Raw genomic sequence first — 121896 nt, 5'->3', positions numbered from 1 at the left:
CCACTGCTGCCGTGTAGTACAATAGAGATAATAGCACCAATAATAGCCATGAAAATAAATATATACCTTCCGTGCGGGCTTCGCCGCCGTAGTTGGGGATGTATGTATGCGGATCCTGCGTATCCTGCTGCAGTCCGCGAGGGCTCCTGCGCCGACCATATAGAATACCATTATATAATATATATATATATGTGTGTGTATGTATGTACACTATCGGCACAATTTATATTATTGGAGCAGTATGAGGATGAAAAAACGCCATTACTGTGATGACCCGAAGGCCGAAACGCACTTCGGATCGCGTACATCACGCACGCGGTGAGTTCCATCAATCGGTGGTCGCGCCTGTGACTCGCTCGCCCTTCTCGCGACCGCTCACCGCTCACCCGCCCACCTTGCCATTCCATAAAACGACCGGCGGCGTGCGAGTGCACCTAATGTATATTATAAGCTCTCACGTTTTACCGCGACCACGGTATAGTTGCACCGCCGCCACCGCCGACAGGTTCCTTAAGATTAATTGTTGTATTATGCAGTTCGGGTCTCGGTGTGATGTAAATCCTATTAGTTCGGCGCCGTTACGAAGGGCGCGTGCGGTCCGCGCGTACCTACCAATAACGCATATACATATACAGGGTGATTCATCGAGCAAGTTCGTACCCGTTTTTACTTTCATAATGAATCTATATGGAAATTCTGATTTTTAGAATTTGTAAATATGTGTACATAAAGACCATATTTACTTGAGATTTTTTGTACTACTTAATTATATAGTAGGTAGGCAAGTGTTCAAACCGCAATGTTAGGCACAATCTTCTGTTTTTCAAATGAGAACCCACACTTCCCCCCTCCTCCCTTTTTACTGTAAATTATTTTGTTGATGATTATTTTTAATAAAATTTGATAGTTTATTCTGAGTAACTAAAACGTGTTGTACTATAGGTAAGTATAATTGTCCTTAAAAATGGTTTTGCACAAATTCAAAATAGATGTCATATTGGATTTAGTATTTATATTCCTATCCTTGGACCATTTCTTACAAATTATAAATGTTGATAGATTGATATTAATTAATAAAATTGTCGAATTACCAAAGCCTTTATATCTTCCAAACTCGTTATCGTTGACTCACCTATAATAACTATTCTTAGACCTTAGTACATTGCAAGTTTATGTGACTCAAAAACTACAAGTTCGAATTTTGGTTTTGTTGTGTCAACATTATCACAGAAAAATGATTTGCCAATTGATTTACAGTAGGAAAAGATGGTGGACTCATTTGGTAAACAGAAGTTTGTAGTTCCATAGGGCACTCGTATAGGTACCTATACAAAAATCTCTAGGATCTGAAAATGTGGTCTTTAACAGAAGGTATGAAAATTCAAAAAGTCAGATTTTGATTTTTCTACATTATAGAATAGAAAAAGGAGGGCTTGTTGAATCACCCTGTATTAGCTATCCGTACTGCGATGATAATAATTATATGTACGTCGCTGTACACTTCGAGGTGGGATTTTATTTTATTTTTGTTTTGGCCGCGAGTTTTAATTAAAAGCAAAATCGCGTGAGGTGTACGCGACTGTGCAGTTATCGTGCGGGCGTGTGAAAAAGACAGATCGAACAATAGTAAATAATTATATGATAGAAACACTACAAAACCACGACTCTGCCGGACGAGCTTCGGCAATAATTGAAATGTCCTTTATAATATTATGCACCGCTGCAGCAGCTGGTATAATATATTAATATATGTGAATAATAATAATATTATATGTTTGAATGTTAATTGCCTCATTTTCCGCCAACGATTTATCGATGATAAATTACCGCTGTCCCAACATGTGTCGCACTATAAACGACTCTTACGTAGGTACCATATATAATAATGTCATAGCTATAAAATAATATATACAATATAAACATATTGCCCAGTAAAATCGTATGCTATGTAAGTGATAATTATGTCGTATCAGTCGGATACTGCGTCAGTTCCGAATAACCCGCAAGAATAACTGCAGTAGAGTATTAATATAATATTATATATACGGTAATACGGTATGTAGATATACCTAGGTATATACTAAATGTACTTGTAATTAAAACTGCGACTTTTATTCGCAACCCACTACACATTCCGAACACCGCACGACGACGACCAATCGCCATTTCTCTTTTTATTATACCTCGCCAGGATATCCTAATTATTCGATACTAAATAGGTTATTTGTCTTCTTTATTGAACACTGCGGACAATTGAATTGATTAGAATAAAATAAAAGTAGGTATTTTTTATTTATAAAAATCTTTTATTCACTATTAATCATTAATCAATACAAAATAAAACTGAGTTATTATCGACTCTTAAAAATGTTTGGTGAACTTTTCTTTTTTTAGACTCACATTCGCGAAGTGATAAATGTTTGATTTTATAATATAATGATATTTTTTTTTTTGTTTTTTTCTGTCTGTCAATCGTCATTATTTTCGGGCAGTAAAAATACTTTGACTTTCAACTTTGAAGATGATTTCTGGTAATAAATTGAATCTAGTTAGTTTTTTAGGGGAATAAAAAGTGAAAACACAGAAAATTTCAAAATAACATGAGAAGAAATAAAAAACTTTTTGCATTTAATAAATTTGGATGCAATAATCACAATAAACCTTAGTATTGACTATTAGTTGGTGGTTTCAACTTTCAACATTGATAATAATATTAACATCACATGGATGCTTTTTAATAGGTATACCCCGAAAATTGACCACGGCGACGGTTATGTACCTATATCACCTAACTATAACGCCGTGTGATAACCATTGCAGTTGTATTAAAATCCGTCAAGGTAAGCAGTATTAGATATAAATTATAATATTATAAACTATAATACGTATACCTATTGCCTATATAAACATATTATTTTTATTTATGATGTGAGCAAGTTAGGCGTGATTGATTATATCAGGCGTGGTATGAAATAAAAATATATATTCTGCAAATAACGTTTATATAACTTACATTGAATACGTTCAAATCTAATATCGAAATAGTAAATATAGATACTTATACTTGTATCATGTTATAATAACTATAAGTGTACGTTTGTCCTGTGATTAATTATTGGTAACGTGTTACTATGGAATACTGGCTTTCTTACTGATGGTTTTAGTTATTTTATTTACCAGTTAAAATACAATAATTATCCGTGTACTTAAAACCGGTTTAACGTCACCGTGTACGACTAGACGTAGTAATAAATGTCGACTAAAATATGTAGTAAAATAATTGTACGTTTTGTCGTGATAGATTTATTAAAAATATATATATTTATGTACTCCGTTAGGTTAGGTTAGGTTAGGTTAACCTAACCGTATTCAGCGCAATTCTTTTAACATTAAACACTGAACACTCATTTTTTAAAGAAGCCTATTCGATTTTTGTAGGTACAGCTGTAGGTATAAAATCTAGAGATTTTTAGAAAAGTATTGTGTTTATCAGGTTACGAAGTTAAAAAATACTTATATAATATAAGTCACAAATTAAAAATCAAAATATGATACACATTATGATGTAGGTAGACAGTGGTTTCAATGACAATCATATAAGGGGCGAAAACAAATACAATATATAAAGCATTATTATATAAAATTTAAAAATTGCATGTACCTATTTTACATTTTCCAAAAAGAAATACTTTACCTTAATCATCTTAAATACCTAACGAACGTTCGTAGGTAGACACGTGAAATTTGGCAAAAAGGTAGGTCTTTAGTGCAAGTAAAATGTAAAAATTTAAAAATTGCTAATTTCTTAAAATTAGTTGCACCTTAGAGTTTAGGGGTATGTATAGGGTCGTATTATTTCAAATTTTACAAAACCTGCAAATTGTAGAGGAATATTCATCAATCAGATGTTAACAAGAGTACTGAATTTAAATATTTTATCAGTTTTGATGGTAAGAGTAAAAAGCAGTTCTTAGTTAAAGATTTTAGAGGTTTCAAACTAGGCCAGTTTTAAAGAAAAATAACCTGTGGGTGATTGAAATCTAATTCAGTTGTTCGACAACGCCAAAGACATGAAAGAAACTGGCTAAGTGATAAGCAATACAATTAAAAGAGATTTGTATTTGAAAGAGTTTTTATGAATGCATTTGTTTTTATTTTTTATTAAGAGGACGCCTCACCCGCATATGTTATCTCCGTCTTACATAGTGCATAACATAGCAAATTGTACGCTCAGCAGAACACGTGTAGCTCCATTAGCTTAAAAATTTGGGTGAATTGAGGAAATCTCATGGGCTTTTTATTATATTTTAATTTTAAAGCGAGTTATGAGTATTTTAAGATGTACAAACATTTACAATTTTAAAATACTCATAACTCGCTTTAAAGTTAAAATATAATAAAAATCCTACGAGATTGTCTAGATAATAATCTTACTTTTAAATTTTATAAGAGGTCAATTCACTCTAATTTTTAAACTAACGGAGCTACACGTGTTCTGCTGAGCGTACAATTTGCTATGTTACGCACTTGTAAGACGGAGACAACATATTATGCGGGTGCCGTCCTCTTATTGAATAAAGAATAAGAGCATACTTGGCCGCAATGTAGATATCACTACTTTGATGGGCAGACTTTTTCGGAAGAAGTTTTTTGGGTCAGTGACTTGGCCTTTTTTTCACGGTTAAGTTTTTCAGTTTTTGTAGGATATAATATTCAAAAACAATAATATATGAATTAACGATATCATAATATTATGATCGACTGCGAATAGTATTATAAATCAAACTATAAAAATAGAATATTTTATGTTATGTGCGGTGTGTAAACGACGTTATGCTGGCTGACGAATTAATAACAATATTTAGAAACTCGTGACCTCATACGCATTACTATTATTATTATTATTATTACTACATCGCCTTGGCGCCATGACCATTGATTCGAGTGACTTCGCGTGCGGGACTATACAATATAATACTATGTGCATCTTATATAATATACACCCTTCACCCACCCTAGCCCAAGCGGTTCGGTTGCGTTGCCGGTGGCAACCGAGACTGCTTTCTTCGGTAGGTAACGTGCGACAGTGGAGGCGATTTCGAGTCTTCTGCCTTTGATTCCGGCAATTATTATTATTATTATTATTATTATTATTATTGTGTACCTACCCATCATATTGTTCCAAAGGGTTCCGTTCTGGATGATAATAGTATTAAACGCTGTGCGTGTCGCGACTCGAGGGTTTCCCGCAGGCAGGCATATAAGGCATACGGTGGCTCTCGGGGGTCGGGTGCGTGGTTTATAACAGACTGAGGGCTGAGGGCTGAGTACGTGATTGTGCGAATATTATATCATAATTCAAAATAAATAGCACGCACGTATTTGACATATTATATATTATATTACCGCATGATCTAGGGAGAGCAAGTGCGGAGGTTCCTAGCCACAGGCGCCGTTTACCGCAGAAGCGAAAGGCGTCCAGACGTTGATATAAAAAAAAGAAAGAAGCAAAGAATTTAATTTTAAAACTGAAAATTTCCCATTTACAAAAAAAAAGGGGAAGTACATAACCGCTCTTCTGTTATGTTATAGGAGTCAAGTGTACCTATCGTCATTGAGTAGGCACTGTAGGCTGTAGCTGATATGGATAAGTTAGGTTTGAATTGTGGTGACAAATCCTGTAGTATCAAGCCTGGGGGACACAGGGGACAAAGTCCTGGGGCCCATTGATTTTGGGGGTCCATTATCCCCAATATATATTTTTTTAATACGTTCAAAATATGTTTTCGAACTGCAGTTTTCAAAAAAACAAAATTATTTTAGTAGGTATTTATAGTACCTAAATAATTTATTTATAATTATTAAATAAAAATGTTCTTAATTTTATACCACGAAAAATTGCTAAACGATAAATGATAATACATTTTAAATTTTAATTCTAGTAATTTATAACAATATGATATATGACTTTATGAGTATGATACCTACCTACTATGATGAAGTCACAGATTTCTGTTTAGAAGTCTGTGGATAGTATGGATCATAGACATAATATATTTGATGTGGCACGGTGGTTGGCCGAAGTCACTAACGTGTTCTGAGGTGAAACATCGGCTGGCGTCGCTAGCTCCCGGATGGATTTTAGTGACGAATCCCCGCTCCATATACATTATACACGTGTTCCAAACTTACCATACCCACCAGCTAAAAATAAAAATAAAAAAATTAAGTTAAAATGTTAATTTGATTTGAAAATTGATTTAAATAATGATTATTTTTATTATTTACTTATACTATAGTTTAAATAATTAACTTTTTAATAAATTTCAAATGTAGATAATATATTATTAAATTTTAAAAATTTGTTTGTTCATTATACTTTATAACAATATATTCAAAAATAAATGAGATATAATATGACACTGAATGTTTTCAAGCACCGTTGTCCGTTACCCCAGCACTGCCAAGTTTGAAACTGAATATCAAAATTATCCAGTATTATGTACTTTATTTTGTACAATTTTGTACAACCAAAATAAAATTTTGTGCCCCTCCCCTAACACGAGAAAACGCGATTTTCCCATGTCCGTGCTGCGGTAACTTTACCCCAGTACTGCCCATGACCAATTATTATCAAATCAAAATTTAACCCGTACAGTATTATGTACTTTATTTTATACAATTTTGTACAAGCAAAATAAAGTTTTGTATACCTCCTCTAACACGAGAAAACAAAATTTTCCCCATGTCTGTGCTGTGGTAAAATATGTATTACTATAGGTACAACCGTACAAGTATTCGCTGGAATCATATTTATTTTTCAAAATGAGTACCTACAATGTTAATTAAACTATAAAATAAATATTAAAAAATTGGTTATCCTTAGTTTCTCAAATGGTTGCTATAAAAATCAATATTACTTTTATTACTTTAAAATTTTAATTTTCAGCATTAAATGTACCTAATTGTTTTACAATGCAATTAAAATTTGATTTTAATTGTATAACAATAGATTAAACAATTAATTGTGTTAGTCTTATAAGTGTACAAAAATAATTATACTATCATAATATTTTATTTTTGTACAGTATACACCAATACATATTATTACAATGAGTGTATCAAACATAACCTAACCTACCCATAATAATGTACCACAGTTAAGACTTAAGAGGCCTCGCGACTGTCGTCAATTTTAGCTCAAAAGACCTTATGTTTTAACAAAATTAAAGTTATTTTTCGTTGTCCGATTTTTATTCTGAAAAACCCGAACTCGCCAGAAAATTGTCTATAGATTGTACGGAACACTTAGTAAAAATTAAAACTTATAATATTATTGTAAACTGTAATTGATTAGAAATTGCCTAAATGTTACCCCTTGAATATTAGCCGTACGAGGTCCCTTAACGAAATGAATAATGATATCATTAGTAGGGTTCGGATTTAAAGGCAATAGGTATAATCAATAAAAAAGCATTTAAAGAAATTATTATGATTATAATTTATATTATTATAATCATCATTGTGAATGTAAATTTTGCTATGTTGCGCGTGGGTCGGAGGGAGAAAACAAACAGTGCGCTGACAATATCCTCTTAACGTTTATACAATTATACGTAAATAAGGAATACAATTATTTATTAATTACAATCAGCAAGATTTTCGTTTAAAAATACGAATGTTATTACCTACTTGTTGTTCCAAACAAATAAGAATGCCGATAGCTAGAATGCCTGATTACGTGCCATATACTACTATATTATTACAATTATTCGATAAAATTTTGATTTTGGTATTTTAGTTTAAAATAAATAAACAAATTAAATAGGTACCTATCTTGTTTTTATATTTTGTTTTTCGATAAATGTCAATAGCAATCAACAATTGTATTTACCAATTAAAATGTTTTCTATATCTAAATATAATTAAAAATATCAACAAACCACAATTTTTTCTAATTGTTTTAAGTTAAAATGTTGACAAAATTCAGCAAAATCACGAAAATTCGGAAATTATTTTGTAGTTAAACATTACGTGCAGGTACAATTTTAAATTTTATTAGCTAAAGCTTGGAAATATTTTAGTATTACAATGTCGTTGGTAATCGGTTCTTACAGATACATAACAATTTCAAAAAGACAGCTGATGTAAAACTTTATCTTATAGATATTTCAAGTTCAAATGTCAATGAAATTGGATAATTAAACAACAAAAAAATAAGGATTTTTTTATTGCAACTTAAAGCTTTTCATTGCCACATTTATTAATAATTATTTATACAATTGAATTTTCAAAATTCCTACTTAAGATTCATTTTAAGCTATTTAAAAACCAACATAGTCATACCGTTCTATTATGGTAGATACCTACTTTTGTATTGACATATATGTTACCTATATGTTAACAACAACTAGTAAATATTGTATGAAGTATTACAATAATTGTATTATAATGAATGCAACTTTTTGCTGTCAAAAATGAGTTTAATCTTGTGCTTATTGTAGAAAAAGAAATGACTAATAGCAATATAAATATATGGTAAAATATCCTTAAAAATATAGGCTGATACATTTTTTGAAAACTTTTGCAAAGTTAACTAGGTTTATAACACTGTTACCAATGTATTTGCAACCTACCATAACACTAAAAAAAAAACAATAAAATTATTTTATCCTCGCAGGATTAGGTATTATAAATATATATATTAAAAATATCCTTAGAAATAAAGTCACACTTTTTGCTTAGAATCACTTTATAATTGTATATTATACTCGTGTAATGATTTATCATTGAATTCAAATTTAACATTTCCAATATGGTATAACTATTTAAATTAAAGTAATTAGTGATAACTGATAAAAAAAATTTAAATATTAACAATTATAAATTGGGTGTTTTTCCCTCATTTCTTCCATATCATAGCTAATTAAAAAATTTAAAAATTTAAAAGGAGATGATCTCAAAAAGCCTCGAGGATAATTTACTAATGAAGGGCGGAAATTAAAAATACCTAATGGTTTAATTAATAGTAATTGTATAACAGATGCAAATTACCCTCGTGTCACTCCTTGTATACTAATTTGCATTTTATTTTCAAAGTATTTGAACATATAATACCAATTTAATACAATATCTATTTTACAATAAAATGTATATTGTACATACTATATTTCAAATAAATTGATCACATTTTTTCAATAATAATAATTATTAATTTATTTTCATAATTTTAAGTTTATAATAAAACTCCATTAAATTAAAATACTGAATGAGTTGCATAAAATAACTGATGAGTATATTACCTCTATTTAATATTATTTACGCATTTATTTTAGAAATTCAAATATAACTGTAGAATATTCAATGAATTATCTAAGACGTATTCTTTATTTAATTTATTCAAATATAACAATCATTATTTTGGTGATATTATGTCGTTCAACAATAGTCAAATTTGTTAATAGTTGACTTACTAATTTTAAAAAAAAAACCTAAACAATTATAAATTCAAAACTTTTAAAAATGATTGAATTAAATGAATTAATTAAGATAAAATAAATAGTATATACCTACTCTAAAAATAACATAAAGAAATACTTAACAAATAGGTACAATATACAATCGTTTTACATCTTGACTAATTATCTAGTTTTTTACACATAGAAAAGTATCGTCAAACTGCTTCAACTCTACTTTCAACAAATCTGCTTTGTTTCTTAAAATCTTTGCAATTTCAGTTGACTTAGTTAACATGTTCAGTTCTCGATCCAAATTTTTCATTTCATCATTTAGATTAGTAGCAGATTCGTCAACTAATTGGCATAATCGTGCAAAAGTAGTTGAAAGTTCCTGTTGTACTTGATGGCTACAATTTGCAGATGTTAAATCAACAATCAAACGAAGCTTGGCAGTAGCATGATCAACATATTGTCTTTTGAATTCTCGTTCTTTTGCTTTTGTTGTCCAAGACAAACGCTCATATAAATAAAGGACCCCATAAACAGCACCAGTAGCTACAATCAAACGCCATCCAACTGTTTTTAGCATCTAAAAAAGAGAGAATTCAAATTCTGTTCAATATCACAAATATATTAATACTTACAAATCCTGCTAAAACGAGTCCTCCCACGGTACCTTGAGTACCCACAGACGCAGCCACAACACGAGATATCATGGATAAATTTTGTTCCACAGCTAAACTATTATCAAAGCCACTAAATGAACCATCAACAGCACTGGTTGATGGATTGTGAGATGGGGACTAGAAATAATTATGTTACATTTACAATGACAATTAAATAATTCAAACAAAAAAAAATGTATTTACTATTAGAACCCTTGATTGATTACGTGACCAATTGGCTAATGATGATACACGGGTAATTAATTTGGATAAGCCCCAAGAGAATTTGAATTCAAGCTGTTCGTGGAAATCACCACATAGATTATCACAATGTAAACGATACAAAACTTCAAATGGTTCACGTTTGGGATTTGTTACATTGATGTTCCGTTTATCTTCTGGCAATAGCGTTGACATCTTATCAATCATTTCTCTTTGACTTTGATCTATATTCATAGCCAATGCAGTAGATAGTTTAGCTCGCAAATTGCTACCAAGCCCTGATTCTACATGGCTATGAAGTTCTTTTTTATAAACATTTAAAACTAATGTTTCTGGATGAAATGGTAAATTGAATTCGTCAACTAAAACCGATAATCTGCGAATTTCATCATTAAGGGCTTTAGACACCTAAAAACAAAACCAAAGAACAGATAGTTATTACTTATTATACACATATACACCGTATAAAGTAAATTCACTTTATCCTCCACATCATCAACCATCTGATGGATTTTCATTTTCATTTGATTTGTTATGCATATAAGTTGTTGTTCTGTAAAATTCAATTTTTCTTGAAATTCTTTTTTTTGACACATTTTTGAATGTGTTTGTTCTTGACTTCTATTGTAAATTGTTTCCATAATCTTATACATTTCTCTAAAAATAATACAAGAATAATTAGTTTTAGTTCAAATTATTCGAATAATTTTTTTAACGTTTATTCTCTATACTCCATTGACGTTTATAAGGACCCACAGCGGCCAACTTTTGTACAGGAGTGTGACTTTACACAGGCACTTAGCAAGCTTATAAATGGTTAACTCTGTAGGGGTGACAAACTAGTGTTGCCTGACCGCTTCTCGATTAAAATGGATTCACACCGAGGATCCTTTTTAACGCAAATGCAGAATGGAACAATGCAGAATTTATTAAATTAAAAATTATAATTACATTTGTATTATAGTGTTTTATAAGTTGTATAAATACTATGAATAAAATAAACATTAATAATTATTGATAAAAATCTCACTTGACTAAATGTTTTCCTTGCTGTGAATGATTTAAAAACTTAGTCTTGATTGCAGATTTTGAGATACACTCCTCAAATCTACGTTCAAATTCTTCAAACTCCATATATCTAGCACTAAAACCTTCAGCTAATGCTCCACTATTTAAAGCTTGGCCATTGCGTTCTTTTACACGAGCCTGTAACACTTCTTTAGCAGAAATAAAAAATATACGAGACACTGCCTCCTCTGGTGTGCAAACTTTCAACTCCTTTACCAAAAAATCTGTAGCTCGCTCCATGTGTTGTTTACGCACCTAATGAAAAAATGTATATGTTAATTTTTTAATTAATTATTTTTTAAATAAGCAAAATAAATAAATTATTATCAAGCTTCAAACATAAAACTATAATAATATGCATATATATATAATGAATACAACACACTTATTATTATTAATAAATTGTTCAGAAAATTTGACAGAAACAAGGCTTTTTCTTACCTGTTCTTGGCTATTAAACTGGATGGAAAGATAATAACATAAAAAAGGATAGGTATTTAATAATAATGTATACTTAAATATGATCATAAGATTTACCTGGTCTAAGAACTCTGGTTCATTAGCGGATGCATCCCAGCGGTTATTCAATATAAAAATATTTGGCTTAGATAATTTTGTCGATACTTTATGAAAAAAATTCTTCTCCTAAAAGTAGTATAATTTGTATTATAAGTACAGAATGGAAGTTAGTTATTATTGTTAAAACATTTAGTTTTCAGATTATAGTTTTACAAACTAAACCATAAACGTGGTAATAATTAAAGCAATTTACTGTATTATAGTTAATGCATACAGCATATTATTAGGAAATAATGATACTTTGGGATAAGTATATCTCAACATAGATAGTTGTGGATAATTATAATTAATATTATTTTAAACATTTTACTTGAAATTCAATAATATTAACAGTACTCATAAAATATACTGCAAATCTGATTTAATATAAATTGAAAATTATTTCATTGTTTCAAATTCACTAACAATTCACTACAGAACATTAAAAAAAATTAAAACAAATTTTGTTGGGTGTTTTTTTGATGTTTTTCAGCTTTACAGCTTTGTAGTGAATTAACAATTGGAGATTAAGTTCTGAAAATCTTCACTGCACTTCTCCTAGCCAATGTGAATTTAACAAGACCCCAAACAACATAATCCGTTCTCTTGTTTCGGAAATCTACCTCGCCAAATTAAAATCTAGCAAAAAATAACCCTTTTTTTTATCTGTGAAAAATTAAATAATTTTTTTTAAAATTTTAATTCCACATTTACTATCTACTTGATAATCCTTTTTTAATGAGTTATCAACCAACTTTCTAGCTATCACAGTTTAGGAGAAAAGTTAAAAAAATAGAAATGTTGGGACGTTATATGGATTCAAATGGTTATACCGGTTGGGCGTGTTATCAAATCTCTCTCATTAATATTTTATATTAAAGCTAGCTAAATTACCCACCTACTCATCATTACTGAGTTACATTTTTATTATTATCCTATTTAACACAAATTCTTGGAGTTTTCAAAATTCAGACTTTTTCATTTCAATTACCATACTTACTTGATTAAAAATCAAGAAAGTAAAATTAAAAAAATTAAAAAACTAAAAATTATAGACAGTTATTTTTTAAATATTTATTGATAAAATAAATAAAACCTTGACTGTCATAGGTATTAGTAACTAGTAAGGACCTTTTCGTGTTGACTAACAAAAAAATAACTGTATATAAGATATAAAAGTGTCTCAACAAAATAAGGATTAATTAGAATAATTAAGACAAAACTTTATTATAAGACTATATTAAAAAAAAAATGTTCAAAATATTAAAATAGTTGTGTTTAAAATTTAAATCATAAGCAACAAATAGAAAAAAGTTTAAAAATATATATATATGAAAATAAAATAAAAATGTAAATATTATATTTAACAGTTATATATTATACTACTTATTACTTAAAGTAAAATAATAATTTAAAACCATAATAATTCATAACTATAATTAATATTCTACTAAAAGTTTTAAACTAAGAAATAGTAAATCAAAAAAGAAAATGAAGACTCTATTTTTAAATAATATGAATTTTAAATATTACTTCTAAACTTACAAATTAATTGAAAAATTTTAATTGACCATTTAATATAAAAACAATAGAATAAACATGATATAAATCAAATCTTTGATTGCATATACTACATACATTATACTTGTATAATATTTCAAATTTTAAAGAAATTTCATTCAAATTATTGCACTTAAAAAATTAATCTCAGTCATAGATAATATAATATTATGGATAGCCCCCACCAGCTTTACCAAATGATAAGTTATGGGATAATATATTTTTTATACTAGGGTCGTCATTTTTTTTTCATTTTTTACTTATATATTATCTATGTTCTTAGCAAAAATATATATTTACTAAATTACTGTAATTGATTCAATTTTGATTATCAACAGTTGGATATTTTTTTATTGTCATGAAAGACTGGATGCAGTAAACAAACAGCAAGAAGAAAACAAGATAATGAAACAAAAAAACATTTTTAAAAATATTGTTTAATGTTATGAAAAAACAAACATAAGCACATTTTCATAGGTTCCTGGTACAATAGTGACGCAATCATCAAACTGCTACGACCACGGACATATTAATTAAATACTATTACAACATTTATTTGTGTCATCCACGACCATCAGGACCATTGAACGACGCCAAATACCAGGGTCCCAACAATGGTAAGAAAAAAAATGAATAAAAACCTATTTTTATTGTCTGATGATATAATAATAAAATGTGTTTAATTTAAATGATTTTTGTTAATATTTTAATTTTGTAACCCATATTTTATTAAACCATTTTAACATAAATATATTTTAGTTTACTTGATGTAGAATAATGATTGTGTTGATCTATTTTTACGATTACGTTGTACAATTGCCAATAGTGTGTATACAAATACAATACTGTGTGATTCTAATATGAAAAAACATTCATAATTTCAAAACTATCAATGTTTTTTAAAAAAATGTCATATCAATTCAAGTTTTAAAAATTAACAATTTGAAAAATATACATATTTCATTTGTATTGTTTTATAAGTTGTTTACTTTTTTGATTGACTACATTCATTTTTAATTTCTTATTTCAAAGCAGAATATTAGAATATTGTACAGAATACATCGATACCTGTGACAAAAACGACAAAGTAAAATAGCCTGAAAATGGAATGCAAGGGTCCTCATAAGTTGCTTAAATAACAGTTTAAAAATATTAAAGATACATAGACACAATTTTTTTTACATGCATTTAAAGTTCAAATATTGAAAAAATTTATCAAAATCTCGAAAATTTTAAAAGTTATTTTTCAGTTAAAAATTAATAACATTTTTTAATTTAATAGCTAACATTTAAATTTTAATAAAAGATTCACAGTAAGTTTTTTTTACATTTAGTTAAAAAAAATCACTAGAGAGTATCATTAATTTCTTATGAGCGTTTTAAATATTTTATGATATTTGATATTCAGAATTTTTTAGTTATTAAATTCGATTATTTATACATGTATGTTAGGATCACACACTGTTCCACTCATAATCATATATTGTATGCAACGATTAATCAGTGAATTCATATCTAACACATCCATTACAATGACATACTTGACTACTACTGTACAGCATAGAGGTAACAACTTGTCCACCTTTTTTCTCAAAAATATTTTTTTATTTCATATTAATTATGTACTAATTAATAAGATTTGTTACTTGTTTAATGTTTTTACAACTTCAAGTATTTAAAATACATAAAATGTATTTTTTTCAAGCTAAGGAATAAATGTAAGAGAATAATTTTAATTTGTGCATTACCTATTTAAAATATAATATATTTAATAATAATTATTAATTATATATAATTTAACTTTTTTTGTTTAAGTTTTGATCTACCTACTCTAAAATATTAATTTCATAATTTATATATTTAATTTTATTTATAATATACACAATTGACTTACAGTAACCATTAATGTGGATTCGGCATTAGCAACTAACACAAAAACATCAGCATCAATACAATGTGCATCAATCCAATCATCCAAATGTGGAGTAACATCCACTCCTGGAGAATCAACTAAAGCTACATCATCTCTTAGTAAGCTACATTTATCTTTTGGCCAATAAACATGTACCAATTCTTTTTCATTCAACTGTTTTTCATAATTCAATGCATGTGCTAAGTGAGTAACGGACTGAAAAATAAATTTCATAATTAAATTAAATTAAAACATTAATCATACAAATGTAAACATAGAATATAGTGGACATCTACTTACTTCTACATTCTGTTTTTCATTACTACCTTCAGTAACTAAATATGCATCACCAGTTTGAGACCCTTCAACTTGCAGAAAACAATTAGTTGTATGACCAATACCACTAGGAAGGACTTTTTCACCCAGCATCGCATTTACAACTGTACTCTTTCCATTGCTCGTTCTAAATATTGTATTAATGTTTCAAACATCTTATTAATAAAACAAATATTTAATATGATATACTACCATAAAAATTTTGTTCTCCAAATAAACACAATCAATGAAATTTATTTTGATTGTAAATAAAATTTTAAAAATATTTACAAGCTCTAATAATAAAAATGTTTAAATTTCAATTCATAATAAAAAATTAAGAATAATGCAAAAAAAAAAAATCTTTATAATTTATATCTTTTGCTCTACTGTTAATGTTAGTAGTAAATATAATACATATAATACAGTGAAATCTACCTAAACGAATACCTCTAAACAGTGGTAGTTTTTTTGAGAACAAACTATTAACCTCTTAAAAACCAAACCTTCTGAATAGCAGACAAAATTTTGGCAACCAAGAGTGTCTGGTATTTAGAAATTTCACTTTATTTGTAAGTTTTGAACTACATACAATCAAACAAAAAAAAACACAAACCTGCCAAAGAACGCAACTTTCATATGATCACGAGTCAATACTTCACAAATTCCTTTGACTTTAGATCTATAATCCAATATAGACTTTAATTCATTTCCAACAATCACATCAGGACATATCTTATTCACATCTAAAAAATATAATTATAGTATTAATAAATAATAAAATATAAAATTGTATGAACATTGAATACATCAATGATAAAAGTCTAACACTGTATACAAAATCTCAAACAGTATCCCTAATGTATTAATACTTTGATTATTTTTTTTTATAATATCTAAATAAGAATAATATGATCTAATATTATAATAGTATATGACTGAAAGAAGTAATAAACAAACAATTATTAAAATAAAATATAATTATTGTTTTAGCCAAATTCTTAAATTTATAATAATTAAATTATACATTTATATAGAAATAAATAAAATTGTTATTTTAAATAATTATTCTGTTTTAATTATTTGCGATTAACAAATATAGAATATTAATATACCTATTATTAATTGACCAATAAGTATGGTTTGTAGGAAATTTTTATGTACAATAAAAAAATAAAAAATTGTCTCTAACTTCAAACTCAAGTTGCCAATAACAAATTTCTCATTTTAAATAAACTATATTACTGTAATAATATAATATAACCAGACTTAATTTTAAAAAAATTTATAAGAATTTTAAACACATTTTATTTAATTATATTTAAATTTTAACATAAATATACAATTTCTTTGTAAATAATACTAGAGGATTGTTGGAGCTAGCGAGTACACTCAGGGCAGATCAAGGAATGAAAAAAGATGTGTGCTCGAAACTCAATGTACATAGTTCTGTATATAAGTCATATAAATAATAAATATTAAGTAAATACTTGTAGCTTTAGTAATAAATTATTAACAAATATGATAATAATTACCAATCATCCGTTCAGATGCATCAGCCACATAATCTTGAATATCAACAAATATGTTATTGATTTGTTTTTTGGCTTGGCCAAACACCTGTAAAGGTGAAAAATTTTGTGTATCTGTCACTACTACTGAATCGCCAAATCCAATTGTGCGATTAAAATAAGCTGCCATTTATGAAAAATATATGATTGACGGTGACAACATGCAAAGCTCAAATGCTACCTGCCAAAAAAAAAAAAAACAAAAACAAATTAGAAATAATAATTGGTAAAGTAGCTTAATAAACATCAAATAACATAATAGGTACGTTGTTACGGGAATATCCTAAAATACTTTTAACATCCTATAGGTACTTTTAATATCGTGCATGTTAAAATAACTTTGGAATCATACCTGTTTATTCCAAGACATTAATTTAAGTACACTAAACAAATAAAAAGTTCTTATTAATAAATAGAATCCATTCAACTTTGATCGGGTTAAACTTTGTATCAAATGTATTAAATAGTTTGTTTTTGTATAGATCAGGGAAGTTTTGACGATAAACCAACATTTATTAATGTTTAGATTATTGTGGTATACTTACGTTTATTCAATTCAAGAGAATATCAATTATCGACCAAAAAATCAATGCCTGCCTGTGGTCTATATTCAACTGAAATCATATTATACAAGACGCAAAAGAACAGTAATGGTATTTTCCACAGAGCAACAACAACAATTATATCTTTCGTTTTTTAATCTCTTTTCTACGAGATTCTCTTTGCAAGAGAAAAAATAATCATTTTAAAATTGTTAAATTATAATATTCCCGTGCGGCCGTGCCTTAAGATAGCGTAAAAATGATAATAAAAAATGGCATGGAGCAGTTGGGTCCCCCGAGATAACAGCTTATCATATCCAGATTAATATCATGGAATAAACGCTTAAATCGGGGGACCAAGAAAAATGCAGGTGCACCAACTTAGAAATATAAAATGTCCCATTACATTTCAATTTTCATTCCAAAATTACATTTAAAATTTAAATATTATTGTACAGTTATTGTACACACAATAATTATTGTAAAGTTCGAAAAATTAAAAATATCGCAGATTTGATGAGTTGTTTTCCGGAAAATCATGAAAGATAGGGCGAAAGGGTTTTCAAAACCTGAATATTTGAAATAACAAATTCTGCGAAAAATATTCGAGTTCAACCACCAGGTGACCGAGAAACTGAAAATTTCCAAATTTGGAAAATCTTGCTTACGAGTTACATATTTTTTACTAATTTAAAACGAGTTATTCAACACTAGATGATATTAATCATAATTATTAAAATTGTGTGATACTGCACTTCTGTACTTGGCTAATGTTGAATTTATACATTATACATTATATCAATATAAATATTTAATAAAAGCTAAGTAGGGTCACAAATAAAAAAACTAATACTGAAACTACCCACCTAAACTTACAAACTTTTACAACTTGAATGCTCGAAAATAGTTTGTTCGTGACATCACTGGTGAATCTTTATAACACTGAACTCATAATAAGTTTGATTATTCTTGATTAACTATTGATAAAATAATATTATGTGTCCATTTATATACCAATGACATTACAACGCTGTTATAGGAATACACGATTGAGTGATATACATTTCCAATAACAATATGATGCATCATATGTTGAATATGGTGTAATGCTATTAATTTTATGTTCAATAACAGTTATTTAAATGCAGTTTCAAAAACTTACATACATACATATATTATTAATATCAATTGTAAATTCATTAGAATATATAAGCAGTATAAAACTTAAAAACTGCATTTACTTGTCTAAATTCTATATATATTTTATGTATAAGGTACATAGTTACGTAAGATACAAACATAAGTAATGTACAAATTATAAAACTAAGATTTTATACGTATTAAAAAAAATTGTATAGCTAAAATTTAAAATATAAGATAAATAATATATATATATTTTGTCTAAGTTTATCAGTAAACGGAAGCAAAAAAAATACATTTACGTATACATTAAATAGACAAAATATAACTTGAAGTGAAGAATACATTATTGAATACAGTAGAGATAGGACAAGTTTACAATAATTAAATGATTCATTTTTTTTCAATTAAATAAACTGGTTCAGACTGTACAGAGAATCATTTGATCATAATAATCATAATTTATTTGTTCATGACCGCCACTGACAAGTTCATTCAATTGAATCATTAATCAATTCTAATGCGAGTTGTTTCTTATCATAATTATACAAAATTAAATTAAATGAAAATAAAAAGGTGGATGAGTGGATGTCGCTCTGCTGTACAGTAGGTTACAAGTGGGTCACTGTAATGGATGGGGTTAAATTTTAATTCAATGATATAATATCATTATATAAGAAAAACGATTCTGAGCGAAAACGGTCAGTCAGCCTATGATATTACCAAGTATATTTGATGATATTATTGTGAATAAAGTAATTTATATATAACCTATTTACGTGGAGCCTCGTTTTCAATTTTAAATCCTTAGCTATAAAAGACAAAATAACTACAAAATAATTATTAAATTATAAATTTGATAAATGTTGTCAAAATTTGAACTTTAAATGCTTATAAAAAAAAATTGTGCCTATGTAATTTTAATATTTTTCAACTGCTATTAGAACGATATATCAGGAGCCTTATATTAAATATTTTCACGCTTTTTTACCCAACAAATAAAAATTTATTGATATTTATAGAAAAAAAAAACTAAAAAAATTAAAAACTGACAATGTCCGTAAACAGCTCAAAAAGAGTCAAAATATTTTCAACATTTTATGGTGTATAGAAAATGCTAATATGAACATTCAGTGAAATTTTCAAGTATCTACAGTCATTCGTTTTTTAATTACAATAAAATAAGAAAATTGTTACATGAGAAATCGAGTAAATATCAAATGTTGTAAAAATATAAATTTCAGACGCTCATAAAAATTTAATTTAAGTTTCTTCTAGACATTTTTTTTTTGATAAAGGTAGACAAACTTATGAGTAATCTTATATTACATTTTCAAATCTTAGATTTAAAAAGAAAAATTTTTATGAATTCTCAACTCAAAATAATTTGCTAATTTTCGTGATTTTTCCGTATTTTGTCAAAATTTGAACTTTAAATGCTTATAAATAAAAACTGTGACTAAGGATTTTTAATTTTTTTCATCTGCCTTTGAAAAAATAACTTAGGAGTCTTCTATTAAATTTTCAAGCTTTTTTACTCAACAGATAAAATTTTATTGATATTTATATAAACAAACTAAAAAAAATGGAAATTGACAATGTCCGTAAACAGCTCAAAATATTTGGAAAATTTTATGGTGTATAGGAAACGCAAATATAAACATTCAGTCAAAATTTCATGTATCTACAATCATTTGTTTTAGAGTTGCACCAAAAACCAAAATCGATTTTCTCGAAAAAAAATTTTGCGTAAAAATTCCCGTTTTTCCTTAATTTTTCTTTTGTTTTTCACGTCGCGTTTGAAAACTACTGGGAAATTTTTACTTTTGACCCCCAAAGTACCAACTAGATTCACTTTCCTATCAGAAAAGTTACTATTGAAGAAAATCCAAGCACTTTTACTGTCCTAAAACGTGATGACAGACCCAAAAATAAAAAAAAAACACACATCATTGTAAAATCAATACATTCATCGCTTCGTTCAGAATCTAAAATTAGTTTGTTGACACATTAAAAAGACACTAAATAATAATAATCTACATCTTATATGGAGTTAAGTAAAAAGTAATTATAATTAATATTAGTCTCAACTATCTACTCACCAAGTATCTATTAAGTTTAATTTTTACCAACAAACCATGTTTCGTAATCAAATGCGAGATATTTATCAATAGAGTATTATGGACAACTGGCTGGACAGTGATGTGATATGATATTTAATCTTTTATTTGGGTAAATATTTAAACATAAATTCAATCAACCAACCAGGGAAATTTTATTTTAGCACATTGGAAATGTAAATTTGTTTCTTAAATTACATTTTAACCGTTTCTTATTTTATTTTATTGTATTTATTAATAAGAAAAATGTCAATCCCCTAAAGTAGAGTTCAATAAATTGTAGTAAAAATATGAACTTCAAAAAATACGAAATTGTTTTTTTCAATATTTTATTTATAATATCTATTTATTAGATTTTGTAATTTGTAATTTAGTTTTATAAAATAGTAAGTTTTTGTACATCAAGTGTCAGAAATAGCTGGAGTGGATTGTTGTGAACGAGACATCTCTAATATATATAATATATAATATTAGGGCCATGTCCTTGAGTATAGCTAGGTGCAATGTTTTAATGTTATTAATTATTATTAAAGTTCTAATACTAATAAGACAGAATTGAAATCCCTACTCATGGTACCCAATTTATTTAGTTGTGCCCCTAACCACAGTCACACAGTATGGCACTTGACACGGATTACAGAATAACACAATATTATTACAGATATCGGATTATTAATTGTTGGTTATTGTTGTAATATGTGATAGATACCAATAGGCTATATTCAGCATTTACAATAGTATATTATAATAGTATTGTTCATTTTATTAATATTTCAATCATCAAGATCAACAATCGTGCATTTGTGTAAAAATCAAGATGTTATGTTGCGGAGTATGTAATGGAGTTGTAAATACAGTTTCCGGATATATGCTGATAAATATATACACCGGCATTTATCCGGAAATGGTATTTACAACTCCATGTGGTATAACTTGATGAAATTTTTTCAAGGGTAAACCTAGAAGTTGAAGCTAGATGCCCATTTTGTTCATTACTCGTAAACTGCCATGTGGAACCTTTAGTGGAAACAGTTTTTTTGAAGAAGTTTTTCCAAACAGAATAATCTTTTAAATGGCTTGAGTACATGCATACACCAGGACCAGTTACTGTAACTTGCTAACTAAAATTGAAAAAAAAAACAACTATATTAATTAAATTATTTTGAAAATTGTAATAATTTAATAGCTCAATATCATATTAAAAACCAATGTAGTAAAATAATAACCAATCAACATTATTCATAGTCCTAACACATATAGTTTTTTCCATTATAATATAGCGAACATCCTTGTGTTATAGTTGTGAACATATAGCGTATACTTGTATTTATTATTATTTTCTATGACATGGAGAAAAATAACAATAAAAACTGTTTAATATTATGAATAGTTAGTAACTCTATCATAGCATTTACCATTACTATATAATCGATGCTTAAGAATAAGCTTTTAAGATAATTTTATTTTGATAATTTAACAAATAGCAATGCATAAAGTAGGTCTCAACCATCCTTAGTTTAAGTAATACTATTTCTTTTCTTAGGCCAAAGTCTAGTTTATGAATTGAATCTTATTTGAGTCATAAGTAGGTACAGCCTTAAGCAATTACAAAATCTCAAGTGTTAAATCCACATCTGACTGCAACTTTGTAACATAGTTTTAATGTAGCTGTTAAGTTGTTTCAGATATATCATCATAACCAATAAGTAATACATTATAGGAACTTTAAAACTATATACAGAACTTACATGAATTGAGTTATGAAGGTTTGAATGTGATTGTTGTAACTTGTAAATGGCATAATATTAAGTTTAACTTGGTTTTTGCAATGGTTTTAATTCTTTGTAGATACATTTTACCTAGAAATAATACAATGTTGTATAACATAAAATTTAAAGAATATGCAAGCAGATTAGTAGCCAAAATGTATGTACGACTTACGAAAATTTAAGGTGAACTGTTTAAATTTGTAATTTCTATACTGCACACGATAGTTAACAATGAACATATTGTACAAAACCTAATTAAAAAGTAAAACAATTAAATAATTAATAAATTAAATAAAAAATACCAAGATATTAACGAATAATTATTATTTAGTATTTATTTTTGAATTGAACATAACATCAATTATTGTTTGCTGTCATTTGAAGTGGTAACCATCTACAACCTGAACAATGGTTATACATGTTAATAATTCATTATCATAATTTAAAATCTATGATTATTTGATAAAGCAAATTTTGTACGGTTTTTTGGTTTTTCTATTGTTTTTCCAAGCTATCTATTTAACAGCTGAAAAATTCGTTACACCGACCATTTAAATGGAATCTCCATAAAATTTTCTATCGGCATAATTTTGATTTCACCATTTCTCGTTCTCCTATGTGGTATTAATCTCATCCACAAACAAACGACCACTATAGTTCTGAATAGAGTACATACCTAATATTATAATATACATCTGTCATTTACTAATTTACTATACGTTTATACCTCTTGTCCAGCGTTAGTAAATTTCAAGACATGTCATATTATAGTATTATAACAAAATACATTTAGTTATAATCATTTTCGAGACGTATAGGACATAGGTGCATCATAAACTTTGATGATTGAAACTTAAAGTTCATCAATTATATAAACAATTGTTCATGTTTAACACTCTTAAATAGATTTATTATCGATGTGATTATATGAATAGGTAACTACTTCTGGGAAAACTACTAACATAGAAAGTTGTATACTATGTTACTGGCGTAATTACCAAACGCGAACTAACTAACATATAAATATGTAATAGTTTTTAAAGTTCAATAAATCTATAAGTTGTAGATAACGTTCACATAAGATAATATTATACTTTTAAGTTCCCAAACGTTTCGTTTTAGGCCCTTCTAAAATGTACTCCCTGAATCAGGGGTCCTCGGACCCCCCCCCCCCCCACTGGGTGAATTTTGGAAAAGGTTTAGTTTTTGTACGACGTTTCTGAAACTCGAGATTTGTATAGTTTGGAGGTTGGTGATCAAATTCGACGTCATGTATCGATACCATAGAAGCCGTTTTTCTCCGTCTTTTGAGGCTTCGAAAATTTAAAACTTGCGTTTTTCGGGGTTTCCGGTACGGACACTTGGATTTTGGGCGTGGCGAGCCGTTTTTGTGGTCGGACGTTAAAGAAGACTTTGCGCCGTATCGATGGGTACCGAGATCGAGGTTATCCGACTTTTGGTTCGGGAGTTATGATTTTTCAAGTGTTTTTTGTTCTTAAAAAATTACGCAGTTACGTGTATTTTGGATTTTGAGTTTTCGTTTGATCAGTACGAAATTCGAGATTCTGGTCTTTTGGTGTACGAGGATTCATAAAGGCTCTATGGTTAAAGTACATACGACCATTATTTCGCCCGTAATCGGAGTAGCAAAAAGTTGAAAAACGCAATTTGTGATTATTCGTATAACCAGACGTCTCCTTATGGTATACGTCTGTATAACGTTTTAAGTAATAATTATTTTCAACTTTTTGTCCACACTTATTTTAGTAAGCGTGTAGCTCATTATTTATTAATGTAAATCGATAGGCATTTAAGAATAAAATATTAAAACCTATACAATAATAAGTCAATTAACTCTAATACATATATTTGAGCTAATAATACAAAATTTGATGTACATTTTGAAATACTAGCTCCTTCAATATGGGTTGTATCATCTTGAAATCTTTGAGGTTCAATGCAGTGACACCTCTAGATCAAATTTCTGTTCTCAAAAAAGCTACTTCTCGTATTGAAGTTTGAGAAATTGGCAAAACAAAATTTCCCGCTAATTTTTTTTTTTTAATTCAAATTTTCATCACGACATTTACCCCTTTAATAATTGAGTTAATAAACTTTTTAAAACTGGTAACTGGTCTAGGGACGTTTCTGCTTCGATCCTCGAAGGTTTCAATAAGATATTACTTTTTTTGAAGGATTTGTTTTTTTTCAAAATCGTAATATATCGAGAAAACCTAAAAACTACAATGTTGAGCGTATCGTCTTGAAATCTTCGAGGTTTAATGCAGTGACCCCTCTAGATTCAATTTCTGTTCTTGAAAAAGTCGTGTATCGACCTAAAGGTTGAAAAATTAACAAAAGAAAATTTCCCGCCAATTTCTTTTTTGAATTATTCAAAATTTTGTACACGTAATTTACCCCCTTTATATTTGAGTTAGAAAAACTTTTACCAGATAGCAAATGATCTACGCACGCTTCTGCTTCGATCCTCGAAGGTTTCATTAAGATAGGACTTTTATTGAAGGATTTAGGTTTTTCGATAGGTTAAATAAATAAACAACGAATTTAACGTTTAATAGGTTTTAATTAAAATTTTTTATTTTGTCGCAGCACGGCATTCGCACATTTTCGGCTTACTATATAGCATTGAATTTTAGTGTGTTTCAGCGAGCTAGGCGCTGAGGTATTTGTATTTGTCACATAGTATTATAAGTCCAAAAGGAGTAAAAATGGGTTAAAATATTGCGGGTGCCTATACGGGTTTCGTATTAGAAAAATGTTGTAGGTTTCGGATTTTATTTTAAAAACCGGGTAAAAAAATGTAGTGGGTTTCGGGTTTTGCGTTCAAAGCCAGATGCAATATTGTTGGCGGGTTTTGCGTCCGAAACCGGGTACAATTTTTGGGAGTTCGCCTTCGGGTATAAGGTAAAGGGTGAAATTCTACGCAAGTTATGGTTCTTGCGTTAAAAACTGGGTGAAATTGTTTGGGGGTTTCGCGTCCGAAACCGGGCAAAATGTTTTGCGGGATAGGTACCCGTTTTCCTTTCTTTTACTAGGGTGGCTGAGTTACACTTACTGCAGCGAGTTACACCCAAAAGGAGTTGAACAATTATATTTTTTTTAATAGTTGAAATTTTTTACGGGCAACGGAGTGCACGGGTTCAGCTACAAGAAAATCTGATAAGTAATTCCAGTGTTTAATCTGTATAGTTATAGTCTGTGTATTTATATAGTTAGATATATATGTATAAATTAATGTTTGTGAGTAGATTATTAGACCTCTGGGAAGAAAATAGGTTAATTTACAAAGGGTTAAATTTGTATTTTTTTTTATTCATCGGATTTTAGTACGGTTAGGTTAGGATAGGATAGAATTTTGTATAAATTGATTTTATTAATCTACCATAGGTGGAATTAAGTAAAATAGACAAACTTGGTATAGCTTTGATACTTTAGAGTTCAATCATACACTTACGTACAAACAGCACGGGGACCGCGATCTACCGCAGGTAGATTGCCTACCTGATAATGTACTGCTGTGAATCAGAATTTTTATTCCGGGCAACGGAAAAGTTAAGATAAATTTTGAACACCATACACCGAATATTAAATAACGAATTGAACAAAGTTTGAGTCATATAGAGTTGATACATTTAACGGGCAACGAAGTGCACAGGATCAGCTAGTTTGTTATAATATTAAATATGAATAACTTGTTAGTTGTTTGTGTACATATGTTTATATTGTGATTGTGGCCAACATGCGATACTGAAAATGAATACCAAGCAGGTATATCTTTCCACTAAGGCTGTCCTTGCCCTAGGGTAAATAAAAATTCACAGGGCCTACAATTTTAGATTAATTTAGTTTGGGCTCAGAGTGCCCGCTCTCCTATTTGCGTTCATAGTACATATTAAAATATTAAAAAAAACAAAACTACTTAACAAGAATTTAACAATCTAAGTCTTCCTGTTTAAAGCTAGGTATTCTACTTCTAGTTTAAATCAGCCACTAGCCAGAGTTAAAAAGTACCTACTCAACTGAATAAAAATAATTGTAAATTGTAATGGCATTCTTGATTTGGGTATAATTGAAATAGAAGAGGTGCACCACGTCGTTCTGAAATCTGAACTAGCAATAATTTAAATAAATACAATTTTCTATCAGAAAAATCATGTTAAAATAGTTGTGGCAATTCTGTTTTCTTAATAATAGGTATGTTACTGTTTCATTCATATTAAAATATAGTACATAAATATACGTACCTACCATTGTACCTCTTACAACTATATAAAAACCAATTATTCTTCAAGTCATGGGGGGGGGGGGGGGGCATTCGTCCCCACTGCCCTCACTCAAATACGCCACTGTGTTTACATATTCATGCCAACAAAATTTACGCCTTAGAGTACGTGCGTGATGGTTCGGCGAGGTCAAGCACTGGTCGGCGTCGCTATAGTTCCCGGATGGGTGACCTCCAGGTTTTTAGTGACAAATCCTCGCCCCACATACACGTGTTCCTCTACTAACCGCGACCCACCCTACAAAATACTAAAGATAAAAAAATAAATATATATATATCTTAATATAACGAATATTATATTTCGTATTTCACATTTTTTTTTTTCCAATTTAAATACAAACGTATCTAATATTCATATTATTCTAGTAATTTATTGAATATGCACTTGATGTACAAGAATAATACGTAAAAGAGTTGACAAATTACTAATTATTATTTATGTTTTTCAAATTAAATCTATAACTATAATATTTATGCCGAGTTACACAAAACATTTAATGAATCAATAGTGAGCTAATGGTCCTTTAAACAAAATTTAGTGGCCCACGATTGGTCTATTAAATTTTTAGTGAACCATTAAATTTAATAAATTGTATATGCAACCCAACAGTAGTAAACTAAAAAATCATGAAAAAATGCAGGTACTTTAGTATGAAATACTTTACTGTGGAGGTGTATCAGAAATACCTGACAAATGTAATAACTTTTGTTCTAATCAATATTTAAAACAGTTTGCTATATAAACGAGTATGATATAACAATTTTTATTTTTATTTTTTAATACTAAAAATAAAATAGATTTCATACATTTTTTTTGGAAATCTAATTTAAAAATAAATGCAATGCTTATTAGTTAAGTAGTTTATTTTTTAAATTTTTTTAAAATATCAATAATTTTTTTAGTAAATTCATTTAAATATTAATTACTGTTTTCAAAATATTATTTCTTGCTATTTTCTGGCATAAGTAAACCTTAAATCATGTATTATCCATATAACTTTCATAATTGTTTTCATAGCTTGTATTTACTTTTATTTTCTCAATTGTCAGGTCTTTCTGTTACATACTGTATACCCAATGTAAATTTTAAGTACTAATAATACATTTTTTCATGCATTTATAAGTTTGAGGAAAATATAAGATTGCATACCTATTACCTATACGTCATATAAAGTTAATTAAAATTTATTGTACTTGTTTCTTGCAATCCTGATGTGGGAAATTCGATTATTCATGGCAGCTAAAAAGAGTTTTTTTATTAATTTTAATTTTTATATATATTTGTTTCTTTTAATGAAAAAATAAAATATTTTTAAGAGCATAATATTTGAGGACTTTTGCATTTATTTTCAGCATATTATATGGTACATTTTTAGGATTTAAATGCGTGCATGCTTTTAACTTAAAAGTTTATATTTATTATATATTATTATGTGACATAATAAAGTATTCATTGTATTCACTACCTAGTAGTTAGTACCCATATTATACATGTTTAACTATTACTAAATAAAAGTAATGAAGTAAAGTTAATAAAGTAAATATTTGTAGGTATATAGTGATGTATATATGTGATTTAGAAATTAGGTAGTATACTATATGAAATTTAATGGTTATTATAATTTATAGAATGTAACAGGTTTGATTATGATTACATTATATTAATTAAGAAATGTTTTAAAAAAAGAACATTTTTGCATTTTAATAATAAACATATTATATATATATTTTGTAATTTGAAAATTATTTGTGCATCGGTAGTTATTTAATATAATAATGTTTAAAAAGATACATCAATAGATGATTTGATTTTGGTTATTGCCCTATTGGGCCTATCTCCGGGTCTGCCAACTTTCATATATATTATTATATAATATATACAATCAGTGGCGCCAAAATATATATTAACCTATGACAACTGTCATAGATGATTTTAGTAGACATTTTATGTTTCCCCTTTGTTATTCTATAGTTATTTTATGAAAATTTATAGTTATAAAATAGAAAACATAAAAACTATACTTGGTTTATGGTAAGGTAATTATCAGAAATAGGCAGGTGTCAGTATGTGGAGCCGTGGAGGTGTCTAATGTCATAGGTAAAATTTTGGACTTCGGCGCCACTGTATAATACAATATACATATAAAACTTAGACACCTAATTATTCAACACAACTATATCTAAACTGTACGTATATAGGTAGTACCTACCTATCTGATGATATCTGATAACTAAAGTATCAATAAATTACAGTAATGACTACGTAAGGTATATATAGTTTCCTCAACCGCATACCCTTGAATAGGTACTGAATAATTGACTACACTCATTGCAAAAATATTGACTAAACATCTGTTTAAAGTATTAAATGTAACAGATGACAGATTACACCATAGTAGGTATATTATACTATATTATATTATATTACACACGCATTTAAATATTATACCAAGGTAAGTAGGATTATTTATAGAAGAATTGTGGTGTAATCGCAATACATTTTAATGAGATATAATTTGAATTTAAATCAAGAACTGATATTATAAACGTATACACTATATACATCATACATGCATCATATATTGTATTTTATGACTATCCCTACTACAAATTATTGGTTTATTTTAAAATAAAATTAATTATAATTAAAAGTCTATATACTGATATAAGGAAGGTATGTCGTTGAATAAAACTATTAGTTGTTTTTGTTGAATTCAGTCAATGTCATACCTAGGTGTAGCAATGAAATTAACAGTATATAGAGAAAAACTAGTGAATCAAGTGTTTATAAACTTTATTGCGTATAACAAGTATACAAATATAATTTTATAATATTAATATTATAATCGTTGCATACCGATATTTTTCGTTTTTAATTCAGATTAAATGTTTGTAATAAATTAAGACTAGATAAATATATTATTGACGCAGATAGTGTATAATATTGTGTTATATGTTTTTATAATCGAATCACCGTTTATTACAGGTGGATTTAAATTTCAAATTGACAATGATTGAAATAATTGCTTACATAATTGGTATTGTTCTTGTGATGGTATGGTGTTACTTCAAATGGCAAAACAGGCGCTTTGAAAAATTGGCTGCTAAAATGCCGGGGCCTCAAGCGTACCCGATCATAGGAATAGGATATAAATTTATTGGCTCATCAGAACGTAATGAAAATAATAAATTCCTCAAAAAAAAATAATGTTCTACGTATGTATATTTTTTGATGTTCTTCAGAGGTCATGAGCAAAATAATTGATTTGGTGAAAGAATATAATCTATCGCCAATTAAATTATGGTTAGGACCATATTTTGCAGTTTCCATTTGTAAACCAGAAGACTTACAAGTAGTAACTTTTTAAAACAATAAATATTATAATATATTGGTCTAGTGTCATCTAAATTAAATAGTTAAGTTAGTTAAACCAATAACTGTCATAAAGTACAATTACAACTTTTTTACAATTATTTTTTTCACTGTCTTAGTAAAAAATTAATTTTAATTTTAAAAATATTTCTTTTTGGTATGACGATGGGCAAGAATCTAAAGAATATTAAAGTAGTTTATTTACTTTTTGATAGCATAATATACATTAATAAAAATGATCAACTTAAAAAAAATGGCTGTTTTTATTAATATAACATTATCATTTCACAGATTGTTTTAAATAATTCAAAGGCTCTACAGAAAGACCGAATGTACAATTTTTTCAAGAATGGTGTAGGTGAAGGTTTGTTTACTGCACCAGGTAAGTTGAATACAAAAGTTTTAATGATTTGCATTCGTACAAAATATAAATAAAATGCATTCTTAAGAGTAGTTTTAAGGAGATTTTTTGTAATTTAATTACAGTTAAATATAATTTAAAACAGTTGACAAATGGCGGAAACATCGTCGCATGATCACTCCCGCTTTTAATGCCAAGCTTTTCGAACAATTTTTCCCAGTGTTTAACGAAAAAAACAAAATTCTTATCAAGAACGTTACGAAAGAATTAAATAAAACACAAATGTTTGATCTCTGGCACTATATTGCACCAGCTGCTCTTGATACTATTTGTCGTAAGTATAATATCAGTCTTGTAAAGTATTTGAATAAAAGTATTCAAATAAATTTTAAGGAATAAAATACTTATTCTTTTTAGTTTATATATTTTCTATTTTAATCAGTTAAGCAAAATAATAATAATACAATTTGAAATGTATACCTAATAGGTAGGTATAAACTAACCTATTACCGATAATATCTTTTTTACTGTAAATTACACTCAACCGAAAATCATAGTTTTACTGAGTATTCAAATACGTATTTTAAATGGTTTTCAAAATAAGTATCAGCTTTATCTGTAATTGAATACTTTTAAAAAGTATCTTTTAGAATTCTATTATATAATACCTACTGTGATTTGTGATAGTTATCTATTATAGTTACTAAGGGGCATTTTATTTCTAGAAACCACTATGGGGTACAATCTAGACACTCAATCAAACAATAAAGAATGTGAATTCGGCGAAGCAATTGTAATGTAAGTAATACTTGAATTATACGCCATAATAATATAATATTGTGTTTACTATAGAACATGATAATTATTAAATACGATTTCTTATGCAATTCAAAGAGAAAATGAATTCATGCTGAAAATTTTCATCTTTCTGTTTATACCTCAAATGATTAATTGAAATGATTGACCACGTCAATTTGTTTCTACAGGGCATCGGAGGTAGTCACGATGCGAATTTACAAACCTTGGTTATATCCAGAAATCGTGTTTTCAATGTATTTAAAACTTACTGGACACCAAAAGATTTTCGAAACGGTGAAAAAATTTCCATTACAAGTATGTCTTTTAGATTTAAGGATTTCCATAAACACTCACAACCATTTTGGTCGTTCATTATTACGCATCGTTATACTTGTTGTGTACCGTACAATCTAATAACTATAGTGACGTAACTATATGAACTCTGGGCCCGTGTGCAATGATTATTATTTTGAGGCCCCAAATTAATGTTATTATTATTATCGACATATTTTTTAATATATAATAAATGAGTTACAGTTGGGTACTTTATTAGTTATTAGTTATTACTTTCCATCAACCATTCTTTGTTTAAATAACTTATTTTGTTCAAATTTGAACTTAGATGACTAAAATTTAAAAAAAAAAAAACTATGTTAATATTTTTTTTTCTGTTTTTGGGTTACAATATTATGAGAAACATTATTTTAAATTGAACCCTTAGCTATAATAATTTAAAATTTTATAAGTATTTAACAATAAAATAATTTGCAAATTTTCATTATTTTAATCAATTTTGTCAACATTTTAACTTTAAATATTAAATATTTAAAGTTAAAAAAAAAAACCATGCTTTTAGGCGGGATGCGGGCGGATGGTGCGGTGATTCGTAACATCCCATCAGTGATGCCATTCCTTGCGACAAAAACATTTGTTTTTAACACTTACCATATAATATTATACAACTTTAAAATTATACTATATTATACAACATGCACCGTCTGTGAGTATAAAGTTAGGTTATGGAAAACTCTGTATTCAAATACATAATTTACAGTATTTCGTTTGACAAAGTGAAACATTTTTATCGATATTTATAAAAAAAACGATTTCAAGTATATAAATATCTTTAACGAAATCATTCGAAATTATACGATACCCATCTATACTTTAAAACATATCTTATAACTATTAATGGACATTTAAAAATAATTGGTAGGTACTAACTACCTATTACTTATCCTCAACTTATATGCCTATAATATATTTCATTTAGAACTACTTAAATTCGAAAAATAATCATTACACGGGAGAGCAAAAAAAAATATTTTAAACAGACAATTTTTAATTTTAGCTTTTGGTATTGATAAGACATCCCTGGATGCACACTATGCACATCCAATATTGTTGCGGCACTGTTCAATAAATTGATTACGTTTGTTTTTGGTACTCTTACCTATAGAGATGTATTTTGATTTTGATGTATTTATTTTTGATAAACTGGAACTGCAGTTTAACAATTTTTTTGGTCAGTCACTTTTAATTTACACATGAGACATGAGACATATTAAAAAAAAAAATGAATATAATGCACAAAACCAAAGATGCACTAGCGGGTACTAAAATACATATAATGTAAATGGTTGTTTAATGTTTGATAGTAAATCATTGATTTATTGTTATATATTTAACTGATTGATAAACGCAATACAACTATAGTGAACAATTGATTTTACAATATTATATAAGACTAGGTCCTTGCATTGTTTAAGCAATAATTTATCAACTTTTTGTAGGTTATCTAACTGTAACAAATATATACACTGTTGTTACAAATACCAGGTAGTACATAACAATAATTATTGTACTTAACATTTTTAGGTAATCAAGGAAAAGAAAGAAGCATTTGACCAGAGGAAAAAAGCAATTAATGCGAAAGTAGACTTAACCAACAATACGGATGGTGAGTTAATAGGGACCGTGAATTTAATTAATCATTGCTTACAATATATTTTCTTGCCAAACAGTGCAATCCATAATACAAATGAAATAATTAAAATTAATCAGTTCTAAATAAAATGTATAATTGTTTAGAAAATCAATCAAAACTATTCTTGGACATATTGTTTGAACTGAACAACACTGGTGGAAACTTTTCAGATTCCGATATTAGAGATGAGGTTATAACGATGATGATTGGGGTAAATATTTGTTATATTTTATATCGAACAATATCTTATAATATATAAAATATAAATATGTAATTACAGGGTAGTGAAACCAGTGCTATCACAATCTGTTTTTGTCTTTTGATGTTAGCCATACATCAAGATATCCAAGTAAACAATAATTATATAATATACAATATACATAGCATATAACAAAAATACAAAATATTCTTGAAGTAGATTTGACACTTTTTAAACATTAAATGTTTACAGTATACAATATAATATTAAACACTCAAAAAATGTATTTAAAATACCAATTTTATTTATTTGCTTTTTATTTAAATCAGAATATTAATACAATGTAATATGTGCCTAACAGTGTTGTTAATCAATTTGGTTTATATTCTAGGATAAAGTATACAATGAAATTTATGATATTTTTGGTGGGAGTGAAGAAACAATAACAATTGAAGACACCACTAAACTGGTGTATTTAGAACAAGTGTTAAAAGAAACCCTTCGATTATACCCTGTAGGGCCAGTGCTACTTAGAGAACTTCAAGACGATCTTAAAATATGTGAGTGAATTCAAAAATTTACTACCAGCTAGTGTATTAATTGATATTAAATTAACTGTGTTTTAGTTACAAATGATTATGTACTGCCAAAAGGAACAACGTGTGTTATAAGCCCAATAACCACACATCATAGTCCTGTTTTATACCCAAATCCTTGGACTTTTAATCCTGAAAACTTCACCCCCGAAAATGTCGCAAAACGTCATAGATATAGCTTTATTCCTTTTAGTGGTGGTCCAAGGGGTTGCATAGGTAAAGCAATATTTTGTGAAAACATAATTATTTATAACTCCGGTTTTATATTCTAATACTATTGTAAATTAATTGAACGACAGGATCCAAATATGCGATGTTGTCGATGAAAGTAACTGTGTCAACATTTTTACGACATTTTAGCGTACATACAGACATAAAATTAACAGACATTAAGTTAAAAATAGATTTGTTGATGAGAAGTGTTCACGGTTATCCGGTTAAAATTCGACCACGAGTGAAAAGACCAATAAAATATGAGTGAAATTAGAATCCGCTAGGATAATGCTCAATTGATTAATATTATGATTAGTATATTTTGAATTTTTTTATGTTATGTATCAATCAGTAATTATAGAGTATCATGCTTCTTATTGAATACAACTATTGTCAGCTGGGTAATATGGAGAATACGCTGTTATGAAGGTAATGTTTATTTTTGTTAACTTAAATTATGAATTAAGCATTTACATTAACTTATCTGTATCGTTTATAACAAAAAAAGAACTGTTGAACATAATTAAAAACGATTTGAAAAAAAACTTAAATACATGAGTACCTAACTATAGGTATATTTTACTATAGTATATTTTTTTAACACGGGAAAGTTATATTTTTTCAGTTTCTGAAGACTATAATTTAGTGATCGAATATTGTGTTAAAGTTAAATTAAGTTAAACGTTTATTATATATTCTTTGTATTTTATTTGTTTATAGTACCTACTTTACTTTATTGTTATAAGTTAAAACTAGTATCTTACTGTTAGCCTGTTATACTTAACCAGCTGTTAAGTATAATAACAAAAGCGTGATTTGGAATTTTTTGTCGTGTTTTTTTTTTTAATTAATTATCATGGACATTCATTGCTATAAGGTCAATCATAGGTATCGTGAACCGCTTTGAATCACGGTTTATTTGTTATCGAGATAGCGCACCTATAAAATGTAATATATAATAATAATAATGTAATAATAATATAGTACGTATATACAGGCACCATTCAAGAATAACACGTTGAGTCCATCACTCGTAGCCCGTGCCACAGCCCGTCAACGTACTAGTTATGTTAGTATAGTTTAATTTTTATTCATATTACATAAAATAATTCCGCATTCTGTAATGTACACCGTACATATATTATATTGAGCGTACAGTGGAGTACGCGCACTTTCTAAACAGTAGTAGGAACTCGTGAATCTGATCTGAAACTAGTTCGTTTCAACTTCAACCTACTCTACATATTATAATTTTATTATTATATGTATTATCATAATAATATGTATCTGCGCGCGTAGATGTATAAATATCATATACAAAGTTAACAGATAATTACGTATTACCTGTAGTTTAAACATCGACAGTAAAATATGTATTTATATTTTTTTAAATTGTTCTTAATTAATATCGGCGACATTAATGGCCATTAGTTACAATTTTTACAATTGACATTTTTTTTTTAAATTTTATTGTACAGTTTAGTTTTGTTTAACAAATTTATGAATTTTTGTGATGGTGTATACTCTGGTCCGAGTTCTGTTAAGGTGTTGGGTATGTTGAAGTTTCCATGTTCATCTGCGGTATATTGGAGGCATTCGGTGATTAAGTGGTTTAATTAATTTATCAACTTGAAAAAGCAGTTATGAAACAAAAATAAATGTGATCAGTGCCTCTACGAAGTGAGTTTAGGTTTCTAAACATAAGTTTAGAACACATTATATCTCCATTTTATAGATAATTCATCAAGTTCGCATACTGGGCTTTCCTAACTTCTAAATATTAAAAATATTTGTGTTTTTATATTTTTGAGATTTTTTGGTAACAGAATAATCTACTTACTTGTTATGTAAGTTTTCAATCCTTAGCTATAAAAGTAGAACATTTTATACATTTTTAACTACAAATGTTATCAAAATTTGTACTTTAAATGCTTATAAAAAAAATTGTGCATATGTACTTTAATATTTTTCAACTGATATTTAAGCAATTTTTTCAGGAGCCTTGTATTCAAATTTGACGTTTTTTGGCCTAACAAATAAAATTTTATTGATATTTATAGAAATTAAACTAAAAAAATTGAAAATTGAAATTGTCCGTAAACAACTCAAAACGAGTCAAAATATTTTTAAAATTTTATCAAGTATAGGAATTGATAAAATAAACATATGATATAAATTTCAAGTGTCTACAGTTATTCATTTTTTAATTACAATAAAATAAGAAAATCGCTATATGAGAAATCGAGTGAATATCCAATGTTGTAAAAATATGAACTTTAAATGCTCATAAAAATTTAATTTGACTAACTTTTTTTTGATAAAAGGAAATAACCTTATAATGAATTTCGTATTACATTTTAAAATCTTAGATTTAAAAAGAAAAATTTTTAGGAATTTTTAACTCCAATAATTCACTTTTCCATCGAACAAGATACTGAAGTTGAAAATCCAATCATTATTTCGACTACTTATCGTGTACACAGACACACAAAAAAAAAAAACACACATCATTGTAAAATCAATACATTCATCGTTTCACTCGGAATCTAAAAGTGGAAACTGAAACTGTAAAATCAATTCATGTATGAATGCAACTGATATCAGGAAATGTTTTCTTTTAAATGTATACGCTATAGGTATAACTACATATTAATTTTTTATATTAATTTCAATAAAGATAAACGCACTAAATATTACCATATCTGACGGCGTGTCGTCGTTCCAACACTACCTATGATAAAATACGCGACTGATGCAGAAATCGGTTTGTCAACGTGTAATTGTGTAGGTGAGTAATAATATTATATTTGTATGGCCTCCCTATACACAGTGTAAATTTGCGGCTTTGCGGTTTGCCTAATCGTAAGTACCTACCTATTATATGTAAATAATAAATATAGGTACGTACCGCGCACAATCGTCTGTGTCAAAAGTTGCTGCTGTGTTTTTCAACAAATTTCCATGAAATTCTACATTTATACCAACTGATCGTATATGATATGCCTATATAGGCATGACAAAATAAATGTATTTTGTCATTATGCATAATATAGACATGCGCACGGAAGCATCGAATAGTACTTTAACTGCACTTGCAAACAATTTATTTTGGCTTTAGTGGGTTGGTGAATATTTGTTTAAAACATGTATGTATATTGTACAATTGTACATTGTACACATGAATAATATTAATAACATTGAATTTAAAATAAATAAAAATATAAATGCTCAATGTTGATGGTTAATCAAATGAAAAATTATAAAAAATATTAATCAATGCGCGGAGTCTAAGATAAGACGTCTGGGTTGGTTTTATGATAATTGGTAGAAATTCGGACGTATTCGACGTAGGTACACATAGCCACATAGGACAGACATAAGTACTTATAATAAATATATATTATATTATGTACATAACCATAGTACATTATACCGGCGTCCGGCATTACCCGTTATAGATGCCCATAACCCATTTGTATTATATGTTAATACTATTCGACATTTTACTCTATCATATAATTGAATGATATTGGCGATCAAAAGCTTATCAATTTACAGGCCAGCGGGGGGTGGTCTAAAACGGACCAGATGGAAAAATAACATATTAATGATACACAGCGTGCCCGTTTCAGCTTATCAATTTGATAAGCTTTTGATCGCCTATACGAATTACATGAGTTCATCATTTTTATCTTGCGCACTCGGGGTTTTGGCTGCCCCACCCTCATTCGCTTAAAACTAGATTAGATTCAGCATGGTGGTTTCCCCTCAAAATTGATAGGAAGTTCAAAATTGAGGATCATGGATTTAGAATATCTCTGTATAATATTTAAGACGTGTCCTAGAGATTGGAGGTTTTGGATACACTAAATAACCCATTTGGTTAAAGTGGGATTCAATTCAACCTATTGTTAATACATATTATATTTAGTTATTTATTAGTTTTCTAAGAACCTCACCCTACTCAATGATTGGTCCATAATATATATTATTTTAGTTTTGTATTTATATATTATATTGTTAAAATTTACCAGTGGTGGTTATCTGGGTTGGACTGTTGGATAACCCAGAGGGAGGGGGGGGGCTAAACCTTAGGACTTTTGTCACTTTAAAATGTACTTACTGGTTACAACTATTATAAAATTAGGTATATTATTATATGTATAATAATAGGATTATAAGTAGGTACATAAATTCCGTATGAATTTAATATTTAATATCTACCATATTTTACCATATTATATTATTTGATGATTACGTTTTCTTATACAAAATTGGTTTCATACTTTCATGTACCTTCTTTATGGCTTTATGTATACCTAATTGAGATAATGTGACATATTTGGATTTTAATATTTTCATATTTTGGACAACTAACTCAATTAGATAAAGAAAAGCCTTTTATCTTTGAGAAGGAGATGCTTAGGAAAATATACGGACCTATGAGAGACGAATCAACTGGGAATTACGAAAGGGGGAAAAATACAAACTTGGAATCTTTATACTTACACTAAACCAAATATTAAATGTTTTCTGAAAGCCGAACGTTTAGAATGGGTGGGTCATGGCATGCTGAGGGGAGCGTAATCCGAAAGGTAGGTGCTGATTAATAAACCTACTGGCAAGCGCCCCAAGGGAAGACCTTGGTAATGGTGGTACGATTATGCAGACCTAAGAACAGTAGATAGGAACAGTAAACCTTGAGACTGCAAATTACTATGATAAATGTAACAGCTTAAAAGAAGCTGAAAAAGACTTAAAGGCCAATAAAGCAAAAAAAAACCCAATATATATATATTATTAAACATGAAATACCTATGCATACATTGACGAAAAAGGAGAGAAATGATTACAGGAGCGTGTTCGAAAATTTTCAATGGGACAATTAAAAGACAATTTGTTAATTTGTTCAATTAAAATGTAAAACCACTAAAATGTGCACATTATCTGTCACGTGCAGATTAGAGTAATAAACTTTCCATCACTGAAAATTGGGATAACCCCCCCCCCCTTTCCCCTGGGATTAAACCTCCTGATCACCTCTTAGTCTGCTAGTAAGTTTTAAATTGACCCACTCCTCCTCAAATCTCAATAGATACTTGGATATAACCACCACTTAAATACTGAATACAATTTACACTTTATATATCAATATATTATTGATATACTATTATATTTAAAATGGACCCGGGACCACCTTGATTGTACCACTGTGTTTATGTGATCGATATAGTACAAACCACGCTATTACATGATGGCGTAGTGCAATACGTACTTGAGTGGACGTTGACGCGTGGATGATTAATGTTTTAAATGATATGGTGCAATATATATAATGTGAAGGTATGGCGTGAATACACATCATAATATACATATCGGAAGCTAAATTTCAACCCCAATTTGGCCCCGAACACATTCTCTAGGGCCGTGATATTTGATAAATCAAATCATACGCATACCTATTGGCGTCGGGCATATCTAAGTAGGTGTAACTGATTTCATTTTATTTATTGTAATATACCTACATATAAAAATTTTATATATTTAATATATAACTTATAAATACGAACAACTAGCAAGATATAGGTATAAATAAGTACTTGTGATTCGTTTTCCGCGGAAACATGAGGTAGAGAATGCAGTGGAAAAATGAATGTGTAGTTTAGGTATAGTTGACATTTTATAGACAAATATAATATAGTAATTAATACAAAATTAGTTAGCTCTTAAAATATTTTAAACTTTTATATTATATATATACAAATTTTACAATGCACGTCTGAATAATACAATAATAACTATAATAATAATTCAACAATATTATCATAATTTAACACTTTGAGATAACATGGTCAGATAGAAACATTAAATTTAGATAGGCACCTATTGAAATTTAATAATAATTGTTCACAAATATACAATAATAATATAAATATTATATCATTTATTGTAATACAAATAATTTTTTATGTACTTTAAAAAATATTATAAAAACATTAGAATTAAAATGTAACTAATTTTAAAATGTGATCTCTATAGTGTATAGGTACATTATGTAGTTTTTTAGTTTTTAGGGTTCTCACACTATAGGTTGAATCTCTTTTACATCTTTCTGCTCCTCATTATTCCATTTTTGTAATTTAGAACTTCCAAAAATTAAAAATGCAATTCCTGTTAATGAACAAAATGCCGCTGATACAATAAATACTTTTTTCCATTGTTCTATGGTTTGCTGAAAACAAAACAATTTAAACTAATAATGGTCAAATATTAATATAATTTATTTTATAATATACATTTTAATAAGTAAATTACAAAATACGACTTTATAAATAAATATTATAATCATTATAATTTATCGGTAAAAATATAACGAAATTGAAATAGTCTATATTTTGTACAGAAAACAGTTCAATCTTTTGTATATTATATTGATTATTAGAATATTAAATATTATGCACGATTAATACAATCATGCCAAGTTGTATACAAAATCGATTAATTTAAAATGGTTCACTAAATTTTGGGCCACTGAGTCATACTATAAAGGGACAATTAGCTAACTATTGATTCCTTAATCATTTAATCGTTATTGATTATGCAACCCACCACCCGGTCTCAATCTCTTTAATTTCTAAATTATACTTATTATTAAATCAATGCTAGTGTTTTAGCCTATGGACACATCACACGTATACCAAACAATAACAATTCGGGAATGAGGATAAATTCCTAGATTCCCATGCCCTTTAAGAAGTGTAGTTGAGAAGTTTAGAATGGAGTAGCAGTAAAAATCGAATAATAAATTTCTAAAAAAACGATCTGCTACGATCTCTTAAGCTACACGTTTAACGTTAATTCACCCATGTTTTTACTAATCCACCCAAATAATCTATATAATATAATGTGCAAAATGTATTCATTTTTCAAATAAATTACGAATAAGTGATAAAAAAAAAAAAATACCTGTTGATATGTGATCAATCCCACAATGTATGGTGAAATGCTAATGCAAAATATCACAATTGTTCCATTTATGCCTTGTAACACTCCCGCAAAATTTGGAGCTAGATCCACGATTCCTGGAAGTGCTCCCGAAGAAATTGCACCACTTACGACCACGGCACACACCAAATTAAATATGACAAAAGTCTCGTTACACCCAGAATATGCAAACGTCAATATAAAGAGGCCATGGACTAAGTTGCTAAAAACGCAAGCCAGTTTGCGTACGTTTGTTATGGACATTATTTTAGCTTGAATTAAATAATCACATAAACAACCAAAACTAAATGCAAATGGCCATAGGAATAAATGTGGCACACCAGACCAAATACCTGTCTATTAGTAAAAAAACTTATTATAAAACCTATATTATTTGTAATTTAAAATCACGAATAACAAACTTACCTGTTTTAAGTTGAAACCCAACACAAATTTGAAATACGTTGGTGCTTGGAGGGATATTGTGTACATTCCCCAGTTATAACCAATTTGTGATATGATGTTCACCATTAAAGGCAAAGACGTCAAAATTGATTTCCAGGGTGTTGAAGACTATAAAAGTATTTAAAATATGACGGAAACATAAATACTATACGGATATGAATAATTAAATATGTGATAATAATATTCTATACTTACAGATACATTTTTTACTATAGAGTTGCCTAGACTGTTTTCTATGTATTTTAGTTCTTTCTCAGTTATATTCGGATGTATTCTTGGTGAATCATATACAAGATAAGTCCAACATATATGCCATAGCAAACCAATTGATCCCGTAATATAAAACACACTCTCCCAACCTAGCCAATCCATTAAGTAACCACAAACTATGTAAGTCATAGCCGTTCCAACAGATGTACCTTCAAAACACACGCGATATAGGTAACTTTTAGACATTTGTTGATTAAACACATATATAATTTTACTATAACATATAATATTATTATATATTATAAATATATTAAAATGTTAAGTATGGATTATTTAGATTTTAGGTAAATAATATTACATATGTGTATAGTGATTAATAAAATAATATATTATAGTATAATATTATATGGTTCAATTGTGGCGTTTTGTTCTTGAGTTACACATTAACACACTATAGGTACGTAGATGCACAATTTTTAACTAAAGAAATAGCCAATAGGCACGTAAGTATATCACATAGATGCTGATAGACATATCTGATTTATCTGGTTATTTGTTGGTTATTCGATACTAAATCGAATAATGAGCCAATGGCCCATATGTCGAGGCTAATAAAAAAAATATATGAGATCCTGCTGGTCACTGGACTCCGGGGCTGCTGCCTGCTCGTTATATAATTTAAATAGTTAATTACAGTCTATTAACGACAACCCAACCGGCAACATATTTAAAAAAATAAATAATAATATTCCCACGACACATTGCAATAACTATAATATAGTAGTGACTAGTGAGTAGTCTTGTAAAGAATACTTTTTCTATACTCAAAATACATCTGTAATATATCTATACAAATTTTATTGATCAATCATATTATTATAAATATTAAAATATGGAAATGTCTATATTTCGTGTAATTATCACTCCTAATTACGATAATCAATCGACAAAAGTAGAAGGTAAGCACATAAATAGTATAGGCTTTTTAGGTAATATAGTACCTACAAGGTAAACAGTATTGGTATCTTAAAAATAATTTAATCAAGTACCTACTAATAGTTTTAAATTTTTTTTCTTGTAATTTTTTTCCAAATATTTACCATGGGTGTTATATCACTCAATATGTCACAACATTACAATAATTCTATATTATGCAATAATAAATAATATTTTCATTTTTAAATAGGGATATAGACATAATATAGTAATATAGCTAACAATAATCAATTAATATAATAATATTAGATAATGATAGTAAATGTGATTTGTACGAATAAAGTAATATTTAAATTTTCAGCATTATAGCCACACAAGTATCTATACCTAGCTAATGTTATTTTTAATCGGCTAATTGAAGACGGCAAGTCCAACATTTTACATTGTACAGCCTCGAGGCATAACGATTTACCCGTAACAATACTAACAAAACTTTCCGAATGATAGAAGATAGAACCTATGAAATGTGAATACAATTATTTTAGTATTAAACCTATATATAATATTTTAATATATTATTATTTTTGTATTATATATTCATACATATGCCTATAAAATATATTATTATTTATATCCTTGGTTCTATAATACTAGATTATCATAACAAAATTTCAAGTCAGCTGTTTTTGTTTCGTGGTGGTGACCATAGACAAAATATACCATTTCATACTTTCATTCAAATATAGACAATAGATGATAATGTATTATATATATTATGTTATATAAGTAGGGAAAAATAATAAAAACAAAAACGTACACCGTTTTTACTCTCTGGGTCTTTGCCAAATTGGAAAATTTCGTTATTTATTATTAAATAAATAACTATTTGCAGTTTACACAGATATTATTTTAATTTTAAAATACGTGAAATATGTACATCATATTATCATATATTTTATTGAATTATTAATTATGAAATGTGTAACCCCTCTATATTCATTGTCTATTAATCGATTGTTTCTCAAAGGTCAGACCCGAGTACCTACTAACGGCAGCAAGTTATCAAAACATAATTATGTTGTTTTAAATAATTAAAAATGTTATTCTAAAAAAACAATAAGTAAACTAAACTTAAAATATAAATACCTAAATATGCTGACACGAAACGGCTTCTTTCGTGAGGTGGTATCCATTTGCCCGTCATCGCCTGCATTGATGGCCACGCTAATCCAGCTATGAGACCTTGAAGAATCCGTATTAAAATCAAAGCATTGAAATTAAATTTTGCCGATACAGGTATCACACAAGTGAGTAGAGCAACTAAGCCGTTACTATAGCCAAATATGGATTTAGCTCCGAATTTCTGTGCTAATAAACCACCAGGAATTTGTAACACCATATGTAACCAAAAAAACGATCCTTTAGCTATATTCTGTTGGTGTTCATCCCATTCGAAGACATTGCCCTAAGAGTTAACATATAAAATATTTATTTTTTTATAAAATGGGATAACAAATTAATTTAAAAATCATGCAAAATACTTAGTGAATAATATAATATTATACATTAAATATTTTGGAATTTTTAAGATTTTCTGATCCTGATGTTTAATATTATAACTTATAAGTACAAAATAGTGAGCCGTATTATATACTGAAGTGTACAATATTGATATTGCACATATATGTTAGGTACCTATATCATTTATTGTTATTAGTTATTACTTATTACGTTGAAGTACCTACCCAAACAAGATTTTCACTCTCTGGCACGGCAGCATGGGCTATTTAACAATAGTTTTTACTACCTATTATTTATTATTATTTTTTGATAATACATTTTGTATTTACTATTTAGTATTTTGTCACCTGTACATAACTATTTTTATACCTACGTTAATTTATACGCATTTGCGTCCAAAAGTCGAAAGTGATATTAAAGATATCTCGAACTAAAAAAGTCCATGCCTTGATTGAAATTTCTAAAATATTTTATTCAAGAAAACTTTTTATTTAATATCGTATTGGTCGCGAAAAAACATAAGGTATCAACTATTGTTGCTGTTTAATCGAGTTATTCGTAGTAGGTATTACTATTTACTGTTGTAATTTTAAGGAAATCAACATTATTAAATTAGCTGTAAACGTGATGATCAATTTAAAAATTGTAAAATGTGCACAACATTTATTTGATACATGAGTTGTTGATATAAAATTGTTTGATTCTAGAAATTTATTTACAATGTGTAAGCAATCGTAAAATCGTAATATTGCGTGCTAGGAAATATTACTTTTGAAGTTTTAACTGAAGGTACAGTGATTTACAGTTTCACAGTGTAGGTACAATTTAACCTAACTCAATTCACACCAGTTAGGTATTCATACAATAATTATCAAATTGTAATCAATAACAAAACTAATAAATACCTAATTAACAATAATGGCATACATTAATAGATTAATAACTTACCATTAAAATTACATACGAAAATATTATTTTAATTGTTAATATCTCTTTGTATTTTTAATTTAAAATTCGAAATGTAACTTAAAAGCTGAATATCGTCACAACGACAACACATTTCATAAATCAAATTTTCCTACATTGTACTATACCTAATACATATTTGTGAAAATAATACTTACATTATCTATGTTAGAGTTAGTCAAATATGATGTATTCTGCAAAAGGGTATGATTTTCATAGTATTCGCTTTTTAATCCGTCTTTCACAGTTAATGGCCTAACCATAGACACAATTGCTATATTGAGATTCATTCGTAGCATGAAATTCATTCCAAAACCCCAAAAAGTCATGTACCATAATATTGTTCGTTCTGAAATCGTAATAAGTAGCAACACATTACATTTTTAATAAACAATCTTGCTCGACAATAAAGAATAAGTCGATTTGAAAACATAAACTAATAAATCGAAACAATTACAAGCTATTCACGATTAAATTCATAATTACGATTTTAATATTATTTAAAAGTTTAAATTGACTTAGACCTTATTTCGAAATGTAACCGAAAGTTATCTAAGATATTTTACCAACTCTGCATGTTTAAACTATTAAGTTGTGGCTTCTTCACAAATATTTGATCGCTAAATATGCGTGAATAAATCGCCACTATGCGATACTAAATTAAAGTGTTAATAGATGTATTGCAATTATGATTATAATATATGCAATCCTATTTTATTGCCGGATTACACGTGCAACTTGAAGAGCAAAACTGTGTTAAAACTACAACATATTATCTTTAATCTTAACCTTTGATTATGTAATCCTCGAAAATCCAACAGTTTCTTAATATTTTAACAACTGTATTTATTAAGTTATGCATTATAATGATTATAAATTTACGATACTAAATTGTTTAGTTTGTATCCAAATCCAAAGGAACAATCTATTATTCTTTAATGATAACAAGAACTATAATTATACGTATAATGTGCCTATGTGCCTATAATGAGATACCTACTATAATATTATTAAGTTGATTTATATCATTTTATAAATACTCTCACAGTTGAAAGATTTCAAACATGTTTTTATTTTATGCTCATTAAAGTAAAGTTTTCTATTTTGTATTAGCTATCCTGGTGATTCTCAACCGGTTGTACACGGCTTTGAGGAAAAAATATGAATTAATATGAATATTAAACATTATGTAATAAGACATTAAACATGAATACGAATAATCACAATATGTCAAGTTCCATAAATTATGACTAAGTTTTTCATGACTAAGTACCTCCACAGGGAAGTTTCTTCACTCCTTATATTATAATTTGGGCAAATAAATTCCTACACGAGACCTAACAAGTAAAAAAATTCATAATAATAATATGTAAATTCATACACGGTAAAAATATTACTTACTTAATACGCCAATTCCTACACTAATCGTTTATTTGTAGCTATTGGAATATGATAGTAGTATGGATTAGGTGTTTATTATTATTATTTTATAATAAATAATATATAGGCATTATTAAATTATTTAAATTATTATTTTTATATTATAATATTGTATATACAGAGTGCGGCAGTGGGTGATGACGAATTTTAATTTAAGTTTATTAGCCATTAGATACAAAGTAATGAAACAAATTATATCCTATATAATACAAAGATAATATTTAATTATTATTAACAAAATCTTAATTTATAAAAATGATATTACTTAAGTGGCCAACTTAATTTTGTGTACGGTAGGCTATCCGTTTAAGCAATACTATACTGACAATATACGCTGACATTGGAAAAACGCGTTGATTTACAGGCAACATTTGACGTGTCCTGCATGATTATTGATAATGTAAAACTATACATTGTGAACTTTAATCTAGCAACAACCTGGTTTATCTTATCTATTTTAGTGCATAAGCATAACCACAACACTCTTTAAATCGTCAGAACCCACTGCCTCCTATATTAAAATTATGTCAATCTGATAGGTACTCATGACTTTAAAAAAAAATTATTATAATTCATTTCACAAATAAATAATAATTGTAAGAAAAAATATATTATATTTTATATGTTAAATGTAGTCAAACGGATACTGTCTATAAACTAACATTTAAGAACTAACGTGAATATTTTTTTTTTTGCTGTGTAATAATACTTACATACCTATTCAATTTTTTCCACCATGTATTAACATCAGGTACGTATCTTCTTTACCATATAGGAACTTACACATATCATTTGTAGGAATTAATGTATTTAAGTTGCTACCTGCTACTCTCGTGTATTCTCACTATTCCCCTATAATTTGTTTCACATTATCCAAATCCAAGCCCGGATTAAGATAATTTTGGTCTCACTATAAATAATAATATATTCACTACCCATATTTTATATGAAACATGGTATCGCCGGGGGCCCACTATTGTCAAAGGAGCAACTACGGTATTATATTTTTTTTTAAGGAGGCTAATTATTTTTTGGAATCACCTTAGGTGAATAATATTAAGACTTGGGGGGGGGACTAAGCCCTCCAGTTTTATAATCATATTTTAGTTTAAAATCAGGGTTATCAGGGTTTGTGCTGATACAATTTTAGCCCCCACCCCCGAAAAATGTCCCTAGTTGCGCCCATGGGTATCACACCCTTATCTCACAGAGGCTCACCGCCGCATCCCTTAATTATAAATAATAACACATTGTATTATACCATACCATATTTTTAATTCAACAGTGTCAACTGATTGGCGACAACAAATAGAAACCAGGGTGACACGATGGCTAATATAATAGATGCATGTATATTTTTTGTTTGAAATGCGCTACATCGATAATAACTGAAACCATAGTTAAAGTTAATGATGCGGACAATTTTTCTTATCACCAAGTATCATAATTATTCATAACGAGTTGATTAAATAAATTTTAAAAAAAAACATTGATGAATTTGACGTTTTTTTAAAATTTGACGTTATTGGCCAACTTTTTGTGGAAACGATATTATTTAAAATTATCAATGCCAACAATTTTTTTTCTTTTGCTGGTATTAATTTTGAGTTTTAAATAGAAATTGATCAACGCGACAACGCACTATAAACATTAAAGTATCTTTAAAAAATGTATTAACGGATTAAACTCTGAAGTATATTGTGGCGATGCATTTAGAATGCTATGGTACCGCAGTTATCGTGATATTGCCAGTCATAAATTATCAAATTGTTATACGTGATCAATCGATAAGAATACGTAGAATATGAGATAACATTTTCGTAAACTTGTCAAGTAAAACCAATTCTTGTTTGAATAATAGATCTGCACACCATATGGGACGTATATATATGTACATTAGGTATATATTAGGCTGACTAATTTTCCAATCTATGGATGATCATATACGATACAATCCTAGAACCATTAATCGGAAAAATCTATTAAGATTTCTGAGGGGGCTAGCATTTTTACCATCAATGTGAGAGGGGGGCTTCGCTTTGATCCCACACAACTAAAAAACTGTATATTTTAGTGACCCCCCCCCCCCCCACACTTGATTTCCACCAATGCCTAGAACTACAAAATATATAAAAGTACGATAGATATTAGTAGGTATTGGCTACTAATATATTACTAAAGTCATACTAAAATTATATATTTTAACTCTTGCCTACTTTCAATGGGACACAATCGGAACATGAAAAGAAGGGAACATCGTTTGAAAAATCTGATTTCGAAAGATAACTCAAAAACTAGCACCATCAGCAATCATAATTTAAATTAAAAATGTTACTGTTATTATAACTTCAAATCCCTTAGTTTTTTTTTTTATTAGATAAAAATAGAGTATTTACAATCTGTAAAATGTATATACAATACAATAAGTAAATTTTATAGCTTATATAGTACAAAACGTGAAATGGCGTGAGGATCAGTGTGGACACCCTCTAACTTGGGGTAAATCCCTTAGTTAAAAATTATTATATGTATTGAATGAAAATAAGAATATTGTACTAGCTTTGCAAATCATATTTATTTTTAGTACCCTGAAGAGGTGTTCATTCATTTCTAGATTTATATTTCAAATTTTAGATACTGAGAGGAGCGATGAATGTATATTGATTTTATACAATGATGTGTATTTTTTTTCTGTCTCAGCAACATTTTGGGTAGTAAAAATGATCTGATTTTCGAGATCAGCATATTCTCTGATATAAAAGTGAATCTAGTTGGTACTTTTAGTAGATCAAAATTGAAAATTCCAAGTAATTTCATAAAGCGTCAAGAAAAACAACAAAAAATGTGAAAAAATAGTGGTATAATTTTTACGCAAAACTATTTTTCGGAAAAATGTATTTTATATTTTTGGCGTAACTCAAAAATAAATAACCTTTAAAATATTCATCAAAAATGTATATTACCATTTTCCATACATGGTAAAATTTTTGAAACAATTTTGACTCTTTATGAGCTACCTTGTGAACTGGGTATGTTTGTAATAGTTTATTGTGTGGCAAGGGCGGGTAGTGAGCTATTTCAGTCACATGCGATGGCCGCATTTCACCCGAGTCTGGAATTGCCTTGCCGCTCGAGCCACACACACACTATTTTTTGTCACGCCTCTGTAGTCATCGACCACGGCAAATGTAATGGAGGGATCTATGAAACAACTAGACTGTCCAGACTATTCTACGAAAACGATATGTCACGGACGAAACGATTTGGTCTTATTTATTTTAAGCGTCATGCGCGGAGGTTATAAAACGAATATAAGATGTAACCAAAAGTTTGGTTTGTTAGGACCGTGGTTATAGATTTCAGTGTAAATAATAATTATTACATTAAAATAAAAAAAATGTAATCGGCAAAAGTAATGCACCATGCAAGGATCCGTGCGACAATCAGATTATTCTACGAAACCAACTGCATGAAATAAAAATGTTTACGCGTCATGCAAAGAGGTTATAATACGAATATATTAATGTAACCAAAAGTTTATGTCTTGCAAGGACCGTGGTATAGTTTTCAGTGTCTGACTGTTCAGGAGATACGCGTAATATGCGCGCCCGGCACTTTTTCCATTTTATGTATTATTATATCATTGAATTCAAATTTAATACCATGCATTACAGTGACCCACTTGTACTACTGTACAGCAGAGCGTCGCCCACTTACCCGCTTTTTTTTTTGCCTACTTTAGAGTGGTTAATTTTTACTTTTTTCATTATAGTACGGCCAGCGACAAATGAGCCACGATTGTAGCGCCCCCGGCGGCGTCTTTTCGGTAGAGCTATAGTTTTTAGATAGCACTACTGAAAAAAAGCCACTCGAGGCGCTACAACCGCTGTTCATTTTTCGCTGGCCGTACTATGGTCGGTACAAAACTATGAATAAGTTTAGACATAAGTTTTGCAATACGCATTCGCTTTCAACAACATTAATGTAGGTTATTAATCCAAAATTATGAAAAAAATAACAATGGCCGAGTATGCGTAGGAAAATCCTTGCGACATTAATAATGTGATGATATCATGTTATTAAAACAATGGTAAATTAGCATAGGAACATGCCAAGTGCAATAGTAGATACCTATTAATTATTATAAGTAGGTACCTATAAAACAGTATACATTATATTATGTACTACAATATTATACACTTGAAAAATCGCATAAGCCCTTCAATAAACTAACAACGTAAAATATGTAATAATTACAGATAAGTATGCTACGTTATAATAGATATATTTTCAAGATTGAATGAAAAATATTTGATTTATTAAATAAAAAAATATTTTATTATAGTAAATTAATGGTAATTACGTAAATATCAACTAGATTAACTTATGTGACGTCATCCTCGATAGTGACACGCCATCTCTAGGTAGTCAAAAGTCAGAACACAAAGGTAGGTAACATAATACTATAATAAATAAAAAAAGATAAATCTTTGGTACAAAAGTTGTTAATCGATTAATAATTTCAGCAATCTTGTCCAAGTATTAAACAAAAATATGGCAATCTGCTGATTTAATAAATAAATATAGCTCATCTTTTTATCACGTTGCCAAATATACCTACTATAATAATATACATAAACTATATATATACCTAATTAACGTTTAAAAACACTACTAATTTCATTATTGGCGCAAATCCCCCTAATTTGGCAAAGTCCCCCCCCCCCCAAATTAGTACTTAGTACTAAGCATAAGTAATTTTTAGAAAATGTTATGGAGGGACTTAAAAAAAAAATTTGGGCCAATGAATTTTGTCAACATAAAACAAGTCGGCAAATGCCATACAAATTAAATTCAAATAAGATTTAATTTATTTATGTTTCAATTTTCAAGTTATTTACTCACAAACATATTTCATTTTCCATAGATATCATACAAATGGTGGAATTATAAATCACTTTGTCAGACCACTTATTGGTGATGATTCGGCCATAAAATTAGCATTATCATTTACAAGAATTTTAAATTTGTATAGAAACTAGGGAATGGATAAACAAACAATTTTTTTATTACTAACGAATTGATTAGATAAATTAATATTTTATGGTTGTGCAATAATTTATTCTTTATTTTGATTTGTCTCAAACACAACTATTTTATTAATTGCTAAACATATACTAAAAATGTGTTTATTAATTGTAGATAACTAGATAAGATACAGGTAACACTGGTAACAAGTACATTTACATTTAACAGTTATTATATTCATATAATTAATAATTAAGAACACAATACATCATACATACGAAATTAAATAATAATATATACTTTTATATTTAACGCCTATCTTCAAATAAAAATCTCATATAGATACAATTGTACATAGATTACTTAGAATAACGCTAATGTATAACAACTATGTAAAAATAAATCAACTAATTCCTTTCGACTATTACATAAACACAAAAACCTTAAGTGTCCATAGCGTAAGAACTATTAGGAGGTTTCTTAACAATTGATTTCAATTCTTTTTCATTTACAACTGGATCGTTGTATGTATTCCATTTTTGTATATCAGATGTTCCAAAAAATATGTAAATTAACCCAGAACATATGCATATTGCTCCAGATAAATGAAATACTTTACACCATTGACTCAATGTTTGCTGAAAAAAATCCATGGACCTACTATAGTATATTATTTAATATCCACACAATAATTCGCCAAGACTTAATGGTTTGGATTTCAGCATCCGGTGTATGTTGGTTTTTAGTTTAGTATAATCTGACTTTTCTTCCGTCGATATCGATGCGGTGTAATAAATATTATTAATTATTAAGCTAATAAATTATTTTCTAATTGTGATTAATATTGTGGTTGGAAATTTATAAATACGATGCAAATCTGGATGAATTTAATTATTTTAGTTGCATTTTTGCAAATAGAAGAACCAAGCCCCGAACCACGATGTAGGTGGTTAAAATGTTTTACTTCTCCTGGTAAAGCTTGCAGTAGAAGCATGTTTTTGGAAAAATGAATACATTTGGAAAAAACAGTTCATGTTTTATCAGTTATCAAAATATGTCTTATATTTTGATCAAAGTAAGCTAGTTGACTATGTTGGGACCTGGGGGTATAAGGTTTTACAGTGGTATTTTTCTATTTTGCAAATACTTTTAGGGTAAGTATAGGTAAAGTTAAGCATTTTATAAAGTTATTATTATTATTATTATTAAAGTAAGTGCATTAATTAATGCAACAGCACTAAAAAATATGTCGTAAACAATATTTGTTGCTTCTACGTAATTTGTGATTAAAACACCACTACACCAGTCATAATAGAACTCATTATATAATCACAAGTTATCTTATAATAGTTAAAGATAAAAACAAATTACCTGATTAAAGGTTAAATAGCCCACAATTATGGGTGATATAAATCCTGTGGACGTGGCAACAGTTCCAATAATTCCTTGAATCACTCCTATAAAGAAAATAATGTTTGGTATTACAATTACACATTAAAACTATAAAAGTATATTATAGGTATACTATACCTAATAGTTAATATTAATATAAAATTGATTAAAATAAAAATTTTATTAAAAAAAAATATATTAAGACATTTAATAACATTTTCCTTTTAAGTATTTTAATATAATACAAAAAAAAATATGTTCCCATTTTAAATTCTGAGGTTTTGAAGCAGAAAATATTCCATTCATAAACTTTGAAGGTTTCCAGTAGAAAATTAGATCTGGTTTGTACTTTTAAAAGTAAAACGAAGTAAATAACCTGTACCTACTTTTTAATAATTGGGAAACACTAACATAAAACTGAGGAAATCCGGAATATTTAAACGGTTTTTGATAAAATAATTGGTTTTTTTGTTGTAGTTCATAAAGAAATAACTGTACTAACTTTAAATTTTCCCCAAAAAATGTCTATACTAGCCTAAAATGTTACATGATTATAAAATGTACAAACAAATTTACTCTTTTTGAGCTAGATTATTAAACTTTATAAAATTTGAAACTGTTCACTTTTTAATTTTAATATTTTTATTTACGTTGATAAGAGGTCTATCTATTGTCTCTAGGTCAAAAAAATAAAAAATCAATTCAAAGTACCTACCTACCTCATAAGTTTTTCTTACAGTAGTTAAAAAATGTCAAAAGTTGTAAGAATTAAATTTTTCATATGCATTAAGTTCAAAATTATACCAAATTGGATAAATAAACGAAAACGAAACATTTTTTTTGAAATTCCAAAAATATTAATCTTAGAGACTTAACACTTTTCACCATTTTGTATGTTATAATTTTAAATATACAAATTAATTCTTTTAATATTTAGACTAATTTCAAGCTATTTATAGGTAAAACGATCCTGTTTCCATCGTTTTATATACTATTACAGTTCTACGGTACATCCGAATGGTATTGACTTACAAGATACAAGCTCATGACATCAATATAATATTTTATGATACCTATTATTATAATATAGTAGGATGTCTGACAAACATTATTTAAACCAACAGTTTTTTATTGACTATAGTATTTGATATTATTAATAGTAATATACATTTATTATAAGATATGCTTGGAACTCGGATCATATACAACCTATGGATGGAGCCATGTCCGATATTTGAAGCACATAATAGCGATGAGTCGCTGGTTGAGATGTGCTATTTGCGCATGCTTGTCGCATATTTATGCTAATAACTGTATTCTCCATAGACCTATAAACTAAAAGACAGCGCTTAGAGAGAGAGGTCAGTGGTACGATATAGAGTGAAAGAGAAAACAGAACGTGGGGGAAATACAGTATTAGTTTCATACTTCTATTACCCCCTTTATGTTCTTTCTCTCTTTTCTCTCTTCGTTCTTTCTTCTTTCTTTCTCTTATATGATTCCCGTGCATTGAGGGCAGGGCGGAGTGGAATGCGCTGTCCATTAGTTTATAGGTTTATGGTATTCTCTCTGGGAATTTATGAGTGATAACTTGTGAATTGTGATACAAGTGTAAAGAGTGATAAATATGTAACGAGTATTTGCGCATGATAACGCATCTCAACTAGCGATTCGTCGCTAATATGTGCTTCAAATTGCTTACATAGGCGATATAGGCTATGGCTCTATCCATTGTATATTATGATCTAAGGTTTAGAAATAGAGGCACTCAGATTAATGTTTGTTTATACAATGATTTATAATTGAATTCAAATTTAAATTTTAACACACCTATACTGCAATAATCTACATACTATATATAGATGACCTTCGTTTTGTATAGGTTCTAAAATAGGATAATTAAAGTAGCCAGTAAAATATCATTGCACCGTTTCCATATAGAAAATATTAGGTGCACGATTTAAATGAATTTTAAAAATTTACCTGCATAATTTGGAGCAATATCCACCACTGCAGCGAGTGCTCCAGAAGATATCGCGCCGTTTACAGCAGTTGCGCTGAAAAGCATGATTACTGCGACCACTGAATTACATCCAGAATAACAAAGACCCAAAATAAATAACCCTTGTAAAACATTACCTATACACAAAAAATAATATAAAACAATAAATTAGCTGTACACTTTAAATATTATAAAGCTAACAGTGTATAATATATTTCTTACAAAATAATGTGCCCATTTTGCGTACATTAGTCATAGACATTCTTTTAGATTTTACCAAACGATCGCATATCATACTAAATCCAAAAGAAAACGCCCATCGAACAAAATGAGGCATTCCAGACCATAAACCTGTCTGAGAAACGATTATTTTTACAGTTGTGATTGTTAGTTTTCATGTTATACCTGTTTTATATTTAAACCTAAGATAAAGTTAAAATATGACGGAGCTTGAGCTGCGAGTGTGAATAAACCCCAGAGACCTCCAGCTTGAGTCACTAAATTAATCATCACTGCTTTAGATAAAAGTAATGATTTCCAAGGTATCGGTAACTGCAACAGTATTGAAATAATAGTATACAATAACACAAAATAACAGAAATAACATTTTTTTTAATAAAATTATATTAATAAATTATTATACTATCTTATAGTATTTATAGGTATTGTAAATCATTTATAAAGACGTTTTATAAATATGTTAATATGTTTTGTGAAATTTATTCGGTTCAAAAAAAATGTGTATGTTCACCCATTTGTACCCTTTAGTTACCTATAGGGGTTGACAAAAATACAAAATAAGCTATAAACACCATCCAACTATTCATAGTCTCAAGGAATCTATAAATATATAACTTTTAGGAAAACATTCTAGTCATGAGTCTATTAACTTCGGATAGACCAACATCCATTTTTATGTAAGTATACATTTATTATCTGTAACCAATGCCCGAGAAAAAAAACAAATATAAAATACAGCGGTATATTATAATATGTATCTCGTATTAGTGTGCCTCAGTTCACGGGTAAATCAGCGTCGCACTATGTGAAATGATTTGACCTAGATGGTCAAAGAATTGGCCATGGTAAGTTAATTGTACTACTATAAATTAATTGGCGAACAAAAAATAAGACTATCTTTTGAAATAGAAATATACTATTAATAAATATTTGGCAATAATTATCTTACCTAGCTTTAAACAAACGCAAATACACAATATGATTGAAATTTATGAACGACACACAAAATTCAACTGAAAAAATGTGGACAAGTGGGTGTCACTCTGCTGTACAGTAGGTGGTTACAAGTGGGTCGCTGTAATGGATGGTGTTAAATTTTAATTCAATGATATAATATCATTGTATAAGAAAAACGATTCTGAGCGTAAACGGTCAGTCAGCCTATGATATATATACTAGGTATATTTGATGATATTATTGTGAATAAAATAATTTATATATAACCGATTAACATAATGGAACCTTGTTTTTAATTTTCAATTCTTAGCTATAAAAATTATAATTTTACATTTTATAAATTTTTAACTACAAAATAATTATTAAATTTTAAATTTGATAAATTTTGTCGAAATTCAAACTTTAAATGCTTAAAAAAAAAAAAATTTTGGCTATGTATTTTTAATATTTTTCAACTGCTATTGAAACAATATATCAGGAGCCTTGCATTAAACTTTCACCCTTTTTTACCCAAAAAATAAAATTTTATTAATATTTTAAGAAAAAAAACTGAAAAAATTGAAAACTGACCATGTCCGTAAACAAGCAGTAGGTATATAAAATGCTAATATGAACATTCAGTCAACATTTCATGTATTTACGGTCATTTGTTTTAGAGTTGCACCATAAATCAAAATCGATTTTCTCAAAAACAAATTTTGCGTAAAAATTACATAATTTACAAAATTAAGAATATTTTAAACATAATGGTCGATAATAATTAATTTACACCGAGAGAAGACAATTGTGTATGTCTTACCACGGAATAAAATTCCGTAACCAAATAATATAGTTATAGGAATTGATTAACATGGCAAATGGCAAGTTGCAACATCGCAAAACTTTTCATACTCAATCGAGAAGGTTTTGATTTGTATTTCTACATAATATATCCTTTGATACGCAGACAAATTTGTTCGTAAATTGGTATATGCTTAATCATGTAATAGCTATTTATATTACCTAATTTAGTTATCTCAAATGTTTTACCTACTTATATACCATGTAATATACAATTTTAATTTTAAGTCATAGTTATACATTTTTAAGTAGATAAAAGGTATATAAGGCCATAAGGGTGATAAATTGAGTTATAACTATAATTATAGTCTATAACTCTTTGACGGGTGATCGTCTATATTTTTTGCAAACTATTAAACAAAATAATATTATTATCACTATAATTTCAAAAATTTAAATAATTCTTTTTTAACATTTAACAAAAACAATGGAAAAATAAAGAAAAATAAATCAGGGAACATAAATATTACATACGCACTACAGTCTACATAATATACAACCCTAACCCTAACAATACAATTTTGAAATATAGAAAATAAGTATGGAATTTTTGTTTTTATGAAACAGTTTTTCAGAAAATTGATACTATATTTTGGTTTTCGTGAAATGATCTTTCAGAAAAATGAACATTCAGAAATAAGGAGATTCGATAAAATGTCAGGGTATACCTACCATAATATTATAAACTAAATACTAATAACATATTAACATACATTTTAAATAACTGCACCTATATTATATTACTGACTATTATTTTAACTATGATTTTTCTTACCGGTTTTGATCTAATTTGGATGGTTTTACCAATGCAATTTTCTATGTATGTTCTTTCTCTAATACTGATAGTAGGATGTTTGGCAGGGGTATCATAGACCAGTAAAATCCAAAAAATTGACCATAATAGACCAAGTCCTCCGCTAACATAAAATACACTCTCCCAACCAAATGTGGCGATGAGATATCCACACATGATATATGTTACTGCTGTACCGATCGAACTTCCTTTGCATATAACAAAAAGAAAAAATATTAACTCCAGAATACATATCTATATTTCGAGTTATTTTGATAAATACAAAACATTAAATTTGTAAAATTACACCAATTAGTTTAATCAAATCTTGATTTTAAACAATGCAACACTTGGTTTTTCTTAGATTTTCAATTTCAGCATGTTTTCTGATAGGAAAGCGAATTTAGGTGGTGTATTCAAGAGATCAAAATTGAAAAGTAGTTTTAAAAGCGTCGTGCAACACATACAAAGAAAATTCAGACAAATATAAATTTTTACGCAAAACCAATTTTTAACAAAATCGATTTTATTTTAGTGTAACTCAAAAACTAATGACCGTAGATATTTTAAATTTTCACAGGATGTTAATATGATAATATTTTTCATCGGTAAATGTTACAATTTTTGAAATATTTTGACTATTTTTGATTTATTAGAGGTCATGTTACATTTTTTATTTGGTATTTTTTTTTTATTATTGTCGATAAATATTATTTTGCTCCGACAAATAACTTGGAAATTTAATACAAAGTTCCACATGAATTGGTTATAACTATAATATAATAAGAAAAAAAGTTGAGCATAAATCCATAATAATTTTTAATAAGCGTTTAAATTTAAAATGTGTACGATATTAGAATATTGAATATTCCATCCACCTATTTAATTGTAATTTAAAAACGGATAATTGTAGACACATATAATTTTCACCAAATGTTTATACTAGCATTTTCTATACATAATAAAAATTTAAAAATTTAAATTCTCTTTGAGCTATTTATAGCCGTGAGAAGTTTTTGAATTTGGTAAATTACTGCCAATAAAAAAGTATGTATGCATATATTTGAGATTTGTGATATTTTTCAATAAAGATACTACTTATTATTCATGAATTATATTAAATACAAATTATCTTAACAAATATTTTAAGGTGTTCATATACTGGGTTTGACATTTTCAATAACTAGCATGCTGTGTAATCACTAGGATTTCACCTTTTTTTTTAAATTTACTAATGTGTTTAATAGTAATTTGGTTTTATATAGTTTTCTTAATGTTAGTTTAATAATAAACAGTTGTCCCAATCTTAAAATCTAAACTGTGTAATTATGATGCTGAAAACCAATTTATGAATATATTTTTATACCAAAAAAAATTCTTAACTGTTCAATCACTGGTCTGTTCATCCTACTATAGTAATAATATATTAAATTGTATTATTATTTAATGTAATTTACAACCAGACTCAAGGAGAAGAAGAATTATTAAAAATATTATATATTTTTTTGCAAAAATTAGTTCAACGGTATGTTTTCCTAATAGAAACATATTAATATAAATAAATTATAAAATATTTATAGACATATTATATAAGCTGACCCTCCGTGTCTGCTTAGAATCGTTTTTAATATGCAATCAAAAAGTATCTATCACAATCATTACAATGACAAGGTACGCTCGAAACCTAGGTATTATACAATATCAACATCAGTAGTTTCCCGGTTTCCTTTTATTTTTATACCATTGTGAAAAATAATATTATTATTAATTGTTTGATTTAGTTTTCGGTCATCATAATAAATACACCAAAGAACTTGTAAATAAATTTCTAAAATATTTTTTTTTTGAATTCATTTAAATATCTTTTTGTCTTCGGACATTAATATCATAATATTATTGTAAGTACCATAGGCTATAGCTTTGACGAAAGTATTGAATTACCTAAATACGCCGAAACAAATCGACTTCTCTCATGTGCCGGTATCCAATTAGCAGTCATTGTGTGCATTGAAGGCCATACACCACCCTAATTAAAATAATAAAAAAAAAATATGAAATGTCAGTTTAAAAAATAAAAAGTCTTACGGATATGAGTCCTTGAACAACTCTAACAACCACGAGTGCTTTATAGTTGAATTTTGCCGATGCAGGTACTGCAAATGACAATATCGCCGCCACACCGTTGCTGATACCAAACACGGTTTTCGTACCATATCGTTGTGCCAAGACTCCACCTGGTAACTGCATGATCCAGTTCATTATGAAAAATGCACCAAGTATTACATTTTGCTGATGTTCATTCCATTCGAATTTATTGTCCTTGATAATTTAAGCATATTAAAACAATATACGAAGTAGGTTGGTAATGTTAGGTTAGTAGTAGGTACTATAACGATTGATGACTAAAATAATGTCTTTACATATAAGCTTTATGTACGGCGATTCGTCGACATTTTAATCACGAAACGCTACAGATAGATCATGATAAAATTATTATTATTATTATTAAATTTACATTTAGGTCCACCGTAAATATATTTTGTGCTAAAGTATTGTTCGACGTCAACTGTTCAGTGTTCCTGGGACACTCATGTTGTATAATAGTTACATTGGTTTTCGATATTGAATGTTTGATCATTGACACGATTGCTATATTAATATTCATTCGAAACATGTAATTAATAGCAAACCCCCAGAAAGTCATGTACCACAAGACTGTCCGTTCTGCAATATAATTTTATATTAAGTATGTTTAGTTAATATATTTATATAATATGAAAAAGAAAATGTTACTTACTCTCCATAATTATTGTTTACGTCGAAGAAAAATCTCAATCGCATAGCTACCTTGTATTACAGTATTCTCTATAATGAACAAACATGATGATGATACAAACAGGCAAGTACTTAATCAGACATATCACATAATGCGTACCTACTTCATAATGATTTATAAAACATACTAAAATATCATTATCAACGACCTATTAGTGAAATGTTTACTTTGTAGGTACAATGTTTAAGAATAATTTCATAGCGTACCGTAATAATACTAATTATAAAAGATTAATTAACTTTTAAAAATTTCCACAATGCCATGGACATTATTTTGTTAAATAATAACGTTCAGTGTGTTTAAAAATATTATATGTTCTTATAACATGTTACCCACTATTCAGTTAAAAATTAATATGTTATTCACGCACAACAAAACAATACAATACATCAATAATTAATTATTTAAAAAAAACAGTATGCGTATTGATGGATTGGTATTATTTTTTAAAATTTATAAGTTTTTGAAGATAAATGTTTCAAAAGGGACATTGTTACTTTACCGGACACCTTATTCATGGTTTTTTTTTTAACTAATGTATTTAGATATACTGAAAATGGTGGTAAAGTAAGGATTTGGCGGAGTAGCACATGGTTTTGAAGTTGTGGTCCTTGAAAGTTTATCATTTGTCACGATAATCATGTCCACAATCACAGTGGCACAGTGCTAGTATAAGAATAAGTGATAACACGTTCGATACTATAATATTATTAGTGTGATGCCGGGTCATAGAGTAATAACTATACGATAATAAAATTATTTATGATCTATATATATAAAAATGAATGTATGTCTGTATGTCCGTCTGTGTGTCGGTGTGTCCATATTACCATGGCAACCATTTATATATTTTTTGAGATTTCCGATGGAATTTTTTGTATATAAATGGTTGCCATGGTAATATTTATAACATATTATTCATATAGAGTTGCCATTTTTAATGGGCAACGAAGTGCACGGGATCAGCTATTTTTATATAGATAGATAGATTAGACATCTGGGCAGAAGATAGGCTAATTTAAATAGGGAGAGGACCAACCCCGAGTGGTGCTTAAACAGAGATTTTGAGATTTCCGATGGAAAATTTTGTTTATAAATGGTTGCCATGGGTTTTAAATAATAGTTATTGGTTTCAGGGCAACGAAGTTCAAGGGATCATCTAGTAAACAAATATTATGTATAGTTAGTATTAGTATAACTGTATGAGCCTGCTCTTTTTACAGTTACCGACATTTATAAATTATAGAAAATAAATTATAATTTATAAGTACCTATATAATTCATTGGTATAGTACTATAATAGTATATCTTAATACAATAATATCTATATAAACCTTGCACAGATATACGTTGTCTGTTACCTATGTATTTTAACAGTGATGAAGATACCTATTTATAACGTGCCAGTGAAGTATGACAAGTACTGAAGTAGATTAATATGATCAGTTAATACAAAATCCTATCCTAACCTAACCGTGTTAAAATCCGATGAATAAAAATCTACCCACAAACATTAATTTATATATATATATATATTGACAAAATATAATAATACAAATCAACAAACATGCCCGATTAACCAATAGCAACCAATATATAAGTAACAATATTTAAATGTCACATATATTTAGTACCTAATAGGTATAATTATATTTCGTTTTAGTAAAGAACTTTTTATTTCTTGAGGTAACGGGTTGTACGTCATAATTTTAACAACGGATTTTGTGTTTATAATATTTATTTAGAAATTTAGCGCAATTTAAGGAATTAAGTATATATAATAATAATATAACAGATGCGTAATTGCTGAAGCCCCTTATTTTTTCATCTAGTCCACAAACGGCATAAATTATTAGGATAATGCTAATTTCAAAGTTGGTGAAGCTTATCACCACCGCTATCAAATTACGCCTAAGATAATATTATGCCACATGTATTTAATCAAAAGTTATCATTTATTTAATATTTTGAAAGCCCTTTCAATCAATTATAGTAAGTTGTAATACCAACTACCACACTATTTGCTGGACGAATGTTTGGTTGCAGAAGTGCAACGCCTTCTGTAATCTGTACTAAGTCGACAAAATATATTATTATTTAATAAAAAGATTGAAGGCAGACTAATTCATGTCATAGATTATAGATACTATATAATATTATATCTATAAAATAAATTCAACATCAATGAGCATTCAACAATTCCTAATAATAATTCATACAAATTGTGATGGTTCAATAGCTAATACAATTTAAAAGGTACGATAACAAATCATAACATTTGAATAATCGTAAACAATGTAATATGCCATAAATTATTATACCTACATATTTATTATTTTTGGAACTTATACTGCACTTTCGCTAATTGCGACATCAACGATTTCTAAAAAATGCCGTTTTTTTATATTATGTTTTTGGAGTTCAACTGTAATATTGCTCTCATCATCTTACGTCATCAAATTCCAAAATTATCTCAACAAATAAATTGAGTGGGCGACTGGTGACCACAATTATAATATACTGACTAATCTCCATTTATAGTTTCGGTGAAGTTATCGTCATTGTCACGCCACTATACTGCAGGAATTCAATTTGGCTTTAGTCTCATAAGATTTTTAAAGGTTATAATAGCAACACATTATGAACAGCTTATACCATGTATACCACCTCTATAATTCTACAAACGCATGATACAAACAACATGGTATGATCGAAAAAGTCCAGCTTTGGCCTTTGGTTAAGTTTGCACAACACGTCACTTACTTAATGCTTAACTATATTATCATAATATTGTCATTCAATTATCAATACTATTATTTATAAGTAGTTATAACTATACACTACGCTACATCACGCAGGGGCTGTTCCAGGGGGCCCAAGTGGCCACCACCCCCTCCCAAGCGGCCAAGCTCGTATTTCTAAAAAAAATTGTTAAAATTTGTTTTATGTTAAAACAAAATTACAGTGACAATAATTTTGTACACCGTATAATATTTTCTACCGTCTCGGCGGCGGTCGACCCGAACTCGGTTGCCCTGACGCCTCTGGAACACTCCTCGGGAACTGACGACGACTGCATGCGGTCCTGGTGACGGACGGTGCAAATAAATGCCGTGCTGCCGAAACGTTTGCCGTACGCCGACGCGTTGGATACGCCGAATCGCCGGTGCACATCAGGGTCGTATGTACTACCGCGGTTGTGACGCCGACCGTCATCGGTGCCGATAACTTTGCTCGTAACACGCAGTTTTCTATGTTGGAATAATAACAATTATTATTATTATCGTAGTCGAACCTCCGGCGGACAAACAGACACCGCGCATGGGACCCTAGTCGTCGTGTCACGTATTATTCAAGAATAACATCCCATAGACATATACACCATATCCAAATTGACATTTCTGAAGTTGAGAAAGTCTGCAAATGAGTTCGATTTAAAATATTCAAATATTAAAAGCAAAAAACAGGCACTTAAGAAATCAAATCAATGTGTTTGGAAATGTGTCCAAGATCACATCAATCGACAAAAAACGAAAACGTTTAGGTAAAATTAGTTTTTGACCATATTTTTTGATTTTCTTATTTTGTTATAATTTAATAACCGTACATACTTATTCTAAATTTTCATAAGATGTTAATATTTTCTATAAGAAATTTATAAAACTCAGTGCAAGGTTTCTTATAAGTTGTTATTATAGCTATTTATAAATATTAATTATTGCATAGGCACAATTTTGTTTATTAGAATTTGAAGTCAACATTTTATGAAATTCGTCAAAATTATGAAAATTTACAAGTTACTTAGTTATAGCTAAGGCTTAAAATTTAATGTAAACATTCTCATAAGTATTTCATACTGGAACCAATAAATCAAAAAACTATATAGGTACTCTTTTTTAAAAAATAATACAAATAAATAATATAAATTAAATTAATATTACAATCATAATATATGTAAATGTTATAATAATTTAGATTATTGTTTTGTACAAATAAAAAATTGAATGTAGGATGTATTTATTTTTATGGCCTTCCTACGTATAATTTATTGAAATCACTTCCATAGTTCCACCATAAACACGATACCTACATTGTATAATAACACAGCATTATATTAAATACTTTTACACCAAAATATGAAAAGATATTATACATTTATACGACCTTTATTTTAATTTTGTATTGTAATATTGTATATGTGATAAACAAAAATATTATGTTTATTGTTAGGTATTATAAGTAGGTATTTAACTATTTCGGAATATTTAATATAGCTACTAATGTAGTAGACATCTACGATACACGTACATCGGTGTGGGTTGTAGGTATATTAATTTATTAACAGAAAATGATATAAATAACTAAAAGCTGTGAATCACTAACTTTGATGTTTGATTGTATCAATATAACTAAATATTAATGTTTAAGGTATATTATGTAAAATGTTTAATTCATAAAATACCGTCTGTGGTGGGTTTATAACTTTAAAATTGTATGACTTAATAATTATTACTTTCATAAAAATAAAATGATAAATATTTCACAGTTTCTTTTTTAAAAATATAAATACATGTGATTTATTCATTTTATTTGATTAATAAGTAATTATAGCTAAGATGTAATACCCTAACAATTATCAGCTATATAATTGACAATTGTGTAAAATTAAAAAAAACATTGGTAGTTATATCGTTTTATTGATAAACAATTATTTCGAGTTCCTAGGTATTTATGTATTTGTATTTTACAATCGTTTTGTGGTATTAACTAGGTATGAAAATTAAAGCAAATTTACAAAATAAACCTATTACGTAAAAACAGTTAATAAGTAAATAGTAATAATTAGTGATGTGAGTCTCGTAAATTTACCATGTAAAAATTTACCGGTTAAGTTAATTTACCGTAAATTTACAATAAAAATTTTTACCGCTCAAACAATTGAGTGACCACTTTATTTGTATGTTATTGTATTTTTTATTAAGATATTAGGATTATAATACAAATCAGGTTTTTTATCAAATGATAATGACAGTTACGTGATACGAATTATTGTTATATGGTGTATGTGGTTATACCACGATTTATTTTAATTTTATATTTTACAATAATTAATAATTACTAATCGTTATTTTTAATAAAAGGATTAAATACTAATACTTTATTTTATATTTATCTTGCCTTTTTTTACATAATATTGTGAAAAAATTCAACAGGTACATTATAAATTGAATTTTAATAAAAATTTACCAATTTTACCAAAAAAATTTTTTACGTAAAATCCACATCTCTAGTAATAATATAAATAAAATATACTATATAATTCACACTATATTTTGTTCCTAACTCTTTCTATTTTTCACTCTGGAGTCTGGGCTTCAATACTTTAGTCTTTAGTTATAGACTACCTATATCATACAGGAGCGAGTCTAAAATTAGGATTGTATACAGTATACATACACAACCATGTTGTCATGTTGAAAAGTTTATTTAAAAAAATATACCAAACACTTGGTACCTATACAATGTATATTTATCAATCATTATAGGTATTCTTATCGCTTCAAAATTAAAAATGTAAGGCTATAATATATGGCATAGCTTTACAGCTATTATTGCTGCTAAACAATTTTGAATAAATAGTCCTTTAAAAGTGATAGGTACCTTACCAATACCTAGAGTCCTAAAATTGTATTATGCGAGTATGCTATAATATATGCATATATAATATATTATTGTCTGCTATAAACTCCTAACATAATTTTTGTATAGATACTCTAAACACTTAGTGCAAACATTGTGTAGTATAAACTAATATAATAATGTTTGAAAAATGTTGTTACAAACTAGGTATTTAATTGTGCGAGACTCTGGCCGGACTGACCTATCTTAAATAAAAAAGTGTGCAGCTTAATTTACCTAACTTTATTGCGTGTACTGTGTATCTGCAGATAGGTATGTATGTGTATATTATACATTTAAACCAACGCGTACCCAACTAATTCAATTTTAGATTCTGAGTGGAGCAATGAATGTATTGATTTTACAATGATGTGTGTTACTTTGGGGGTGGCTCTGATAGAAAATGGCTGTAGATACTTTAAATTTTCACCAAATATATATATAAATATTTTCGATACAAGATGAAATTTTTAAAAAATTTTGATTCTTTTTGAGCTATTTATAGGCATGAGAAATTTCTGGTTTTTTTCAAGTATGGTCCATGCCACTTGACACCTGAACACTTCTGTACCTACTCTACAGTAAAGCGATACCCACTTGCCTCCCTTTTTAGATATTATTTCAACCTAAAAATAATTTTGTATTCAAAGTGAAAAATCGCTAACAATATATTATTTTATTTATATGTACCTACCTACATATCATTATATTTGATCAGGAATTAAATTACTACTATTTGTTGGTTCAGACGTGACTACCACCTGTCGCCAACCAGTAATATTTGGCTACAACTGTATAAGGACAAGGGAAGAGTGTAAGTTACTGTACAGTTCACTTAAACATTGTATATATTTGAGGCCCTGACATAGATAGGTCCAAATAGCAGTATTAAAACCTTTAAAGATATTGTGAAAGAGTAGGTTACAAAGAACCATAATGTACATTTTAGTATTATAATTTATAATATTGTATGACATGTTTTTGAAAAAACAAATATAAAATAATAAATCATATAGAACATAAAATATTCATAATAATAGTAATAAGTAATTTTGATTGTATTTGTAATTTATATATATTATGTATATCGTATAATAAATAACCATGTTTAACTGTTCATGGTCATATTATGAATATAATTGCTTCATGATAGGTACATCCATATGGCTAAGAAAACTAATTAGAAACAATGACAACAGTTAATAATTATACTAGTTAATTATACATTAGATTAAAATACAAATAACATGAACTAATTATAATTGTTAATTTGTGCATAGTTACATAGTTGAATTATAATTATACATTATTATTTGTAAAAATGAATAAAACAATCTGTGAATATTTATAATAAGAATTTTTATGAACTTTTAACTAAAAATTGAAAATAAGACGCGATTTTAACGACTTAAGTAAAAATTCAAACTTTAAACACTCATAAAAAAATGTTGATTTACGCTCAACGGGTTTTTATTAATTTAAGTTAAAACAAAATAAAACACAACAATATAAAGTCCCTCGACTTAGTATTAAATTGTAAGGATTTTTGAATGTGAATGACTATTTGTATCAACAATCATAAATAAAAACGTTGACAGTTAAAAATATCTTCATATAGCTAAAAATAACCAAAATAATTTCAAAATGTTATGTCAAGAAAATGCTAATACAAATATTTTATGAACATTTCTAGGAAGTATAGTTTTTGAATTACACCCAGATAACAAAAACTTATTTTCAGTTGCCTATACTGATTATTACGAAAAGTTCTTAGAATTTGACCTTTTAGAATAATATCCAAAGTAATAATATTCTAAGTATTTTTTCTACTTTAAAAAGTGTCATCAGAATCGAAAAAAACCACTTTACTTAACAAATAAAATCAATAGGTACTGGTACATACTACATAAGCTCTGCTCGAAATCTAAAACTATAATTTTATATTGTTCGCAATTTTCGTTAAATAATTGTGCATCAAAACCGGGTCCACTATAACATTGTAAAGCAGTAAAATAAAACAAAATAAACAAAAATTAATTTTGTAGTTTATTCTAATTTCTAACATATACACTTATATTTTTTGTTTACCTAAGTACTTACATCATACAACTCGACCATCCTTCATAAACATACAAATCCTAGATTTGTGATGAATATTAAGATATACACGTCATGATATATACCGTTAGTCGTTATAAATTCTTAAAAATACGATCATTAAAATTGAAGTACCTATACCTAAACATAAAAGAGTTATTTGATATTTCTGTATCTAAATTTTGATAACATTTGGAAAAATACGAGTATAATAATTTCAAAGTAAATAGACTCGAGACTAGATAACTCTTTGATTTTAGTTGTATATTTCTATGGTCGAAAACTCGTAACACTCAAAACCTTCTCCTGACCCCTATTGTATTTTATATAAAAATAAACATAAAATACCCGCGTAAAAATATTATACATGTATAACTATTACAAATAATATTAATTGTATTTTATTTTGCCCAATATTTTAATAAAAAATAAGGTATATTGTACATATTATTATTTATATGCAATTACATATTCCTAATTTTTTGATTAATAGGATATATATATATATTAAAAGTAACTTAGGTACCTAATATTAAATAATATCATATTTGTTCTAGGGGATGGTGCATGGTGGTGTCTATATATACAATATTCTTTCATTAGAACTAAAAGAATATAACCACCCGCCCCCCTTTTTCGGTGGTTGGGGTCGTGGGGGTCCGTGGGCACCCCAACAAACTATTTATGAATTATGTTCCTAACTCCTAAGCTATTAATGTATACATATGCAGCAAAATTTTGTAAACAGGGGTGATGGTCCGTATAACTTTTTACTTGCCCCCCCTCCCCCTTTTAAAATATAGCTCGTATACAAATGAGCAGAGAGCGTCGCTTAAATAATAAGTAGTATACATTATACAGACTCTTTAAATGTAAACTAAATAATATTTCAGTAGGATATTATTAAATAATATATCTACAACCTGCGTAATATAAAATATAAGCTTTAAAGTTTAGAGCCAATGATCATAGCCTAAAAGTCAGTAAAATATAAAAATGTATTAGAATAAAACAACTAACGCTTAGACAACTACGAATCCATGAGGACATCAACGAGTTGCTATTTTATACCGTTTTACGTATTATGGTATAACAAATTTTAAAGCAGTAGTTGAGCGGTACACCACATAGGACATAGCCATATAAGCTGAGGGATAGGCTAACTGACTTTGGTGGCCCGTCGAAATGTCAGACAAGTGACAATCGGAGAAATAATTCTTCATGATAATTACGACCGGATAAACTTAATTTTTTTGGTAATTACATATTAAAAATATATCTTGGGTACGAAATTATTGTGTAATGCCACCCTATAATAAGAATTATTATGTATAAGTGTATAACGATCATTTATTTAAAGTAAATGAGTAGAGGTAGTTTGCTATTTTATTTTATTTTTTTTTTTTTTATTAGCTTTTAGTATATAACTATGATAGCTCTAGTTTGCTATTTATTACATTATATTGTACTCAAAGAAAAAAATTATAAATATTATTTATAGTAATTTTATGTTTCATAATATAGTATCTACAATCTATAATACTTAGGTATAGCTCACGTCTAAATGCCCAATCAAATGAGTAGAGGTACCTATTCCTAATCCGAATATGTCCCGAGATAAAAATGATTATGCTAATGGCCTATACAGTTTCACAACAGTTTCAGATTTGCAGTAAATGTATTACGTTTCAAAAACATCAAATTGCATAAAACTTTGTTCAAGGCTATCAGCAATATTGACTACATAAGTATAAATGTATAATAGGTATCTACAACCTATCTACCTCGTACCTATAATGTAAATGAGTGAGATGTAACGTGGAGCTTAGCAGTTCGCACTTGAAATAAGTACATAAAGACAACTTAACATTTTCAAAATATTAAAGTAGGAACTGTAGGTGCTTGGTTAGTTAGGTTTTCACTATATTTCTTGTACAAAACGGTTGATTTTAAGAACAGATCAAGTATAAACTTATATAATATAAGTATACAACCCATCTAATTTATCTAATTGAATTATATAATTCAAATATAACATAGGTACAATTGAAACATTTTAAATAAATTGCTGAAATACTTCAAGACAAGGATGTTCGTGAGTGATGTTAAATTTAGAATTTACCATAGTAATATTACTATAACTAGCAAGTCATCCAGTGCTGTACCAAACTGGAATATTATAATTTATAATACTTAGTAAAAAATAAAAGTATTAATCATTTTTTTTTTCAATACATGCATATTTTATAGGTAAATCTATATTTTGTTTTTTTTTTCTTACGAATATAATGTGTATAATAAATACACATACGAATATACTATATTTTTATTTAGTTAGGTTAAATTTTTTTGTACAATATGCAAAATATAAAAACTAACATTTCAATATTTGATTAATATTGACAATACATAGTATTATAAATGCTATATTTCTATTACATAATATAATATGTATATTATACAGACAGTATATATTATATCAGTATATGTATACTCTATCTTTTTATTTTATTTTAATAGCTAACACATGCCCGACGCTAATAAAACATACAGAATTATGGTATAAGTATGTACAATGTACATAGAAAATCATAGTATACAATATGTCAATATATTCAACTACACCTATTAACTAAGTAATATTTAATAACTTAACAATTTAATTGAACCATTAAATTTCAAGTTATATATTTTTAATTTTTTTGATTTTTAGTTTTTAATTTTATGGGTATGATAATCCGGTCTTGACTTATACAAATTTAAATAATATTTCCAATAAATTTAACTGTGTTGATGTAAAACGGTCGTTTTCCTCAATGCGACAACGCGACGCATTAAAATTGGCTTTGGACCAAGATATATTATTGGAGTGATTTAGAAATTTAAAACATCGAACAGACCGGCTATATGAATACTAAATATTTCTCATTTATCAAATGCAGAATGAATTTTACAATTCAAACTTACAAAGAACAATTGTTTTCTATACATATTTTTTGAGTAATTTACATTATTATTCCCATTATGTTATTTCACGAAAAACCAATGTCGAACATGCTATAGATTACTTCCTGTGTTTCCAACGTAAATAATTATAAGTTAGCAATTTAAAATTTAAATATATGATATTCAGCCGATAATTAATATAAATTGGGGGACTTTTTTAACACGAACTTTTTTATCATTAAAGGTATAATTTATAATGGTCATTAAATCATACATTTTGAATAATAAGGTCATGGGGGATCTATTCCCCACCGTTTTACCACCACTGAGTATAGTAGATGATTTGATTCATTTTATGATAATTTACTCGTGTTAAATGTATTATAATTTATATTGTAGCTTATATATCTACAAATATAAACTATTTAAACTGTATTCAATTCTGTTTAGCATAAAAAGTTTATGAAGATATAAATTAAGGTCTATGGTTTTGTCTTTTGTAGTTATTTACTTTAGGTAATACGTTTAAAAATCACATATTACCCCCCTAAGGAACAGAAAAACCATAGACCTTAATTTTTCTTAAGAGTTGACTGTTGACAGTATAAACTTATTATGTACTTTTACCCCAATTTTAAGCTAGGTACGCGACGTGGTCAATTTAATATTTATTACCTATACCTATACTAATAGTATGATATTCTGTCATTTACACCACGAAATCTCGTATACTGCACACAATATTCAACTTATTTTAAATCAATTTTACTCTCAGAAAGAGGACACTGATTTTTAATTTCGATAATTTGTGCAGAACTATTTCGATTTACGAGGTTGCTTTGATGACTCACTGTTTCGTTTGTATACATCTTTATAGAAGACTTTTGATTGTTGAGTAGATTAATATTACACACACCTATTCAATTAGGACTCATGGCCTACAAAAAGTAGTGATCCACCGTCATTTTGTTTTGTTTTTTTTTTTTTTTATCAATTTTGACATTACTAATTAATCCTCCAATAATAGCCTCCAAATATGATAAAAAAAAAATGAAGAAGATTATTTTTTTGTAGGCGATAACTGATAAAGTAAAACCACAATATCTAATGATTAATATTACTTTTTTATTACTTACAAATAATGACTATAAGATAATGCCATGCCTTTATTATATAATACGTAAATATATGCATAAAAGTTGACGGAGGAATTTTTTCATTCAAACCAAATATAGTAATAGTGTTTTCATTTGAAAAAAAATGCTAGGTAGTAAGACATACTCGTAACCATATGATAAAAATAACTAACTTGTATGTCAGCAAAAACGTGTTATCTGTATTTATCAGGCGCAACTGATAATAATGTCAATACATTTCTTATGAGACTTGGCGCATGACATCAGCTGCAAAATATTGTGCAATGGTTTGCTGACATACCTAATTATGAGTCCAAGCTTATACCGTATACATGCATAATATATTTTACTTATTTATATTAATTATATAAATAAAAAATTACTGAACGCAAGCAGTGACGCCGAACCCTATATGTCTAAGCGTTGGCGTGTTTCAGCCGCACCGCAGTGTTTGGGTGGGTGGGTGGGTGGGTGGGTGGGTGGGTGCGGGTGGTGTTAGCTATACTAGAGGCTTGTATTAATGGCTTATTTTGGACTTTAAGATTATAATTTTTGGCATGGCTATAAAGTGTTTTTATAATGTAGCTGTGACATACGCGAGTGTATACTGTAAACTACACCTACACGATATTATTACATGTATTAGTATTATACATTTATCGCAATGGTACCTAAATATATATAATTTATATAGTTGGTAATACTTACTAATACAGTAATACTCAATAAAATCTACACAGTAACATTTTTATGAAGGAAATCGGAATACATTGCTATTGTTTTTTTCATAATATAAAACCCTTAAATATATTATAGGTACTTTTCCCTGGTTAGATCTAACCTATAGTTTTGATAAGTGGTCTAGTCGCCAAGTTATAACACTCATATAAAAAAAATAAAAATATAGAAAACGTTCAATATACATTTCTAAAATTCTTTTTTTAATTAACTCTTATGTCCACTTTGTTTACCTACGCCATATTATGTTATTACTAGTTAATTAGTTAATAGTTATATCATGTTCTTAATATTATAATTCAAACCGGATAAGAACAATTATAGATAAAATAGGGTTCTTGCCCGTTAAATTAAAATAATTAAAAAATAATAAAAATAAATCATTAATATAATTAATTATTTAATCTATATTGATTTTACAATGAAGTGTGTTTTATTTTTTTTGTGCCAAATTGTAGTTAGATTTTCAACTTTAGTGGAGGTTTCTAGTAGCAAATTGGATCCTTATTGGGAGGTCAAAATAAAAAATTCCCAGTACTCTTAGCCAGTAGTAATATAATAATTATACACCTATAGCCTATAGGTATAGTGCTTAAGACTTAAACTAACCTTTATGAAATAAATATCAATAACAAACATAAGTTCAAATATTAACAGCGGCGACAACTTGACCCGGGCTTATGTTATAACTTATAACCTATACAATATTAGGTAATTATAGATGCGACATAATGCATTATCATTTATCGTACCTACTGCAAATTGTATAATATACTCTACTACCTATACTGCCGTGTTCTAATCTAAAATAATAATATCAACCATATTGATATTATTATAATTTACACTGTCGAGATGAAAACAGAGCGATAGTGGTGTACTTTCAGCGTTAAAGGTCAACGAATCGTCGACTGGGAAACTTTTAAGTATTGCAGAGCGCGGTGCGGGCGAAGACCTATATTGGTTTCACTATAATAGTATAACGCGTGCATGCTTGTCCTTTTTCCGGTTAATACACCTCAGGGTGGTAGGAAACCTCAAACACGACGAGTGTCTATTGCAGATTTGCAGCTGAAAATTCGAACGCTGGTGATATATTGAATAGGTCGTTTTTTCTCGGTAATGTTTTATGCGGGAAAATTGCATTGAAAAACCGCGACTTCAATAGGATAGTACGATGTAGTTGGGTGTACCTAGTTTTTCCGAGAATATAATATTATTTTATCGAAGGCAATAGGTATAATATTATTGTCATAGCTTTTAAACGTATAATACCGCAACTCTGAATCCATAATGGTTTTACCGAAACTCGGTGGGCCGCATTAATAATAATGCATCTTCGTGCAGCACACCAAAAATATAAACAAAAAATTATATGATATAAAATATAACATAGGTAGTATTATTACAGATTATATTAAATTATTTATTTAATTTATTTTTCATATTATGTGATCCTGTTGCATTGAGGTAGGTTTTAGTTATCGACTTATCAGTAAATTCAGAAGTGCACTATGTGGTTTTATATAAAGCTGAGGTAATTATAGTGTAATGATATGATCACTATTATTCTATATAGTATTAGCACCACTATAGTTTGCTAATCAACAACTCTGTAGGTACAACAGACTGTGAACGATAAAAATAAGTTAACGATGCGGCATCTCGCAAAGTGGCGAGTATTAGTTATTTTATTAAAATAATAATATTGTATTAATTTGTCGACTGCCATCACTCATCAGATGCAGATGTACCTATTGTCTGTGCGTTTCGTCGAAATTAAATAAAAATTGTCACGGCACATGGCCCCGGCAACGGCAGGCATCACTGCGTCAAGAGGCTGCCAAGAGTGTACGCGAACGGGTCGGCCGCCGTCGTCGGATATTTGCCAAATGGCAAACGCGCTCGCCGCGTATAATACGTACTGCGACGAATATAATATATATAGTTATAGTAATAATATATTAATATATTTTAATCGCCGAGACACGGTTTGTACCGTGTGGCCGAGTGGCCGCGCGGTTGGCCACACTGGACCTCTCGTCCTGCGGCGGCGGCGGTAGCGGGCCGGTGGGCGGGCGAGGGGGGTGACGGGAGCGCGCGACGCGAACTCTGGCGTGACGACCGGGGAACCCCATCGATCCGGGGGCTGAAGTGCCGCGCGGGTGGGTTCCGGGTGTCGGGAGATGGGTAGCGCGGGGTAGGCACGGCGTTTTGCGGCGTTGACGGCGGCGCCACCCGCACAAAACGGCCTGGCCACACACCGTCGCGCCACCACACACAGTGTGCGTTTCGCGTTGCCGCCCGTTACCCCCGTAGTCCTCCGACACGACCGCAGCCGGCCGCCCGCAGACATGTCATACAGCGGCAACCGGCGCGGAAGGACCGACAGCTGCTGCAGTCTGTGCTGCAGAGGTCTGACGTGAAAACGACTCGCACCGTACCGGAACACGCGGCCACGGCAACGACGACCGCGGAGGCGGCGTCGGCGGCGGCAGTAGTGGCAGCGGCGGTGGTGACGACGACGACGACGGCGGTGGCGGTGGTAGTGGCAGTGGCAGCGTCAGTGGCAGTGGCCGAACGGTTACTCAGTGCTCCGGCACACGCACACCCGAGCAGGTAATACGCTCTCCTTACAATACGGTAACTCGCTTACACCCGCGGCTGCCTGCCTGCCTGTACCACTATAGGCTGTATTGTAATAATATTATACACTGGCAAGTGGCAGTGGCCGGTATTGGCGGGTGGTCAATGTATCATTATTATGATATTTTGTTCATGAAGTGTTCTAGAAAAACACGAAAGCCTTTCGTTATTATTAGTGATAGGTGCTTATAATAATTTACTCGTTAGATGTCAGGCACTCACCACCATTGATTAATTAATGCTACTACCTACCTACCTACGACTAAGTCTTGATGATGCATATTATAACAAACAATGTGTAATAACATTGTAATAATGACGTGTTGACGTGATATTATGGTCTACCTAACACCACACTATTATAATCTTGAACACAGTATGTATTTGATATTATTATCCACCAACTATATACGCGTAAATTATACGAGTTCCCTACATATACGTGTCCCAAACACGTGTCGTGGAAAATACGCCTGTCGTCGGCCCACCCCCGTAGGCCGTAAGTCATAACCCTTCGACGACGTGACGTAGGTACCGAATTCGGAGCGCGCAATTTCGTCTTGTCATCCACCGTTTCTGTTCCGGAATGTATTGTCGTTATGGCATATTATGGTTATGCCCATCCGCACCAGACCGCACCTAATATAATATAATATTAATTCATCGTTGCATTTTATAATATGAATTCAGAATATTATAATGAGTGATGACCTACATCCGCACAAGACCTTTTTTTCGTGTAAAACTATTGAGGAGGACAACTATTGAGGATACTATACTTGCGTCCGAAATTATTATCAGTAGGCGAGATGCGTCCCTCAAAAAAAAAGGTTCAAAAAAGGTCATAGACTATTTGCGTCTCGGCAAACCTTTTTTTATAACCTGATTGCGTCCCGAAAATATCGATATAATCGATATCAAAATTTAAATTTAAAAAAATATGTTTATTTTAATTTATAATATAGAAGTATATTAAATAAAAAAAAACTCATATGTTATGATAACAACTTTTTTCATGATATTTATGGTAATAAAAATATTAACAATATAAAAATTCACGTTTTACATTTTGTCATGATAATGATAATATGTAGTAATAATAAGTTGTCAATTATTGATATGGAGTATGCGAAGTAGGATCACTTATTAAATTATCTAGTTTCATACAACTTTTATTCGTACACTTCCATCGAAAATTATTATTCCTTAAAGTTTTATGATATCCAAACTTATAACTTTTAATTATATAAAAACCATTAATCGCGACCAATTTAGAACTACACAATTTTTCCATACCTTAAAATAAATTAATAAATACAGTACAGTTTATAAACTATCGATTTTAGTGATTTTAGTAGATAATATCGACAATAATTATAAAGTCAGGCGTCCCGTTTGCGGGACGCAAGTTACCGGTCAAATTTACTACCTGAAAAATATACCTTTTTTTGGGACGCAAGTAACATACAGCCTTGCTGATGAGATCTGGTGAGCTTGAGAGTGACAAGAAACAACCCTCTTGAGGGTGAACTGTTTTGCGCAGTTCAATAAAGTTATATTGAAATAACACACCGTAATCGTTAAGACGAGAAAATTGTATGGCATAAAAACTTATAATGAACACCTCCTACGCGCTAGAATGACACAACCATTATCCGCGTGTTATTCACTGTCATATAGTGTCATATTGACAAAGCAATATTATTACGCATTTACGCATATTGCTCTCAGATCCACTGTTGTGGTGTTATGTAAATAATAAATTACCGACCGTTGTGTACTGAACGCATGCTTCACGTGGACTTTAAGGCTTTATGTGCTGAAAAGAGCGCGTTATCGGTTTTACAATGTTGTGTTTCTTTCTGAAGACACCTGGTGGAGGAAGAAGAGGAGGATGGGTGTACAAAAAAGAACCATAAAACGTTTCTTTTGACTTGCCTTCCAGTCACCTCACTAATAATTCATATTATTATGTATTTATATATCGAATGTCGATTGTTTATTGCTGTATTAAACACATTTTAATATTATACTTTCTTGCAAGTTACTTAACGTATTTCTCAAGGGTTTTCCTGAGAATCTTAGTAACGGCGATACACGTCCATGAAAACTATTCTAAGCAGAACTACTTATATAGGTTATATAATACCAATATTATATGCTGTTGCCTTAGATTCTGCAGTGTGCCTATTCGAAATAGACAAGGGAATTTGAAAATCATTTCCTTTGAAGTATCACTATATTATTATTTATATTCAATATTTAATTTATACAATACCGCCGTATACATTTTATAGCTTTATTATTATACCTACCTTTCTCTGAATAATATTTTTAAAGAAAGAACACATCTTTATAATTTGTAAGTGTAGATTTAAAACAATATGTATCTACAATACAAATCTATGGAAAAAAAGCCAATTTTTTTATTAATTATAATAAGTTTTGTCATCATATTATTAATTCTATAATAATATGTAGCAAAATTATTCTATAGTAATGAATTGTATTGATTATACAATGTGTACCTATTTTTTTATCTTTATTTTTGTGAACACTTCGTTCAACTTATTTACAACTTTAGGAACTTTACTGGTGGGAAAATTAATGGTTGGTCAATAATTTTCAAAAGTAGCAGAGAAAAAAAATTGAATTAAAACAAGGTTTATAATATATACCTAAGTAAAATAGGTATAATATAAGTAGTTTATACTGCTACTTGTACCTACATTTAAAAAATAATCACGCTGCACAAAGTACCCATATACATTAATATTATACATATTATCTTGGTGTAACTGTGAAAGTCATAAATCAATTGATTTCATTATTTTAAAATAATGTGTAGTTTATCCACAAAATATAATGTTATTTTTGTTCAGTTTATGACATATATTGGTATTTCATTGAGGGAAATTCACTTAAAACTTTTCTTGGGTCACATAGGCGTAGAATGGAGAGGTCTAATAAGGCTATAGCTCTTTCGTAATTTTGTTTAGCCCCCCTCCCCCATTTCGTAATTTTTTTTAGTTACATTTTTAGAATAATATGTTATGTACCAGAAATATAATAGGCTATAGCCCCCCTGTATAAATTCATCGCTACGCTTATGTTTGATTATGATAGAACTGTCTAATAAAATAATTTCAGTCTCACACATCTATCTCTAGAGTTATGATTTTTCTTCTTTTTCATAGTGTCATTACTCATTTTACGTTCCATTAAAATTTAAATCATTAATTCTAATAAAAAAACTCCAAATTATGTTTTGAGAGTTACATGTAAGTTAGGTATAACGTTCTAAAACATACCAGGAAAAATGTAATTACGTAGGGTTGCTGTAAAGCAAGTATGCTTAAATGTCCAGGGAGTATTTACACCGATATTTAAAAATAAAAATAATAATAATAATGTTATAATTTATAATACATAGACCTAACCAAGACGAGGTTAAGTTACTAAGATTTATATATTTGTTTCTAGTATTTGTCTTTAGTACTTTTTTTCTTGGCTTTTTTTCGATTACCTTACAATACACATAACTTAATAGATTTTATTAGCATCTAAAATCCAATACAATTATCTAGGATATTGGAAGTGAAGGATAGAATTAGATGGATTACAAAAAAATTGTATTGGTAAAATAAAAAACTAAAACCACTAAAAAATTGTTAACCAAATCAAAAAAAACAATCAACCTTACTTTCCGGTTAACTGATTAAGTTTAAACATTCTTAAAATATTGTCAATCTCTTTTTCTCTGTGTAAAAACATTAACACTAAAACATTAATTAAGTTATTTTTTATGTCGAAAAATTCATGCATTTTGAAGTATGAACTTTTTGTATTGGCTGAAAGTACAATTTTTATTTTTTAGATTTCAATAATTACTGTTAGTGATTAAATACAATACTATTAAATAATAACATATAATATTATTTGACTGTTTAAAACTAATTAAGGATTTTATTTATTTTTTGGAGTTTTAGAGTACATAGGTATTATTTTGATTTTGATACTAATTATGAATTATTATGATGATATAATATAATATAATATTGTTTATTATAATTATTATTACAATTAGGGTTTTATTATGACGTTTGTATTCTTTTGGTTCAAAGAATCGTTAATTCCCATTAATACATTTTATTAAAAAAATATTGTGTTCTAATGTACTATATAGTTATAAACTTATAAATCATAATCCAACGTTATCTGTATGGATATATACGACCATACAGTACAAGACCTTTGTTGAGACAAAGGATAACAAGGATTTTTGGTTTTATAAAAAGCGCCGACGAGTGGTATAGGTACTTATATAACTTCCACAATTCTCATTCTGTTATTTTCTCGGAAACTACTCATAAAACCACCTCTTTATAAAATATATTTTACCCTACTATACCATCGGTGCTTAATTATTAAAAGAAAAAACGCATAATTGTAAAATCGATAGCTCACTCCCTCCGTTCAGAATCTAAAATATATTATATCTAATAAATTATAAGTCACCTATTTATAAGTTATAACATATAATAATATGATTTATACTGATTCGTTGATATTATAAAATATATCTATAAAGTATATACGTATAAGTATAAGTATCTACGCATATATTTTCATAAATTTTAACTTCCCATTAGTTTGTATCAATTTCAGTAACGTGAAACGTTTTTCCTATGTGGGCTCCTGTAATGCTTCAATATGTTAAATACATCTAGGTCAGAGCAATTGTAGCAAACTAAGGTGACTATACTTTAACAACTTTTAATGCTATTGATTTATGGAAATGGTGTATTCGGACATTATAATATTATTATGTTTGTGTCAAATAGGTGACTTATTTTCATAAATATTCCTATGGTTTTCATTAAGATTTGGCGATTCGTATTTACTGGTCGAAATTGTGCGAACTGTATATGACAAAAAATAATATATAATTAAGCACATCATAGGTACACATAATTGGCTTTGGAGTTTGGATAATAAACAATTGTTATACTTGATACCAGTAATGTTTTAATTTATCGAATTGATGAAAATATGAAAATATATATGGTTTGTTCAAAGTATAAATGTAATGTTATTAATTTAAAAAAACGAGTGCTTATGGTTTCATAAAAAATATATTATATACTTATAGGCTATATCTATAGGTTAACAATTTACAGACTTACAGTTTAATTACCGGGTCAAATATCTTAATTTTGTCATCAATAGATGATTGCATAATATGAGTTGGTATAACAATACAGGCTATTAACTATTTATAGTGATTTTAATTAATCATAATATGATAAAATATATATTTTCCATGTGCCAAAGGGATATTTCAATTAAACTTCATAAAGGAGTGTTTAACAGCTCATTTTATAACAGGCTGTAAAGTGAATTGTAATTAATTATTGTGACTGTATTGATTAGAATCAATATTTTTAAAATACATTTTGAATACCATTATATCAAGTAGACCACAGTAGTGTAATTTGTTTATGCAGTGGTGTGTATAGATATTATAAGTCTTATAATATATATGGTTGTTAGGTCTACTCTGATTTTAAAACCCTTAATTAGTCATAATTACTATTTTAATTATGTCATAGTTATACATTTTTAGAAATAATTTTATACTGCCAATATCATAAAATAATACGAGCTATATTTAAATAAAACCAATTTTGGAATACCACTTTCGGCACTCGGAGCCACCAAAAAAAATGATCAAATTTAATACCTAATTTAGTAGGTAGGTACTTACCGCAACTACCAAATATATGTAACGGTTGATAAGACATGAGATGTGAGTCGTGACTGAGGCGTTTGTTTAGAATTTGTTTTGACTTTATTTTTTGTATACAATATGCATAGGTATTTATTGTTTATTTTATTTTAATCATAACAATATATGATAAGTAAATTAAATTAAAACAAAATTACTAGATGATTTTCAAAATTTGTTACCACCGCTCCGTATAAAATGTATCACCTCGACACCATAGTCCGTTGTACTAAGATATTTCCTAAACACCGTTACAAAGCTTTCAGATGATAAAAGTAAATAATAATAAAGTAGTGTCAATTACAAGTAGCATAGTTAATAATTAATATTTCACAAGTACACACGAAAGAAAAAAAAATAATTTCATAAACATCCACACATTTTATTTATATTAAAGATAGGTTAAATCTATGTTTTATATCTGTGCTCTATCTACATTTTTGTTGTAATCGTAAAAATGTAATGGCTGTACGCCTGTACCCATTAAATATTATGAGAAATCACTAATTAAAATGAATTAGGCAGTTTAAATTAAATTAAGAATCAGTAGGTTTAAAATAAGTTTTGTAAGAATGCACTTTGAATAACACATCATACCTAGAATAAAACAAACAGCCGACAACATACAATTAGGTATAATATAATATAATATTAAAATACAATTTCAAATATTATAAGATGTACCTACCCTTTGTCCATAAGTGTATCCACACTAGACTACCATACACGTAAGATATCGTAATACAGAGAAATATCAATCATGAATATCGAAATTTTATAGACGTGTGTCCCCCGGCGGTGGGATGATACAATTTATTGTATACAGCTCGGTGGTGAGGCGATAACAAACAATATATATACCAGCTAGTACCTTTAATTCATACAATCTGACACCGACTACGACACCGTTAAATAAAATAAACAAAATTCATTACGATTATTTATCATATATTCACTTTATATTATGTTACTAGCCGATCCCGCGCACTTCGTTGCCCGTAAAAAATTACAACTTAAAAAAAAATTATGATTGTTCAACTCCTTTTGGGTGCAACTCAGCCTCCCAGGTAGGCAATCCAATTACGCCGAATCGTGGACAATGTGTGACAGCATATCAAGTAGGCAATGTGCAAAAATTTGATGCTTGCACCTGATCTGCCCGATTAACATATTATGGCAACCAAATAATAAATACTAATTTCTCCTAATTATTTTTCCTATAACCAATAGCAACCATTTATAAACATAAATAAATATATATATAAAATCGATCGTGCCGTTTCGGACGAGTGCGCCCATAAACATTAAACACTGTGACACAAGATTTTTATATATATTAGATAGCTGATCCCCTGCACTTCGTTGCCTATTAAAAATACTTAAATACCAACTCTATATGATTCAAAATGTGTGTTCAATTTGTCATTTAATACAAGACGAAGTGATGTTAAAAATGTTCCATGACAAATTCCCGTGGATTTACCCCCATGTCCCTATCTTAATCTCTATTAAACATTTTTAACTGCACGGTCATAACAGTGGTTATTATTTATTATTATTGTTTCTATTATTTCTACAAAAAAAACTCTCAAATTTGCAATAAAAAAAAGGTGCGCATGTGGGTGTCACTCTACTGTAGGTTACAAGTGACCCACTGTAATGGATGGTGTTAAATTTGAATTCAATTCATATCATTGTATGCGAAAAACGATCCTGAGCAAAGACGGTCTATGATATTACCATAAGTATATTTGATGATATTATTGTGAATAAAGTAATTTATTTATACCTATTTACGTGGAACCTTGTTTTAAATGTTCAATCCTTAGCTATAAAAGTTGAACATTTTTTAATTTTAAATTTGATACATTTTAGAAAAATTTGAACTTTAAATGCTTATAAAAAAAATTGTGCATACGTTTTTTTTAAATATTTTTCAAATACTATAAAAACATTATATCAGGAGCCTTGTATTCAATTTTCAAGCTTTTTTACCCAACAAATACAATTTTTTTGACATTTATAGAAAAAAAAACTAAAAAAATTTAAAATTGAAAATGTCTGTAAACAACTTAAAATAATTCAAAATACTTTGAAAATTTTATCAAATATAAGAATTAGCGGTTTTTCGTAATTTTTTGCTAGTTTTTCCTGTGGTTTTAAATAACTATTGAAAAAATTGACCTCTCTAAAGTACCATCTTAATCCAATTTTCTAAAAGATAAGATACTATAAATTGAAATCGAAGCACTCCTTCTAGTAGAAATTTTGTATACAGGATAAAAAAAAAAAAACACCATTGTAAAAATACTAGCTTCCTCACTCCGCTCAGAATCTAAAAACACATATAATTGTAAAATCAATACATACAACGCTCCGCTTAGAATCTAAAAAAATTGGGAAGGGGAGACCTCATGACTTTAGTGCCCTATAGCACTGTGGTATACTATATAGTACTATATTATGTACATTTAATATTTTTATTGGAACTTGAAAGGAATAACTGTCCATATAGTATTTTTTTAAGATTTTGAGTGAATTGGTGGATCTTGAATATTGATCTATACAGTAGGTACCTAATAGAATTAGACACAAGTAGAAAACAACAAATAAAAATGTTTTAGTGCAATGCAATTCAGTAAACAAAATGATATCATTATTACTAGTAAACATTTTGTATTTACACAATTTTTGCAAAAATGTATCAACAATGCAACTATTTATGATTTATACAGTTAGATAAACAGTGTGATTCATTGTCACTATATTATTCTTATTTGTATATCTGCATAAAGTAACCATATACCAATATACCCAGTATCTATTCAAATATAATATAATGATTTGACATGTGTTCATGAACATGAAGCGTGTCAACCACCAAATAAAGTATGTCACTGAAACAGGAACGTCCTCAGTGTTAAAATGTACAATTTAATTTGTGTAGGTGCCATCATTTTTATTTATAAACATATTATTTAATTCCTGCATATTTTATTTATTTTAGAATATTATTTTTTAACGAAATAGTGTTGATAGTTTTTGTTGTGACGAAATTAAATATTCTTATAGTTGTGAAGATAATGATTTCTTGGTCGTTGAAAAATAAAACCGTTTGTTATATAGTTACATTATTTAAACTATTTACAGTTTAAAGGATATATGGATCGTAGGGTATTAAAAAAAAAAAAAAGTGGGTAAGTGGATGTCGCTTTGCTGTACAGTAGGTTACAAGTGGATCACTGCAATGGATGGTGTTAAATTTGAATTCAATGATATAATATCATTGTATAAGAAAAACGATTCTGAGCGAAAACGGTCAGTCAGCCTATGATATTACCAAGTATATTTGATGATATTATTGTGAATAAAGTAATTTATATATAACCTATTTACGTGGAGCCTCGTTTTCAATTTTCAATCCTTAGCTATAAAAGATGAAAATTTTATAAATTTTTAACTACAAAATAATTATTAAATTATAAATTTGATAAATGTTGTCAAAATTTAAGCTTTAAATGCTTATAAAAAAAATTTGTGCCTATGTATTTTTAATATTTTTCAACTGCTATTAGAACGATATATCAGGAGTCTTATATTAAATTTTCACGCTATTTTACCCAACAAATAAAAATTTATTGATATTTATAGAAAAAAAAAACTAAAAAAATTGAAAACTGACAATGTCCGTAAACATCTCAAAAAGAGTCAAAATATTTTTAAAATTGTATGGTGTATAGAAAATGCTAATACAAATATTCAGTGAAATTTTCAAGTATCTACCGTCATACGTTTTTTAATTACAACAAAATAAGAAAATCGTTACATGAGATATCGAGTGAATATCAAATGTTGTTATAATATGAATTTCAAACACACAAAAATTTAATTTGACTTTCTTGTAGACATTTTTTTTTTTGATAAAGGTAGGCAAACTTATGGATAATCTTGTATTACATTTTCAAATCTTAGATTTAAAAAGAAAAATTTTTATGAATTCTCAACTCAAAATAATTGATAATTTTCGTGATTTTTCCATATTTTGTCAAAATTTGAACTTTAAATGCTTATAAATAAAAACTGCGACTAAGGATTTTTAATTTTTTTCATCTGCCTTTGAAACAATAACCTAGGAGCCTTCTATTAAATTTTCAAGCTTTTTTATCCAACAGATAAAATTTTATTGATATTTATAGAAAAAAAAACTAAAAAAAATGGAAACTGAAAATGTCCGTAAATAGCTCAAAATGTTTGGAAAATGTTATGGTGTATAGAAAATGCTAATATAAACATTCAGTCAAAATTCCATGTCCCTACGGTCATTTGTTTTAAAGTTACACCAAAAACCAAAATCGATTTTCTCGAAATCAGATTTTGCGTAAAAATTCCCGTTTTTCCTTAATTTTTCTTTTGTTTTTCACGTCGCGTTTGAAAACTACTGGGAAATTTTTACTTTTGATCCCCAAAGTACCAACTAGATTCACTTTCCTATCAGAAAAGTTACTGTTGAAGAAAATCCAAGCACTTTTACTGTTCTAAAAGGTGATGACAGACACAAAAAAAAAACAAAAAAAAACACATTATTGTAAAATCAATACATTCATCTTCGCTCAGAATCTAAAATACAAAACAGTCTGTAACTAAACAAGTATAAAATCGTCCAGTTCGTTAACAGTGGTTAAGCATTGTGCAATATAATCCTTAATCGATTTTAATCACTATGTTTAATGAGTTGACATTATTACATATATGTATACAATACAATAGCCAATATAGTATGTCTTTATAAGTTTAAACCCATTATGTGTTAAAAATGTGAAACATAGAAGCATAGTACGCACATGCATTACGCGCACACAAGCGCGTTTTTGTCATTTGAATGATTTCTTTAGAATTTGTCTACACGGGGTATATAATATAATGGAACTTGGAAGTCGTTAATATTTTATTTAATGTATTCTAGGATCAAGGATGTCACGGTCAGGAATTTTTGCTGACGTATTTTTAAAAAATATAAAAATATGCTGGTGGCGTGAACATTGATAAAAAAAAAGTAAATACTTAACTATATTATAAACAGCAATCGCCATTTTCAGATAAATAAAAAATTTGTAATTTAAATACAATGCATATTGAAAGCGCGAATAGTGCACCTGCAGTATAGAAGAATTTACTAGGTACAGCTGTTTAAACACTTAAATTCCTGATAATTATTAATTATTTATTATTTGAAAAATTGGAGAAAAAAAAGTATTGATTATGAACAATAGCTTTGAACACGTATAATATACGTTTGACGTATTAGGTCACTTTTGCATAATATATAGCTTCCTACCTACTACTGTGCTTAATAATATAAAAATAGCTAATAAGTAATAACTATACAAAATGTATTATACTACTTGTACAGAAATAATAAATTATTAATAGATACCTGGTGTATAGATGTAAAAAATCAATATTTTTCAAGAAAATCGAAAAAACCGTATAAAATATAAGGTATCAACTATTTTTGAGAAAACTGCAGCGAGGTCCTCTCTTAATCACTTGCTAAATTAAATGTTTTTGTATAATTTATTGAACGTAAATACAAACTACGTTTTAAAAATATGTAAAGTATTTAATAGTTTTATTATGTTGAATTATCACCTTGTATGTGCCTACATATAAATACATTGAATTTTATTATTTATGTCTAAAATAAATTATTTTACTTATATCGAAATGTACAAAAGACAAATATTTATTTTGAGATCTACCTAAAATGTACATCATAACCTCGGTTTTTTTTTGCCAATTGCACAACTTGTGTAAAATTCAAACAATTTGGTAGTTTTAAACACGTTGACTGCCACACCTACCTATTCAATGTATTGACCATCTGGGCCACGGAATTATTTTTAATCTATCTATATCATAACTATAATAATTAATTACTCTTAAGAAAATGCAAATATTATAAGGCTAAATTAAGTGTTTTCGTCAGTCGATAACAATATATAACACTATATAACAGTGAATCTGATTATTAGGGGTTTGGACGATAACTAAGGGGCTAGGAATATTACCCTACGAGACCGAAACGACTGAATAGTTGTGAGAGACGATTACCCCTGAAAGGCACACATCACAGTGTGCCTATACTTCATACTTGAATAGTTATAATTTATAAATTAAAATTTTCATATTTACTCAAAATATAATAATTGTTTTTATATATTCAGTTACGGTCGTTACGGACAATTATTATAATGAATTAAAAATAAATTGAATCAAATCAATTCAATAAGCACTTTATACTGCCCACATCTATCATCCTACGACCATAGGGAGAAAAATAAATAAATAAATACAATTTGTTTGTATACTACCTACACAATATATAAATATATAGATACTAATAAATCACTAGATCAAAAACAATATAAAATATATTATACACATGTAGTGGGTACTGGGTATACCTATAAATACATTTAAAATCTTATATTTTAATTTAAAATTTGAAATTGAAGTGAAGTTATCTGTTGTATATTGTACGATTATTATTCAAAAAATATTTTAAGAAGTAATAAAATATAAAAATATACAATGCCATATATTGTGTATTATATCATCACTTACCAGTATATGTTTTTATTTGGGAATAAAAATTAATATTTTGAATATTTGTCAACATTTTTAAATGCGCGATAGTAATCATTTACAAAAATAAAAATTACCTACTCATAAGATCTTAATATTTTTTGTTTGATAATAAATCGTATTAAAAAAATAATAATATTAACAATATGTTTTTTTTTTTTTTTATTGTTTTTTTGTTTATTATATAATAATTAATTTATAATTATATATATTTTAATATCAACATATTATGTTGATTTCACTGGCTATCGATTACATTTACATAATATGGTAGAAAAAAAAACAATACAATATAATAATTAGGTAAAATAATATAACCCAAATACCTATTACCTATATATATATTTTTAATGATCGTCAAACATTAGGTATCAACAATAACAGGATAAAATCCAAATACATGTATGGCGTAGTAATAAATATTCTGGTTGGTTATTATGACCACTATCAGTAGGTAGCGTATCTAAGATTTTTTTACGGGGGGATATAAAGATTTTAATAGAAATATTCAGTATACACATAATATATTTATATTATTACATATATGTTGTATTGTATACAAATTTTGGTTTCGGTAGGGGAGAGGGATGACCCCCATATCACCCCCGCTTAGATACGCCACTGACCACAACTATACTTTCATCTTTTAGTGAAAGACTTTTACAATAATTATCTTCATGTCACAATCAACATACATTTTTGCGATACACTTTGTATTGACATATTCCTCCACTTATAACTTATTAAGAGTCTAAGTATTTGACATACCCTTAAATACTTAATTATAAAACTAATTGACTTTTACCTTTTTAAATAAATTCATTTTTACACGGCATAGCTTAAAACGTGCACAGGCAACACGTGTAAGTCCATTATTGAATATGTCTTGTATAAATCTAATAGTATTAGTAGTATTTAAATATGAGAACGCATTGGAAAATTCAAGATTATTGTTTGTACTTTTATTCCCGATACTAATGATGTAGGTACCTACGTTTAAATATGTAATACATCTTTTTTTCGATAAAACGTACCCACTACACTGGCATTCGTGTAAATTACGATAATACGTCATGAATCTGACACGGACACGCGGTACGCAGTCGTCGCAATCTCCGCTGGAATAAATATACATACCTACAATCTACATGTTACAGTTGTAGTGTTCAACAACGTTATTAATTATTTTGTTATGAATCAACTACTAAATATGACAGTTAAAGTGCATAATAATTTATAATATTATAATATGAACTGGCGGAATCAACAACTTAAAAAGTTTCGCGGAGACGATAACCGTGCAATCGATTAGTTTCTTACAGGTAAAAAAAGGTCATTTCGGTAGAATCGATACCTTTCTATCCAAAATACACCCAATACCCAATACAATAACTGAATAACAAACCTCTACCGAGTATCACCACCCAAGCGGATCTACCAAAATAGTGACCACCCATTATGTGAAAAATGCCTGATTTTACATTTTGATATAATACTCACATTTAGTCTCATGATATAAAATAAATAAAACACAATTTATATATTTTTTTTATTTTTTATATATTTTGATTACAATATTGTTAATTTGTTTCGATATACAGAAAAAAACGTTAGACAACGATTCAAAATGTTTTTGTTTTCAAATACTAAGTATTACTCGGGCGTGAAGTGTAAAAAAACATATATTATGCAAGTATAATATTTCATATTTAATTCAACATTAGCAAAATATGTTCACAGTTAGGTCTCCGAATTCATTATATAAGAGCTTTTCATTTAATTAGTGAAAACTGCAAAATAAAATAAATATGTTAAGTACCTATGGTATAAAATGTTATCCGTTCAAATATAGGTAGGTGGTAAGAATATTATTTTAATAACAATACAGCTACTGCCTACCTATTGTTTTTAACAATTTAATAACATTTTCAGACTATCTTCGATAAAAGCATAATACTATTATATTAAATTGTGTATTATGAATATCGAATTTCTATCACCATATAATAACATTTTACAATGTTATAGTAGGTATAGGTAATTTATTAAAATAAAAAAAAATTTAACAGGTATTTAAGTAAAAAATCGTTAGCCAATGGCCCAGATGACAAGGCATATCTTAATAATACAAAAAAAAATGTTTGTATAGTCAAAATAAAGTATTATTTTTAAGTTAGGATTTGAAATTTAAACATATAATACTTATACAATTATATATAAATTCCTTAATGGCATATAAGACTTTCTCTGACGCCATGAAATTATTTTTATTAATTTATTAAGTTTTGAAAATTATTATGATGAACATACTTATAAATTATGTATACATATATGTAGGTATAATATATTAAAATAGTTATTAAACGTTATAATTGAACAGTTATTAACCTGTTATGAAATATTATAGGTAAATTAATATGGTCATAATATTATGGTACTTTGCCAATCTTTTTTTACGCATTACCTGTGTCTTTGTCATTTTAAGACGACCAGTTTTACGATTTTTACCTTATATATTGTGTATACCTACATATATTTTTTACACTAACATAATATTTCTATGGTTTAGTACATCGTAATTCGTAAACTTATGTTTTTTAGATCTTTATTTTTACATTTTCTTAAATATATGGTAATAGTAATGGTAAGATTTAATCTACCCAATTCCCTATGCTGGAAGGTGTCCTGACTTTTAATATACAAAGTTAAGAATAACATTTTGTGACATTATAACTTATAAGCGGGTGGTAGACATCTTAAGAATATATACGTAATAATTCTTTATTCTATAAACTTAGTCAATTTTGATTTGCACAACTATGAAATTCATCATATTATTTTATTGTAAGGTACAATAATTAGATAGGTGCTTTGATACAAGAAAAGAAATATAGTCATAAACTCATATGACCGCGTGATAATGATAAACCAATAAAAACTATTTGAATCTCAAATCTAAATTTATGTAAGTTGATGGTATAGCCGTATAGGTCCTAAGCCTACAGGTACTAATATTATTAAAATTAATTTCCAATACCTAATCAATAGGCATAACTTTAATGTATAAAATAGAATATAAAGAACGCTTAAACTCTATATTTAAATTATAATATGTAAGATTTGTAAATATGTAACTCAATAAGTATTGTTCATAATTCATAAGTATGGGTAATACTAATACAAATATACAATTGAAATATTAAAATGTTTAACAATTCTTAAAACAAAATTATTTTAAATTTATAAAAACACACTTTTTACTATAAATGTTTTAATATATTTTTATATGTGTGGCACCTCTGCAGTTCTCAATAAAGGTATCTAGCTTAACATTATTGCGTATTCATAATACACTAATTGTACAGTTGTATCTATGTCTAGGTTATGCATTCAAATTGATTATAAAAAAAATATTTACTATTGATAATATACAGTAAAGATAATATTATAATTATATACCTATAATTTGTTTATTATAAAAAATTATTTTTATTCGAAAGAACAAAAAATATATCTATAATATTCTAGATAACCTAATACATTTAATATTTATATATTTCAATGACGTGTATAAATAACATTACTAATTGATGAGACAACTGGTAATGAAATATTCTTAATTTACTTTAATTTTCCTGTAGAAATAGATGGAAATAATAAATAACAAAATAAATAAATAACCCATAGTAAATAGACTCCTGCAAACAAAAAACGTCAACTACTCAGGATAATTCCCATTATTGGATGAAGTCCATAAATAAAAAATAAAAGTTTTTTTTTGTTTCACTGCAGTATGTCTGTATGACTGCTATTTTGTCTATATATATAAAAAGATGTATATACGCATAGTACATACATAAAACTATAAAAGTAAATGTTAATATTATTATTATTATTAAATTATTCAACATAATAATATATGGTACAATCTATCTATACTAGCTAACCGAAGTTAGATACCTGCTATAATGTACTATAGAATGAAGTCCGATCACAGTTTTAATCCTAAAAAACCAAAAATGTATTTAAGAACCAATGAGCTTCACTGCAATACTCGTCGTCGGCGTATCATACCGAGTTAAATACAATATTCAACTTGTAGATTACTAAAATAGTTTGTTACCTACATTTAAATAATATACGGAACACAATACACTTGGTTTTCCACTGCAGGTCATTAATTATTATGGTACAAACTACAAGTGTACAATGGTAACCAGGGCGATTACATCGGAACACGTGCTTCCTTCTCATGTTCAAAAACCCTCAGTTATACACACAGATTTAAATATATTATGTATAAATAGGTAATATATTTGTAAGTTGGATAAATGCCTGTTTAATCCATTCAAAATATGGTGTACCAAGTATGCTCTCTCCCATTTTTTTTTTTTTAATAATGAGTTTATTTAAATTCTGATTTTTGTAATTTATAAATATAAGACCATAATTTTCAAATCCTTGTTTTCAAATGAGAAGCCCCCTCCCCCTTTTTTTCTATAAATTATTTAGTGGATAATTTTTTTGTAAATGTTTGATTATATATATACCTAATATTTATTATTTTATTTTATAATCTAGATAAGTTTTATATTATATAATTATATAATATACCTAATTATTTGATTTTCCTAATTCAAAATTTGAACTATTAGTTTTTCAGTCATTATTTATTAAAATGTTTATGCTAAGGTTTATAGTCCTTAAAAATGGTTTTACAAAAATATAAAATTATGTAATATTGGCTCTAGTGTTTTTATTATACATTGACCATTTTTACAAATTATATAAATATTGATAGATTAATATTAATTAATATTTAGTAACTACTAATATTCTCAACTCACCATAGCCCCGTATTTTCCAAACCCAATATCGAGAACCTATTTTTCTTAGTATCAACACAATGTTAAAAAATTCAAAAATCAAACTACTCGTTCGAATTTTGATACGTCAAAATGTTCAGTAACACTATATTTGCCAAATAATTTTTAGTAGAAAAGAGGGTTCTCATTTGAAAAATAGAAGTTTGTTATTTTGATCTACAAATAACATTCCTTAAGTAGTTCAAAAAATCTCAAAAAATTGAAAATCCGATCTTCAAGTATATTTAAAAATTCCAAACATCAGATTTTGAATAACTGCATTATTGAAAAAAAAAGGATGCTTGTGGAATTACCTTGTATATCGTCACTATATAGACGACAAATTTGAAATTAAAAACTACATAGTTATGGAACAGACCGATTATAATATTTGGTAGCTATGCTCCATTTCATAAGTACCTACCTGCTATTAATTTACTTAATTTGTTGCACTCTTATTGTTTTTTGTACCTAGTTTTCCATTTGAAATACACCTATTTACGTGGCACATGCTATACAAGCTTGATACGAACTAGGAATAGCTTTTTATTGAAAAAATGCACCAAATAATAATAATAATAATAATAAAAAGAAACACACGATTATTGTTACTGAACATAATTTCCCTCTATATGGAATGTTTAAAGATGCCGGTAACCCGTCATTGCTGAAATAAATCAATTCTGCAGATCGATATAACGGAAACACCAAAAAACCATTTGAAAAAAGGTCATATTGATTCGTTTAATAGCGGTCACGCATAATATATTGTAAAGAATTTATACAATTACAATAGATATATATTTACCCAGAACTGAGAAAAGTAAGTGCAAAATATTATACAGAGAGTCCTTCGTGCAGTTGATACTTGTACATATCTGCAGCCCACAATACACCTCTGCCCAAACTTTAAAGCTTAGTGCTTACACGACTGATTTGTAGAATATATATTTATTATGTTTACGTATATATTTACATAAAATAGTTAACATCTCTATTAATTATTGACTTTCACGTAGTTTTCAATAATAACGCGCGAAAATGACAAATTAAAAAAAAAAATTTCGTATTTAAAAAATGCATTATACATGTCTATATAATTGAGGTTTGGTTAGGCAAAAAAGTTATCGGTTATAGACAATGGAACTGCACTGTGAATCACTCTGTATAATGTAAATATACAAAGGTACCTCTCTACTCGACGATTTAATAGAATTATTACCAGCGTAGGTATGTGCATGACGTCGTTGTAGCCGTGAGAGGTACCTATATCATAGGTAGGTACCTATATCTAAAATGTTTAGTAATAATAATAATAACGATGATAATAGTGAACCCAAGTGTGTCGGTTTTACTTTTTTTTTGAGACTCGTCCGCATACTGGTTTTCTCCCCGCCGCAGCCGCCTCCACCCATCGCCGCAGCCGACTCGCTGTCGCCACCGCGCCACGGCCCGACGGCCGTATTGTGCATTTGTGCCCTACTACAAAAATACGGCGCCGCAACATGTTCCTCCAATGGATTCGGAATTGTGTATTATTATTATTATTATTTTGAAGTTCGGAATCGGGATTCGGGATTCCGCCAAGTGCCGAGTGCCGACTGCCGAGCCAGCCAGCCAGCCGCGTGTTGGTCGCGCCCCGTCCATTATCCGTCACGCTGCCGTCCGTCCGTGCGCCGCGTTCGCAGTCTGTGCGACTGTGCCACTAGTGCCAGTCCCGCCGTGTCCGACGCACGCGTATCGTGTCCGTCCTACAAAACGTAATTTTTGTAATTTTTGTAATTTTTATTATTGAGTGATGTGTGTATTGTGGACAACGATTTAAATTTAAATTTACTTATAGGTATACGCGTAGGTAATACTGTTATAATATATTACAGTCTAACACTTTATAATTTATTTATTTTTTAATTTCCCATCGATATTCGAAGAGTTTCCCGCGCGTTTTTTCGACCGGTCTGCGCGTCTTTTTTTAGGTACTTTGCCTACCCGTTGACAGTAGGTACGCTTACCCTTGTAAATATGGATATTTTATTAATAGGTACATCAGATATAGGTAATTACTAAATGTTGTATACGTACTCTAGATAATATAATAATAATATTGTACAATTTTAGGTACGTACATAATATTATGGTATATTATCAATATAATTATTGTTGTTATTTTTGAATCAGATTTCAGACACATGGGTACCTACGTATTATATTACTCTACATGTAAATATTATGCATTTATTCTGCAGGTATTCCCGTACTAAACGATACCTATGCCATGCTATATTATTATACGTCATGATGTACTGATCGTACTCTGATACGGCTATAGGTCGGCGGATCGTCGTCATTTCTCGAAATAGCCGGGGATCTTGGGTACCTATATCGGCTATATATCTATGTATCAATGTATGTTATGTTTATTTATTAAACTTCGTTTATAATTCGTTCAAGCAGATTTTCAGTTAGTACCTACCAATGTGTTATTAATGTCCGTATAGATATAACTACGATTTTTTGGTTTTTTTATTTCAATAATATTTTTCATTTAACACCTAATTATTTATCATTTTCAGTGCAATTAAATGTCATTAAATTATACCCATTATTAATTTCACTATTTTTGTTAGGTGCATTTCATTTAATAAGATATCATCTTTCTTTAGAAATTTGTTTGTCCTATTAATTTTACTAATACTACGAATAAAATAGAAATAATTCGATGGTTTTTGTAGGTATATAATTTTATGTATCTATAAAATATCTATCCATATAATATTTGTTAATATATAAGTATATAACTACACTCCAAGTACTATATACTATATTACTACTTATATAGTATAAATATATTTTGTCACATATATTATATTATTATAATCAATGGTTATGAGTTGAGTTTATGACATTACGAGTTGTCCATAAGACCATAACCATAAGTTATTAATAATAAAATTAATTCGTATATATGTATATAATAATGTATAGGTTATAGGTATACACTTGGTTTTATTGCTTTTATTTAAATTGCTGTAATACCTTTTCTAAACTTACTTATCTATAATATCCATCTTACATTATAAAATATGAATTATTATACAGCTATTATACCTATTACCTACATCCTATATATTATTTACCAATGTGTATTTATAAAGTTTAAATATATATTGATAAAGACCTAAATTGTAGATAAGGTTATAAATGAATGACATTATTTTTAATAAATTTTAACGAAATACCTATTGTAAAATATAAGTACCTACCTACTATTCATGTTTTTTTTTGATATTTCGTAAAAAAATAGGGTTAGCAATATAAAAAATAATGTCCATTTCGAACACGTCATGTAGGTATATTTTTTTTGTTTCTTTCGTATGACGACCGATAAGTTCATGGTCCAAACGTTATTTTAAGAAATATCTGGTGTGTTCGTTTTTTGTAAAATTTTTTTCATTAACCAATAATATTACTATATGCAGTATACAATGTCAAATGCTTTGTATACAATAAAATAACAGATGTCAATAGTTATATAGACACGCGTTCATATAAGCTAAATTATAATTTTATTATTTATTGTTTAATACCTATGTAAAATTGTAAATCAAATTGAACGTTTGCCAATAATGTTATTTAAACGTTTTAAACTGCGTAATGAACGATATTTTATTAAGATGCTTTGATATTTTATACGTTATACCAAAAGTTTAATATAGGTAACAATATTACAAGAATAATACAGAAACATAATTCTGGTTTTTAAATCGTAAATGTAAGTAGGTAATCAAGAAAAAATTGTGAATAATAATACTGATATCGATTATTATTTATTAACATTTACGCATAACAATGACATATGGCCATAGCCGATAAAGCATAATATGGCTCTATTACTTAGTAAACCTACCTATATAATATAACGTGTAGTGTGTGCACCAATTGTGTTTACGTTCATTAAGTTCATCGTTAAGTTTTCAACATAAGACATATACATTGTTTACATTTTTTGTTAAAATTATGTTCAATTGTTTGTTCTAATTAGAAGACAAATAACCTCTTAATATATGTTTTTATTTTTAAAATTTCTTAATACTCACAAATGTTATTTAATTTATTCATTATCCTGTCGTACTTTATTGTACATTGATGTGTGCGATCCTACGTATCTGTCGATCCTACGTACCTGTTGACCTAGTATTATCTGATAAAATCGAAAAAAAAGTTACCCTTAATTATGTGTATTTAAATGTTACGTAGGCAATTACCGCATTTAATCTCTTACAGTTTTCAAGATTATCAAAAAATATTTAAATTGTGTGGTGTTATGTCTTATGTGCATAAATAAAAGTATATTTAAAAATTAATAATGATTACATTAAAAAACTACTAACTGGAAAACTGAAGAAAATCAATAAAAAATATATCAATGTGGAACTTACATTGCACACTTAGACTAGAGCTATAGGTACATACTTCAAAAATATGTCTTTGTGCTAAAATATTTCAAAAGTCGATATTAATACTTATAGTTTTCATTTTTATAGAAGGCTGAAGTAGAAATTTTGAATATAAAGCGTAAAGCGTAAATAATGCATAAGTTTTACTAAATATCTTGAGATTAATTCGGTAGGTATAAAAATATAATATACTATATACACAGTGGTATATGCTGTTATGAATTTTATACATGGCAGGTTTTATTCTAAAAATGTTCGGTAAATGTGCGCGTGTTTAATATATTTTCGCACACATTATGATGCCTGATCATATTTTATCATGACAATACAATATTATTCTTGTAAAATTACAAGAATTCGGAAAATTAAGATGAATACACTATAGGTATATTCTTAAGTACCTATATTATATTTTATTCGATACTCATTATAAAATAGTGTTAAATACCTAAGTTACACTTCGAACGAAATAATTTCTTTAGTTCGTCAGCTAGATTATGCATCAGACATTATGCATCAGATATTATTCAGTATAGGTAGGTAGCTGGTAGGTACCTATTGGCTATTATAAAATAACCGATAACTGATAAGTATTTCAAAATATAATATATCACATTTTGTTACGTGTTGTTTTACATTTTTTTTTAAAATGTATTCGTACATTTAGTACACGTAGTGAAAAAAAAATTAAAATGGTTTTGGTGGGATGTTTGCGTTACCTTTTGCTTCAGATTACATTACAATGTCCAGAGTCCAGTCTGTCACAGGGGCGGCTCCAGGGGTACTCTAGGGCCGGACCAAGCTGTATTTCTAAACAATTTTATACTGTTAAAACAAAATTACAGAAAAAAATCATCAACATTTTCTGCAAATTATGACTTCCCCCCCCCCCCCCCCTAACCATGTATCTGGGGCCACCCCTGAGTCCAGAGACCTATCTACAATAATGTCGTCCGCGACGGTTAGAAATAACGCAGCAATGATAATGTTTTTAAAAATTATTTTTCGGTATATTTCTCGTTTTAAATTGCAGTTTTGTATAAAATACTAGAATATTGTTATATATTTCATATTTATACCTAGGTACATTGTTAGTTGTTTTATATCGACGAAAATAATTCCATCACGATATTGATTGGTCGAACCCATTCTAGAATAAAAAATTAGGTATCGAAGTATAGAATGAAACAAAAATAACCTACGTTACTTATTACTGTTGATTACATTTTAAAATAATAGTTCATCCCCATATTATATTTGTGTAACATGTTAGATGATATTCTACATTATGGGAGGACATAAAATTGTACCTACTTCAGAGGTGTATTTCGGAATTTTTCAGGGGGGGTCCAGCTAATTTTCCAAACACATTTACAAACTATATTTGCACAAACTATATTAATATTTATATTAGATGTTTAGATATGTATTTATGGGGCCAATTGGGGGGGGGGTCCGGGCCCATGGACTCCCCCCCCCCCCGTAAATACACCAGTGTTGTAGGGATACATATTGCCATCTTTAGTACTAAGTAGGTAATATCTTGGGTTCATGAATTCTTGGGAATTTATGGTAATTTTGTGTGACAAAAAGAGGAAAATGTGTAGGTACTTTTTTGATGTATACCTACTATGTCATGTAGTTCTTATTCTATTAAAACAAAATAATAAGGGCTAAATAATGTTTATGATATTGCTTTGTTTTTAGATAACCTGCGCAGTTGAGCACAAGCTACTATCATGGACGTCCCAGATAATCAAATATTAGGAATGGAGAAAAAACATAAACTATGCTTTAGAAGCATTCAAGGTAATTGTTAAAATGGTAACTTAATCTAACGCTTCGAGTAGGTACAAAATACAAATGTACATTCCAATGTAATACTAAAGTATTAGTTTTATATGATTATTTTTTCAAAATTGTATTATTATAGACATGATCCCAGCTCGTGCGGTATTATATTTAATGTCATTCAGTGGATTCTTGGTCAGTTTCATGATGCGCACTGATATCAATATTGCTATGGTAGCAATGGCCAAAATGAGATTACGGTCTGAAAATTCTTCGAATTTAACCGAACTTTATTGTTACACATCGGTTACAAATGGCACACAATCGTTTGAAGATCAAAAACCCATGGTAAAGTACAATAACTATTTAACTTGAGTAACTACCTTTTGCAAACCATAATAATTTAAATTATTAAATTACTTAATTACAAATGAAGCTACTTTCAAATTATTTTATAATTTAGAAAGGCGAGATTATTGATTTTACTATATAGTAGAAATATGACAATAAATACATATTTATTGGTATTTTTTATGAAACTAATAAAAGCATAATTAAAAACAATTATAAAGAGGTAACAATATTATTTTATTCTTATTTAAATCAATATATGTTTTCAGGAAGAGGGCGAATTTGATTGGGATTCAACTGTGCAATCTGCAATCCTTGGTTCATTTTATTGGTGTTATATATTGTCTCAAGTAGTCGGCGGTGTCTTAACACAACGTTTTGGAACAAAAACGGTTTTTGGATTCTCACAATTAACAACAGCAATTGCTTCATTACTCATACCTCAGGCAGCTTCATTGCATTTCTCAGCAGTCATAGCATTGCGATCACTTCAAGGAATGGCATCAGTAAGTATAAAAAACAAAAAAAAAACATATTAAACTTAGGTGATAGGTGTTAGTATACTTGTATTTAATATTACCTTTATATTTAAAAAAAATTGTTGTATATAATATATTATGTAGTACCTATCTATCACACCTTACCTATAGGTGTGTACTGTGTAACACTGGCGAAACAAACCTAAAATACCCTAAAATTGACCCAACACCCACCCACTTGCCAAAAATGTATAATAAACATAAGTACTATTAATATTATTATTAGTATTTAGTTATTTTTTTTTATTATTTGTTTTTCACTTTCATGAAATTAACTGTTTCCCGTTATTAATGCGCGTCAATTTATCCCATATTAATCTCCATCAAAGATTTTTAACACAGTCATTTTGACTAAATATAAAATACAGGTCTAAAATTATACTTAATCATAATAACTATTTCATTTTTTGTAACCAATAGCAACCTATAATAAACAAAAATATTTTATTTATCTGTGTTCTATAAAAATCCTTAAATTTGCAATAAAAAAAATTAGGGGCCACTTATCGAGATAAAATATAGCCCTTAGATTCTTGGGATAGTGTAAAATGTTCCTGATGGTAAAATTTTGTATACTAAACTATAATGTACACTGATGTGTGGTACACATACACACCATACACATCAATCTTAAGGCTATGTCTTGACGGTACCTACACAATGTTGATTAAATTTGTTTTTCTAATTTTCCAGGGACTTACTTGGCCCGCAATGTATGCACTTGTTGGTATATGGATACCATCCAATGAGAGAACCAGGTTCATGTCATCATTCCAAGGTATGAATTTGTTCCGAATCACAACAGTGCTTTAAATAGTATAAGAATATGCCAGTTTGAAAAAAATTAAAGGTCACTTTGAAGTGTATTAAACTGGGGGATTTAATTTGTGACCCTTGTAATTAAAAGAAAACCATATACATCAAGAAACTTTCGAACCATAGGAATGTTTAAGACTTCTCTGGCAATGGGCCAATTTGAGTATTGAATTTCGAGATGTTCCTTGTCCATTATTTGGCATTACATACCTTCAGATTTTATTTCAACATATTATATCTCCTATAAAAATAATGTACACAAATATATAAATTATATATATTTATATGTATGTATATTCAATATGAATATATATGTATATAATATATACATATTACATATATATTTATTATATAGAATAGGTAGGTAGGTATTCTGTTAATTATTATCTGAGTATTTTTATCAATTTGATACCTATATACTATATACCAACCACAATATTAGTCAAAATTTGTACTAATACTACCTATGTATTGTAAGTAGGTAATAACTTTGGGAGGCATATGTTTAACATTTTTATTTATAGTGAAGGCTATCTACAATAATTCCAGTTACTACACATGCAGTGATGTAATTGTTTTATTCTAAATTTTATTATACATTTTAAACTAATTTAATGACTTATAAACATAATTTAGGAAAGTATCAAATTACTAAGACGCTAAAATTTTATTATGTACTAAGTACTTGTTATAATCAATACAATTCAATTTAGAATTAATTCAAAATTAAAATTTAATATTTCATTTTTTTTTTGTTTTTTTTTTTTTTGTATAAATTATTTAAAATGCATAAATAATATTTATATTACTATGTATCATTAAGAATTACAAACAAATTATAAGGTTAAATTGTATTTCCAATGTGAACTTAGATTTTTTTTTCACTTTTTTAAAATTATTTGATCATTTGAATGCTAAGTCAAAATTCTAAATTCTAATTCAATATTCAACATAAATTAAGTACTTAAATAAATGTATAGTTAGTTTTTAAGTAAAAAAGTAAAAAAAAAAAAGATGAAGGTATGAGTTTGGTGGTGATGTGCAGATGGGAGGTCGCAACGGGTAAACAAGTATATTTATCTATCTGTCTATTTGTGATATATGTGTAACTGGCGTCTAGGTTAGGTGGTAATTGAGCTGTTGCCTGGGTGACAGGGTTTAGTTTCGGGATTGGACTGACGTACATGGTATGCGGCTTCATTATTGGCAACTATGGATGGCGAGTGGTGTTTTACATGAACGGTTCATTGGGTGTCGCATGGTGCTTGCTATGGTGGTTACTAGCTTTTGATCTACCTCACAAACATCCAAGAATAACTAGACGTGAACTGAACTATATCAATGCCAACATCGGAGAAAATATCATAAACACAAAAGTATCTATTAAAAATATTATTACAAACTTGTTTTTTCATATATAATTTATTTTAAAATCATAATTTTTTTTAATAGGATTTAAAAGTCCCATGGTGTTCTATTATGACATCCATTCCAGCATGGTCTATTGGTATAACAACATTTGGTCGGATATGGGTCCATTATACATTCATAATATACGGTCCATCTTACATGAAGACAATATTAGGATTCAGTATACAAAAGGTTTGTTTGTTTCATATTTATTTTTCACACTGGGTATTAAAATTAAGATAACATCTATTATTAAAACTTATAGAATGGATTTATGAATGGAGCTCCATTTTTGTGCAGTTACCTTTCTTCTGTTGTGTTCTGTTATGCAGCTGACTTCATTATAGCTCGTAATCTTATGAGCTTGACTAATGTTCGTAAAATGTTTACAGCTATATGTGAGTAATTGGTGTTAATTTCTCTAACAACTAACTGTGTATAGTTAAATAATAATATGTACATATTTTAATATTTTTTTTTTAGCTCAAGTCATTCCAGGCCTTTTAGTACTGACTATAGGTTATTTGGGTTGTCAGATCACATTGATTTTGGTCATTTGGTTTGTAGCAGTTACACTGATAACTGCTTCATATGCTGGAGCAATGGCAAATGTAGTTGATATTGCGCCAAACTTTGCCGGACATATATTAGCATTTGCACAAACTATACATATGTCTGCAAGTTTTTTGTCTCCCCTTGCTGCAGCCATAATGCTCCAAGACAACGTAAGAAATATTAATATAATTTTTTTTCTCTTAATATTTTTTTGTATATTTTGATGAATATTATTATTTATTAACCGTTAACCATTTAGCCAACTTTGGAGAGATGGCGTAGAATATTTGCTGTGACTGCTTGTGTGGCGTGTGGAACTTATGTAATGTACCAGTTTGGTGGTACGGCAAAAGAACAAGTCTGGAACAATCCAAATCGCAAAAACAATTCAGGTTCTGTTCGTGTTTCACCTGAAAATAATCAGCTTATTGTGAATAATAAAACTGATCCAGAAAGAGGAGATGGATAGAAGTTGAGATGAAAATATTCAAGAAAATAACAATGGCGTACTTAGGTCCCCCACATATAGGGGCTAAATCAAATTATTTTTACGAACGTTAATTGTGATATATAATATAATATTATACAACAAAAAGAGATGATTAGCGCCGATTACAAAATCGGATCTTCAATAAATCTCATCATTCCAAATAAGACAGTGTTCTAAACTTAATATTATATTTTATTATAATTTAAAACAAATTTTAATGTTTGTAATCATAGAATTTTTAAGTGTGTGACCTTGTGTCCTCTAATACGAATTAAGTAGAGTAGATATATCAATCAATTACTATGTATATTTATATAGGTGTTTTATTTATTAGAATTAAGTTGTAGTGAAAATGTGTCAACGTTTTCAAAAAAAAAGGAAAAACAAAAAATGAACAAGTGATTGGACAGTAATAAGTTGTTACACCTATTTATTAGTATAATTTTTTCCATCAAGTATAAAAAGCCATTTTAAAATTTACTACCTGATTATTTCTTTACATCTTGTGCTCATATTTTTAGTTAAAATGTTATTTATTACTAGAATTGTAGATCAACAATGTGCCTTACCATATTCATTTTAGAAAGTTTGTTTCAATGGTATTTTTCAATTTTAAGTTTACATTATTTTATTGCATATTTCCATTTAAAAAAAAAAATATTTATCTTTACTAGTATAATACTAGATAAACATGTATGTAATGAACAGTTCTAAACATAATTATGCAATTGACTAATTCTTTTTTCAATTTTTCAATTAACCTTTAAACATTTGTATTAAAACAAATCTACCTCCACTATCTAAATATAATGTATTTATTTTTTAGAATTTATATATGTGTCTAGATATTGTATTTAATGAGTTTTTTAACTGGGCAAATGTAGTAGATTATAATATATAGCCTAGATTAGAGTTATATTATGCTTGTTTCAGATTTTTTATTTTTATAAAATATTTATAGACGAGTTTTAATAAAATGTAATAATAATAATTAGGCAAATTATTTAAAAAAAAAAAAAATGAGATTTATAATATACATCAAACTAATCATTTTTAAAAGTTAGCAATAAAAAAAACCATTTTTGATAAAAAAAAAATCTCAGATCAATTTTGTTATTGGTGAAAATTGAATTGAAATTCATCTGGGTATTTTTTATTTATATAACACTAAATGCTGCTTTAAAAAATAAAATAAAGTTTTATATTATTTATTTAATTTTGACTAGTTTAATATTGTGTGTATAGTTCTAAAAACAAAATACAGTAATAATGTACTTACTTAAACTGTAAATATGTATACAAAATCATTTTTTGGAAGACATCTTGATTTTATTTATTTACTACATTAAGTGGAATATATATTTTTTAATAGATTTATCAAAAATTAATAAACATGAATAATAATTTTAGTTGTAATTGTGTAAGCAATAAGCATATAATTACTACTAAACAACACTCGTATAATATTGCATGTAATATTTGAAGTATGGTATAACAATTTATAAAACTACTTTATATATATTGATGTATCTAAAAGTAAAAGAGAGCAGGTCGTGTTATGTTCTAAAATTCAATCTTGATTTACTTTTGTAAAAAAAAAAAATGTTTCAATATTGATATTGTGTTCAAATGTTCGAAAAAAATATAAAACATTTAAAATTCTATAAACTGCGCCTTTTAGGTACCTATTCTAAATAATTGGTTATAGGCTTATAGCCTCTGTGGTATTTACTTATTTTTATATCTAAGATTGATAATTTAATACAATTTAATGTTATCATATTAATAGCATATTTATTTTACCCTAATATATGAAATTGATTAGTTTTGGAAAATATCGAGACTTTTAGTTCAAACAAATTCTATTCTTGTACATTCATAGTCTATTTATATTTCAGAAGCTATTTTACACAATACCTTACTAACTGTGACTTCATAACTCTTTAATTTACTTTTTGAACAAATACATTCATACATCTACATTTTGAAAGCATTCAAGTATATTAGTTGATGACTTGTAAATATAATGTACATATAGGTAACTTTTTATTTATAGTATGTATATAATATGCATTCTGAATGCACAAAATGTAAATACGTATAGCAATATAGAGTATTCATAAAAAAATAAAATAATGTCGATTGATGTCGTGATTAAATAATAATTAATTATTTACCGATAAAGGTATGCTCGAATACCTATAGTGAATTATGAATTAATCAAATCCTAAAACTAGGTTTCTGGATTTGAACTATGAATCAGTTGCTTTTGTTTTGTAGGTATGTAATTACTAATTATCTAATGACCTTTGATACAAACATATGTTATAAATGTTATATATAGTACACGAGCACTTTCAGTTTTGTAGATAGGTACTGCATATAATAATAGAGACTGCTATGACTTATCGCTGTAAATTATTAATGTAAGTAGATATATTAGGTATTCAATTTATTATAGTAAACTGCCCTCTTTGAAAAAAAATAGATAAATATATATTTTAAATGTACCTATATACATACAGTAAAAGCTAAAAAAAAGTGATGCTAATATTTTTTACTTTAAATATTTAAGGTTTCCAGTTCTTTATTAATATAATCACCAAAACCGCTGCCATTCTCAATAAAAGATTCCTCTCATTTTTTCCATTTCATCACAATCCTCTAATTTCTCGACCAATACCTTACCTAAAAACCCAATCAGAATACTTTTATTAGTAGATGGTGAAGAGATCTCAATAATAAAACAAAAAATTAAAATTACCTCTATTAAAGTGTTATTTAGACTCAGTGAGTACCTATCTTTTCTTATTCAAGTCTTTCAAGCCATGTAAAAATCTCCTATTCATATATGGTTATAGTAAAAATAGTTATTTTTAGATTATTTATTCTCAAATTAAAAAAGTAATAATAATATATGATGAAGCAATTACATGCATTATTGCAGTACTGGGTACTATGTTATTAGAAAATAATGTTCTCTGCTTTATGTTTTTTGGTATATTGTGTGTAGTTATGATCAGTGGTGTGTATTAACACTTTTTATTGTCTGGTTGCTAGTTGATTATACCACAGAATAAATTATTCTGCGATTAACCATTAAAAAAATGTATCTTTGTATAGATTTTCTGCTGGATTTTTAAACAAAAAGAAAGTATCACCTAAATACACAATAGTTTATACTTTATTATTATAATATTAGTATTCAATTATAGTAGAACTTTGTTAGGTGTTGTTAATTGATAAAATAAAATGTTTACTTTTCTTCCTTAAAAATAGAGCACTTATTCCAAATGTGTAGGTACTAGGTCCCTTTTATTAAGTATTATTTATTTAGTATTTGATATAGCTGTATATTTATTTGGTTGGAGATTGGTAACTTGGTAAGTATAATACAAAAATAAAAATGTTTTCTTGGTAGGTAGTAAGAAACCTACCTACTTGCCTAACATAAAGCACTATTCTATTTTACACATTTAAACAATATATCATATTACCTAGTAACTATTTGAGTTCAGGTGTAAAATTAAAATGGTTTTAATTAATCAACATAATACTTATGCCAATAAAATAAAATATTATAAACGTTTGAACACTTTATAACAATATTTTTAATTTTATTATTGTAGTCATATTATAAACCTTAATAGTTATTATACATTAATTGACTATTACATAATTCATTGTATTTAATTATTAGATACAAATATTGTTTAAAAGTCTTTGTGTTTCTCTGCTAGTAAATCATTATTATGCAAGCAAAATGTATAATATAAATATTGATTTTTAGTTAAAAAAATATGTAACATTGAAATGTTTAATTTTAGTAAGCGCTAAAAAGCACAGTTTTTTTTTTATATCAAGTTCGAACATGATATAACAAAATTAAATTGACTAAAAATTGAATTTATGCAGCTATTATTTTTTTGAATTTAAATAATATAGCAACTTAATACTACAAAATAGATTATTAATACCACATTTTGATGAGACCACAACAAAACTACAGAAATAGGAGATTTTCTATTTTATCTCATTTTATCGTTGTACAACACTTTATTCATGTGGAGTTAAGACTTTTGAAATGGAACAAAATTAAGTGATTGAACTATGAATTTCAAAACTATAATCAGTAAAATCCCAGCTCCAACATCATTTGAAGCAAAAGATTAGATTATCTAAGAAATATTAGCGCACCTAGTTAAAATGCAAAATAGATTTTTATACTTTATATTTTAAAATTTACATTTTACAAGTTATTGATCATAATTTTTGAAAGTGGACAGTTATAAATTGTTACAGGTTATATTAATATTTTAGTTCATAAATTAGTTCATGGTATAAGAATTAAGTAGCTTGGGGGTTATAATGTACCCAGGATTTTAGAACTGTTGGTCTGCCTTACTTACGAGAGGTCACTGTGTAGAAACTTCAACCAACTAGGTATTACAAAGTCGACCAATGCGCTCGCGTTTTACCTTATTAGTTATTTACATCATATTTTGATATCAACATTCAATATATATTACATGAGTCATAACAAATTTTCAAGTAAAATGTAAAATTTACTTACAAGCTTTAGTATTAAAGCTATATTTAATTAATTGTTATTTTTATTTGTTACAATAAATTTATATTCAATTAAAAAATTTACCTGAAATATTTAAATCAATAAAAGGGATTATACATATTTATTATTTTATTTTTATATGTATATTTGCAGAATCCTTGGAAAAAAGACCAAGGAAAAAAAGAACAATTTACAATTTTTGAAATTTTTAAAAATGTTAAGAAAGTACCAGTGGCGAATAATGGCTGAAATGTTGGGGGGCTGTAGCCCCCACTTGACATTACATGAAAAGTAACCCGTGGGGGCGATGCCTCCACACCCCCATATATGTTCACTTACAAATATAAAAATCATACAAACAAAATCAATTATTTATTTACTCAAATATTTAATTACCTTATTTTTTAATATTTATATTTAATATTATAATTTTCAAATATTAACAATAATATTTTTTGCTTAATACCTTTATATTATATATTATAATATATCCCCGAAATAAAATATTATGTTTCCTAATAATATTTAATGATATGTAATAATAATAATTATTATTAGAAGTAGATTTTAGAAGTTTTACTTAATATAGGTAGATACAATATTTAAAAGATTATAAAATAAAAATATTTCGAATGATCGAAAATTTTCAAAACGGACTTTTTGACCGATACATATTTATACGACCAGCAGTACAAACAGAAAAATTGCCTATATTGAATTCCTTAAAAATACAAATCTTCATCTCTATATTATATTAAATACAATATAACTTGTGGTATAATATAGAGTAAAATACATTTTTATTACTGGAAATTCCCTACGCAGAGATCACAGTGACCTTTTCATACTTTATCATAAAATATAACTAGTGGTATAATATAAAGTAAAATAACTTTTTATGATTGGATCACATAATTGATTTTGTTTGTATGATTTTTTTTATATTTTTAAGTGAACATATATGGGGGTATGGGGGCTACAGCCCCCCGAAATTTCAGCCATAGTTACACCACTGGTACTATCTTAACATTTTTAAAAATTTCAAAAATTGTAAATTGTTATTTTTTTCCGATTACCATATTTGCAGTATATTAATTTTATTTTAGTTTTCATTGACTTATTTAATTTTTACAAGATTTATAACCACAAGGTGGTTTTAAATTCTAATACAATACAAAAGTCAAAAATAATACATTTATAAAATTTATATTTTTTAATACCTACATGAATATAATAGGAAAGAACTAGAACATTACAATAATTTTCTCCGCTTTTTCATTAGGGCAAATGTACTTATTACGTTATCAAAATCAATGGTTTGAGTTATGTTGCTTTCTATGCTCAATATGGCCAAATTTGATAGTTGGTCTTCAGTCATAGTTGAGCAAATGCATGTTTCAAGAAGTTTTGGACGGCTAAAACTTCTTTCTGCAGTTGCACTACTGACTGGAAATGTATAAAATATTTTATACAAAGTATATAAATTTGGATACGAAGAAACCATGTATCGTAATATCGTGAACTTTTCATTTAATTCTTAAGGTCCAGTTACTCCAGTTTCAATAGTTTTGTCATACACTTGTTGCTAAACTAGATATAATGAATGGTATTCCACTTCTAAATCGATTTCATCTATGTCAACTTCAATAAAATCTTATATATATCTAATATATCTTCTAACATATTTTTATACTCGTGTTTTTCGAAATTTAGGTACATTATAAGTTGAAAAATTTAAGCACGATTACGTACGCGTTATTTTACTTCAATACTCAGTCTTCTCGGCTGTATATAATACCCCTACATCATAATAGCAGATCTTCGATATTTTGATAAGGGGGGCACATATAAATTGTGTAATTTTAATTTTAATTAATAATACATACATACTATCATTTTTAAACAATAATGATTATAATAAATAATAATTAATAGTTGGTAGTATTATTCTTATTAACTAAATTTTCCATTTATATGATACCTACTCGTAGTTACATAAAAAATTGTCGACAGAAAATTGACAGGGGGTCACGTGCCCCTCTCCCGAATCCGCCAATACATACATTTTCAAATAAAAAAATGTATATGTAATATGCCATTTTGAAGGGCCACATTTAACTGGGAAAAAACTGTGGGTCAGCTGACCTCCCAAACCCCCCCCCCCCTGTATGAAGAAGGATATAGAGAAAATAAAAGCTAATATAGAAGGGGAAAAGAGGTGGGTCGAACTCAAAAATATGGACTCAACCAAATTTTCAATCATATATTAAACCGATCAATACCGTGTGACGTTGAACTCAAACTGAACATTCCGATCAACATCAAACCAAGCATTATGTTTAATACCAAACTAGAGTTTTTGAACTAACCAATTTAAACTTCAATCAGTAAACTACTAATCGATTTATTAAATATAATATACTAATATAAAATATGACAATATTTTGGAGGGCAAGACATTGAGTTTTATTTAAAAAGTTAAAATTTTGAAAAGTTAAAGGTATTTTATAAATGTTGAAATTGTTGATAAAAAGATATAATTAACGTTAAATTGAGTATAATGGAAAAAAACGCAACCACTTTTCCTCAGAAATATTGTCATATTTCAATTTTATAGTAAGTATTTTTACTCTAAAACCAAAATCGAGCAAATTCTACTCAGACTGTGTAAACTCGTTTTGTCTATGTCATACCTGCGTAAGACGGAAACAATATATGCAGGTGTGACGTCCACTTAATATGGTATAAATATATAATATATAAATAACATACTAACCAAACTACAATAGACCATTTAATTTTCACAAAACCAATTATTATTGTAACTTATCGTTATTATTCCTTATACTAAAAATTACAGTGTATAATTTTATATTTAAAAAGCCAAGAATATCATATTTAATTATAGTAGTTACTAATTACGAGTCTTGTTACATAAGAACATAAACCCATAAATTATGATACAAAATTAATGTAAAATTAGTACAGTAAATTTTTTTTATGTTGAAACTTAAGAGGAATAAAAAAAAGTTCAAGATTTGAGTTTTATTGTAATGGTAATTATTTCAAGGTGATTTCTATTCAGTTCGAGACTACGCAAATATCTACATAATAAGGATTTACTGCAGCATTTAATATTTAATTCATAAAAGTCAATAAGACCTTTTATGTTATGACATCATGCACCATTTAAATATTACAACTATAAAGTAGATACTGATTTAATAATCATTATTTAAAAATAAAACTTTTCATTATTTATTAATATTTTAAAGCAGTATAAGAATTTATACTTATATCACACATTTGTAATTATGAATACAATAATTTGGATACATTCTATTATATTTATCAAAACATAAATTACACAAAATGTTGACTATTGACTGATTTGAAGCCTGAAAAAATTATAATAATATATTTAATGAAATACATCTAAAAAATTAGTATAGGTTACTTACATAAAATACATAGAAAATTATGCGATTGTCTTATACATTGTTAATTTCATCAATAAGTTTGGCTTTACGAAGAATTCCTAAAAACATATCATTTAAAATATTAATTCGTTCAATTTTAAATATTAGTACTAATTACTAATTATGTATATATCAATTTTACAATTTAAAGTTACAACCAAACCATTTGATTAGTATTTATCATCTTAATTTTAAGAATTTAAAAGTTGATGTCGCAGACACTTAGGTTTTTATACTTTTATACAGGGGAAGTATAACTAGGATTTTTGTATGCTGATACCGTGGATACGTAACATTTTAGACTTTTACAGTAACTTTATACTAATTTTAATTTAATACATAGTTACTTCTTATCTAATACATTCATCAGAGAACACTGAAAGCATTTTTATCTTTTCCTTAAATTTTGGGGAGGGCTCAAGCCCTTTCAGCTCCCCTATCTACATCACTGTTTATACACTATACTACGATTTGTTTTCACTGGGTATCTAACAGAAATATGAGTAAACCCTATTAATTAAGTTTATTTAAATTATGACATAGATACTTATTGTAGTAATATCTATCAAATCAAGTGAACAAATATGTATTTTCATAAACAGGATGCTAAATATTACATTTTATATTAGCGGAGTACTGTTAACTATGTTTTAAGGAGAAAAATATATTCAAATTGATATAACTATTTTTGTGACATGTCATTGTAAATAAGTAAAATATGTACATTAGGTAGTGTTTATTACAATTTAAGATATTTAAAATTGTGGTACATACAAGTCTAATCTGGAAATTTAATCATCACTGGTCAAATGAATGGTTTATTTTTAATTTGAGCACATGTAAATACACTTTATATACACTATACAGATATAATATCCATCTAAACAAAATTTTGAAGATTTGTCTTGTGATTAGCTCTAAATACCACTTTTTCATTTAATTACTGGCAACTGCAGTGTTAATAAAAAATCATGAAATATACATTGTAGGGATGTATTAAAATTAAAAATCAATGTACCTTAAATAATTTAATAATAGTATTACCTTTTTCTTCGAAATGATTAAACAAAGGATCGCTTTCTTTAATAGTATAATCTAATGTGGCTTTTTGATAGTAGTTGCCTTGCATTTCAATATTATTAATTATTGTTGTGAGTAAATGAGCTTTTCCGACATTTATTCCTATTAAATAATACAAATATACAAATTATATAAATAAATAATAATAAGTACATTTTTGTAAAATAAATGTAAATAACAAATAACAATAAATAATATTACTACTTAGAATAAAAGTAAAATATAAACTGCACAGTAATTATAAATCATTAGAAATAAGTATGCAGTCTTCAGTTTCCTTGATTTTTTTTTAAATTTGTGTCATTTTAATAGTGATTACTGATTAGTAATAATTGGTGTTTAGTAATGACTAATGAGGCTATTCTCAGTACCTTATCATAATGAGCTGAGACAAAAAAAATTTCTTATGAGTAACATTAAAACTGCTCAACCTAGTTCAAACTGTGAAATGTGGCAAATAAGGTAAACTATGAAGTATATAGGATGTAATATAACACTAAGCAATAGCAATTTGGGGGGACGGAGTGGCCGAGCGGATACCGACGCTGGTTCAAACCTCGGTTCATGGGCGGCATTTTTCTTCTGGCAAGTCACGGTGTCCGGAGATAAGTGCCGCCATCCCCCACCCGGGCATGGCATATACCCACGGGTGCCCACTAAAAAATCTGCCAGAACTACATACACGTGTTACACCTACAGTTCCCTCCCCTACAAACAAAAACAAACAGCTATTGGCCATAGTTGCCGGGCTTCACGATCAATAAAAAAAAAAAAAAATAAAAAAAATAGCAATTTGAATAGTATATTAACATACTTTTTGAACAATGAGACTATCAAATCAATTGACTTTACAACCAACATAGGAAATTAATTTTTTTTCTTCTTAGGAATTGTGGAGACTATGCAGTTGAAGGTACTATAGTTAAGTTTATAGAACAAATAAATGTTTGAATTTGTTAGTTAAAAATTCTGTTTCACATTTCAAGGTATAAATTAAAAACTACCAACCTGGAGGTATATGCATCAAATATGTAAAGTGAACGTGAAAATGATAGAACGATGGTTGATAATGGACATAAGTGCGTAATTGAGATTGTTGAACTCCATACAATTTATAAATAGCAGCCTGAAAAATAGTTTAATATAAAACTTTGTTTTTGAACACAAAAAAATTACTCATAAATTTAGATACATACTGATCCTTTGTTTAAAATATTTTTTAATAACGGTAAATGATCAGTCGTTAAATCTCTTAATGACTTAATGAATCTTTTTTTGATAATAGCTAACAAGTACAATTCATTCAATTTACCGGACCATTTTAGGTCTGGTAAAAGTAAAAAGCCATTATCTTCATCATCTTTTTGATTTTCAGAAGCCGTATCATATGTTATTCTTTCTTTTTCTGATTTATACTCTAAGCAATTGTATACCCACTAAATGAATATTAACATAAAATTAATCTGTTTTTTCTAATAAATCTAATAATTTGATAGAAAACTCACTTGTAGTGACAAGCTTTTATCCAAGATATGATGTAAAGTTATAGTTTGATACATTTCTTCAGTTTCTTGCACAAAATACATGGGTTGACTCGAAAATTTTAAAATATGCTTGTCTGTTGCAGGGTATATTAGGTCCATTTTATTGGAAGGAATGTTTTCTATAAATCAAAACAAATATTTCAATTGTCATCAAAAAATAATAGATTATAATATTTACCATCATATTGTGGCACACAACTGAATGATTTATAAATATCATTATCTAAATTTTTTTTTAATTTAGTCTGAGCATTGCACACATTTAAAACAGAAGTTTCATCAAAAGCATATTTTTCCATAACAACAACAGCAGGTTCCGGAAGTCCTTTAAAATTGCCTTCAACAGCAATCATTTTGCGTTGTGTGTCGTTCATCAAAATTCGTTTGAGACAGAATTGATCAAAATTTGGTTGAGGATCCATTATGAACTTGGTGATCAAAACGTAAAGTTCAGATTTAATTAAATCCTATTATAGTCAGTACTCGGCGAATTACACGCACATTAAAAGATAGAATTACAAACAAATCAGAATACAAAACGCAAATTAAAAAGATAAAATTTCAAAATAATCAAAATTTCAAAACAAAAAAATTTTCAAACATTGTAAACAGACCAGACAGTAAATAAAAACGGTTTATATCACCAGAAAAAAAGGTGTATGAACAAATAGATCCCGGGTCATCGAGATCCCAATCATACATATGGTAACAACATGGATCTAGTTGTCTCGGGATCTATTTGTCATCCCTTGATCAAAACGTCTCACTAGTAACTAGGTTAGGTAAATAAAAATGTATTTTATCATTATCAAGTATCAACATATAACATATATAACATATATAATTTTATAATAAAATTAAGTAATTTGAGTTTTAACTTTTAACTTAATTAATTTAAATTGAACAAAGTTGACTTTTGACGAATATTTGTATTTTATTTATATTATGGCATTATGTATTCATCAATTTCGTTGTTTGCATGCATAATCTGACTGGCCTGGTTTGACATAGGCCATAAGGGGGTGAGATAGACGAAACAATAATTTTATTAAATTAAATTTGAATAAGTTTGTTAACTTAAATTTTAGTGACTTAGTATGTAACACCTTTCTGCAAATGTTGGAGATTTAAAGATGACGTTTTATAAAAATACTATATAATTCACATAATATATAAATTTATTACCGTACATACATTCATAATTTTAAAAATATTTAGCATTAGGTCCAAGAAAGGAATTAACCAGTAGTATATTTTTTTGGAATAAACTAGCCTTTGTATTTTATCTTTACAACAATTTTATTTTGTCAGTCTGTTTAAATTAATATTAGATCTGAATATCTGATGATAGATATTCATGTTGCACGATGAAAATATTTTGCTTAATAGTATGAAACAACACATTTGGAATTTAGTAATTTAAAGTATTTAGTATATATATAGTATGTTTAGTAGGTATTTTAAGCAGTTTCATATTGTAATATGTGGAACGTCAGCGATCCAAAAGATGTTAGTTTTAAATGAAGTTGAAGTCAATTTCAACAGTAAAATTAAATAGTGGTTTATTTCCAATGACATAATTTATTTTGTATGGGTTTTTAACACAAATCAACTTATCTATTAAACTATAACTAAAACAATACAATAATATAATTTGTACAGTAGTCTTAATAGTGTGTATGTGACTGAGTGACGTGAAGTTGCTCTGGTCCATCTGCATATGCTATGTTATTCCTGGCCCCTGTATATACAATGTCGGCTCCTTTGATATGGACAGCTCGTTGAAAGTTGCTGTTTTCACGTACAAAGTAACCACTCGGCTCTGCTGCTTCTAATGCTAATTTTATTTTAGTCGCGGAATTTTGGAAGGATGGCTTGCGATTCCGACACGTGCGCCTGGCTGTTAAATGTTACCTATGAATCTATTGATTTATATACATGTTTTTATCAACTCGTATAACTCAGCTTATACATTTGTGAAAGGTCACTTGAAAGTAAAATGAATATCCGCAGAGGGCCGATACTATTGTATATAAACTATTTTGTCTCAACAAACTCCTCTCCTCAGATATATTGAAAATTGTTTATACATCACTTTATCAGTTTATTCTACAATACGGCGCAACAATATATGGGGCGGTAACAATGAAAAAACGCTAAAACTTCTAATTTCATTACCAATTAGTGCTGTTTGTATCTGCCTTAATAAAACAGATCGGGTCGGATCTACTAATGATAATTATAAAGAACTGAGTGTACTTCATCTTAATTTGCTGTATAAAGAATATTCTATAATCTTAATACTAAAAAAAGTTAACTCGTACTCATACTCCAAATAAAAAAATCAATTCTAAAAAAATAACTCTCTACCTTCAATTCAAGCACAGCTTATAGAAGGAAGATAAACAAAAATGTTTATAGAATACTTGTTTTTATATTATTTTAATAAATAGTTTATTTAAAAAAAAAGGTAAGTTACATCCAGGATTTATGTTTTAAGTAGGTACAATAACAGAAGTCAGAAATCATCACTCGACACTCGTAATAAATTATAGTAAAAAATGCAATAGGAAAATATTACTTTGATATAGGTACCATAGTACCAAATAACAACAATTTCCGTTATTACTGCTCGGCAAAGTGGACAAATCAATCAATCTAAACCTTCAAAACATTCACCACACAAACAGACATGGTTACATGGTCTTAATACAATGTTTGATCCGGTACATGGTATATATATAACATTTTGTTTTTGCACCATCGTTCTTAACTCGTGGTAATACGTATGTTTAAAAAAAAATTGGGTAACTTAAGTGAATTTGTTCCGAAACTCGAATTTTCTATTAGTACAAAGCTTATTCATCAAATACATAATACATAGGTAAATTAAATATATTTGCCTTTTGCAGTGATTTTTATAATCATTTCATATGATTATTATGATACATGATAGCCGGTATGGCAATATAGGTATATATTATATAATTATATATTTATATGTATTGGAAATTTGAAAATAGTGTCCAGTAGTTAGTGAAGATACTTAACAATATCAATACAGCAAGAAGAAGCACGTTTTTTTATAAATACCTATTGGCTATTAGTAATATTTATAAAAATGCGTATATATAGATATTAAAATTTTAAAGTACGCTGTACATCTTATTTAAGGGGTTCATACCTTTATTAAGCAATTTATTTATATTCAAGAAAAATGAAAATCCAATTATTAAAATATGTATTCGTTCAATATTTTTATATACAAACTTATTAGTAACTTTTACAAGAGACTACTCTTACTGTTTCTCATATCGGTACCATATTATAATATAGTTGATGTATAAAACCATACTTATTTATAGGTGTTGAGTAATTACAAAATTGTATAAAAAAATGATTTTGTGCGGTGAAGAAGCTCGACGACTACAACTTACAGTAGCGCAACTGAGCAACTAATACAAAAACCTCACCATACAGCTTGGGCTAAGAATTATTTAAAGCAACATTATTTGATGAACATACACACAGCAGAAGATTGTAATGGGTATTGAAGATTAAATAAATGAATAATTTTAAAACATACATCTATTGCTCTTACAATACAGAAAAATGTATACTTAATTGAATCAAAAAATAAATATATCTGTTCTGGCTTTAATGGTACACCAATAACAACAATAAATGGTTGAATGGGTACATGTTTATCTTTTAAATTATTTATGTATGCTTCTGATGCGGTTATGGTATTATAAAACTATTTTGTGAATCATTGATCGAATATTTGATGATGTTTTTTTTTCTATTTTCATCTCTAGTCACTTTTCTTGTTGTAGGGACAAATAAGGAACTAAGTAGATGAAACAATACTGTGTTTAGACCATCTAAAAAAATATTGTATCATTATACATAGTAATAGACATTAACAAGTAGTTAAGTATATTAGGTATACATTTATTCCTTTAGGCTATATGTTATAATATTTTATTATGTAAAATAATTTTTGAATGAACATCTATAAACAGCAGAAGATTTACGTTGGTAAGTGTAGCTATTAAATAAGTAGGTATATAAGTGTAAGATCTTAAACGTAAACTAATCAAATTAGGTATTCAAACCATAGGCGTGCGCAGACTTTGTCCGCAGGGGGGCCCCTTAAAAATGTCTGAACCAAAGATTCTTGTACTAATAACTACCGTAAAAAGGGGTGACTTCGGACATGTGGGTGAATTCGGACAACACCATGTTTTTTTAGTTATCTTATAATTTTAGAATACACGTTTAATAAAAGTTAAAAACTGATACTCTATGTTAATATCTATTATAACCTCCATAGAAAATAATATTCATTGATGACATAATGGTGTCATAGTACATGTTATGGAGGTAAATACAAAATATTATATTTTTGTATTTTTAAATTACATAACTACATTTACTTCTGTAGCACAATATAAATTAAAATAAAATGAAAATAAATAATAAATAATAATTAATATAAATTTGATTGCGGTTTTTGGTTACCTATACCCGTTAACTTGTCTGGGGATTCGATCCCGTGATTTTCTGTTTTTGTCTAACACACGCGCGACATAGTATTTTAGACGTGTCTTTTGCCAAACATTCTAATTGATCTATTGAATCGATAAGAATTCTGAATTTGTTGTCAAGTCTGTTTGAAATCGACTTTCCCACATATTTGATATTACCCCCCGAATTCATAAAAATGTCATATTAAAAAAAGTATTTAAAAATGTTCGTATTTTAATTTTTGAAGAAGTTAAAATCAAAAAATCAAAAATATGGGAAAGTCAATTTCAAGTAGACTTGACGAAAAATTCAAATCTGTTTTCAGAATTCTTATAGCTTCAATAGATCAATTAGAATGTTTGGCAAAAGACACGTCTAAAATACTATGTCGCGCGTGTGTTAGACAAAAACAGAAAATCACGGTATCGAATCCCCTTAATTGGTAATTGCATCGATTTTATAATATACTATAAACTCAATGGTAATTGGTACCTATATGTGCAAATTGTTAAGTAACTTGATCTCACACTGTCGTGTTAAATCGTCTTAATTATTACCAAACGTGGGTGACTTCGGACAACACATTAACTATGCCCAGATCATCAGTCAACAATGTAGGAGGTCGTCCGTATATAAGAATTATAATCCTAATGTTATTTAAAATGTCGTTGATGGTGTTAGTTATAAAAAAATGACAACACAATAAGTAAAAACAGAAAAGTAAAAAATAAATTTTAAGTTGACATGTTTATAGAAAAGTAAATAATTATTGGGGGACGGAGTGGCCGAGCGGACTAAGGCGTCGTCGGCTGCGACGCAGTCGACCCGAGTTCGATTCCTAGGCCATGGGCGGCATTTTTCTTCGGACAAGTCACGGTGTCCGGAGAACAAGTGCCGCCATCCCCCCCACCCGGGCATGGCAGATACCTACGGGTGCCCAATCAAAAATTCTGCCAAATTAAACACATACGTGTTCCTCCCCCTACCGACTAAATAAACCACAGTAAAAACTAAAAATAGTTAATGGCCTCAGCTGCCGGGCTCAAGATCAATAAAAATAAAAAAATAAATGATTTTTTTAGAAGATTTAATAAATTATGTTGTATTTGCGATAAATGTATGGTTTTTTTTTATTTCAATTCATTACATTTTTTTTTAAAATATCTATATTGTCCGAAGTCACCCATTGTAATTATAACATCAGTTTTTAATGAAATCTAATAGGTACGTGTCCGAAGTCACCCCATTTTACGGGTCACTCCGGACAAAATTCAACTTTTAAAAAAAGTGTGGACTTTAATGACCTTAATGCATAGGCGGAGATTTGATCGAATTTTAGGGGGGGGGCTTAAATGTTTCTTTGCAAAATGAGCCTTACAAAACTACTAAATACGAATTACTAACTATATAATATTATGCACTTTAAAAATCATTAATTTATAATACAATAAATATTTTATTATTTTAGTACGATGAACCTATTTTTATTAGCAAATATATCAATACCGTTCTCAATACTGATATTGATATCTTTTTCAATGCATAATATTGAAGAGTTATTACATTTTTCTTGCAGCATACTCGTGCTTCAACTTCTTGTATTATGGTATCTTTTGATAAACCTGCACAAATATTAATAAGCTCATCTTGAACTTTATGGCTATAGTATTTCGTTTTCTCTTTATATTTCTGGGCAAATTCAGGATATAATTTAGATATCATATTAGAGGCTTCTTTAAAATTTCCTAAATATAATTATTAATAAAAAAAATTACTATCTACTTCATACCTTGATTCATGGAGCTGGGAGCTTCATTGTGGCCTCTAAATGCTAGGCCTTGTCTGCACAAAAACAGTGTCACTTCACACAAAGTTCTTATATATCTACGATTACTTTCAATAAGTAGCTTATGTTGAGAAGAAACCTGTGCCATTAAACTACCAGTTTTTTCAATGTCTTTATGTGACTGCATAAAGGGTTAGGTATAAATGTATAATAATATGGTATAATAATTATTATATTGACATTTATTTTGAAAAATGTTTAATAATTTTGGGGGGGGCTTTCGATCTTTTTGGGAGACGCAGAGGCAGTTACAGTTCCGGAACGGATGAAAGAGACACCGGCCGAGGGCCATTGCAAAGAGAGGGACGGAAATGGATTGGCCAGGACAAACGAATTGGAAGCACCAAAAACAACGGACCCCACACTTCCACGTGGACGCGCCAGGCGAATAATGGCCACCACGTGGAAGGGAGTGAGGCGGGTCACACGCCTGATGCTGTGTGGATGCTTCCGAGGAGAGTGAAGCCGCAGTCCAGCCCTCCCTCCTCCTCGGGCCGACGAACACCAGACAAGACGGCGGCGACATGGGGAATTGGTACGTGACAGAGCACTTTACGG

The 121896-nt window shown here is 28.2% G+C and overlaps 6 protein-coding genes and 1 long non-coding RNA gene across 18 annotated transcripts; 2 read left to right on the top strand and 5 right to left on the bottom strand.

Annotated features, from left to right (window-relative positions):
* Nucleotides 1-9364: 9364 nt before the first annotated feature.
* LOC132948942 (transmembrane GTPase Marf) lies at nt 9365-18124 on the bottom strand. 2 transcript variants are annotated; one of them, XM_061019644.1, is made up of 12 exons: nt 17875-18124; nt 17294-17510; nt 16375-16504; nt 15744-15906; nt 15426-15659; nt 11951-12058; nt 11855-11872; nt 11376-11668; nt 10825-11002; nt 10328-10753; nt 10103-10261; nt 9365-10047 (listed from the first exon to the last, which is right to left on the bottom strand). In XM_061019644.1, the coding sequence occupies exons 2-12, from the start codon at nt 17457-17459 to the stop codon at nt 9646-9648; spliced, it is 2277 nt and encodes a 758-aa protein (XP_060875627.1). In that variant the 5' UTR covers nt 17460-17510; nt 17875-18124; the 3' UTR covers nt 9365-9645. The 2 variants fall into 2 exon arrangements, with proteins under 2 accessions (XP_060875627.1, XP_060875628.1); XM_061019645.1 differs by lacking the exon at nt 11855-11872 and having other exon boundaries at nt 17875-18123.
* Nucleotides 18125-21882: 3758 nt separating this feature from the next.
* On the bottom strand, nt 21883-23200 carry LOC132948029 (uncharacterized). The gene is made up of 3 exons (XR_009664986.1): nt 23073-23200; nt 22880-22990; nt 21883-22252 (listed from the first exon to the last, which is right to left on the bottom strand). It is a non-coding gene; the product is annotated as an uncharacterized LOC132948029 (long non-coding RNA).
* A 6680-nt stretch (nt 23201-29880) lies between these two features.
* On the top strand, nt 29881-36515 carry LOC132949262 (cytochrome P450 4C1-like). Of its 6 annotated transcripts, none has more exons than XM_061020053.1 (13): nt 29881-30013; nt 30190-30376; nt 30447-30556; nt 30868-30958; nt 31083-31271; nt 31663-31735; nt 31924-32050; nt 33614-33695; nt 33827-33933; nt 34003-34071; nt 34313-34481; nt 34548-34733; nt 34817-36514. In XM_061020053.1, the coding sequence occupies exons 2-13, from the start codon at nt 30214-30216 to the stop codon at nt 34996-34998; spliced, it is 1548 nt and encodes a 515-aa protein (XP_060876036.1). In that variant the 5' UTR covers nt 29881-30013; nt 30190-30213; the 3' UTR covers nt 34999-36514. The 6 variants fall into 6 exon arrangements, with proteins under 6 accessions (XP_060876036.1, XP_060876037.1, XP_060876040.1 ...); XM_061020054.1 differs by having other exon boundaries at nt 29901-30091; nt 34817-36515; XM_061020057.1 differs by lacking the exons at nt 30190-30376; nt 30447-30556 and having other exon boundaries at nt 29903-30091; nt 34817-36513.
* A 3930-nt stretch (nt 36516-40445) lies between these two features.
* LOC132948653 (vesicular glutamate transporter 1-like) lies at nt 40446-46528 on the bottom strand. Its single transcript, XM_061019222.1, has 7 exons — nt 46383-46528; nt 45971-46161; nt 44472-44790; nt 42375-42598; nt 42141-42287; nt 41697-42071; nt 40446-40962 (listed from the first exon to the last, which is right to left on the bottom strand). The coding sequence occupies exons 1-7, from the start codon at nt 46387-46389 to the stop codon at nt 40810-40812; spliced, it is 1416 nt and encodes a 471-aa protein (XP_060875205.1). The 5' UTR covers nt 46390-46528; the 3' UTR covers nt 40446-40809.
* A 5798-nt stretch (nt 46529-52326) lies between these two features.
* LOC132948753 (putative inorganic phosphate cotransporter) lies at nt 52327-61449 on the bottom strand. The gene is made up of 10 exons (XM_061019390.1): nt 61302-61449; nt 61020-61228; nt 60590-60823; nt 60446-60530; nt 58487-58713; nt 56080-56226; nt 55897-56029; nt 55656-55811; nt 53652-53737; nt 52327-52918 (listed from the first exon to the last, which is right to left on the bottom strand). The coding sequence occupies exons 1-10, from the start codon at nt 61306-61308 to the stop codon at nt 52724-52726; spliced, it is 1479 nt and encodes a 492-aa protein (XP_060875373.1). The 5' UTR covers nt 61309-61449; the 3' UTR covers nt 52327-52723.
* Nucleotides 61450-76141: 14692 nt separating this feature from the next.
* On the top strand, nt 76142-108979 carry LOC132948240 (sialin-like). 6 transcript variants are annotated; one of them, XM_061018630.1, is made up of 10 exons: nt 76142-76555; nt 100045-100146; nt 100271-100476; nt 100749-100985; nt 101712-101796; nt 102990-103210; nt 103287-103436; nt 103510-103642; nt 103728-103969; nt 104059-108979. In XM_061018630.1, the coding sequence occupies exons 2-10, from the start codon at nt 100077-100079 to the stop codon at nt 104266-104268; spliced, it is 1554 nt and encodes a 517-aa protein (XP_060874613.1). In that variant the 5' UTR covers nt 76142-76555; nt 100045-100076; the 3' UTR covers nt 104269-108979. The 6 variants fall into 6 exon arrangements, with proteins under 6 accessions (XP_060874613.1, XP_060874614.1, XP_060874616.1 ...); XM_061018631.1 differs by lacking the exon at nt 76142-76555 and adding an exon at nt 95477-95735; XM_061018633.1 differs by lacking the exon at nt 76142-76555 and adding an exon at nt 95481-95640.
* Nucleotides 108980-111640: 2661 nt separating this feature from the next.
* LOC132948633 (m7GpppX diphosphatase) lies at nt 111641-115605 on the bottom strand. Its single transcript, XM_061019186.1, has 7 exons — nt 115141-115605; nt 114924-115081; nt 114615-114854; nt 114427-114544; nt 113383-113520; nt 112321-112397; nt 111641-112257 (listed from the first exon to the last, which is right to left on the bottom strand). The coding sequence occupies exons 1-6, from the start codon at nt 115382-115384 to the stop codon at nt 112351-112353; spliced, it is 945 nt and encodes a 314-aa protein (XP_060875169.1). The 5' UTR covers nt 115385-115605; the 3' UTR covers nt 111641-112257; nt 112321-112350.
* Between the last annotated feature and the right edge of the window lie 6291 nt (nt 115606-121896).

This window comes from Metopolophium dirhodum, chromosome 7, assembly GCF_019925205.1.
Source record: "Metopolophium dirhodum isolate CAU chromosome 7, ASM1992520v1, whole genome shotgun sequence".
In the NCBI taxonomy this organism is placed as follows: Eukaryota; Metazoa; Arthropoda; class Insecta; order Hemiptera; family Aphididae; genus Metopolophium; species Metopolophium dirhodum.
The sequence above is the reverse complement of the archived record's forward strand: the minus strand, read 5'-3'. Positions and strand labels throughout refer to the sequence as shown.

Excerpts from the sequence above, each read along its gene's own strand:
- LOC132948653 (XM_061019222.1), bottom strand. Across the intron at positions 44,791-45,970 it reads CTAACTCTAACATAGATAAT|GGCAATGTCTTCGAATGGGA; the intron begins GTAAGTATTATT and ends GTTAACTCTTAG. Across the intron at positions 42,288-42,374 it reads CTATAGTAAAAAATGTATCT|TCTTCAACACCCTGGAAATC; the intron begins GTAAGTATAGAA and ends ATACTTTTATAG.
- LOC132948753 (XM_061019390.1), bottom strand. Across the intron at positions 60,824-61,019 it reads TATTTACGGTGGACCTAAAT|GACAATAAATTCGAATGGAA; the intron begins GTAAATTTAATA and ends TAAATTATCAAG. Across the intron at positions 55,812-55,896 it reads CAAAATGGGCACATTATTTT|GTAATGTTTTACAAGGGTTA; the intron begins GTAAGAAATATA and ends TTTTGTGTATAG.
- LOC132948633 (XM_061019186.1), bottom strand. The coding sequence starts at position 115,384 with ATGGATCCTCAACCAAATTTTGATCAATTCTGTCTCAAACGAATTTTG. Across the intron at positions 115,082-115,140 it reads TTGTGTGCCACAATATGATG|AAAACATTCCTTCCAATAAA; the intron begins GTAAATATTATA and ends TTTGATTTATAG. Across the intron at positions 112,398-113,382 it reads TAATCATTTCGAAGAAAAAG|GAATTCTTCGTAAAGCCAAA; the intron begins GTAATACTATTA and ends ATATGTTTTTAG.
- LOC132948942 (XM_061019644.1), bottom strand. The coding sequence starts at position 17,459 with ATGGCAGCTTATTTTAATCGCACAATTGGATTTGGCGATTCAGTAGTA. Across the intron at positions 11,003-11,375 it reads CAAGGAAAACATTTAGTCAA|AGAAATGTATAAGATTATGG; the intron begins GTGAGATTTTTA and ends TATTATTTTTAG. Across the intron at positions 10,754-10,824 it reads TTGATGATGTGGAGGATAAA|GTGTCTAAAGCCCTTAATGA; the intron begins GTGAATTTACTT and ends TTTTGTTTTTAG.
- LOC132949262 (XM_061020054.1), top strand. The coding sequence starts at position 30,214 with ATGATTGAAATAATTGCTTACATAATTGGTATTGTTCTTGTGATGGTA. Across the intron at positions 31,736-31,923 it reads TTCGGCGAAGCAATTGTAAT|GGCATCGGAGGTAGTCACGA; the intron begins GTAAGTAATACT and ends TTGTTTCTACAG. Across the intron at positions 34,734-34,816 it reads TGGTCCAAGGGGTTGCATAG|GATCCAAATATGCGATGTTG; the intron begins GTAAAGCAATAT and ends ATTGAACGACAG.
- LOC132948240 (XM_061018630.1), top strand. The coding sequence starts at position 100,077 with ATGGACGTCCCAGATAATCAAATATTAGGAATGGAGAAAAAACATAAA. Across the intron at positions 101,797-102,989 it reads GTTCATGTCATCATTCCAAG|GGTTTAGTTTCGGGATTGGA; the intron begins GTATGAATTTGT and ends CCTGGGTGACAG. Across the intron at positions 103,437-103,509 it reads TAGGATTCAGTATACAAAAG|AATGGATTTATGAATGGAGC; the intron begins GTTTGTTTGTTT and ends TAAAACTTATAG.